This window comes from Hemicordylus capensis, chromosome 4 (genome assembly GCF_027244095.1).
Source record: "Hemicordylus capensis ecotype Gifberg chromosome 4, rHemCap1.1.pri, whole genome shotgun sequence".
NCBI classification, from domain to species: Eukaryota; Metazoa; Chordata; class Lepidosauria; order Squamata; family Cordylidae; genus Hemicordylus; species Hemicordylus capensis.
The window spans coordinates 8,389,148-8,496,497 of NC_069660.1; the positions used below are offsets into that span (position 1 = coordinate 8,389,148).

Consider the following 107,350-nt stretch of genomic DNA (forward strand, 5'->3'; position numbering starts at 1 on the left):
CATTGTTGGCACCTGGAGCAGAGCCTCCTCAAATGACCTCCTTAAGTGGGCAGCAACCCTTGGAAGCAGATGGTACCTCAGGTATCCCAGGCCCAAACGGTGAAGGGCTTTAAAGGTCAAAACCAGCACCTTGAATTGGACCCGGAAACAAACTGGTAGCCAGTGCAGCTCTTTCAAAATGGGTGGGATGTGCTCCCACCGGGCAGCTCCAGATCTAAAACCCTAGCAGCCACATTTTGCACTAGCTGCAGTTTCCGGATATTCTTCAAGGGCAGCCCTACGTAGAGCATGTTACAGTAATCCAGCCGTGACGTAACTAAGGCATGGGTAACTGTGGCCAGATCTGCCTTCTCAAGAAAGGGACGCAGCTGGAACACTAGCCGAAGCCGTGCAAAGGCACCCCTGGCCACCGCCTCCACCTGAGCTTCCAAAAGCAGAGCCGGGTCCAGTAATACCCCCAGCTACGTACTTGCTCCTTCAAGGGGAGTGCAACCCCATCCAGAACCGGTAAAATCTCCTCATCTCGATTGGCTCTCCTACTGACCAACATTACCTCCGCCTTGTCCGGATTCAGTTTCAGTTTATTAGCCTACATCCAACCCATCACGGCCTACGGCCTCCGATTCAGGATATCCACTGCCTGCCTAGGGTCAGGTGACAAGGAGAGATAGAGCTGAGTGTCATCTGCATATTGCTGACAACTCAGTCCAAGTCCCTGGATGACTTCTCCCAGCGGTTTCATGTAGATGTTGAACAGTGTGGGGGACAAGACCAAACCCTGCGGGACCCCACAGGCCAGTGGCCACGGAGCCAAGCAGTAGTCCCCCAGCACCACCTTCTGGACCCTCCCCCCAAGAAAGGACTGGAACCACTGCAACACAGTACCTCTGATTCCCATACTCGAGAGGCGTCCCAGAAGGATACCATGGTCGATGTTATCGAACGCTGCCAAGAGGTCCAGCAGAACCAACAGGGACGCACTCCCTCTGTCTATTTCCTGGCGTTGGTCATCCACTAGAGCAACCAAGGCAGTCGCTCAGTTGCCAGATTTGGCTTTTTTAAAGCCAAATTTTGGGTTACGGCCCATTTGACTCTCGAGTATACCCCTTAGGCTCTGGCCACCCATTATTATATCCGGGGTGGAAGCCAGATTGAAAAGGGTCCAGATAATCCGTATCATCCAAGACCCTCTGCAGCTGGGACGCCACCACACGCTCTATCATCTTGCCCAAAAAGGGCAGGTTAGAGACCAGTTTATAGTTGTCCAGGTTGGAGGGATCAAGGGAGGGCTTTTTTAGTAGTGGTCTTACCACTGCCTCCTCGAGGCACGATGGCATCCTGCCCTCCCTTAATGAGGCATTAATAACCACCTCCAACCATCTACCTGTACCCTCCCTGGCAGCTTTTATTAGCCATGAAGGGCAAGGGTCAAGAGTGCATGATGTTGCCTGCACACTGCCCAGGATCTTGTCCACATCCTCAGGCTGCACCAACTGAAAGAAATCCAACACAATAGGACCAGATGATACCAGAGGCATGTCTGCCGGAACTGCCAAAACTCTGGAGTCCAAATCAGCACGGATGTGAGCGACTTTATCTGCAAAGTGACATGCAAACTGATCACAGCGGGCTGTAGATTATTCCTGCCCCATTAGCTGGGGGGATGTGTACAGCAATGTCTTTGCTGCACAAAACAGCTCCACTGGTCTGCACTTAGCAGATGCAATGCAGGCAGAGAAAAAGCATTTCTTCGCGATCCCACCGCCATGGAGTAGTCCTTAAAATGGGCTCTAGCCCGTGTTCAGTCGGATTTGTCACAACTCTTCCTCCAGCATCATTCCAGCCGTCACCCGAGTTGTTTCATCTCCCTAAGCTCCGAGGAAAACCAAGGAGCCGAACGGGCTCCACCAAGCCGGAGAGGGCATTTAGGAGCAATCATATCAACAGCCTGGGTCATCTCTCCATTCCAGAGATTCACCAGGGCCTCGACAGGGTCACCAGCTCTGGACACTGGAAACTCCCCGAGGGCCTTCTGGAATACAAGCGGATCCATAAGCTCCAGGGGCAGACCATTCTAATCAGTCCACCACCCCTGCAGAGGGCAGAAGGAGCAGTCAAACTAAACCCCACCAGATGATGATCTGTCCATGACAAAGGAGTTATCTCAAACTCCCCCACCTCCAGATCATTTATTCCCTGGTCGGCAAAAACCAGATCCAGAGTGTGTCCTGCCATGTGGGTAGGGCCCGATAGCAACTGAGACAGGCCCATGGTTGCCATAGAGGCCATGAAATCCTGAGCCGCACCCACTAGGCAGCTGCATCCACCCTCACCCTTGTCCTCCTTTCTCTTGGTGCCTGCCACCTCCTGACAGATGGCAGGACACGGGAGCACCTTTCATCACTCCCGGCTGTCCCTATATCCCTGCCCTCTGCCTTTTGAATGGGAGGAGACAGCAGTGGGCTGATAGTGGTGACAAGGTGAGGTGAGGCAGCCCAAGTGAGCACTGTGGCTGGGGATGATGGGAGTTGTAGTCCAACAATACTTGGGGACCCAAGGTTGGGATTGGGAACTCCTGGAATAAAAGATATACTGTATTCTCTCCCCTAATAAAATAAAATAAAATAAAATCTGACTGTTCCTGAAGTAGCTGAGACAGAACAAGCAATCACCACCTTTCAGTTAAAAAGTCTGTGTGATAAAAAGAACTCTTTGCTTTTGAAAATGGATGTAGTTACTATTCACTTTGAACGTAAATGGAAAAAAGAGGTTGAGTCTATCAAGAACGCTCAAACTATCAGGAAGGGCAAATACTTTGGTTATATGGGGATGTGGCAAAAATGTAATTTCAGTGACTCTTCAAGGGAACATTTATAAGATAGATACCGTTTCACAGGTGTTTAATTCCTCATCTAAAACAAAATTACCATCGTCAAGATGATAATACTGTCGGTGTCAAAGACTGGGAACAGATTTATTATATATATTCTGGGAGCTGCTCTTTGATATAACCTTTTTGCACAGAAATATTGGAAATAATAAAGGACATGTCGGGATATGAGATATCATATGCCCCTAAAGCAGCATGTCCCTGCAGGACAAAATATCGGAAGAAGATTCAGCGCAAATTATGTTATTGTCTATATCAATCAGATAGACTATAGCGGAGATGCACATTTTGTTTTCACAGACCACTTGAAAATTGCTTGGGACTACTTAATAAACTGAATAACTAAACAGTGGACCATGTATTAACTTGTTTTTGTTCTATGACACACTCAATTGTTTTTGTTCTATGACACACTCATTTTGTTCTATAAAACACTCAGTTCATATATCATTAAAAAATGTATTCCAGTGCAGGACAAATTACAGATAGTCTCACCTGTTCTGCTACCTTTCTGCAGGGCCCATGGATGGAGCTCACAGAACACTGGTGGTCCACAGGCCAAATTGGAGAACCTCAGAACTCTTAACAACTTATTGGAAAACTCCAAGAATCCTTCCTTTAGCAGACTAGTATGAATGTGTTTAAGTCCTGTAGTGGCCTTTTTATAAAGTTAAAATGCTACAGAAGAGCTAAGGAAGGGCTACCAATGGATTAATTGAGAAACTGAGTTTATTTATATGGCACTGGAATACTAAATTTCAGGACAAGCTTTGTCCAAACACTTTATTTTCTCTAATATCATCTTCAGTTATATCATAATGTTGATTTATATACCTTTTGTTCTTTTTCTTTTCTTTGCAATGTATAATGTATATAAAATAAAAATTATTATTTTTAAAAAGGTTAGCAACTCTCTGTTGTTGCCAAAGTACATTCTATCCCTGGTGAGCTTTACAGAAGCCCTATTAAGACATGATAGCCCTCTTCAGACGTTATGAGTGCTGTGGGCATTCACATTTAAGAGGGCCAAAGCGGGGAGACAGACATCATGAATGCTGAGTGTGCTCACGCTTACAAGAGCAAAAGCGGGGAGGAAGTCCCACCTCCTCACTGTCAATCACCCCCTCACGCCCAACAAACATGCTTACAGCGTGTGATTTAGGTTGCAGCTCACCAAATCGCCACTGAGCATACTTACAGCACTGTAAGCGTGTTTGTTGGGCGTGCGGGGGTGATTGACAGCAGGGTGGCAGGACTTCCTCCCCGCTTTTGCTCTCATAAGTGTGGGAGCACGCAGTGCTCATGATGTCTGAAGGGGGCTTGTGTTCTATGAGTGTATGGGTGTCTGTACACTCGTACATGTTTTTATGTGAATGACCATTTCTGCATTCATTTAAACAGTGAACCTGGGTACAGGCCCCTCCAATGCAGGGTACAGATAGGAAGGGTACTGCTGAACCTATGTGCAAAATAACAAGTAAATAGCTGTACCTGTGTACAGATCTGTATCTGTGTATACTGCACACTCATTGGCAAAGTCGTTCACACACACACACACACACACACCTCATTAGGATGAGCTGCTGCTGGTTACCAAACATCCCACTCCATCAGAACTGAGGCCATTTGCCTCCATCAAGGTCAGGTCCCAAGAATATCCACTGAATTATGATTCTTTGAACCCCAACACCAGAATATAAACTCAAGTCACGAGAGACCTATATCTTGAGAGTTGCTGGCAGTGGGCTGTAAGGCAGCCCACCTGGACCAGCAAAGACATGACTCTGTTTCCCCCCGAATCAAGGCTGCACATTCTGGCTTAGTACATCCAGCTTTTAAAAAGTACGTTCGCTAGTTTGTTGTTGTTATTGTTTTTAAAGATTTTTTTAAAAAGTTTTTAAAAAAAGATTAAAGTTTAAATTTTTTAAAAAAGTTGTTTGTTGTTGTTGTGTTGTTGTTTTTTAACTTCGCATTCCAGTGAAGTATGGCTGACTTTAAAAAATCCTCTAGTTTCAGCGGCTTTGGGGAAAAACCCCGGGGCTTCTGTTATGCCCCGCCACTTCTCCTTTGATGTGTGGAGTGGCCACAGCATTTTTCAAAACTCAATGAAGGGGAGTTTGACTGTCAGCTGTGTTAGGTATGGTCTGCTTTGAGCATTTGCAATTGCAAGTGCTGGTGGCGGGGCAGGGATTAGCAGACTGGTGAAATTCTGTGGAGGGAGTCCAGAAAGGGAGGGGGAGGAAGAAATTCCTGAGTTAAACGCAAGCACAAACTGCAAAATGTGGGTCTTAACACAGGCTTTAGATGTGCAGAATGGAGGCTGCAGCTTGATGTAACCTGAGGCCTTTTTGTCTGAGCTGATTCACCTGAAACTTCCCTGTCTCTTAGGGTGCGGGGACATGAGGTGATGAAGGCATTCACTCACAAAGGCAAGTTCATTATAAAAATCAGCAAAGATCTGGGTCAGATTCAGCAGGCTCAGGTTAAGCGTTCTGCTGTTTGATCCACCTGCTTGGCAGCTCGTCATGCCGTTCTTCCGTTCTTAGCTGTCAAACTAACAACAAAAAAGCTCTCTCGCTTGCCTCCTCTCTGATGTGATTTGTGATTGGTTGGAGGAAAATCCCAGAGTAAGCCAGTGGGAACACACAGGAAAAAGATCTGCCAGGGATTGAGGAGAGGAGCTGACCCTATGTGAATTGTCCATTTAATCCCCCGAATTAAACATCTTCATAATCTGCTGCGAAGCAGATTTGCTCTTCAGATACCCCACGTCATGAAGGCATGTGTGAATAACTCCCTGGCATTTGGGCTTGCTTCTCCCTCCCTTTCCTTTCAGTCAATACTGCAGATCTGACTGGATGGCTGAGTGTTTTCATTTTTAAACTCTCTTTCTTTAGGTGCTAAGGGTTGGTTGTACTTTCTCTTTCATCAAAGTCTCTCCAGTCCCGCCCCCCCAAAGCAGCCTCTCTTATCTTTCTCCTGTCCTGCAGCAAAACTCTCCTGGAATTCAGCAGTTTTGCTGTTGAAATCCCTTATTCTGTTGATGTAAATTTACAAGCTGCCTTTCTGCCTCTCCAACCAACCACTATTTCATGCTGGTCATTCCCAAAGGTTCATTCTGGCAAAGAAAAAATGTCTCCCGGAAGCCTTAAGTCTGCCTAGTCCTGCTGTAAGACTGCCAGCCTTTGAGTTAGCGCTGATTCTATGCCTTTACTAGCAACCTCTTGTTGCTGATTTATTTTACATTGTAAAATTGCGTTCTGTTGTGATCGTATTGATGTGATTGTTGTAAGCTTGAGGAAATAAGGAGAGCAGAAAGGTTGCATGAAGTACTGAAGAAGGGCTGACATCCTAGACGAACACTGCAGTAGTGCAAACATATTGCACCAGGATGTTACGCTAGCTAGTTCCACTGAGTTGGGTGTTTGCATTTCAGACTAGTGTTGTACTGGTGCTACAAGATGCACTTGTGAAACCAGTTGTGCACCTACTGTGAAACCTCTCCGCAAGTCCATATGTGTTGCAGGGAACTATCCTTGTGCAAGCACAACATTGCACATGTGGACTGCGAGCACAAGAGACTGAGCACCTTTGAGCACCCACTCAGTGACGTGCCCTTCTCACGTGGGTGCCTCTTTGTTCATTGCACTACTGCCATGTTAGTCTAAATGTCAGTCAATGATTTTAAGGAACTGAATGAGAAACTTCACAGGAGTGAGATGTGCAGTCAAAGCAAGATGAACAGCAACATATGAGTTGGATGATTCAACCATTCCTAGAGGGGTGATGCCTTTTTGGACTTGGAAGGTCGCGTTTTTATATTAGTGGTATTATTGTAAGTTTAAAGATAAGCACGGATGAAGACTTGAGGTCAGAACATGTTTAGTGGCTCTAATAGGGTTGCCACCTGAGGACTTTTGAACCGGATTTTAGACTATTTTCAATCTCTTCCAACTATTTTCTTGTTGGAGGGGGTATTCTGGAGTCCTAGCCATGCTGCCAGAATTTGCCTGCCTCTTCCCGCCTGCTTTGCACTTTTCTTCTCGGCTGCTGACCGGCAGCAGCAGAGAAAGAAAAGGGTTAAAGACCAGCCCTGCCTTCTCCCAGCAGCAGCAGCAGCCACCTGACTGGTCCTCCTCCTGGCGCTTCACCTTGTGCTCTACTCCCGCTCCACGTTTGAATGCAGTTGCTGAGTGAGGAAGTGGTGAGGAGCTGGCGGTAGAAGCTGTCTGCTGGGCCCTTCCCAGAGAGCAGGCTTTACCGCGGGATTAAAAGGGGTGAAATACTGCAAGTTACAGGCATATTGGATATTTCCAATTTGCCCAGAAACCCAGTGCAAAAAGTAAATTTTTTTACCCTGGACATAAATTGGGCTAAGCTCCAACACACAATGAAAAACCCGAATCATGTAAGGGTGCTCCCTGTTAGCTCACTGGGGCTTTGGCATAAATCTGGATGATATATGAATGCATACCTGCCCTTCCAAAGTAAAATTGCTGTCTGGCAGGGCTCCTGGGAAAGGAAAGGGTGGGGGAACAAACACACCCTTATCTGTTTATTTTTGTATGTGTGAGATTTCTTCCATTTAGAAGCCGCTGTATGTTTTTCTTTCTCACATTTACGAACCCTGTGTGTATGTGAGAGTGAGATCCCATCCCCACTTGAACGCCTCCGTTTGTGTCTGCATTTCTTCCCCACCCCCTTGTTTGTGCCCGAGTGGGAGATTTTTAACTTTTCAACAAGTTGTTCTAGTAAGAACTAATTAGCCAACTTTCCTTTCACTGTCTCTACATCTGGACTAAATATGGTGGATATTGAGGTCCACAAGTTAAATCTCTTGTGCCTCAAATCTTCATGTGTCCATCATCTCGTATCGGGGTGGATGTCATCATTACAAACTGCACCATTGAGGTGTCCCTGTGTCTCACTCACTGCAACTGTACCTAATTTGGTTTAAATTAGTTAGTCCACAAATTAGCTTGCTTGAGCCTCAGATGTTCACATGACTGCCATCTTGTATTGGAGTGGATGACATCATCACACACCACACCATTTGGGCATCCCTATGTGTCCCTACAGCTTAGCAAATTTGGTTCAAATCGGTTAGACTGTCCACAAATTAGTGCACTTGTGCCTCAAAAATTTACTTGTCCACCATCTTGAACTGGGGTGGATGACATCATCACAATCTTCGCTGTTGAGGTGTCCCTATGTGTCCCTACAGCTGTGGCAAATTTGGTTCAAATCGGTTAAGCGGTTCACAAGTTAGCTCACTTGCACCTCAAAGGTTTATGCTTCTGCCATCTTGAATCAGGGTGGATGACATAATCACAAACTACACCACTGAGGTGTCCCTGAGTGTCACTAACTACAACTGTACCTAATTTGGTTCAAATCAGTTAGACAGTCCACAAGTTAGCCCACGTGTGGCACAAACATTCACGCATCCAGCTTCTTAAATTAGGGTGGATGACATCATCACAAACTATGCCATTGAGGTGTCTCTATGTGTCCCTACACCTGCAGCAAATTTGGTTCAAATCAGTTAGGCGGTTCACAAGTTAGCCCACTTGAGCCTCAAATGTTTACTTATCCACCATCTTGGATTGGGGTGGATGACATCACAAACTATGCCTTTGAGGTGTCCCTATGTGTCATTCACTGCAACTATACCTAATTTGGTTTAAATTGGTTAGACAGTCCACAAATTAGCCCGCTTGTACCTCAAATGTTCACGTGGCCACCATCTTGTACTGGAGTTGATGACATCATCACACACCATGCCATTTGGGCATCCCTATGTGTCCTTACAACTGTAGCAAATTTGGTTCAAATTGGTTAAGCAGTTCACAAGTTAGCCCACTTGTGCCTCAAAAGTTTATGTGTCCGCCATCTTGGATCGGGGTGGATGACATCATCACAAACAACATCGTTGAGGTGTCCCTATGTGTCACTCACTGCAACTGCCCCTAATTTGATTTAAATTGCTTAGACAGTCCACAAATTAGCTTGCTTGCACCTCAGCTGCCATCTTGAATTGGAGTGGATGACATCATCACACACCACATATTTGGGCATCCCCATGTGTCCCTACAGCTGTAGAAAAATTTGGTTTGGGGTGGATGACATCATCACAAACTACACCATTGAGGTGTCCCTACAACTGTACCCGATTTGGTTCATCTTGGTCCAGGCTGAGAATCTACTCTCAGAAGAACACCTCAGACATTGAAAACAACAAAACCCAGTGCCCTATGGGCTTGTCATTTTGGGGGTGGTTGACACCCTATGTGCACTACACCACAATCCTCTCTGGGTCACCCTGTAGCCCCCCAAGTGGAGTTAGGGGGCTGCTGAAATTCCCCATTATTCCCTATGGGGAAAAAGCTTAAAGATGCACAAACTTCAAGAAAAAAATTTAAAACCACCCCTTTCACCAATTTATTTGAAATCTGGGTGGTAGCAGGCACCCATTGGGGCACTGTCTAACCAACTGAAACCTGACCCACTCTTCTGCCCCTGAAACCCCTTTTCTGCCCCGAATCTGCCACAAAGACATGCCAACTTCAAAAATTATTTAAAAACCACCACTTTCTCAATTCCTTTGAAATCTGGGTGGTAGCTTCCTTGCACCCATTGGGCACTACCACCCACCACAACCCACTCTGGGCCACCTTGGTGCCACCCCCACCCCCCGACGAGTTATAACTAAGGCTGCTGACATCCCCATTATTCCATATGGGGAAAAGCTTAAAGACGTGCCAACATCAATAATTCTTTAAATATCACCCCTTTGCCCAATTTCTTTGAAATTTGGGTGGTAGCTTCCACCCACTGGGCACTACCACCCACCCCACTCTTTTGCCCATGGAACCCCTTTTTTGCCCCAAATCAATTCAGATTCAGATTTGGAAATTTCAGGTACAAATTGAATCTGGGATATTTGGGGCAGATTCGGACCCAATACAAATAGGGGGTGATTCGATTTGCATACAAATCAAATTTTTAAAAATCTATTCGTGCACATCCCTAATGCCGTGTGATCTCATAAGCCTACTGGAAAGTAGGCTAAAAATGATTCCCCAAGCAGAACAACAAGATGTCAAAAAGCATAAGCTACAACTGTTAAGAGTACACAGAAAAACTCTCCCCAGCCCCACAGAACACTTTCGTGAGGAAATTACTACAAAAGTATTAAAAAGCTCCAAAAATAAAAACAGAGAGAAAAGAAAAAAAGCTCTAGCAAAGGTGATCTGTTTCTGTTTTCTCTCTCTTTTTAGTTTTAGTGGCTATTTTATTTTGCTCTGTGCTTGTGATGGTAGGCAGCTCATGTTTTACATATTGGGGCCATTAACACGATCATTCAGGCAGCAGGGCTAGGTAGGCTGCTCCAACTCCCCTCCCGCTCCCAGACAATCACAGAAATGTTGCTGAAGCACAGACCACCACACTCCCAGGCAATCTGCACTGTGCCACGCAGCACGGAGCTCCAGACACATCGTCCTGGCCTCCGGAAATGAAGATCAGTGCATATAGCTAAACGTCCACAGAAATATGCAGAGGAACATAGGAAGCTGCCTAGTACCAAGTCAGACCCTTGGTCCATCTAGCTCAGTGCTGACTACTACACTGACTGGCAGCAACTCTCCAAGGTTTCAGTCTGGAGTCTCTCCCAGCCCTACCAGAAGATGCTGCTAGGGAGTGAACCTGGCTGGGACCTTTGGCATGCAAAGCGGGTGCTGCTCTTCCACTGAGCTACAAGGGGGATAGCTTACAAAGCTCAGGTAATCGTTGCCCATTCAAAGGCAGACCAGGCTGGACCTCCCCCCTCCCCCCATGCCCAGACAGTAAATTAAATGCACTGTTTGACCCAATGGGAGTCTGTGAGCCGCAGGAGGGTGTTTGAGCTCTAGAGAAGAGTGGTGGTTTTCATGGTTTCCTTACAAATGCACCAGATTTTTCTAAATAAGCAAAATGTACTGATCAACATATGCAAATTTTATGTGAATTTTAATGCAAAGTGGATATTTTTTGGATACTTTTTTTGGTGAATAGCGCCCACCATTTCTACATTTTGACAACAGATTTTGACTGTTTTCACCGTTTGGAGCTGGCAACCCTACTAGACTCTATTGAGAAGCTAGTACATATTGGAACATGAACGTTGGGAGTCCATTTTAGTGTATTTTGACATCCATGTTTATGAATGTTTGAACTTGTAGTAATATTAATGTTAATATAACATTACTATTATTACAGGTTCAAATATTTGTTAACAAGGATGTCAAAACACACTAAAATGGGCTTGCATCGTTCATGTTCCATAATTTGATTTATGCTGCCACATGAGCTTTCTGAGTCCAGCTCAGTATACCCTGAGATAGATAGATAGATAGATAGATAGATAGATAGATAGATAGATAGATATAATTTCTTGTTTACACAGTCAGACAGGTGTTATTGTGGTTGATTTTTCGACTTTTGCTCTTATTGCATTTGTTCTTAGTGCCTGTTCCTGTGCAGCCAGTATTAAACCCTCTGTTTCTTTCTTCAAGTTGCCATTCTTAAGCCATTGCCAGGTCTTGCTGATGTCTGATTTTCCACTTATATTGTGCAAATATTGCCCATGCAGTGGCTTATTTTTTCCATTTTTCTGCTCGGTTCTTGACTTGTTCTTTCTTGTAGGTCTGCTTGGTTTCATTGGTGTTGAATAGTTTCGCATTATTGACCATTTGAAATGCATCTTCTTCACTGTCCTTGATATATTCTTCAAGGCCTCTTTTCTCCTCCTCTACTGTTTGATGGACTTGCAGCATTCCTCTTCCACCCGAGCTGCAAGGGAGGTAGAGCCTATCGACATCACTGTGGGGGTGCAGAGCATGATTGATGGTCTATTTATTATTATTATTATTATTATTATTATTATTATTATTATTATTATTATTTACATTTATATCCCGCTCTTCCTCCAAGGAGCCCAGAGTGGTGTACTACATACTTGAGTTTCTCCTCACAACAACCCAGTGAGTAGGTTAGGCTGAGAGAGAAGTGGCTGGCCCAGAGTCACCCAGCTAGTATCATGGCTGAATGGGGATTGGAACTCGGGTCTCCCTGGTCCTAGTTCAGCACTCTAGCTACTACACCATGCTATGTGTTGGTGACTGTTTCATGTTGGACTCATAGGACATATTAGCAAGATTTTCTTCTACTCAAATCATTTTCAAATGTAAACACAAAGGCTCAGAAAGGTGGGAACTAGAAAGTGGGTGCGTGGGCAGACGGGAAGGAGACTGGAAATATAACTGGAGGTAGACTGTTGATCTAGAATTGATAGGGTTGTCACCATTTCTGCTGCCTGTTTCCGTCCCTTTAACAGAAGCCTTGCAGCAGGGCCAGTAAAGAAAGGTGCTAACTCTCGAGGGCTGAGAAGGGAAACCAAATAAGAGTTGCCACTTTCTTTTTGTCAGGGCATGTCTCCAAAGCTGCATGTCTCCAAACAAAGGAGCTGCAAGATGGTCAAACCGATATCACTTGGGGTTTAATATCTGTGGCTCAGGCTGTTCTGTTTTTAGCCTCGGAGGGGCCCTCATTCATGCACTTCTGATGGTGGTGCTTGTGGCTTGATTTCTTCCTGGCGTTGGCTGGGCAGGAAGTCAGCCGAAAATAATTTCCAGCAGAGCTGTGCAGAAGAAGCAAACCGCATTTGGAGTGGGCGGCGGGGGAGAGACAGGGAGAGCCTCTTCCTGTTGGCCTCTGGCTGTCATTCTCCCAAGAGCGAAGAACATGCACATTCCCTGAAGGGGGAGGCTGAGGGGTTCAGTACGGAGCCAGATGAATTTTATATGGCAGCCAGATCTAGCAAAGCTCTCCAAATTGTCCCTGTTCCCCTACTGCTACTAATAATCAAAACTCGCTGACATCCAGACTAATATTGCATGTGCCAAAAAATAAGAAAAATAAGAAATGTGCCTAAAATATTGTGGGATCAGGCCCAAAGCCCATCAAGTCCTGTTTCACACAATGGCCCACCAGATGCCACTGGAAGCCTACAGGCAGGAGTTGAGGGCATGCCCTCTCTCCTGCTGTTACTCCCCTGCAACTGGTACTCAGAGACATCCTGCCTTGGAGGCTGGAGGTGGCCCACAGCCCTCCAACTAGTAGCCGTTGATAGACCTCTCCTCCATGGAGTTATACAAACCCCTCTTCAAGCCATCCAGGTTGTTGGCTGTCACCACATCTCATGGCAGAGAATTCCACAGGTTGATTATGCATTGTGTGAAGAAGTGCTTCCATTAGTTGGTCCTAAATTTCGTGGGAATCAATTTCATGGGATGACTCCTAGTTCTAGTGTTATGTGAGAGGGAGAAGAATTTCTCTCTATCCACTTTCTCCACTCCATGCATGATTTTATAGAACTCTCTCATGTCTCCCCGCAATTGTCTTTTTTCTAAACTAAATAGCCACAGGTGTTGTAGCCTTGCCTCATAAAAAAGGTGTTCTAGGCCCCCGATCATCTTGGTTGCCCTCTTCTGCACCTTTTTCAGTTCAACAATATCCTTCTTTAGATGTGGTGATCAGAACTGTATGCTGTACTCCAAGTTTTGTATAAGGGCATTATAATATTAGCTGTTTTATTTTCAGTCCCCTTCCTAATGATCAATTGGCCTTTTCCACAGCTGCTGCACATTGAGTTGACACTTTCAACGAGCTGTCCACCACGACCCCAAGATCCCTCTCCTGGTCAGTCACCAACAGCTCAGATTCCAACAGCATATATGTGAAGTTGGGGTTTTTCATCCCAACGTGCATCACTTTACACTTTCCAACACTGAACCGCATTTGCCATTTTGTCAGCCACTCACCCAGTTTGGAGAGATCCCTTTGGAGCTTCTCACAATCTGTTTTGGATTTCAGTACCCTAAATAGTTTGGTGTGATCTGCAAATCTGACCACCTTGCTGTTTACCCCAAATTCTAGATCATTTATGAATAAATTAAAAGGCACTGGTCCCAATACAGATCCCTAGGGGACCCCACTTCTTTCTTCCCTCCATTGTGAAAACTCTCCATTTATACCTACCCTCTGTTTCCTGTCCTTCAACAAGTTACTAATCCATCGTGGATTATTAGCAACGATGGAGCCAGCGTGGTATAGTGGTTAGAGTGCTGGCCTAGGACCGGGGAGACCCGAGTTCCAATCCCCATTCAGCCATGATACTTGCTGGGTGACTCTGGGCCAGTCACTTCTCTTTCAGCCTAACCTACTTCACAAGGTTGTTGTGAGGAGAAACTTAAGTATATAGTACACCGCTCTGGGCTCTTTGGAGGAAGAGCGGGATATTAAATGTTAATAATAATAATAATAATAATAATAATAATAATAATAATCCACACATGTACTTGTCCCCTTATCCCATGACTGCTCAGTTTTCTCAGGAGTCTTTGATGAGGAACTTTGTTGAGAGCTTTTTGGAAATCCAGGTATACCATATGAAACTGGATCACCTTGATCCACACACTTGTTGACACTCTCAAAGAACTCCAAAAGGTTGGTGAGGCAAGATTTACCTTTGCAGAAGCCATCCTGGTTCTCCCCCAGAAGGGCCTGTTCTTCTATGTGCTTTACAATTTTATCCTTGAGAATGTTTTCCATCAGTTTTCCTGGAACGGATGTTAGGCTAACCGGCCTGTAATTTCCCAGTTCACCCCTGGATCCCTTTTTGAAAACGGGTGTTACATTTGCTACTTTCCAGTCCTCTGGTACAGAGCCTCCAGTATATTTTTCAAGGAGTTTGGCAATTTCACATTTGAGTTCTTTAAGGACTCTTGGATGGATGCCATCTGGCCCTGGTGATTTACTAGTTTTTAATTTTTTCAGACAGTTTAGAACATAATCTCTTGTCACTTCTATCTGAATCAGTTCTTTAGCTTCCATCCTCGAAAAGCCTGGTTTAGGAACAAGTATATGCTCAGTATCCTCTGCCATGAAGACAGATGCAAAGAGCTCATTTAGCTTCGCTGCATATCCTTCTTAATAATCCCTTTCACTCCCTCATTGTCTAATGGTCCAACCACCTCCCTGGGAGATATTCAGACATAGCTTCAAGCTTTGGGGTTTCCAGAGAGCGAATCTGCTTCAGAGTAGATTTGCAGCTGTTTAATTCGGGTGATTAGATGGGCTGTTCACATAGGGTCAGTTCTTGTCAGCATTCCCTGTGGATCTTTTTCCTGTATGAATTCCCACAGCTTGCTCTAGGTTTTTTCTCCAAGCAATCACATCCCAGAGGAGGTGGCGAAAGACCTTTCTGTTGTTGTTAGTTTGACAACTAGTTGTGGAAAACCGGGGAGACAGGTTGCCAAGCAGCCCGATCAAAGAACAGAGTGCTTAACTCGAACCTGCCAAATCTGACCCAAATGTCTGCTGATTTTTTAATGAACTTGCCTTTGTGACTGCCTTTATCACCTCATGTCCCCCCACCCCAACAGAGGTGGACTTAGGTAATTTTGGAGCCTGGACCTAAAGGCCTTTAGAGGTTACCCCGACTGGAGCCCCACCCTGCATGTTAAGCATAATCCCCCATACACACACATACACACACAGAGAATTTTTAACACGCTGGTTTTCAACATACAACTGAACATTTTCCCATTCCACATTTGTATTTCCCTGCCCCACCCTCTGTCCCTAAAATGTTCAGTCCCCCCCCCCCCAGACCATTTAAGAAGTCATGGAAGTTTATAGTCGAAAGCATTGCTTTCTCTCTATGATGAGGAGAAATGCAGCCTCATGAAATTTATTTATTTTATTGTTAAATTTATACCCCGCCTTTCATTAAGAAAATCCCAAGGCTCAGACACAAAGGGCTCAGGTTACATCGAACCTGTAGTCTCCATTGTTAAGTTCCAGGCATCCTCCAACAACATCTACATATATAAAGCCTATGTTCCTATGGTGACCAGGCTTCAATCAGATGAAGCCAGAGACTCAGAAGTAGCCAAAAGACTAGCAGCACTAGCAAGGATTGTGTTTAACTCAGGAATTTCTCCCTTTCTTTCTGGACTTCCTCCACAGAATTTCACTAATCTGCCACAACCTCCCCTCACACACACACACACACACACACACACTGTGCTCACAATTGCAAATCACTCAAAAAGCAGACCATACCTCACACAGCTGTCAAACTCCCCTTCATGTAGCCGTGCGAAAGTGCGAGTTTTGAAAAAAGCTGAATAACTGGCAATGGCCCCTCTATACATCTCAGGAGAAGTGGAGGGGCATACCAGAAAGCTCGGTTTAAAAAGCTGCCACAAACAGAGGAATTCTTTTTACCCCGGACATAATTTGGGCCAAGCTAGAATTCACAGCAGTAATTCAGGGGAAAGCAGAATTGGGTGTGTAGTGGTCCCTGATTGCTCGCAGGGACTTTGGGGTAAAGCCAGCTGATATGTGGACTCACACCCTCCATTCCGGAGGGGATGCGAGCTAAAAGCCGTGTGTGTAAAAGTCCCTGGCAGGTTTCCTGCAACTGAGGTAATTAAAGAGGTTTTTGTTATTTCCCTTGGGGCTTTTAGCTAAATGTTCCTCAAACTCTCTTTTTGCCTCCATTATTGTCACCTTGCATTTATTTTGCCGCCGTTTGTGTTCCTTTCTGTTCTCTTCATTTCTCACATGCAACAGGGGAGGGACAGTTGTCTCTGATCTCCCTTTCCTTCTGTAGCCAATGTGCTTTCCAAAAATATGTCTCTGAGGGTTGCAAGGCCCCCAGAGAGATGTTTTCAGGAGGCGCAGTGGACTTCAGAGGGACGGAGAGATGGACAAAAACTGCCCCTCCCCTGTCACATATGCCGAACAAAACAATAAGGGAGGAGAGCTGGCCTTGTGGTAGCAAGCATAAATTGTCCCTTTTGCTAAGCAGGGCCCAGCCTGGTTTGCATTTGAATGGGGGACTATATGTGTGAGCACTGTAAGATATTCCTTTCAGGGGACAGGGCCACTCTGGGAAGAGCACCTGCCCACTTGCATGCAGAAGGTTCCAAGTTCCCTCCCTGGCAGCATCTCCAAGATAGGGCTGAGAGAGACTCCTGCCTGTAACCTTGAAGAAGCCGCTGCCAGTCTGTAAAGATAATACTGAGCTAGATGGACCAAGGGTCTTTATATGGAAGATTTATTTATTTACTTACTTACTTACTTATTATCATTATTATTATTAAACAACAACAACAATTCGATTTCTATACCCAGCTTCCTATGTTCCTAATTTTTGGCACGCGCGATGTTAGTCTGGATGTCAGCCACTAATTGCTAATAATAATAATAAGACCACCGCTATTTCAAAAATGCAGCACTCCCCTCCCCCCACCCACAAGGAATGTACCTGTTCTTCTCACTTTGCAAAATCAATATAGTGGCTTGTATTCTCTGTCGGATTAGGACAACAGAAGTTATGCTCCTGCAGAGGCTCAAAAGGACTGCAGTGTAAGTGTGTGGGTGGCAGTCTTTGCCTGCAGTCCCAACAGAGGTGGAGAAGGGAGTGCATGGGTTTTGCTGCTTGCAGCCCTCCTGCATGTGAAAACCTCTGCTCAGGCTGCAGGGAAAGACCGGAACATATTTTAAAGCCCGTCTTTTTGCATCTCCTCAGGGCTACTGTCTAGCCCTGAGGAGAATGTAAGCCACTAATAAATATAAAAACAATATGATCATGCATGTTCTTCAAACTTTGCAGAATTATATTATTAGTATTAGTATTATTAATAAGCTGTCCAATATCCTCAGCCTAGCCTACCTCACAGAGTTGTTGTGAGGATAAACATAACCACATACATCACTCTGGGCTCCTTGGAGGAAGAGTGTGATATAAAACAAACAAACAAGCAAACAAATAATTTAAAATAAAAAAAAATTAAAATAAAAAAACAAGCCAACAAATGATTTTAAATAAAATAAAATAGCACCATATCTGCTCACACCACTGCCCAGGTCCCTGTCCTGAGAGGCTTACAGTCATAAATCAATACAGGGGAAATATTAAGAATAATTTATTTAGTGTGTTTAACAAAATACCACACAGCTATATGCCTGTTTGCAAAATATCTACTTGACCTTGCTAAACAAACTTTCAGATCTGAATATTTATCTGAACTGGTGCTTGAGGCCAGCAATGATGAAGTAGACAGGGGTGAACCACTAAAAGTTCACTGAAACTTAATGCATATAAAATGAAAATATTAGTGGGGGGCGGAATCTGTTGCATCCACAGATAGCCCATTTTGGATGGGGTTTCACTCCAGGTGCTCAGGTCTGGTTGTGGATGCACAAGTGGTTCTGGTGGCAGCCAGAAGGAATGCCTTTTACCAGCTCAGGCTCGTGTGTCAGCTACACCCCGGAGAAGGCACTGGTTGTACTTTGGAGCACGCTCCTTGCTGAAATAATCAATCAATCAATCAATCAATCAATCAGTCAATCTTTATTATGGTCTCAGACCAACACAAAGTAAAAGGAGCATGTAACAGTTGCTATTAAAAGCAATTACAAGCTGATAAAAGCGACAGAGTCTATGCCTATTAGCATAAAGACTGTAAGGTTACTATGAAATTACTATAAGATAGATTAAAGACTATGAATGCCTGTAAAAAGCGATAAAGTAGCAATGACATTGCTAAAACAGTAGCACGGGACTATGGAGTCACGGTAGGGCTGAAATCTGAGAGATGCTCTGCTGTCAAAAGTTACATGCTATAAGCTATACATTGCTGCAATGTTAAAATATGTAAAAGATAAACTGAGACTTTAAAAACCGTAGGGCTGAATGAATGAAGAAGTTAGTTCCTGCTGGCGGTCAGAGCCTGGCAAATTCTGCATGCTCCCGCGCAGTACTTGGGCAACATTAGATGGATTACAGTCTGAGAGAAATAGGGAGATGTCGTATTGGCCTGAGGGTCCTGACGACCTGTCAAACAGTGGGAGAATAAGGGCATTTTGTCTGGCTCCATAGAACAGGCAGTGAAGGAGGACGTGCTCAATAGTTTCAACTTGTCCCGAGTCACAGGGGCACAGACGTTCCAGCCAAAGGATCTTCCTTGAAGGACAGCCGAGGCAAGGGCATCACAGCAAGCCAGGATAAAGGCCCTTCTGTGGCTAGATACTTCTAGCTGTGTCAGGTAGCCAGCCGGTGTTGTTATGTGACTTGGACTTTCAGAGAGAAGAGAGTTTGGGGACCTATCTAGGTCGGTTTGGTGTTCTGCGTCCATGATGCACTGTTCGGGTGTGCTTGTAACTCAAGGAGAGTAGGTGGCGAGGGGCAGGGGTGGAGGGACCATTGTGCGAATGATTTCAAAGAACCCGGGCTGCCGTGCTTAGGGGGCCCAGCGCACCCCAGCCATGGCCCCTGCGTCTGTTATGGTTTAATGTGTTATGTGTTTTTATGGTATGTTTTAATCCTGTGTTGTGAGCCTCCCAGAGAACAATTTGTTATGGGGAGGTGGACAAATAAAGTTGTTTATTTATTAATTACTATTATTACTACTAGTATTACTAGTATTACTATTATTATTGTTAGCCAAGATTAGATGATTCGATTGTCAGGAGGTGAAGATTTTCATGGCGCGGAGTGCATTCTTCACATGCAGAAGGTCCTAGTTCAAGCCCTGGCATCTCTAGTTAAAAAGAGCTCAGCCCGGCTGGGAAAGACACTCTGCCTGCCAGCCTGAAGAGCCACAGGGAGTCAGAATCAACCATACCTGCTCCAAAGGCCAAGGGCCTGATGCAATGCCCGGCAGCTTCATCTTTGTCTTTAGCAGCTGCTAAGGTCGGCAGCTCAAACCTGGGTTAGGGACTCAGCTAAAAGGAGCTGGTTGAAAAGCTGGCCGCCCGACAAGGGAGAACATAAGACATAAGAACAGCCCTGCTGGATCAGGCCCAAGGAGGCCCATCTAGTCCAGCATCCTGTTTCGCACAGTGGCCCACCAGATGCCACTGGAAGCCTACAGGCAGGGGTTGAAGGCATGCCCTCTCTCCTGCTGTTCCTTCCCTGCAACTGGTACTCAGAGGCATCCTGCCTCTGAGGCTGGAGGTGGCCTATAGCCCTCTGACTAGTAGCCCTTGAGAGACCTCTCCTCCATGAAGTTATCCAAACCCCTCTTCAAGCCATCCAGGTGGTTGGCTGTCACCACATCTTGTGGCAGAGAATTCAACAAGCTGATTATGGGGATGGGGTGGGGGCGTGATCCTGGTGATAGAGAGGTCACAGCAGAGAGGGGAGTGGAGATGCAGAACATTTGCAAATGGGCAGACTGCATGCATGTGGAGATTCTGTGTGCATCTCAGAGGCATGTGAATAGCATGTAGGAGTTGTGTTAACAGGAGATGCGTGAGAGATTGCAAGGAGGAATTGACACAGAGCAGGGGCCCACACACGTTCAGCCAATTTATAGAAGTTTCCATTTGCACATCTAAACGTCCAAGGAAGCGGCTGGCGGGGTGAGGGTGTGTGATCTCTCACTTTTGCGTTTGGTTGATTGATTCAAAGCTTTCTAAGATACCTTTTGTCATCTCAAGATGACAACCATAAAACCAAATTGAAAGTGAAAGCGGTTCCTAACCGAACGAACTAAAAACACACACCCTAAACTCCAGTTCTCTTCCTATCCCTGGCAAACCTCAGTTAGCTCAGTATACAGAATCAATCAAAGAAGGAAAGGGTGGCAATCCTTTCTAAAAACCGACAGGGAAGAGCAATCTCTCACCTTGCAGGGGGGCAGCCCAGGTCTTGGGGCCACTATGGACAAGGTCCTGCTTCTTCTGCAGCCATGTTCTCAATTCCCATACAGCATCTCAGGGGTAGACAGTCTTGGTTCTTGAGCTGTTGTTGAGCTACAACTCCCATCATCCCCAGCCACAAATTGTAGTTCAACCACAGCTGCAGAACCAAGGTTTCCCACCTGGAGGATCTGAAGTAGAACCTGCTCTGAAGTCCAGAGCAGACATGGGGCTTTATCTGGAGAGAGGCAGTCTCAGAGGTCTGTGGGTCTCAGACTGTGAAGGATTTTAGGGTTGAAATCCTCACTCTGGATTGGACTTAGAAACCCCCCGGAACCCTGCAGACAACTGCTACAGTCACACCTAGAATGGGGCTTCTCAAACATGGGTCCCCAGATGTTGGACAACAACTGTCATGTGGAAGCAAGCATGACCTGTCCCCTTAGCTAAGCAGGGTTTGCCCTGGTTGCATATGAATGGGAGACTAGAAGTGTGAGCACTATAAGATATTCCCCTCAGGGGATGAAGCCGCTCCGGGAAGAGCAGAAGGTTCCAAGTTACGGCTTCTCCAAGATAGGGGTGAGAGAGATTCCTGCCTGCAACCTTGGAGAAGCTGCTGCCAGTCTGTGAAGACAATACTGAGCTAGATAGACCTATGGTCTGACTCAGTATATGTCAGATTCCTATATTCCTTTCCCCAGCCACAATGGCCATCCCATTGTGGCTGGGGATGATGGGAGTTGTAGTCCAACATCTGGGGACCCAAGTTTGTGAACTCCTGACCTAGAGGCTTCTGACCATGTTGGAGGTGTGGTCACAGACGGCCAGGTGAAACAACCCCGTATATGGACTGGCCTCTTGCTTGTTTACTTGCTTGAAAAACAAATCTCCCGCCTTTCTTTCCAGAAATTCAGTTTACCTGTGCAGGGAATCTCAGGGCCTTTCCGTACAATTGCTCTACAGCTGTAAATGCAAAGGCTAGCTGAGTGGGATCTGTAGCTTGCCCGCTTGCAGGGTCTCATGCATGTGCACCTCTTGCGCAAACATATGCTGGGTGCAAAAGACCAGTGGAGCGGGAGGGGTTGGGGGGTGAGGCTGATGAGCCTATCCTTGCTCCCCTTCCATGCACCGATGATCCCAAGGTAGGGCATTTGATGCCAGCTGGGTGTAATTGTGAAACACCATGGGAAGCAGCTGGACTGGGGAGGATGAGGATGATGAGGGTGAGGATGATGATGATGATGATGATGATGATGAGAGTAGCAGTCCAGCTGCATCTGGAAACACATGTGTTGGAAGTCCTGCTGTAGAGCTCCAAAGCAGGGTGTGATGGTGATAGTCACCAACTGCTTGTTCTCCCCAAGGCCTGCCTCAAGGGAGGGCCAGCAGAGGTGCCCCTGGGTAGTTTTGGAGCCTGGACCTAGAGGCCTTTGGAGCCGCCCCCCCCAGTCTGCTGCAAATTCAGCATCATCCCCCCACACACACACACTGACCCACGTAGTGCTTTTAACATGTGGGTCCTTGAGGAATGTCAGACTATAAAACAGGTCTATTGATGCAAATATGTATTAGCAGAAACATTTCAACACGCAACTTAAGATAGCCCCACCCCACGTATTTCTTTCCCTACTCCTCCTTCAGGGGATGGAGCCACTCTGGCAAGAGCATCTAGGTTCCAAGTTCCCTCCCTGGCAGCATCTCCAAGATAGGGCTGAGAGAGATTCCTACCTGCAACCTTGGAGAAGCCGCTGCCAGTCTGTGTAGACAATACTGAGCGAGACGGACCAATGGTCTGACTCAGTATAGGGCAGCTTCCTATGTCTCTAAAGCAGTGGTCACACTCAGCTGCCTGGCACAGCTCGGCACCCACCCCAACCGGGACCAACTAAAGAGGATTTGGGGGGCCTCAGAGGTGTGGAGGCCCTGGACTTTGGCCCAAAGTGCCTCTGAGGGCTGGGGATGCAGCCCCTGCCCCCCAGGGCCCTGTGCTTAGGGGTCCATGTTGCAGCACAGCAATTGAGACTCTCCTGGTTCTGGTGGGGGGTGGTGGTATTGATCCGTCACAGGGGTGTGGTCTGCCAGCTGTCCTCTCCTCATTGTGGGCCTCTGCAAAAGCTTGAGCAAAAGTCCGGCTTCTCCCCACCACCCTGGTCTACCTTTGGACCTCCTCCCGAGTCCCCACTCGTAACGTTAGCTACATCGGCTTCTCACCTGCCCGCAAGAGCACCAGTGTGGCACAGTGGGGAGTGTTAGACTGGGAAGGCGGGGAAACCCTGCTGCAAATCCCCCCTCAGCCATGAATGTTGGGAGCAATATGCTAAAATCATTGTAAACCGCTTAGAGAGCTTCCGCTATAGAGCGGTATATAAATGTAAGTGCTATTGCTATGAACCCCACATCACGGTCATCATCTCAACTTTACCTACGGGACAGGATTGTTATGAGAAGAAACCTACCTGCTTGTATGTTACCCTGAGCAGGATGGGTGCATGGTGGCTCAGTGGCACAGCCTCTGCCTTGTGTGAAGAAGGTCCCAGGTTCAATCCCAGGCAGCATCTCCAGGTAGGGCTGGGAAAGACCCCCGACCTGAGACCTTGGAGAAGCCGCTGCCAGTCAGAGTGGACAATCCTTAGCTAGATGGACCAAGGGTCTGGCTCAGTATAAGGCAGCTTCCAATGTGGCTGGATAATGGTCAGACAGGCATGCAGGTCTTCACCACATCAGTCCTTCCTGGCTCCAGGTCAGCATCTTTATTGTAGAGACTGAGTTAAGACAGGGGCTTCCTCAACCCTTGGGCCATTGTGGCTCTGGTTGATGGGAGTTGTAGTCCTACATCAGCCAGGGACCCAACGTTGAGAATGTGCAAGTTCAAGGGTTGTTATCTTAGAACAATCAGACTGTCAGACATCCGTTCTTCCATCTTCGATGTGGTGAACAACATAGCTGTGCTGTGTTCAACCTTCTGCAGTGCCTGGCTTTCTTTGGATGAGCTCAGCATAAGGATCTGGGGGGATTTTCCAAGACAAACGCTGCACCCTCACACAGCCTTGCCTAGATCACTTGCCATCCTGGATGCTGCTGCATCTCAAAAAGCAGGGAGCAGAGCTGGCCTTGTGGTGGCAAGCATGACTGGTCCCCTTTGCTAAACAGGATCTGCCCTGGTTTGCATTTCAATGGGAGACTGCTTGTGTGCACTGGCAGATATTCCCCTTAGGGGACAGGGGCACTCTGGGAAGAGCATCCACATGCTTGCTTGCAGAAGATCCCATGTTTCCTCCTGAGAGGGCTGAGAGAGATTCCTGCCTGCAACCTTGGAGAAGCTGCTGCCAGTCAGTGTAGACAATACTGAGCTAGATGGACCAAGGGTCTGACTCAGTAGAAGGCAGCTTCCTAAGTACACACTTGGTAAGAAGCTCTCTCTTGCTTTCTTGCTTTCTCTCTCTAGCTAAATATAGAAAAGGCAGGCTTCTTTGTCTCAGAGATCAGTATCTCTGGTTTGCTGTTATTCTCATTGTCAAGGCCCTGGGTTTTCTGGTCACTGGTTGGAGGAAGGGCAGAGCTGCAGCAGGGCGCGCGTGTCTCGCCTGGCCAGAGTGGGGGTTAGCAGGCCTCCCACACAGCTTTTCCGATGCGGTTGGGCAACCGTCACCCTCAGTCTGATGCTCATGCTCTAAATGTCAAAACATGAAAGATGGCCAGGGGGTGGGGAGGGGGATGCAGCACCACAGAGCATCACCCTTTGTGCCAGAATCGGGCCTTCTTGCTCAGGTGGCGGGGTAGCCACTTCCCAGGCAGGTGGTCCAGGTCCTGCATCCTCCAGCATCGCTTTGCAAACCTGAGAGGAAGTCACTCTGATGGTGCGTGCAGAAGGGTGTTGCCTGGGCAAAACACACTTTCAATACAGTGGGTGAAATCCTGCACACGGGAGGCCTTTGCCTGAGCCCTGCAACTTGCAGGCATCGGCTCCGTGTCTGTCGCAAAATGAGAGCGATGCAAGCACTGATGGTCGAGGTGGCAGGCTCCTGAGCTGCTTCGCTTCATCCCAGGATAACCAATCATATAAAAGCGGAGGTTTTCACACACTATCCCTGGGTACCCTGAATTTCCTCGGAAGCTTATCAGGGGTTGGAGAAGGAGAGGTGGTCTTGTGGGTAGCAAGCATGAATTCTCCCCTTTGCTAAGCAGGGACTGCCCTGGTTTGCATTTGAAAGGGAGACTACGGGGCCATTCACACGAGCTACCAGGCAGGTGGGCGGGCTTGGCAAACCTTGCCTTCCCCCCCAGATGATTATCCTTTGCTTGGTGGGAGCTCGGAGCCTGTTCCCAAACCATCTGTGCTGCTCTGTGCTGCACGGAGCAGGGTGGATCGCTTTGAAGCAAGGACTGGTTATCCTGATCTCCAAGTATCCCAGAGTGCACTGTGTGTCCCCAGGGGACGGGCACTCTAGGCCCCCGTCTGGGTGTCAGCACAAACTGCAAGTAGTCCGGTGTGTGCCCTTAACCTCGGCTAAGAGCTGGGTTTCGGCACTGGTTTCGGTGCTGCAGCACCGCCGGGATCTGCGTAGATCTTGGCGGTTCTCACGGGCAGCCAAGCCCAGGCTGAGATACTTGTGGGAACAGCCTCTACCTGTGTGAGCACTGCCCGTAGGGGATGGGGCCACTCCGGGAAGAACACCTGCCTGCTTGCATGCAGAAGGTCCCAGATTCCCTCCCTGGCAGCAGCTCCAAGGCAGGGCTGAGAGAGACTCCTGCCAGCAACCCTAGAGAAGCCGCTGCCAGTCTGTGTAGTAGACAACACTGAGACCAATGGTCTGACTCGGTAGAAGGCAGCTTCCTATGTTCCTCAATGAGAATATATGAACAGCCCTGCTGGATCAGGCCCAAGGAGGCCCATCTAGTCCAGCATCCTGTTTCACACAGTGGCCCACCAGTTGCCGTTGGAAGCTCACAGGCAGGAGCTGGGGCCACGCCCTCTCTCCTGCTGTTACTCCCCTGAAAGAAAGAAATAAAATAAATAAAGCAAGCAAGCAAGCAAGCAATTTGTAGACAAAACAAATCACCCCTGTCCTCAATTACCCAGATTTGGGTACAAAGCAAATCACCCCAGATTTGCCAGAAAGCCATCCCAAAAAGTTTGGCGATTCGGACCTTCCTTTTGTGGCCAAAGTGGGTTGGGTGGTAGTGCCCAATAAGTGGAAGCTACCACCGAAATTTAAAAGAAATTGGTCAAAGAGGTGATTTTAAAAAAATAAATCTGTATTTTGCAATGTCTTTAAGCTTTTCCCTCATAGGGAATAATGGGGATTTCAGTAGCCCCATAACTCCACTTGGGGGGTGGACAAGTGTGTGACAAACACTGAATCCACTCTCTTTTCCTACCACAGAATCTGCTCACAGAAAACATCAGAAACAACCAAACACACTGCCTCATGGGTTTGTGGGTGGTTGGCACCCTATGTGCACTAACCACCACTCACTTTGGTCCACCCTGGTGTCCCCCAAGCGGAGTTATGGGGCTGATAAAATCCCCATTATTCCCTATGGGGGAAACGCTTAAAGACATGCCAACTTCAAAAATTCTTTTAAAATAATTTCTTTGCCCATTTTTTTAAAAAAATTGGGTGGTAACTTTCAGCCACCGAGCATTACCACCCACCCCACTCTTTTGGCCCTGTGACCCTTAAAAAAAAATCTGAATCAATTTGGATTCTGAAAATTCGGGTACAAATCGAATCTGGGGTGATTCGGGGGGGGAGATTCGGACTCAGAATAAATTGGGGTGATTTGATTTGGGTATAAATTGAAATGAAAAAATCAATTTGTGCACACCCCTAGTATTCAGGGGCATCCTGCCTCTGAGGCTGGAGGTGGCCTATAGCCCTCAGATAGTAGCTATTGGTAGACCTGTCCTCCATGAAGTTATCCAAACTTCTCTTAAAGCCATCCAAGTTGTTGGCTGTCGCCACATCTTGTGGCAGAGAATTCCACAAGTTGATGATACCTTGTGTGAAAAAGTACTTCTGTTTGTTGGTCCTAGATTTCCTGGCAATCAATTTCATGGGATGACCTCTGGTTCTAGTGTGATGCGAGAAGGAGATAAATTTCTATCCACTTTCTCCACACCATGCATGATTTTACAGACCTCTGTCATGTCTCCCTGCAGTCTAAGAGAGCAGCCTAACAGAACTTCTCAACTAATTGCACTTGTGCAGAGTAGAAGTGGCAATTTTTGACACCCTCCCCTTCCCCAGAAATCCCTCTGTGCCACTTGAAAATATGTCCCCAATGGTTGCACAATCTTCAGGGACATATTTTTGGGTTGCACAGAGGGCTTCCTGGGGAAGGGAAGGGTGCCAAAAATGGCTGCTTCCCCAGTGCAGTTAGTTGGGAAATTCTGTTAGGCTGTACTCTCACTTGTACCTGTGCATCTTTGCTTTGTATGCAGCATTGGCTTGTCCCAATGAGCCAGGAGGTCGCTAAAAGAGGCACAGCTGCCCCTGGTTCCCAGCAGCCCGATTGCACCCGTTTCTCCCATCCTGCCCTGCTCCATTAATGAGAGCTGCACTGCCTGCAGGCTGGCCACTAATCAGGTTGAGCGGCAGGGGCTAAGCCCGCACAGTTTTGATTTTAGTTAGGTTTTAAATGTTCTTTGCATGTTTATTGGAAGCTGCCTTGCGAGGTCTTTGGCTTAAAGGCGGGATATTAAGCATTTTAAATAAATGACATGAATCTGAACACGCCCCGGAATCCCCTGCAAGGGGCAGAGGTTCCATGGCAGATGTGCTGTGTGTCTCTGGCAGGCAAATCAAAGTTTCCCCGGAAAGTGGCTTGCACAGCATGGAGAACACAACCAAGTTGATTTAAAAATAAAATGCTGCTTAGTGTGGGCTGTTGGCTCAAAAAACCCAACTGGGAAAACAATAGCCAGAACAGCAGTCTTTTGATTACAACCTCTGAGGGCCAATCAGACATGCAGGAAAAGACGCTTTGGGGAGGGGAGCCCAGAGCAGTTCTGGGCGAGGGGATTTCAATAGGTGAAGAGCACAGAATTAAAGGATTTAAATCAGGGGATCTCAAACTTGGGGGGGGGGGGTTCCCCTGGGTATTGTTGAACTTCCAACTCCTACAGTCCTCAGCCAGTGTCTGAGGATTAATTAATTAGTACATTTATATCCCGCTCTTCCTCGAAGGAGCCCAGAGAGCTGTGTGGATATGCTTATCCTCTGGCCCAGATTCACCCAGTGAGTTTCATGGATGAATGGGGATTTGAACTCAGGTCTCCCCGGTGCTAGTCCAGCACTCTTAACCACTACCCTTGCTCACACATGCCACGTATCACCTGCATGTGTGATATCATTATGGGAGCGAAGTCCAACATCATTGGACTTAACATTGAGTTTTGAGGAGGTAAGAACAAGACCTGCATAATGGAGGCTCTTCCCCATAGAGAGAGTCAAATGTGGGATGCACACTGACAAACCTCTCGCCAGAAATGCTTTAAAGCTGAGAATCTTGGGAAGCCATACTCCAGGTCAGAATCCCAGTTCTGTTCAAAGAAATCCACCATTCTGCAACATAAAGAGGCAGAACCAGGACAATGAACATCACTAAGATGGGTCTAGTGATGGAGCATTCGCTTTGCACACACAAGGTCCAGAGTTCAACCCCCAGCGTCTCCAAGTGGGACTTGGAAGACCCGAGTTTTGAAAAGTTTTGGAAGACCCCTTGGGTTTGAAACTCTGGGGAGCTGCTGCCAATCAGTGCAGACAATATTGAGCTAGATGGACCAGTACTTGACTCAGTAGGAGGCAGATTCATATGTCCTTTTGCATGGATTCAGCTGATGAAAACGGAGCACAATAACCAAGGCAGGAACATAGGAAGCTGCCTTCTACCGAGTCAGGCCCTTGGTCCATCTAGCTCACTGTTGTCTGCATGACCAGCAGTGGCTCTCTTAAGGCTGCAGGCAGGAGTCTCTCCCAGCCCTACGTGGAGATGCTGCCAGGGAGGGAACCTGGGCCCTTCTGCATGCAACGCAACAGGGATGTGCATGAGCCGGTCCAGCGCCTCGTCTGGGATGTGCCGAATCGGCTCAGGCGCCAGCATTTGAACCAGCTCGATAGGGCAGGGAGCAGCGCCGCAGCCCTGCAGAGCTTTATGGAGACTGCGCGCCACTGGTGTAAAAGCGGTGGGGCGGGGATGAGCAGGTAAGGAGCTCCTTACCTGCTTTTTAAGGGAAGCGCTCCCTGCTCTGCCAGCAGGCGCACAAACAGCTCATGCATATCCCTGTAAAGCAGATTCTCTACCAGTGAGCTCTGGCCCCATCCCAGGCAGGTTGCATAAGAGCAGGGGTCCCCCCCCGGGGTCCCTAGTTGTTGTCAGACTACATCTCCCATCATTCCCAGCTGCAACGATAGGAGTTGTGGACCAAAACCGAGAACCCCTGCACACGTGGGTTAGGCATAATTGACACCAAACAGCATGCATTCGAAACTTGGCTGAAACTTTATTTTTTAATAAAATAAGTTATATTAAATCTTTAAATTAAAATAAAATTTGCTCTAGACTCAGAAACACTCATGAACACATAAAAAGACAGCGTGGATCTGCTTTCTCTCTCTCCACCTTTCTTAAAAAAACACGTCTTCAGCCTCCAATGCAAGGTGAGCAAGGAAAAACAAACTATGCTGTCGGGATTGTCTCTTTGCAAATGTCTGGGGACCTGGCGGGGGAGGCAGATAAGGTGCGGGTGCAGAAGGCGTCCTTCCCTTCACAGTGGTTCCTTGAAAAAAGAGGGGCTGGCTAAGAGTCCAGGATGTCTTCCTCATCGCTCCAGTCGGGAGGGGCGTCTGTGCCAAAGTAGCGGTCCCCAAAATTCCCTAGGAGGTTAAGCAGGTGTTAGGGACATACAAGGTAGACCCGGGCAGCAGCGGCCCCTACAAACAAGCTGAAGGGGTAGAAATGGAGCCCCATTTGCTTGGCTCCTGGCAGCTGCCCTCTCACTGCCTTCTGGCTGTAACTGAGCCATGAGAGTAATTGAGCCGTGCGGCTATAATAATTGAGCTGTCTGTTAAGGGAGGAAAATCCTCAACCTTGGTCATTTGCCCAGCTGAGGATTTTCCTCCACTGCCAGATGAATGACCAGACCTCCTGGCTCAATTACAGCTAAGAAGAGGCCAGAAGGCAGCGAGAAAGCAATTGCCAGTACCCAAGCAACCGGGGCTCATTTTCCACTCCTCTAGCTTATTAGGACCACTACCGGATCCAGGTGAACTGGGCAATAGATTCAGCTTCAACTATACTTTTCTTCAACACATCCCAAGTCTTCCTGTCCAGGAAAGTGTCTTTCATTTCTACATAATAATAAACGTCAAGGTTTTAGACAGGTAATCAAATCAAAATCAACCAATGACATCATACAAAACAATAAGCATATATAATTATTTATAGTTGGTTAATTTTATTATTCGTACAAAACTGTATTTTTTAAACTCTAGAAAAACGTAACAGCAGCAGCACTTTTGTTCGACTGTACTACTTTGGGCTGCAGGGAGGTACTGGTGTTTTCAAATACTACCCCATGAAAAAACTTCCTGCATTTAGAAACATAGCCTATCAGGGAGAAAGCTAGGATAGGTGTGCAAAACCACTCCAATCCGGTATGATCTGCTCTGGTTGCCTTTTCACTTCTGGGCTCAATTCAAGGGGCTTTAAAGGTGTAAATAGCTTAGGACCTCAAGGACTGCTAACCACCTCCACATCTCACCCCCACCCCGGGCAGCAACTGAGGTTTGCTGGGTATCAGTTAGGAGCATGGTCTTTTTAGTGGTGGCGCCAACCTTCTAGAATGTCCTCCTTAGGGAAGCCTCCCAGCCTCCAAAATTCTGCCCCTTTCGGTGCCATCTTACAACCTGGCTTTCTAAGGTCTTTGGCATTCTGACATTTCTGGAGTAGACTTTCAGTTTCTATTTATTATTTATTCATTTATTTAACATATTTATATACTGCCCACTGCAAGAGTCTCAAGCTGGTTTACATACACAAAAGAGTAAACTTTTAAAACATATATAAAATGTAAAGTTAAATCAATACAATTCAACTAAAACTCTAAAACAACTGTTGATCCTGTATAGTTTGAATTGTGCTTAAGTTTACATTTTTGATGTTTTAGTGTTTAATGGGCCACTGAAACTGGAGCAGGAGGAGGGCTGCCCCCATTTCCATGATGGTATTCCGCTCCAGCCCAGACTGCTCAAGGCAGGGCTACCCACCTTTTGTACCCAGCATTGGAACAAGGGCAAGGGGAGAACAGTGCTCTCCTACTTTGAACACCTGGTTGTGAGAACCTGTGCACTCCTCCTATCTGGGCTGCCAGCACGCACTACGGCCTCATCTACATGGTTACCATCAAGAGTTGAGCCTAGAGTGGCCACTGTCGATGCACATGCTAGCTTTCAAAGCACACTCCATGCTCCTGAAGCCAGAGTAGCATTGGCAAAGTTGCGCCCGCCTCTTGCTCCTTCATGGCCAATGGGAGGGCAGACATTGACATAGTGAAACTGTTCCAGTCTGCTGGAGGGGAAGGGGACTCTGGAGGATTTGCCATGGAGTGACAAGACATGAAGCTGCCCGCTGGACTGGCAGAGCCCAGCAAAGATGATGATCATGTGTAGCACCCTGGGTCACATCTCGCCTGGGCTCCTACCCACCTCAAAATGGTTGCAAGAATGGCCCTATGTATTGTTGTAAGTTGCCATGGCTTAAATTTAAGAAAAGTGGGGCAGAATATTTTAAAATCAAGAAATAAAACAAACCACGTTGAGAAATGATTGGCTTCCCCCCATTAATACTAATGAGGTTATTTCTTGATGTGGGTTTATTTTATTTTATCAAACATTTATCAAACTTTTGTCTCTGGCAGTTAGGGCGGTTAACATAAAACAATTAAAACACATGCAACAATTTAAAATCAACAATTGTAAACCACCCTGAGCCATTTTGGAAGGGCGGTATATAAATAAAATAAATAAATAAATAAATAAATAAATCAACCATGAAATTAAAACAGACAATTTTAACATTAAACATTAAATTAAGATTAATTAAAACATTAATTAAGTTATTATTAAGTTAAGTTATATTAAGTTAGTTAATTAATTAATTAAAACATTAAATTAACATTAATTTAACATTAAAACAGACAGTTAAAACATGAGAAATTATTGGTTTCCCCCCATTAATACTAATGAGGTTATTTCTCAATGTGGGTTTATTTTATTTTATTTATCAAACATTTATCAAACTTTCATCTCTGGACAGTTAACATAAAACAATTAAAACACATTCAACAATTTAAAATCAACCATAAAATTAAAACAGACAGTTTTAAAAAGCTGGGAAAACTTGGGTGAAAAGATGGGTTTTCAGGTGTTTTTTGAAAATTCCCAGAGATGGGGAGGATCGTATTTCAGCAAGGAGCGCATTCCACAATCTTGGGGCAGCGACCAAGAAGGCCCGTCTCTGTGTAGCCACCAAATGAGTTGGCGGTAACTGGAGACGGACCACCTCAGAAGACCTCAATGGGCGGTGGGGCTCATAATGAAGAAGACGCTCTCTTAAATACCCAGGGCCCAAGCTGTTTGGGGCTTTATAAGTTACAACTAGCACTTTGTATTTTGCCCAGAAACCTATTGGCAGCCAGTGAAGCTCCATCAGCAGAGGAGTAATGTGGTCAATCTGAGATGACCCAGAGACCAACTAATTTTAAAAGTCATTGCATCAACAGGAGGCACCGGAGGTCTGGCATGCCCAAGTTTCCTCAGGACCTGCTGCCCAAAGGCCACCCATGCCTTCCACTGCCCTGCCCCGGTCCTGCTGGGCAAGGTTTTCTGAACCCAGTCACTCACCGATGCCTGGGATGATGCGAAAAAGATCATTCACTTTCTTGTCCACGGCTGTCGTGATGATCTTCACTTGAGGGAAGGCATAAGCCACAGAGTGGACACCCATCTCGGCCATCAGCAAGGACAGAAGGAAGATCTTGTCTTCCGGGACATCGTGATCCTTAAGAGAGATAAGGGGACTTGAGCACCACTCTCAGTCATGGGTGGACGTGCAATGGGACGGTCAGAGGCAACAGTAACCCTTGGAATTTATCTAGCACTTTGGGGGAGCCCAAACACACGTCAGTACAAGCTCCCAGTCATTCATGCAACAATCCTGCAAAGGAGGCAAATGCCATTCTCCTCATGTTGCAGGGTGAGGGTCTGCCTTGGAGAGAAGATGGCTTGCCAGGGCTTACCTACTGAACTCATGGCAGAAGGTGCCATTTCAGCCAAGCACTTGCTAGTTCCCAAATCATTTTCGTAGCTGCCCCACAAGACTGGAGAAAAGTGAGAATCCAAAAGCAAGTCCTAGTCTGATGCACTGGACAAAAGTTGGTGGCTGGCATTCTGCGCAATATTCTGTATGCTTTTTAGTGGAATGTGTGTGCAATTGTGCAAGATGAAAGAATCGCACAAGCATGTGGCTGTCAGCCACTGGAAACAATAGCTGTCGATGCACAACTGCATGCACTTTCCATTAAAAGCCAGATGGAACTCTGCACAGTATGCCAGCCCCTAATCACAACACACTTCCATGGAGGTGGCTCATACGTAAAACCACAGGATGTCAAGTCATCAAGCAATGTATTTCCTAACTGGCTGGAAGGTGCCTGACGGTCAGAATAAGGAGGGGCCCTACCTCAGTGGTAGAGCATCTGCTTTGCGTACAGAAGGCCCCAGGTTTGGTCCCTGGCATCTCAGGTAGGACTGGGAAAGACACCTGTCTGAAACCCTGGAGAGCTGCTGCCAGTCAGAGTAGACAATACTAAGCTAGATGGACCAAAGGTCTGACTCAGCAGAAGGCAGCTTCATATAGTGTCTCCTCTTGTCACTCTTCCCACACCCCCTTACCAGCAACACCCTCACTGCCATCATGGCTGCTGCTCCTGTGGAGACTGTACAGTCCATCAAGATCACGTGATCTTCACTGATGTCCTTTGGGAGCCTCAAATAGTGCAGCTGAATGGAGAGAGAAGGAAGAAGAAGAGAGCTTTCAGAATGGCTAGCACCTTGCATGGCTGATGTGCTCATTCCTAGCACAGAGTTACCCTATAGAACCAAGAGCGGGTGAGATGATCAACAGCATGACTGTTGGAGAATGGACTAGACAAAATTCATGGGATGGTGGGGTGTTCTATCCACCAGGCCACCCTGGATCCAGTTGGGTATGATGGTGGGCTTGGCTGCCCGCATCAAGTGATGCTACTGAAATGTGTTTGTCATCACTGTCGTTATCCTCATCAGCCATTCCCACATCTTCTGGCAGTGTGCACTGCGCCAGTCTAGGGATCAGGCCTGGATGGGAGCTGTTAGGTAACACTACCTCGTTAGGGAACACTAGTTTAGATATTGCACACTGCCCTGCCAATGGAAAAGGGAGTACGCACACATTCAAATGCAAACCCTGTTGCTGCTGCTAGCAAACACAGATAGCCTCTGTGTCTCTTAAGGACTGTGCCTGCACTGTGGGCAATTCTCCAATTGGGAATGATGGAAGAAGCAACCTACAGTGCAATCACAATCCTTAGGAGCCCCAGAGGCTCTGTACATTTGCTAGCAGCAGCGACAGGGTTGGCTCTTGAACAGAACCCGCACATGCACCTAGCACCTCCATCAGCAGAGTGCTGTGCAGTATCTAAACCACTGTTGCAGAGTCAGGGAAGGCCCAAGGTTTCCAAGCCCTCACACTTCCCAAAGTCGGTTCACTTTACCTCTGGCTCGCCCGTGTAGCGGTTTGTCTGGATGAGGATGGTGCCAATTCGGACATCCTTGCAGACAGCCCGCAGTGCTGGCTCCATAGTCTCTCCGGCCCTCAAAATGGACACACCTGTAATCTGGAAGGCAGAGCACAAGATGGACCTCTACACCCAACTCCTCCAACCTCTCTGACTCCCACTGCTTCAGTCTTGAACCTTAGTTCAGAACTTGTAAGCAGACACTTGCTGGGGCTGAGTAAGGATTGCCCTCCAGGGGTCTTTCCATGCAGCAATGAAGTGCAAGGTATTCAAAGCTTTCGTGCAAAATTCCAAGCACTATCTGACTCCCCGTACACACCCTGTTGCAAGCGAATTCCTAGTGCAATTTTTGCAGTACCACCTGCTGGCCAGCTCTTGCATCCCAAGAAGAACCCACCCTTTTCATTACCACTTTTATGGTGACTGGGGCAGATTTTCAGAATGTTTTACTAAGAGGAAGGGTTCCAGTGCCCAACCTACAGGCCATTTTGTTGTTGTCTGTTACAACAATAATTTGGTTTCTTGGGCAGTCTTTGCAAGCTTCTGCTCTCTGTGTTCGGTTTTAAAAATGCCCTGAACAGGCAGCAGGTCCAAGGTGACCATGGGTCTGCAAAAACAGGCAGAAATGTCACTGACTGGGCAGGGTACCGCGCTGCTAAGACAGCTGTGCATGCGATCTGCAACAATGATGCCGATCTGCATAACATGTATAGGGTTGTCTGTATTTATAAGCGGCTGACATGAAGCACCATTTCAGATAGTAACCTATATAAAATGTGCAAAGATGATACTGATCAGCTTTGCAAAACTTGCACTTTGTTCAAAATACATGTTGCCCTGTGCAGATAGGTGAAAATATTTACAAAGACAGGAAGAAATGGGTTGTGCACATCCTTAGTTTTCTACGAAATCTGACTCAGCAATCCTCTTGGCTGCACATACTTGCTTCCCACTGTATGTTCGACCTTCATAGTCCTGGCCTTGAGGGGTCTGAACATTGAGGCTCTGGAAAGGAAGCAGCAGAAAAACAGGCACACGTGAAATAACATGGCACCTGGGCAGAGAGACTGACAAAGAGAGGGGATGCCCAAAAGTTGGGAGGTCTCCAGCACAGTCTCTGAGCTGAGCCTTAGGTAGCTGCCACACTGGAGCTGGAACTTATGTCAAAGCCAGGAAGATGCTGACAAAGGACTTTGTCCTAAAAGGCTTCCTTTGCCCCCACAAGAGGTCCCTTGATTCTGTCTTTTTTGTAGCTGCTTGACACCACACCCACATCTCCTTCTCTCCTTCATCCCTCAAATGATCCTAGCCAATCAGGGATCACATACTAGATGCGATCATTCATTCATTCATTCGATTTATATACCGCCCTTCAAAAAATGGCTCAGGGTGGTTTACATCAAAGTAAAAACAATTAAAATCAATACTATAAAAACAGCATAAAACTAATTAACAGTTAAAACTAGGGGTGTGCAATTCGGGTTTTCGGTTCGGAACCCGAACCGAATCACCCCCATTCTGTTCTGTGCCCGAATTTGGGCTACCCGAATCACCCCGATTCGGTTCGGATTAAATCCAAATCCGAATCGATTCAGGTATGAAAAATGGGTCCCAGGGGCAAAATAGTGGGGTGGGGTGGTAGTGCCCAATGGTTGGAGGCTACCACCCAAATTTTAGGGGGATTGGGCAAAGGGCTGATTTTTGGGGAATTTTTGAAGTTTTCATGTCTTTGGAGCAGATCGGGGGCATAGTGTGGGATCTGGGCAAAAAGAGTGTGGTGGGGTGGTAGTGCCTAATGGGTGGAGGCTACCACCCCAATTTCAGAGTGATTGGGCAGAGGGCTGATTTTGGGGGAATTGTTGAAGTTTACGCATCTTTAAGGTTTTTCCCCATAGAGAAGCATTGAGGTGTCAGCAAATGTATATCTTCACGTGGGGGCAAAGGGGTGGCCTAGAGCAGTGTGGGGTTGGTGGTAGTGCCAGGTAGGGTCAAGGAAGCTACCTGAATTTTTTCAAAGGATTTGGGCAGAGGGCTGATTTTGGGGGAATTGTTAAAAGTTTACGCGTCTTTAAGGTTTTCCCTCATAGGGTATGCATGGAGCTTTCAGCAGCCCCATAAGTGCATTTGGGGGGTGCTGGGGTGGCCCAGAGCGAGTGGTAGTGTATTGCACATAGGGTGCCAACCACCCCCATGGTTTTCTAACCCATGGGGTACAGGGTTCTGTTGTTTCAGAGGTATTCTGAGTGTGGATTCTATGATAGCAAATTAGAGTGGATTCATGGTGTTTCATTGAAAATCTCATTAGCTATCATAGAATCCACACCTCACTATTTTGCCCCTGGGATCCAGAATTCGAGCTGACATCACATCAGACCTTTTTGCATTCAAATCAATGGTGGCAAAAAGGCGGGAAATTCAAAGAGACGTCAGCCCGAATCACCCGAATTTTTAGGGCCTGAATCAGGGGTGTTTCGTCTCGGGCCCGAAAAATATCGGGGGACATCGGGGGTGATTCGGTTCGGACCCGAATCACCCGAAATTGCTCGTTTCGGGCACAGATCGATCTGTGTCCGAAATTTTTTGCACATCCCTAGTTAAAACATTTAAACAGTTAGAAACCCTGGAGAACCAGGCTGAACACTTACAGCAGTTAAAAAAAATTTACAACAAATTAAAAAACCTGGAAGGCCAGGCCAAACAGACAGACATTTATTTATTTCATTTATATACCACCCATCTCAGTACGGCTCAGGGCAGTTAACACAGAGATGATGGTCTATAACCAGGCAGATATGGCTACTGGCCGACATCACAAAGGGCAAATGAAGCCCAATTAGTCTGAGAGCAATGCCTCATATACACACCATCCTAGCCGATTCAAGATCAAAAAACAAACACTTTTGAGGCCATTTCCTTTTAAAAATGGTCAAAGTGGGAGATATTAAAATTGAGATTTTTGACCCCTGCCCCCACCCTGCTTACTTGGCTCAGTCCTAATATGGACTGATACTTTCTTTAAAAATATCAGAAGCAGAAAACCTGTCAGAGAGATGGTTGGACCCTTAGATGATAAGGGCGTGAAAGGGCTTATTAAGGAGGAAGATTGAAAAAGAAGCTGAATGAGTGCTTTGCATCTGTCTTCACAGCGGAGGATACTGACCATATACCTGCTCTGGAACAGAGCTTCTCAGGGCCAATTTAGGTGATGAGAGAGAATGTTCTAAACTGTCTTGAAAAACTAAAAATTAACAAATTGTCAGGACCAGATGGCATCCACCGTGAAATTGCTGATCTCCTAGCAAAAATATGTAATTTGTCCCTACAATCAGGCACTGTACCAGAGGACTGGAAAGTAGCTAATGTGACTCCATTTTCCAAAAAGGGATCCAGTGGGCTGGTGGGATCTGGGAAACTATAGGGCAGTTAGCTTAACTTCTGGGCTGGGTAAATGGATGGAAAGCATACTTAAGGATAAAATTGTTAAACATGTATGAGAGCAGGCCCTGCTGAAGGAGAACCAGCATGGCTTCTGCAAGGACAAGTCTTGCCTCACTAATCTCTTGGAGTTCTTTGAGAGTGTCAACAGGCATGTGGATAAAGGTGACTGGGTTGACACAGTACAGTTGGACTTTCAAAAAGCTTTTGCCAAAAGTTCCCCACCAAAGGCTCTTCAGTAAACCTAGCAATCATGGGATAAGGGGACAGGTTCATATGTGGATCGGTAACTGGTTGAAGGACAGGAAACAGAGAGTGGGGATAAATGGACAGTTTTCACAATGGAAGAAATTAAGAAGTACAGTCCCCCAGGGATCTGTATTGGGACCAGTGCTCTTTAACTTGTTCATAAATGACCTAGAAGTTGGGGTAAGCAGCGAAGTGGCCAAATTTGCAGATGACACTGAACTATTTAGAGTAGTGAAATCCAAAACAGATTGTGAGGAGCTCCAAAGGATTTCTCCAAATTGAGGGAGTGGGCGACAAAATGGAAAATGCGGTTCAATATAAGCAAGTGTAAAGTGATGCATATTGGGGCAAATAACCCCAGCTTCAAATATACGCTGATGGGATCTGAGCTGTCGGTGACTGACCAGGAGAGAGATCTTGGGGTCGTGGTGGACAGCTCATTGAAAGTGTTGTCTCAGTGTGCGGCAGCTGTGAAAACGACAAATTCATGCTAGGGATTCATTAGGAAGGGGATTTAAAATAAAACAGCTAATATTATAATGTCTTTATACAAATATATGGTGCAGCCCCATTTGGAGTATTGAATAAAGTTCTGGTCACCGTATCTTCAGAAGAACATTGAAGAACTGGAAAAGGTACAAAGAGGACAACCAAGATGATCAAGGGCTTGGAGCGCCTTCCTTTTGAGGCAAGGCTACAGCATCTGTGGCTTTTGAGTTTGGAAAAGAGACAACTATGGGAAGACATAATAGAGGTGTTTAAAATTATGCATGGAGTAGAGAGAGTGGAAAGAGAAATTTTTCTGCCTCTCTCACAACACTAGAACTAGGGGTCATCCCATGAAACTGAAGGTTGGGAAATTTAGGACTGACAAAAGGAAGTACTTTTTCACACAGCACATAATTAGTCTATTGAATTTTCGGCCACGGGATGTGGTGATGGCCACTAGCTTGGACAGCTTTAAGAGGGGCTTAGACAAATTCATGAAGGACAGGTCTATCAGTGGCTACTAGTCTGGTGGCTGTAGGTCACCTCCAGCCTCAGATGCCTCTAAATACCAGTTGCAAGGGAGCAACTGTGGGAGAGAGGGCATTTCCTCAGTTCTTGCCTGTGGGCTTCTCGGTGGCATCTGGTGGGCCACTGTGTGAAACAGGATGCTGGATGAGAAAGGCCTTGGGCCTGATCCAACAGGGCTGTTCTTATGTTCTTATGAACAACCTACCTGGAAAGGCAGAAAAGACAGTGCATGTTCAATCAGCAGGCGCATCAGCCGCTTGGAGTAGAAAATAAACTCATCCCGACTGGTCTCCTTGTCCCTAAAAGGGGAAATAGAAGGGGGATGGCATAAGCTTGCTGGAAGAGCATCTTCTGATGTGTGGCTGACAGAGGAGAGGGTGCTGTGGCTATCACAGAACCAGAGGCCTGGGCATGCAACCCTGGATGCTTGAGCTTACAGCACAAGAGCCAAAGAACTTGACACTGACTATGAAGCACGGCATGAGCTAGACAAGCAGCTGGTGGACTGGCATGTTTTATTCAAAATTTTATGTACTGCTTTTCTAAACTAACTGAGGCAGTGTTGTTAGTACCTTACAGCCAGGGTTCCTGCACAGGACACTTGATCCTGAGTAGGGCTTTACCGTAACCAAACAATAAACTCCTTTGTGGATGTACCATTTCAAAATTCAGACGGCAGATGAGGGAATAACACAATTGTATGTTTCCCTGAGTAAATAAAACTCCCTCCCTGTATGAAGAAAACCATCACATCAGGGAGAACTATTTAGCCTTGCCCTCACCCTGATATGCTAGATTTCTACATGCAAAGAACTTTTTATAAATAATATGAAGTAGGGCGTGGGGGAACATTCAAAATGTGTTTCCCCCCAGGGCACACTAGTGACTGAATCCATTCAGGCTGAGACTCCACTGAGAGATACCCCCAAAACTTTATTTTCACATTTAGATCCTGCTCTTGTTCTGCAGAGCCCAGAGCAGTGTACATGGTTATGTTTATCTTCACAACAACACTCCTAGGTAGGTAGGCTGAGAGACAAGTGACTGGCCTCAGTCATGCTTACAACAGTTTTGCAAGGTAGTTCAACATTGTTTTATAATAATTTAAATAATAAATATATAAGTTACTAAACATATTATTTATTATTAAGGGAATTTTCACACTGATTTCCACCTCAGAGAGTACCCAAAGGTCTTCAGTAAGAATAAAAATGCCATTTAACAATATAGACAGTTGGTAAACGGCCTCTCAGGTGAGCAAGGTGTCAGTGGTTCAACAGGGTCAGCGGATCCAGACCAAGACATCCCATCAGCCTCTCCTGTTGGCTCCTGGTTCATCTCCCTTGCCTCATCAAGGCAGCAACAGAGGGACAGGAGAGACATGGCAAACATATTATCCCCATATTGCAGATGCATGGGAGGTGGAGGCCAAGAGGGAGGGAGGGAGACAGTGGCATGACTAAGGCCCCCCTAGTGAGTCTGTGGCAGAGGCAAGATTTAGACCAGGGATCTTTTTGCTCATGGTCGCATTCTTAAGTACAGTACATCAGCAATCTTTAAAAACCTTAAAAAAAAAAAGCCAGATGCAAGTAGGGGCAGGGAAAGAAGATCTATGAGCAGTCGGAGGCAGCAAAACTCACCTGATGATGGTGTGCATGCCCCTGACCTGCGGGGTGTTCTTCAGCACACTGAGGGTCTTGGGGAGCGGGTGGCACTGGTGAGCAGAGGCCAGTGCTGCCCTGAGAACCAACAGAAGAACCAGGCCAGTGTCAGTGCTTATTGGGGCATTTCCCTCCATGGCCAACACACAGAAGCCCCCTGTTTTTCCTCACCTAAACAAACCACACAGGCCTTTTGCCATGCCCCAAACATTCCCCCGGCAGACCCAATGGGGAAGGGGCTCCACCCCCTCCTCCAGCCAGGCACAGGCTGTTAGGATTACTCACAAGAAGCCCGGGCTTATGGCTGTCACAGCTAGAGGCAGGATGTTGGGTGGGGCAGGGCTGTGGCTCACACAAGTTTCCATTTCCACCCCAGCATGGTGGCTTCTTGCAAAGAAACGAAGCTCCAAGAGACGGCAATCTGGGACAGAGAAGCAGGCGGGGGGAGGATGGGACCGAAACCTCCCCACCCCTCCTGTTTTTTCACTCCTCACTCTGTTGGCCCACTGCCCTTTCCCCCACATGCTTCTAGGGCATGTTGACCCTTGCACACAGGTGCCTAGGACCCCACAGAGGGCTGGAATCAGGTTGGGGGGACAGCTAGCAGGGCAAGGGTTATGCAGGCCTCTTGCTCAACTGGCTGATCCAGAAGCTGCTACTGGAGCTTCGCTGCATGCATGTGTGGATCATGTATGGTTTGCCCCCAAGCGGACAGATTTTGCCCACATTCGGGCTATGACGGATTACTATTTCGACTCAGAAAGGAATTTCCTCCTTCGTGCCAGACTGCAAGTGAGAGCTGCTAGTGGGAAAACTCCTCCTATGAGCTGTGGATCCCAGTTCCTTGCTTCTGACTTAACTTCTGAAGTAGGGACTCATGCATCTCACCATAGAGGAGATGGGGGGGTGCTCAGTGACTTCAACCTGCCCCACTTCTTTTGAACATCTAGATCAGTCCCCAATGCAGGGGCATTTAGGAGGGGGCTGTCAACAGCAGGGTTTCTCAACCTCTGACAGCCATGGAAGGCATTCCTGCCCCCCTGAAATGTGAGCTACATTTCACTCTCAAATCCCAACATATTTATTTCTTACTTTTACTGCATCTGAACAAGTCACTGTTCTGGAGTGGAGAGCTGGTCTTGAGGTGGCAAGCATGACTTGTCCCCTTGGCTAAGCAGAGTCTGCCCTGGTTGCATATGAATGGGAGACTTGATGTGTGAGCACTGCAAGATATTCCCCTCGGAACAGAGCTGCTCTGGGAAGAGCAGAAGGTTCCAAGTTCCCTCCCTGGCATCTTCTCCAAGACAGAGCTGAGAGAGATTCCTGCCTGCAACCTTGGAGAAGCCGCTGCCAGTCTGTGAAGACAATACTGAGCTAGATAGACCAATGGTCTGACTCAGTACATGGCAGCTTCCTATGTTCCTATGACATGCCTTCTGAGTGGGAGGAGGAAAGCTCAGAGGCCGGACTCACAGAAGCAGGTTAGACGCAGCCTCCTCTGGAGGACAGATCACCCTGCTACCTCTCTGGAGGAGGAGTGATTATGTGATCCCATCACACCCAATGTGGAAGCATGAAAAAGGGCCCATCCTGACCGGAGGGAGGCTGGAGCAGCCCAGAAAATCATACAGGGCTGTAGCAGGCAGGCAGGCAGGCAGGCAGAAGCCTGTTTAATTATTTTCTCAGTTTCAGAATTGCTGATTGAGGGACCTATACCAAAGGTTTAACATTTTAAAAAGAACCAGCCTAGGTTATATAAAAAGGACAGCTAGCCCCATCCTCCTTAGTCTGAAGTTGATGACTATCAAGTTTGGGGATGAGTCATGACTGGATGACACATCGGCAGCTTGAGGAGCTGCAGTCAGCCCAGCTCTTGGGGGCCAGGAGTTCTCATTAGCCTCTGCTGGTTAAGAAGAAAACAGGGTGGCATTTCCCACTGGCCTCTGTGTGGTTGGTTTGGATGGGCAGAGGGCCTCCTGGTGCAGCTTGCTTTCTGCTCACAGAATCACACGCGGGAAAATGAATTTGGGACAAGCAAAAGAGAGGCATTAAAAAGGAAGAAGAAAGCCAGTTAAAGATTTATACTTTGCCAGCCTTGTTTTTAAAAACCACACACACACACACACACACACGTATATCACAAGCAGAGCAAAACGAAATGGATTAGCCAGGAATGCGCGAGGTTGTGTGGAGCAGCCTGTGAGCCCTAATGCTGATTGCCAACCGCCAGGAAGCCAAAGCTAGACTTCCTCCAGCAGGCCATGCACGGCGGCCTCTCCTCACCATATCCCAGTCCGACATCCCCAATGGCGGTGGCGGCGGCTGCTGCTGCTGCACAGAGGGCTCCCAGCTAGCGAAACCCACCCACTGCAGCCCAATTCTTACAAGCTGCAGCTAAGGGGATAAACCTGCTCCTAGACTGCACAACATCAGACTGCTGGCTCACATGACCGAGTGCTTCTCCATACAAAATATTTCCTGTAAACGGAAAAACTGGCATGTCAGGGAGCAAACTGGGCTAGCAATCTTCCAGCCATGCTGGTTTCAAAGCAGGCAGAGCTTCTGCCTTGCATGCCGTTCCTGGCAGCATCCCCAGGTAGGGCTGGGAAAGACCCCGACCCGAAGCCCCAGAGAGCCACAGCTAGTCAGAGCAGACAGGACTGAGTTAGCTGGCCCAATGGTCTGACTCAGTAGAAGGCAGCCTTCTATGTGCAAGGAAATGCTTTGGGACGGAGGCACATTCGGTCACGTGAGCCCTACCTGCAGCTGTAAGTGGCACAGCCCAGACATCTGCGAATTGTCAGATTCAAGCCTATGCTTACTAATCACAAGGACTGTGTCTCTTCCATGAACATTACTCAAAAAGTGGTGGTTGCACACAGGCACACAACAACCAGCTGTGCAAACCTGCCTGGGGGTTGGTGGGTTAGGTTTAGGGGGTCGGGGGGGGGGGCCCTGGAGATTCGGATCCCCTGCTTTTCTGTCTGACCCACCAGGAAAATTGAATAAATCAACAGCACAATCCTCTGCATGGTTAGTCAGATTTTAAGTCTCTCCGATTTCACCAGGACCGCAACGTTAGCATCACAGTCAGGAAACAGCCTCATCTGGTCTCGCCGTGCAAAATGGCTGTTCTAGATCCAGTTCTACAAGCATGTTTTGCCGATCCAGAAGTGCTTTGGGATGGATGCACTGCGTTGTTGCGGGTGTATGGGTGTGCCTGCCAGCACAACTGCCATCAGCTGCCCACCCTTCAGGTCTGTGGGAGCAGTGTTCCCTCTCACAGGGATCCCCAGAGGTTGTTGACTACAACTCCCAGAATCCCCAGCTGCAATGGCTTTTGCTTGGGGATTCTGGGAGTTGTCGTCAACAACCTCTGGGAATCCCTGTTAGAGGGAACACTGTGTGGGAGGCTTGTCTAAGTGTTGCAATAGGGCAGTGGCCCAGAGGATTTATAGCACATGCGTTGGTGGACGCCATCCCCCCCCCCGCTTTTTAACCATCCAATGTGCCCATCTCCTTCTGGATTGGCCAAACTTACTTCCGGAACTTGGTGTGCTGTCCCTAAAAGACAGTGGCCCCCAGGAACCTAGAAGCTGGCCATTGTTGCTCTAGATAACATTCCATATCTGCCCCCAACCAGGAGGGCCCCCAAAATATCAGATTCTGCTAGAGGCCCGCTATGTTCACCTTTTAGAGGTAAAACAGGGTAGGGCCAGGCATTACGCTTGTCCTGTGAGAGTTGCTCCATCACTTGGAGATTCTGCCTGAGGAGAATTCTGAAGGCTTCCCTCTCACCAGACACCCCCCCACACACACACACATCCTGAATGCCTCCCTTTGTTTTCCCCAGGCCTGAATGCCCCCTCACAACTGCCACCCCAGTCACAACTGGAAAACTGGGGGGCATCTTGATGGTTTTCAGGTGGGTGGTTCTTTGAAAAATTCAAGGGTGTTAGCAAGATTGTGCTGCTACCCCCTCCACTCCCCAAATGCCCTGGATATAGCATTGTTCTGGGGTCACTACAAAATATATTGCCCACTACACACACACACACACACCACCACCACCCCAAAACCACCCAGTGCTAAGTGGTAAAGCTCACTCAGATTTTTGGATCCATTCCATGGCCCCACAAAATTCCTTGTTTTGGTCCCTGAATTGCACACCCTCCCTTCCTTTTGAGTTGAAGATTTTTACATGAGGATTTTCAGCTGACCTTTAGTTTATGCTTTTGTCTTAGCAGCTAATTTCCCCCATCTCTTCCCCTTCCCAACTTGCAGTGAAAATTAGTTGCTGAGAACGGAGAAATAAAAGGACATAAAAGAACAGAGGAGGAGAGCCAGCAGCTTGTGTGTGTGTGTGCACGCATGTGCGCGCACACACACACCCCGTGTGAATGAGAGAGGGAGATTTCTTTGCCCTCCAGCTTTCTCTGCCCATGGTCAGGGAGCCTTCAGAATCCTCAGCAGGCAGCACTCTCACTGGTAGAGCTGTTCTCACCTGACAAGTGTAATGTGTAGCCTGGTTCACATGCTTTGCCCCAGACAAAATACGAGCTCTACATTTGTGCTAAAGGGAGTGCCCTAACCCACCTCATGGACACACTGACATGCAGGCCCAGACCCCAGCAAAAGCTCACACAATTTAGTATTCAAACCAAAATCAAATTTAGGATTGCAGCAGGTTGCTCACATATCCCAGCGCAGTTTCCTCTGTTCACCCGACGGGAATGGTTGTTCAGAGATGAGTCAGGCAGGAAAGACACACACACACACATACCCATACACAAAGATATTCAAGGCGGTGGGGGGGGGGATAAAAAGGAAGATGTGAGCACTTCTTAAAACAAAGAAAGAAAGTTGCCCCGGGGAACGGTCCCCCAAAGAACCACCTGGAAGATGAAGGATTTACCATCTCCCTCCTCCTCCTGGAAGGACCACACCTGACAAAACCCCTTCATGGGGTGACTGAGGCCCACGTGGACCTCAGAGCCGCAGCGACTCAACCCAGCTAGGCAGGGGGGAGCCAGATGAAGCACAGCTGCCTCTGGTTCCTGCTGGCTAGGGTTGCTCCTCTCCCAGCCGACTTGAGAGCCGTGCTGCCGGCAGGCTGGTCATTTGTCAGGTGGAGCGGTGTGCATGCACAAGCAACTCACCCAGTCAACAGGCCAGCCTGCAGGCAGGACGGCTCTCAGGAGGGGCGGGAAAGAGAGGAGCAACCGGATCTGCTGCCGGACCCAGAGGCAGCCGCCCCCTCCCATGGCGCCCCTCCGGCTCGTTAGGACAAGCTGCGGCTGGAACAGAGAATGCCCCCACAACTCTTCTCACTGCTGACTGGCATCCTAATGCTTAGATTGCAAAAGGGTAATGTGCCAGCGGAAGGCTGTTGGGCTAACTAGTTGTGAGAAGGCCGATGCTTGCTTGCGCTCCAGGCTAGGGTTGCACTAGTACAAACGTGGGGCACAACTTGTGGCATGCCTCATGCGTTTTGCAAGAACCTTTTGTGCAATCCCGGAAATCCTTGTGATTTCGTGCAGCTATGCAATCTTGCATTAGTGCAAACTTGTCTGTTGCAAAAGCGCATCATCGGGATGTCTGCCACAGAGCACAGTGCTGGGAAAAGCTGCATCCCGTGGATTTCTCGCTCCCATAGAACTCTTTGGGCAAAAGTAGACGAGATGGCAGAAAACCTGTAGAGGGGTGTGTGTGTGTGTGATTTAAATAAAGGGCAAATGTAGCCACTGGTGGGCCTGATTCAAGTTGGGGGGTTCTCCTACACCATTTCCATGATCCAAATTATGCACCCCCAGTTATTTGTTCTGAGTGGGGGGGTACAAATAGGGTACATATAAGTGGGTCATAGAGCAGCTCTAGGGAGGTGCTTTCCATTAGAAAAACTGACCCATTCCCCAGTACTATGACCCCAGTGTGAACTAGAGATCCCAATGAATGCACCCCCCCCCACACACACACTTTTAAAAAAGAAGCACAAGATCCAGTCTCAATCTCATGCCATCTCATCCGGCTGCAACCTTTAAAAAAGGCCCCACAGCCTCTCAGCACCTGCACTACAAAAGGACTCTGGGGGTAATATTTACTCAAGATTTAGTAGGGAACTTTTTAAAATGTAAAAGTGACACATGTTTGCATGAGCTGTCCAGAATCACAGACATCTGCAGGGCTTGGGTGGGTGAATGCTACACCATTCTGAAGAACCAGAGGCATCCTTTGCAGCTGTGGACCAAAGGGCCCGCCTCTTTCTCTCTTTTGCCACTGTAGGCCACATCGGCAAGTCCTCGAGGCTTCCTGCCCCCCCACTCTGTCATCTCGGACCAGCAGTGGAAAATTCTAACAAGCAGCCAGGAGCGTTTGTTCGCTTTCGGTTTTTTGAAGTCTCACATTTGGAAACCAATTCTTCTGCCCCTCCTTCCCCCTCCACATGAACAAACACTTCAAAAAGAAAGAACGAGAGAAAGAAAGAAAGAAAAGAGGGTGACCGTCTCGGAAAGGTACAGCAAAATGTCACCAGCCCTTTTTACGGGGTTTGCAAATCAAACAGGAAGCAGACGAGAGAGAGAGAGAGGCTGAGCTAAAAGAGCAGCAAACCCCAGCCAAGGCATTTCAGAACGGGGGCAGAGGCTGCCTTGAAACAGCCTGACATTTCAAAGGAGGGCTATTACGCCCCAGATGTTGCCTGCGAGCACAATGAAGTGGATCAAGGCCTGGGGGTAGGAAAGAGGGGAAGGTGTGGCAGATTCGCCCGGAAGGATCTATTTCTGGAATTGGACTCACTCAATGCTTAAAAGCATTTCCAGAGATACAGGGGGGAAGAAAAGGTAAAATGGTCTCTTTTATCCAATAGGCTCCAATTGTTTGAATGTTTTCAAACTTCAAGTATGGCTGAAAATGTCCCCAAAACTCACTTAGATGAAAACTAGATAAAGATATCATGGGAAACAGATGGCCCCCACCCCATGTTTGCAGAGATAATGGGGGAATGTGGAGGAGGAGGGCACTCAGTCAGGGGGAAGAGCAGCAGACAGGAGGAAAGGATGCTTAAGCCAAGCCGTGCTATGCTCAGTGGCTCCCCCTTGAGATGCACCCCCCACTCCACCCCCACTAACGGAGTAAAGAGGCTCCCCTTAAAGTGGTGGTTCTTGCCTATTGAGCAAGGGGAGAGCAACTGTCCCTACTCACTCCAGCACAGCATCCCTCCGTAGCTGTTGCTAATGTCTACCTTCTGCTTCTTTTGAGAATGTAAGCCCTTTGGGGGCAGGGGACCATTCTCCTCCTAGCATTCTTTTTCCTTTGTAAACCACTCTGAGACCCTTTCTGCTGAAAAGTGGTATATAAATAATATTCTTTCCTATTCTTTATCCAAGAGCTGAATGCCCTTCTAGTTTTGGGAGTCCAACTGTGGGGGGAAATAAATAAAAGCTGCATTTATTTATTTAGCACCGGATATATATATAGGTCTCCCCTCCCCATACACCTACTGTATTATTCTCTGCAACCCACCCCTTGGTCCCCCCATTAGCGTTAACAAGAGAGAAATAAAACTGGGACCACCACATTTCTCTTGGAATATCAAGTTTGGCACTTTATTTCACAGATACCCAAAAAGTTTGATGCTAGGGTCTAGGAATTCAAACTATCTCTTCAGCTCTGTGTTCAGCTGAAGGTTCAGAATTTCATTCTGGAGCCTAGGAACCTGACATATTTTCTTAAGTGTGGGTTTATGTTTGGAGCGGGGGGAAATAACAAGTTTATGTTGCTGCTGCTTCTTTTTATTTTATTTACAAAAAAGCACCTAAGTGTGGCACTAGGCACATTGAAAAAGATGGCTGATCGAATTACTGTTCTTGTCAGCATGGGTAAGGTACAGCCAATTATCCTCCCTTCTGAATTTCTAATGGCTAGGGATCCACATCAATGCAAATATTGGCTACAGGAGGCCACTGTGACTGGGGCTGATGGAAGTGGTAGTCCAACAACATTGGGGGACCCAAAGTGGGGAACCCCTGGGGGACAGAATTCAGCACCCCAAGAATGCCAGCTTCAGTTTGTAAAAAATAAACAACAAGGTTCCAGTCCTTGTTGCAAAGACAGGATGGAAAGCCTGAAGCGAAGGAGAAACAAGAGTTCCAGTGGGCTCAGCAGCCCCCGTTCTTACAAATGCCTTGGGTTTTGCCAACAAAGGATGGAGGTGGAAGGCCCTTACCTGACGCTGAGTTCACGCTGCAGCAGCAACACAAAGAACACCGTGCAATCAGTATTAAAACAGTGCCAACACCAGAAGGCATTAAATGGGGGGGGGGGAGAGAGACACAAAAGAAACCAACAGCACTCAGAGTGGTTAGCATCTCATAATTTTTTTTAAAAATGCTCAGCTTTGCTCAGGGCAGCTCTTGGGGTAGGAGGCAGCTTTGCAAGGGGGCCGTTTCTTATTGTACAATCATTTCCAAGTTCTGGCAGCTCTGGTGGGTTTCTTGGTGTGTTATTTGCGGGGTGGTGGTGCATGTGTACAGGTGGCCCTCGTTATCCGCAGTCCCGGCATCCGTATCTCGTCACCCGTTTCACATAACCACAGTCGGGCAATGGAGACGCAACTTTGTTATTTGCAGAGACAAAAATAGTTAAAATTTACCTATCTGTGGTTCCTGGGAGGCTGGAATGAACTCCGAGGTCATTTCCAGCCATCATTTCGAGTTCATTTCCAGCCATCATTTCGCTGAAAGAAGCCATGTTATGGCTTTTAATTTAAAAAAAAATCCCACCATTCTTATTTTGTGGGAAATTGGAAGAATTTGGATCTGGGGTGGGGGCATTGCTGGACAGCTGGATAACATGACACGGTACTTTCTTTCATGCCTTTCTTCAATTTTTATTTATTTTTTTGCTCTCTGGGAACACAACTCCACAATTCCCATTGACTTAAGGTCTCGTTATCCATGGTTATCTGAGGTTGTAGGCGAGAATGGTACCCCCATGGACAGCGAGGGCCATCTGTATTTATATATAAGGTAAAGGTAAGGTAAAGTGTGTTGTCAAGTTGATTTCAACGCCTGGCACCCACAGAGCCCTGCAGATTTCTTTTGGTAGAATACAGGAGGGTTTTACCACTGCCTCCTCCCACACAGTGTGAGATGATGCCTTCCAGCATCTTCCTATATCGCTGCTGCCTGATATAGTACCAGTGGGGATTCGAACCGGCAACCTTCTGCTTGTGAGTGAAGCATTTCCCCGCTGCGCCACTTAAGGCGACGTATTTATATATACACAGGAGTAAAAATGCTCATGTATGTATGTAAAAAAGCATTTATACCAGAGTGAGAATTCGGCCCAAATCCCAAAATAATGGTAGGATGACAGCAGCTTAGGATGGGATTCCCTTTGGCTGTACAATGCTGATGGAAATGTGTGTCCTCAAGCACAGTGCATATTGTGAACAAAGGCTGCCTCAGGACCCAACTGGATGCAATGGGAGCCTTTCATGATCCAAACACCTGTTTCTTTTTCAAAATAAACCACGGGGGAGGGGAGGGGCGCAAAGCCGGACTGGAAGTGTGGTGTGGGAGGAAGGGGCTTCCCTGCACAAGGGCTCAGGTTCAATTCCTAGCATCACCCGGTCAGCCTGGGCAGGGTCCCTCGCTGGAACTCTAGGGAGCTGCAGCACAGACAATACCGAGTTTAGTTAGAGGGGCCAAGGGTCCATCACCATTGTGGAGAGCTGGTCTTGTGGTAGCGAGCATGAATTGCCCCCTGTGATAAGGAGGGCCTGCCTTGGTTTGCATTTGGATGGGTGATTACATGTGACCACTGCAAGGCATTCTCTTCAGGGGATGGGGCCGTAGGTCACTGGAAGAGCAGAAGGTCCCAGGTTCAATCCTTGGCAGCACCTCCAGGTAGGGCTGGGAGCAACTCCTGCCTGAATCCTCGGAGAGCTGCTGCCAGTCAGTGTAGACAACATGGAGTTAGATGGATCACGAGTCCAACTCAGCATAAGGCAGCTTCCTCTGTTCCTAAGGGTCTGACTCAGTAGAAGACAGGCGGGGTTCTATGCTCAACCTCGCTTTAACATGCATGTCCATGCTGGGGGAAATGGTGCACATTTTAGTGTGTGAGTGTTCAGCTGAGGGTTTATTTTTGTTTTCCATACACTCATAAGGAAGGACATTGATACCCAAGCCAGACTGTTATTCAATTAAGCGTAGCTAATTAATTGTATGAACTGCAGCCAATTGACAAAATCAAGTAAAAGTACAGCTATGCATATTAATTAAAACAATGTTTAGGAAGAAGAGCAGCAATAATTTTGCTTTTAAATAATGCACCCATAAAGGCACCATTTTAGAAGGGGCAATTCTGCCCTTGTATGAAACCGAAAGGGAAGTGACTTTCTAAAATGGCGCTGCTTTCCACCTGTGGTTCTTGCAAAGAAATGGCATGAAAACTACTTTTTTTTTAAAGTCTGCTGCTCAATTAAAGGAAAGAAGTTACCATTTTAAAATCAAAAGGTTTTTAGTCTCTTAATATAACCCAAGGGTTCTCAGCCTTGGGTCCCCAGATGTTGTTGGACTACAATTCCCAGCATCCCTAGACACAATGGCTGGAGATGATGGGAGTTGTAGTCCAACCCCCCCTGGGGACCCAAGGCTGAGAACCCTTGACCTAAACAATTAATTCACTAATACTGCCACCCTATAACAAAACTAAATGAGTCAACCAGCGCTGAATTCGAGATGCGTCACATCCCGCACCCACAATGAGCTGACCTGCCAGAGCTGTGCTGAGCAAAAGGCTGGACCAACTGATTCAATAGGAAAGCAAACCAAACCCCAAACCAACAGCCAGATGTGAAACTGTCACGGAGGTCCCATGGTGTTAGTTTGCAAGCGCGCCTTGGAGTTCAGCACCACACGAGGACCTTTGTCTCCTTCCAGCACTCAGAGACAGTCTCAGAGCCAGCTCCGGCCGACCCAAGGCTTGACAAATCCCAGGTGCCAGGGAGCCATGGCACTGAGAAATATAACTGGGGCACCTAGACTAAGCTATTCAAAGGCAGAGTTATTTAATACCGTCTCCGTTTGTCCCAGGCAGCCGTATTTTGGTTCTGTGTACGCTACTTGTAAAGAGAAGCACATTTATTCTGGTCTTATGGGTAGCAAGCATGAATTGTCCCCTTAGCTAAGCAGGGTCCACCCTGGCTTGCATTTGAATGGGAGACTACATGTGTGAGCACTGGAAGATATTTCCATTAAGGGATGGGGCTGCTCCGGGAAGAGCATTGTATGCTTACCTGCAGAAGGTTCCACGTTCCCTCCCAGATATATCTAGATAGGGCTGGGAGAGACTCCTGCCTGCAACCTTGGAGAAGCTGCTGCCAGTCTGGGTAGACAATTCTGAGCTAGATGGACCAATGGCCTGACTCTGTATATGGCAGCTTCCTATGTTCCTACCCTCCACCTCCACAATGTCCATCACTAGCAATTTTGTCCAGCGTCCATTGTCTCTAGTAAATCATTTTGGGGCTGGCCTCTAGATCCAAAGAAAAGCAGTCAGAGCCTGAGCTAGTCTGCTAGTGCCTTAGGCAAAAATTAAAGTGTGTGTGCATGCTCCCTGATAGGATAGGTTATCACACTGTGGGTATGGGGTCCCCCCCCCAATCATAGGGGGCATTCAAAATATGCGCCCCGACCTGAAGTAGTGCAGACTAGACTTCTGTTTCCTTCTGCATCATGTGCAGAGTGGCTCAAATGAAGTTGCAGGGCGGAAAGGGACCTAGTGAGTCCAGCAGACACAGGGAGGAGATCCAGGTGGGGAAAGCCATTTACATTGTTACCTGGGAGCATCTCTGGTTTTTGTATTTCTGGCTGGAGGATTAGACAAGGGGTTCCCTTTCCCCTGCTAGACGGCTGAGAAGCACAGGCTAAGCCTCAGGGTCCAATCTAGAGTCCCTTTCAACAAAAGGAAGCACAATTCAGTCCCTCTGGAAGGAGGCAAGGGTGGGCTAGCACCCCGGTGCACATTCTCCAAGACGGCTCCGTCTTAGGACACACAAGCTGAGAGCACCTGGCAATTCAGCCCCACCGCCCACCGCCAGCCCCACGGCAGCTCTTACCTCTTCCAGTTGGCTGTGGACATGCTGCACAATCAGGTCAATGGCGACAGTGTTTCCGCTCCCTGTGGCCAAACCGAGAAAGAGAGAACACACATACATGCCACAGAATACGCAATGGGGACTTGGAAAGCCACGAGTCCTCTGTGGTGCCAGATCGCCACCGAAGTAGGACACAACAGTTGGACTGTGGCAGAGTGAAATAGTCAAGGTTGAGCTGAGCTGCTCTAGGGGGAACTTTCCGCTTGATTTGTGGGGTGGGTTTAGGGGAACAGGAAAGTGCCCAGAGCACGGTTTAAGGCACAGGAGATAGCCACTTGCTGGAACTAAGCAAATCTTGGTGTGGTCAGTGCCTGGATAGGAGACCCATGGAGGCCATCGCTGGAGATGGGGCCATAGCTCAGTACCTGCTTTGCATGAAGAGGGTCCCGGGTTTAATCCTTGGCATCCTCCACGCAGAGCTGGGAAAGGCTCCCGAGTCTGAAACCCTGGAGAAGCTGCTGCCAGTCAGTGTAGACAGAAAGACTGAGCTAGACAGACTAACAGTCTGACTTGGTATAAGGCAGCTTCCTATGTTCCTGTGGCCCCATTTGCCTTATTTTGCCACTGCTTGCTTTGCAATGGTGGTTTCCCCCCCACTGGCAGCACTCTTTGGTATCTGGTAACTGCCATCTCCCCCCACACACCCCAACTCCCCTAAGCAGCATGAGCATCATTCCAAGGAGAAGGGGGTGGGGGCGGGGTTTGCCACGAGATCCCACTTTGTCCCCGTTCCAAAATCCAACCCCCTCACAATTTCACTGCCTGCAGATGTGTGGCAGCACTGCTGTGTCCTATCTGGCATTACATTACTTCTGTGTTCTATTACATCTAGTCAAAGAGCACAATAAGGAATTTATTGACTGCGAGGGGCAGATGTACATATTTCAGCCAGTCCTCACCAGGATTCCAGTCATTTCTGTGGCTTTGAGACTGAACTGACAACACGAGAAGAGCGAGTGAGTTCCAACCGGGCTCCCACTTACAGTTGGCCAGCTGTCTGAGCTCTCTGAGCCAAGCCCGTAGTCTCATTGCCATTATTCAAATATGTATCCCTCGCCTTTCTGCCCCCAGCGATGGGACCCCCAAGGCAACGGACAAGAAAGGTCAGCACATGAACAACAAACAGAAAGCAACCAAACAATATGCAGGAGCAAAGCGGAGGTCGTTGTCAGCAGTATTCTTAGGGGGCAGTGGTGGGCCGTGGGGAGAATGACAGCCACCAGTCTGAGAGAGGTGCCGCTGTCGAAGCAAAATAGGTGGGGCTGGGGGGGGGAGGTGCAGTGTGTGGGGGCCTGGGGGGCATGCTCCCCCCACCCCCAATTTGTGTTGGAAGTTTTCTACATAGAACCTTTCAGTCTTCATGTCTTCAGGGCTTTTCGTGTTTAACCGAAGTTCCATGCCAAGCCACTAGAGGGCGAGAGTACTCAGTAAGCAAGAAGCATTAAGGGCAAAGTGTGCCGTCAAGTCGATTTCGACTCCTGGCGTCAACAGAGCCCTGTGGTTTTCTTTTGGTAGGAGGGGTTTCCCATTGCCTCCTCCTGCGCAGTGTGAGATGATGCCTTTCAGCATCTTCCTGTATGGCTGCTGCCCGATATTGTACCAGCAGGGATTCGAACCGGCAACCTTCTGCTTGTGAGTGAAGCATTTCCCCACTGCACCATTAGCATGAGCTACCAAATAAATATTGCAAAGTGGCCATCAATTATTTCCTGGCAAGGCTCTTGTGCTTTTAACAGCTGCAAGCACACATCCAACTGTTGCAGCTTTCCCACATCACGGCACCTCCAGGCAGTGAAAAAAGCGGCACCTGATGGATTTCTAGAAGCCCACATTCATAGGTATGAAAAAGTTACTTGGAAGTCAAGTAATATACCTTCATACATTAACTATAGAAACGACCGCACTTGATATTACATGCTGTTTAAATGTGTACTCCTCATGAAAAAGGAGTGAGAACTCTGAAGATCAAAGGAGGGGAGGGGAGAGTGACCATGTGGGAGGCGAGAGCTGGGCAGGATGGCTTTTCACCCACCTTTGGTAAAATGATAATTTGGGTAGGGTGTGCCTGTCCTACCCAGCACTCGCCTCCCATCTGATCACTCTCCCCTCCTCCTACCTTGATCTTTGGAGTTCTTACAACCATCAACTTTGAGAACGTACAGCTTTGGGTGGGCGCTCCTCATACCCAGATGGGTATTGTGTGAATGAACCTACTCTGAAGTAGAGATGCTATGAAAGCATTCATACAAACAGCGAACTTTGCAAGTCAGTTTTAAACAATTGCCAGCCCACAACAAAATTGTCCGCCCATCCACGGGCAGACTGGAGAACAGGTTTATCAATGGCTATTAGCCATGGCCACTAAATTGAACCTTCATGAACAGGGAGAGTCTACCTCTGAATACCAGATGGATGCCAGGAAGAACCAACAAGGGGAGGCCATTCGTTTTGTGCCCCGCTGGTGGGCACATACAGTAGAGCCATATGGATGGCTGCTGTTGGAAACAGGCTACTAGTTTTCTCAATGGACTTTGGTCTGATCCAGCAAGGGAATCCTTCTGTCCTTCAAGCAGCTGTTCTTGCATGTGATCTTCTCAAGAAGAAATGCAGACCAGGGAAAAGGCCCTCTCTGTCCCGTCAAGTTTAGGGCAGAGCACCTACCTCGTGGGACGACAATGTCAGCCAGCCTCATGGTAGGCTGGATGTACTGGTCGAAGGCTGGCTTGACGAACTTGTTGTACTGCTTTATGACGCCCTCGATGTCTCGGCCACGCTCGCCGATGTCCCTGCGCAGGCGCCGAACCAGGCGGATGTCCGAGTCTGTGTCAACAAATATCTTCATATCTAGAAGCTGGAGGGAGACATAAAGACCTGAAGGTGGCTTATCTCCTCTCCAACATCTTGCCATCTCCAACAGCTGAACAACAACAAGAAGATCTCTGCCATGGTTGCCCTTGTGCTAATCACTTCTCTCCCAGCCTCAGTGTTCCTCACCTGTAAAACAGGTATGTTTTCCTATTTTAGAAAGCCCTTGCTAAGAGGGCAAAGAGGCACCTTTTAAAATTGTGATTCTCTTATATTTAGCAGGGGGGTTATTTTTCATGTTTATGTTTCTACTCTGTTTCTTTTAAGATTGTGGGTCCTTTTGAGACAGGGAGCTATCTCATTCATTCATTCATTCATCCATCTATCTATGTAAACCACTTTGAGAAACTTTGTTGAAAAGTGGTATATAAATATCTGCAGTACAGTGGTCCCTCGACTTACGAAGTTAATCCGTTCCGAATGCATGTTCGGAGGTCGAAAATTTCGTAAGTCGAAAAGCGCACCCACAGAGGTCTAAAAAAATTCGTAAGTCGAGTAAGCCGCATCTAAAAATTCGTAAGTCGAGGAAACCGCATCTAAACTGCCAACGGTTTCCGTTCGTAGCTCGAAAAATTCGTAAGCGTGCGGCCATTTTTGTTGTTCGTAAGTCGAAAACATCGGATGTCGAGTAGTTTGTAAGTCGAGGGTCCACTGCATATGTATAGAATGTTCATTGGTTGCCTCTGGTCAAGCCATCGTGCAGTTCTGTGGGCCAGTTCTAGAGTTCCAAGTACAAAACCCTGATCTGCAATCCTAGACACACACCCCACTGAACATAATGGAATCTACATCTTAGGAAATACACCAATTAGGCCACATGTATCTCCAAAGATAAGCCTATTGCTTAGTACCAAGGCCATTGTAATTTAAATAAATTCTTGGTTTAAATTGTAATTAAATTGTAATTGAATTACAATTCATTGTAATTAAAATAAATTCTTGGAAATGAATTAGGGCAGGGCTTCTCAAATTTGGGTCCCCAGATGTTGTTGGACTACAACTCCCATCATCCCCAGCCACAGTGATCTGCCATTGTGGTTGGGGATGTTGGGAGTTGTAGTCCAACAGCATCTGGGGACCCAAGTTTGAAAACACTTGAATTAAGGAAACTAACTTGGCAAGACTGACACTATTAATCAGAAACTGGGTTTCACTAGCATCATGGCTCCAAGCTGAAAGTATAGGAAATACAGGCCAGATCGCCCTCAGGGGGTAAACTTGAGCTAGGGCCATACCAGGGCATAGTCAGAGGGCACATGCTGTAGCCACTTTCCTAAAGCTAAGCAGGGCTCAGACTGCCTGGACCATCATGATCGCAGGATGGGGGGATATGAATGGAATAAATACCAGTATTGGCTGTTGGCTGCAGGTGGACTCATGTGACCAAAGGCTTCTCCATAGAAAAGGTTCCCTCCACACCCAAACTTAGATGTCAGGGAGAAGGGAACTAGCTTAGCTTTCCTCTCGATTTGCTGTCTTTCTATGTAAAGGGGTTTCTTTGGTATGGAAGACCATTCCATCATGCGAGCCTCCATTGAAATGGGATATAACCCACGCACAGGTTTTCCACCTTGCTGAAAATTAAATCCAAGCAGCAAGTTAGCAAGCAGCCATAATCCATCAACACAGTGATCTTCACTATTTTCAAGCGGGGGCCACATTGGGGAAAACCCTTCAAAACGAGTGTGGTTCCCACTGTGCTGACCTCCGCACAGCACTGTGCTTTCTCAGGCCCTTTAAGAAAGACGGAGCCCTCTCTTAAGAGCTCTGTGGGCAAAGTGTCGGCAAGCGCTACACTTCCCAGCACTCTGTGCAGGCCTTCCAAGAGGGTGCAGGAATCGAGAGTGTTCCGTTTCCCGGAAAGGAGCCCCCACCCTCCGAAGGCTGGGTAATAAAGCACAGAATGGTCATCTCTATGTGAGGCCAGGGGGACCGTGTACTCCGCTTTGGCTGAAGCTTCACACAGGCCCAAAACACAATTAGTCAGGGAGCTGCACTAGGGCTGATAGGGGCAGCCACTGGCCCCTAGGCCTTACAATGAAGAACACATCGTCATCAATTCAATTTCTCTACCGCCCTTTCAAAAATGGCTCAGGGCGGTTTACACAGAGAAATAACAAACCAATAAGATGGCTCCCTGTCCCCAAAGGGCTCACAATCTAAAAAGAAACATAAGACAGACACCAGCAACAGTCTCTGGAGGTCCTGTGCTGGGGCTGGATAGGACCAGTTACTCTCCCCCTGCTAAATAAAGAGAATCGCCATGTTCAAAAAGGTGCCTCTTTGCCAAGTTAGCAGGGGTTTGTGCTGACAGCCTGATTAAAGCCTGTCCTGCTCAGCCAGACCCCTGCATGTTCCTAACGAAAGCAGAAAGGAAAGCAGCATAACTGGAACATCAGGCCAAGTTTAGGGGATGACCCAAACAGCAGTAGGGAGGAGCTGCATCCAGGAAGGAGGGGTGCCTACAAGTGCCTTGGATTGGGATTCAGTTGCAATAACATCCATCCTCCCCTCTCCTCGCTGTTCTTTTGCAGTTGCTCCTCTGCTGAGAATTCCACAGCTTGGCACTAGAGGTCGCTGTTGTTTCAAATTAAACTGGAACCGAGACATTTTCAGTTGATTTGTGAATACAAGCCAGCCCCAAAATACACATTTTACATGCTTTCCGGCCCACTGGCAGGCCAAGGCTGAGTTCTTGACCACAATCCAGCAAGCCCCTTTTGCACACATGGAAAAGATGGGCTTTCCCCCTCCTTTTGGAACAACCGGCCCACACTGCAAGCTGCTTTTAAAACCCCAACCCAAGCCAGTAGTTGCATCACCCTGTAAGCAGAAACTGGGTTTGTCTTCAGCTCTGCAGCTATCAAGAGGGGGACGGGACATTGGGAAAGCACAGAGGAGCGGGTTGCACAAGCCACAGAGATAAGGAAAGCCCAAGGGGAGGTGCTGGTTTAAAGTAGCCGGCCTCTGGATGCAAGCCTTGCGTTTATGTAAGAAGAGCAAAGAGCTCTGCAACACCCCGAAGGTCAATCAATTCCCTCATGCAAAACAACAAAGAGTCTTGTAGTGCCTTTCGACTAAGACAGTCACTTCAGCATACGCTTTTGTGAACTATGGCCTATTTAATCATGGGGAGAATTTTCATGGGGTAGGTTAGAGCCTGCTTTGTCAGACTAAAGAGTTTCACACCAGGTTATGTTTCTAGGGGATTCTGTTGGTTTTGCTGCAATGGACTTGTATTCCCACCCCACCCCGCCACTGTGGGTTGTATCCTTTGCTGCTGTTGCATCTGAACACTTCCTTCCCTTTGCAGCCCCCGGGCCATATGCCATCCTGAGGGTCCCTAACTACTTCTCGGAAGGAGATTTGGCAGTGCAGGGGTGGGGAGGTGCAGAAGCAAGGCTGGACTCAACAAAATCTATCCCTGACTCCCCTACCCCCCAATGGAATGGCCTTCTATGCACAGAGCAACCACTTAGGATACAACCTCAGATTTATACTCTGCCTTTCAGCCAGGATTGGCACCCAAAGCAGTTCAATAGGGATGCATTTGTGGGGAGGGCTGCATAGCCGACTTTTTGGGTCACGGGTGGTAGAGGACCAAATCCTGCCGAGAGAAGGGGCAGAAAGGACTGAAAATGAACTGAGAGGCTGGCTGCTGGCAAAAACGTCAAACCAGGAAGAAGTCCCTCTGCTGATCTCCCCAAAAATTCAGTCTCCCAAAATACGTTTTATATTACTTCCAAAGCCCTCTGCAGCAGAGAAGTTCCTTCGCCTTCACTGTCAAATAGTTCTGTGTTACGGACAAAGTCCGAGGTCCTCTCTTACCTTCAGGAGTTCCTTATCTGCAAATGCCATGATGCCTTCAAAGATAATCACATTGGCTCCATACAGCGTTTTCTGAAAACAAGAGGAAGACCTTCAAAACACAGCTGGCTGGACATTTAAAAAGAGGAATGCACCCCAATTGACAGAGAAGGGATCTAGGGGCGGGGGGGGTGCAGCTTGGCATGCCTTCTTACTGCATTTGCAATCCATGGCTTGGTGGTGAGTCTCTCTGGAGGAGCATTTGGGCAATTTTGCATGGAAGTGGAAGGAAGGAAAAAACCATCCTGCTGGCAGTGGCAGCTGACATCCTGACTCATGCTGCACATGTACAGCAAAGGAAGCACCCACGCAGTTACTGCATTCCAGAGTAAAGCAGTATGGGCACCCACGTGCGCAGAGGTGGGATTTCTGCCACGCTCTCCTTCTCCTTGAAGCACTCTTCTGTGCAACCCACAAATATGTCACTGAGTGACCTTCATCCCAATCATGTTCTAGCTTCCAGATTATAAAGAGCAAATTGCATTTAGAGAGGTTCAGTGGGCTCCTACAAGTGAGCCAAGCCATGCACTGCCAAAGGAGAGGAAAAATGACTGAATTAACTGGAGCCGAGCAAAATTCCTCCTTCCGTCTCTGAGCATAAACATCAGGGTCTTACTGGCACTGCTTCTCTGGGCAGCTGGCACCCTCCACTTTTAATTTCCCATAAGCCTCCTGGAAATGATGCTACATGACAACCAAAGGACTTATGGGAAATAAAAACAGCCATCAGCTGTGAGGAGCAGAGTTGCTGTGAAACTGGTGGCAGTGGCAAAGACGTCTGTCTGTGTGTGTGTGTGTGTGTGTGTGTGTGTGTGTGTGTGTGTGTGTCTTTAAGCAGCTCCTGAGCCCCTGCTGCACAATTTTACACCAAAAGTTCTTGCAGAAGAACTTTGAGTTCAGCTCTACCATCCACCAATATCTTATCTCTAGCTGTGGCAGTCCCCAAAGAAAGGAAGAACCTCAAGACGCTTTCAAGAGGGATGGTGTGCGGTGGGTGGGGGCTTTCCATATTACAAACGGGATGGGTCTAAAATATCTGGAGAAAAACACACCCATTCCTTTTTGCGACTGTGAGTGGTGAAGTCGTAGATGGGGATCTTGACGCTTTTGCCCTGCTTGAGTTTCTTCAGGGTGGAGATGATCAGGTCAAAATCAAAGGCGTCGGGGTGGTCGAAGTTGTAGTCATTGCTGGCTGCCTGCTGCTGCTGCTCTTTCGTCAGCACCTGCAGTGGGGAAAGAAAGAGGCCGTGAATTTAAAGCACAAGGGATGCCAGCCCCCTAGGTCTCCTGACTAGTGCTCCCTGCAACAGGGATTTCTAGATTTTTTGTTGACAACAATGCCTATAATTCCAAGCCAAAGGCCCTCTGAGCTGGAGATGCTGGGAGCTGTAGTCAACAACATCTGGGAATCCCTACTGGGGAGCACTGGTCCTGACCAGGCCATGCCAAAAGGGATTGATTGAAAGCAGCCATCAGGCAGGCGAAAGTGTTCTCCACTCATTTATTTATCTCAATATTTATATTCTGACCGTTGGGGCCAAACAGGCTGTACGAGGCGGCTAGCAGCAAACCTAGTTAGCAACAAATGACAGTTGCAACTGTCAACTCAAAATGACAATCTGGATGTTATTTGAAAAGTGTGGGGGTGGGGGACCTCAACTAGAACACAAACACAAAACAAGACGCCTAGGCCACCCTCCAGAAAACACTCAGCAACACAAACAGAGAAACACATATCAGGCAGTATATAAATATGACAAATAAATAGCCCAGAGAATCCCTCACACTGAGAAAGCCCCCAAATGCCTCTGAAAGTGTTCTGTCATCCCGTGCCAAGGGTGGTTTCCCCAATCGTGGTTTGGGGTATCTGCCACTGGGAAATCGTGACCCATCTTGCCAACCGCGACCCGAGTATCTGTGGTTTGGCGAGATTTTTTAGTGACTTGGGGGTTTCACAATTATGGGGGGGTCAGAGGTTCAATCCTCTCATTCCTCTTGCTGACTGTGCCAACTACCCATGATTTACAGTTATTTTGAGTGGTTTTGGGGTGGTTCAAAAGTGCCTTCAAGCAATTTGGGGGGGGTTTCAGATTTTTCCAGAGGTTCAATTTGCTCATTCCTCTTATTTATTCTTTGTTATTTTAAGGGATTCCGGGTGATTTGGGGCATTTTTTTTTGTGTATTTTTTCTTTGTTCAAAATCAAAGAAAAAAATTTTTTTTTAATTGTTTTGCAACCGCAGTTCCCCTAACCCCCTGATCCCCATTGATCTCAATTGCTTGCCAACTGCGAATTTGCCAATGGCGAGGTTTTGCCAGAACAGAACCCTAGTGGTTGGCAAGGAATGATAGTACAGCCTTGGGGACAAATTCTGTGTCCCCATTAACAGCCATGCTGAAACCTGGAAGCACCTTTTTAAAAAACAAAATCAACTACGCCAGGGGATGGTGCCAAGGGGCGGGGCGGGGAAGGGATCCAGCTTGGGACCACAGTACATAAAAGGGGGCACAGCTCTTTCCCGTCATTCATTCATTCATTCATTCATTCGATTTATATACCACCCTTCCAAAATGGCTCAGGGCGATTTACAACAGAATAAAACCAATTAACAAGTAAAATCAAAACTATAAAAACAGAATAAAACCAATTAAACATTCAAACAGCTAAAAACCCTTGAAAACCAGGGCAAACATTTAAAATAATTTAAAACAGTTTACAGAAGTTTAAAAACCCTGGGAGGCCAGGCCATGCAATTTCCCCACCAGAGCCAGCGTGGTGTAGTGGTTAGAGTGCTGGACTAGGACCGGGGAGACCCGGGTTCAAATCCCCATTCAGCCATGAAACTAGCTGGGTGACTCTGGGCCAGTCACTTCTCTCTCAGCCTAACCTACTTCACAGGGTAGTTGTGAAAGAGAAACTCAAGTATGTAGTACACCGCTCTGGGCTCCTTGGAGGAAGAGCGGGATAGAAATGTAATAAATGTAATAAATAAATAAATAATAATCATCCAATAGATTATAATAAAAAAGCAGGCTGGATGAAAGAGGTCGAAAAATGTAACCAACAATTGCAAGATCTAATAATAACACCAGAATTAATAAGTGAAAGAGCAAAGAAAATTAAAAATTGGACTGCTCCAGGCGATGATGAACTGCATGGCTTTTGGCTTAAACACCTAACAAGCCTTCATAAACAACTATCAAAACAGTTCAATCACATTTTGCAAGGAGGTGATATTGAACAATGGCTAACAACTGGGAAAACTCATCTCATCATGAAAGACCCAGCAAAAGGTGCAGTTCCAACTAATTATAGACCGATATCCTGCCTGCCAACCATGTTCAAATTATTAACTGGAATAATAGCAGATGAAGTGATGCAACACTTATTAACTAACAAACAGCTTCCAGTTGAACAGAAAGGAAATTGCCCGAACACCAGAGGCACAAAAGACCAGCTGCTGATTGACAAAATGATTTTAGAAAATTGCAAGAGAAGAAAAACCAATCTAAGTGTTGCATGGATTGACTACAAGAAAGCCTTCAACTCATTGCCTCACACATGGATACTAAAATGTTTAGAAACAACTGGTGTCAGCAAAAACATTCAGATATTTATTAAAAAAGCTATGAGCATGTGGAGTACACAGTTAACAATCGATGGCGAGACACTCGGACAGGTTAGCATTAGAAGAGGCATTTTCCAAGGGGACTCACTATCCCCTCTGTTGTTTGTAATCGCCATGACCCCACTTTCACAAATACTAAACAAAACAGGCCTTGAATACCAAACATCTAAAACATCAAGTCAAATCAACCATCTGCTGTACATGGACAATCTGAAGTTGTATGGGAAGTCCCAGTCAGAAATTGAATCACTGCTAAACACTGTCGGTACATTCAGTAGCAATATAGCAATGGAGTTTGGACTAGACAAGTGTGCTGCATCAATAATGAACAGAGGAAAAACAACAAAAACAGAAGGAATAGAACTGCCCAATGGAAGCATGATCAAGAACCTGGAAGAGAAAGAACATTACAAATACTTGGGCATTCTCCAGGCTGATAACATTGCACACACTGAAGTTAAAAGCAAAATTGGAAGTGAATACATCAGGAGAGTTAGAAAAATCCTCAAGTCCAAACTCAATGGCGGGAACACCATACAAGCCATAAACACCTGGGCTATACCTGTTATCAGATACACTGCAGGAATAATAGACTGGACCCAGGCAGAGCTAGAGACGCTAGATCGTAAGACCAGGAAAATCATGACCATCAATCATGCTCTTCACCCCTGCAGTGATGTAGATAGGCTATACCTCCCTCGCAGCTCAGGTGGAAGAGGAATGCTGCAAGTCCATCAAACAGTAGAGGAGGAGAAAAGAGGCCTTGAAGAATATATCAAGGACAGTGAAGAAGATGCACTTCAAATGGTCAATAACGTGAAACTATTAAACACCAATGAAACAAAGCAGGCCTACAAGAAAGAACAAGTCAAGAACCAAGCAGAAAAATGGAGAAATAAGCCCCTGCATGATGAATATTTGCACAATATAAGTGGAAAATCAGACATCACCAAGACCTGGCAATGGCTTAAGAATTGCAACTTGAAGAAAGAAACAGAGGGTTTAATACTGGCTGCACAAGAACAGGCACTAAGAACAAATGCAATCAGAACAAAAGTCGAAAAATCCACCACAAACAGCAAGTGCCACCTTTATAAAGAAGCAGATGAAACCGTGGACCACCTAATCAGCTGTTGTAAAAAGATCGCACAGACTGACTACAAACAAAGGCATGACAAAGTAGCAGGGATGATACCCTGGAACATCTGCAAATAATACAAGCTACCTGTAGCCAAACATTGGTGGGACCATAAAATTGAAAAAGTTGAAGAAAATGAAGATGTAAAAATATTATGGGACTTCTGACTACAAACAGACAAACATCTGCCACACAATACACCAGATATAACTGTAGTCGAGAAGAAAGAAAAACAAGTGAAAATAATCGACATAGCAATACCAGGGGATAGCGGAATAGAAGAAAAAGAAATAGAAAAAAATCACAAAATACAAGGATCTACAAATTGAAATTGAAAGGCTGTGGCAGAAAAAGACCCAAATAATCCCAGTGGTAATTGGTGCCCTGGGTGCAGTTCCAAAAGACCTTGAAGAGCACCTCAACACCATAGGGGCCACAGAAATCACCATCAGCCAATTACAAAAAGCAGCTTTACTGGGAACAGCCTGTATTCTGCGACGATATCTATAACAACAGCAACAACATGGACAATAAAATTCTGGCATCCCAGGTCCTTGGGAAGGACTCGATGTCTGGATAAAACAAACCAGTCAATAACACTTGTCTGACTGTGTAAACAAGAAATAATAATAAAAACCAGCCTCAGGAACTGTCCTTGAAGTTGCTACTTGCAGAAGATTTGTGCCCCCTTGTGTGCATCCACTCACTGGTTGCAGGCAGGTGGAAAAGGCAACCCACTTTGGACAGGGCCTCCTCACCTGCGACTCCGCCATTCTGCCCATCTGGAGAAGATGTGGGGGCCCCCTGGCATAGTGCTGGTAAGATGGTGGTAGCAACAAGGAAACTGAGTGGTCTGGAAGTAGCCCTGTGCTGCTCCTTGTGCTGTCCCACTGAATCCATCTTTGTATTTTTTTTTTAAATGTCAAAAAGGTTTTTTAAAGTTATAACACTGAAAAGTGGCTCCCAGCTCTGGCTCTCTCACCTTGTAGAAGGAGTCCATGGACAGGAGCACCACCCATGGGACATCCAAGGCCTCGATGATCATGCGAGCCACGGTGGTCTTCCCAGATGCGCTGCCTCCCCCAAGACCTGGGGAAGAGATCAGAACACAGGAAAAGCGTTCAGTTTCTGGCCCTTCCCGTTTTCCTCCATTGTGCCAGACAGCTGGCATTTATCAAGCCTTGTATTTTTCTGAACAGTCAAATCTGAAGAATTCTGTAACTTTTTCAACATTAAAAAACTGTCTCAGCAAATGCTGATGTCTCATTTACTGTCTCTTTCCCTTCTTCTTGGAATGATACTGACAGCTAGGACAAGCTAAGAGACAGGACGGCGGAGTGGTTAGTGTCACACTAGGACCAAACATTCAAATCCCATAAGCCACGAAGCTCACTAAGTGACTTGGGTCAACCACTGTCTCTCAGCCCAGCCTACCCCACAGGGTTGTTGTGAAGAGGAAAAGGAGGGGAGGAGTGAACTTCATACATAGTCTTGAGCTGCTTGAAGAAAAGGCATAATAATAATCTAATGTTTGTAATATTATTTGTTTTATAATTGATTTATTATTTAGTTGTCAGCTCTACTTGTATCCTATTCTTCCCCCAAGTTGCTCAATGCGGCATCATAACAGCCTTGTGCGCTGTGCCAAGCTACAGGAGAGGGACAGAGATTTTTAATAGCTGAATGGGGATTACAACCTTTCTGAAATCCAAATTACAACCTTTGGTTTCCGAAAGCCAAAGCCAACATGCCATCATCTAGCTCTCCATTTTATCCCTTACGGCAAAGGTTCCAGAACTTGGATTCACAGGTGGTGTTGGACTACAACTCCCACAATTCCCAGCCACTACTGCAGAGGGGCATTGTGGCTGGGGGTGATGGGAATTGTAGTCCAACATCATCTGGCGACCCAAGGTTGAGAATCCCTGCCTTATGGATCAGGAGTCCTTCTGCACATGACGAGGCCTCACTCCCATTTAGGAGCAGAAAAGATACTCCTGGAAAAGACCACAGTTTAACCTTAGAAAAATGGAGAAGTTGATCATTGGACTTCTGCCGAAACCCACCTGAAAGTCTCCCACCCATAGTCCCCACCTTGATGGAAGCCCAGAGTGGTGCCCATGTCGGTGGGGTATCTCTCTTACCAATGACAAAAGCCTCCTTTGACTGGGTGCCATGCTCATTGTACCAGGGTGGCCGGCCAGCTGTGTAAATGGTCCTTTTGCTCGTCCGCAGCAGGGGTGGCTCCGATTTGCATTGGCTGGTGGTCCGTTTCCGGGGTGAGCTTGTGGTGCCCACAGTCGGCAGCAGTCTGTCCAAGGATTCTGCGCTGCTGTTGCTAAGCGACAAGGAGGAGGAAAGATTGAGGCCTAGTTCTCACAACCAGCAGAGGAGGCAGCCAACCTGACCCATTATGGCAGGCATTCTCCAACTTGGGTCCGCAGATGTTTTGGGACTACAACTCCCAGCATCCCCAACCACAAAACCCAAGTTGGAGAACTCTTGCCGTAATGGATTCTGGACCTGGACCAGAGAGGCTTGGGTTCAAATTCTGGACTCAGACACAACATTTTCAGGGTGACTTTGGGCCTGTCACTGACTTACAGCCTAGCCTACCTCACAGGATTGTTGTAGGAAAATGGAAGGGCCCACTTATACCACCCTGGGCTCCTTGAAAGTAGTGTGGAATAATAAATGAAAATAAATAATTTCTGGAATGGTAGCAGTTCAGACTGCAGGGGATGGATTCACATGACTGAACACTTCACAGTGTCAAAATATATTATACACACACACACACACACACACACACACCTCCACATAGAGAAATAGAAGGCACAGCCAGACTGCTGACCCTGACTTGTTAGCTTGCCTAACAAAAGGATTTTGAGGGTACAGAGAAGCGTCTGCTCATGTGAGTCTTTCCCTGCTGACTGGAGTGGTATAGTCCAGACAGGAGCCAGCGTGGTGTAGTGGTTAGAGTGTTAGACTAGGACTGAGGAGACCCGAGTTCAAATCCCCATTCAGCCATGATACTTGCTGGGTGACTCTGGGTCAGTCATGTAGCTCTCAACCTACCCCACCCCACAGGGTCGTTGTGAGGATGACCATAACCATGTACTCTGGGCTCCTGAGGAAGAGCGGGATATAAATGTAAAAATAAAAATAAATAAAATAAATTTACAATTTCATCAGTTAGCTGTAAAAAGTGGACCTTGGGTCACCAAGAGGAAAGGAAGATAGATTCAGGCCTTATTGGTCTAGCTGGGCAAAGATAACGGGGGGATCCAGGCCAACAGGCAACTCCTGTTTTGTCCAGCCTAAATTACCCCTGAGCAGTGCTTCTGAAATTTAGTGCTTAGTGACTCCTGAGTAATACTATTCAGTAAGTTGGTCTGGATGTCAGCCTTTGTTCCCCAGTCCCTACTCCCAACCAGGCCACAGCCGCGGGTGAGAGGCAGGGGATGATGCCCACAACACAGCTTGCCTACCTGCATGATTATTAGCATCGAGCCAGTTCAGACGATTGTCCACCGGCTCACGTATTGACGGCGGAGACCCAGCGACAATGCGCCTGCCCCGATGTCACTGAAGGACATCCTGACACGCTGCCAGGATATCCTTTAATCGCAAAAGGGGTGTTCAGCTGAATCGCCTCTCTACAAAACTCTGAGTGAGATTGAACATAAATGTGTGAACCTAGAGTCCTGCTCGTGAGAGCAGACAGGAGACGACAGTCCTATTCACACATTATGCTCAACACCCGTACAATGAGTGCATAACTGTACGTAGGTCACATTATGAATTCAGGCACAGCAGTAGCATGCATTTGATGGACTGGCACCAAGGTTCATTTTTAAAATGAACCCAGGTAGAGTTATTCACACACAAACATGTACGGGTGCACACACATCTGAACCCAGGTACAACATAATGTCAGAACAGGGCTTATGTGGAAAATGGGACCAGAAAAACCAGAAGTGGCAGAAGCCACAGTTATCACATCTCCTGGATGGCTAAAAACCACAGGCCTGTTCTCCAGACGGCAGCCTAGCAAGCCAACCCTTTTCCTTTGCCTGTTGCCGTGTAAAACTGGAGTCTGGCTGGCGACTCCAGCCGACATGAGACTGACTCTCTGTTGGTTTGGCTTCAGTAAAAATCATTAGCCATTGCCAATTAGGAGCAGCACAGGGGCATTAAAAACATGGGATGGGGGTGTAGCTCAGAGGCAGAGCCCCTGCTTTGAATACCGAAGGACGGAGGAGCAATCCCTGGCAGTTCTAGGTAGGGCTGGGAAGACTCTTGCCTAAAACTCTGCAGAGTCGCTACCAGTCAGAGCTAGATGACTTAGCAGAAGGCAGCTTCAGATCTGCATAGGGCAAGGCACAGCTATACACCACCAGTGGCATTCATTCAACCATACAGGTACTATTCAGGCCACAGCTCCGAAGCAGAGCATTGGCCTAGCATGAAGGCAGCCCCGGGTTCAATCCCCGGCACCTCCAGATAGGGCTGAGAAAGGTTCCTGCCTGGAGCTCTAGAGCAGGGCTGTCAAACTGCTGGCACACGGAGCTGCTCGGCAGTCAAGCTGCTGCTGCCATTTTCCACTGCCCTCCGCAATTCTCCCTTCCGTGCTGGTGGCGCTACTAACCCCCGTCACAGCGACAACTACTACAAATATTTATATATCGCTCTTCAACCCAAGTTCCCAAAGCAGTTTAAAGTAAAGTTGTGCTGTTGAGTCGGTGTCGACTCCTGGTACCCACAGAGCCCTGCGGTTGTCTTTGGTAGAATACAGGAGGCGTTTGCCATTGACTCCTCCCACGCAGTATGAGATGATGCCTCTCAGCATCTTCCTATATCGCTGCGGCCCGATATAGGCGTTTCCCAAAGCCTGGGAAACATACCAGCGGGGATTCGCACCAGCGACCTCTTGCTCCCTAGGCAAGTTACTTCCCCGCTGTGCCAGCCCCTGGTGGCGCAGTGGTAAAACTGCTGCCCTGTAACCAGAAGGTTACAAGTTCGATCCTGACCAGGGGCTCAAGGTTGACTCAGCCTTCCATCCTTCCGAGGTCGGTAAAATGAGTACCCAGAATGTTGGGGGCAATATGCTAAATCATTGTAAACCGCTTAGAGAGCTTTGGCTATAGAGCGGTATATAAATGTAAGTGCTATTGCTATTGCTATAAGGCAGTAAATACATAAGATGGCACCCTGTCCCCAAAGGGCTCACAATCTAAAAAGAAACATAAAAGTAGACACCAGCAAGAGCCACTGGAGGGATGCTGAGCTGGGGTTGGATAGGGCCAGTTGCTCTCCCCCTGCTCAATAAAGAGAATCACCACTTTAAAAAGGTGCCTCTGCTCAGTTAGTAGGGGAGGCTCTTTTTACTCTTTTTTACCCCCTCCCCCAATGCGTCTTCCCACCGTGGCACTCTTCACCCCTCTCGCCCCCGTGGCGGTGCTTCTTCTCCCTCCACCCCCATCACACTCTTGAAAACAGTCTGGAAGCCACGTGGAGGCGTATGTCTCGGACTGAGACTCCCAGCATCCGGTTTCTACTGCACCTGCCGTGCCGTCCCCCACCTTCAGCCAGCCAGGTAGGTCAGACTTCGATGGTTCATGGTGGCAGACTGCAGAATTTAGAAATCCACGGGCAGGGCTTGGCGTAATTTCAATCCCCAGTCTTAGTTAACTCACCAAACCAGCTGGCTTCACTTGGATCAAGGCTGCATCCAAGGAACAACCCAGAAGAGAGAGGGAGGAAGAATGGAAGTGAGTGAGAGAAAGAAAGTGGAAGAGGAAGACAGAAGGCACGAGGCAGGTGTGAGAGGGCGGCACAAGGCAAGTGAGGCCCCCTGGAGATGCACTGGGATCAACTCCAGTCTACCACATGATTTGAGTTTGACACTCCTGCCCCAGAGAGCTGCTGCCAGTCAGAGCAAACAACACTGCGCTAGTTGAACCAATGGCCCAACTCAGTAGGCAGCAGCTTCCTATGCTCCTATTTGGATGCATCTGCGGGGCCAGAGAAAGCTTCTGTTGTCGGAGCTCAGAGGCTGGCATTTTGAACCCTGCCCTCTGTTTTGGGAAAGAGGTGCTGGCAGCAGCTTAGACAATCTGTACTGCCATGGCCAGATGATAGTGATACCACCGAGCAGTGCAACAAGACCGCATGATTGGGAGAAAGATAGTTCGTTTTATACAGTGCAAGTACTCGGTGAAGGTCAGCGAAGCAACCTCTCTCTTATCAAGCTCAGTGCAACTGAGGGAACAGAGGAGATAAACCTCCTTGAACGGCTCATTTGAGGCTGGCAGAAATCCAGCACCGCTCCATGGCCTCAGGCCAGCAGGATAAATTGTGGGGAGTGGCACTGGCCCAAGGGACAAAATTTCATCAGATTATTTATAGCTGATCTTTCCAGGGACAGCCTCCCAGAGATCGCCTCCCACTTTGCTGATGCATTTAGGGCGACAGCAACCATGCAAAATGTCCTGTGAATGAAACATAACGGGGCCAGGTAAGGAGATCAAATTCCCTGTTCAGGATTTGGGGGCAAAGTCTATCCCCCATCAGGATTATGGGGTCAACATGTGGTCTCCAAAGCCAGAGTCCAGCCAAGAAAAACGGGTGGTGGGGAACGGAATTCTGCTTCTGAGCCTGGCCTCTTCAGAGCTGCCACCTCTTACAATGGCTCTGCTCTTGTGCTTTGACAGCAGCCACCTGGACATCTAGCAGGTGAAGATTATCTTATTTTGCATCTATGAAAAGAGAAGCAGCACCTCTTTAATTTAAACTGCAGAGCCAGTTTTTTTTTGTTTTTTTTAAGTGGCTCCTGTAGACCTTGTCTTCAATCCGATTTACCCTGGTCTGCAGATTCAAAAATTTACAGATTTAATTTCAAAATGCACAAAGAGCAATATGAGAGTGGGGGCTGTAATTAACTTCCACATTTGCATCTTGCAGCTCAGGTTCTGCAAAGCTTTCTATAACGACTTCTTGCAAAGTGCTTTTCTTCAATCTAGCAATCCCAGTTTGCCTTAATTGCCAACAACATTGCTGGGAAAATCTGTATGAGATTAGGATTTTATTTTATTTAGAATCTGCACTTATTTATTTATTTAAAATATTTCTATACCGCCCAAAACTTGCATCTCTGAGCAGTTTACATTTAAAACCATTTGAAACATTAAATCAATTAACAATTAAAACCATTTAAAAGATTTAGGGGGGGGGGAGGAAAAAAAACCATTTAAAAGATTTAAAACCCAGTATTAAAATACTGTTCCAGGCTCTCAAAGCTGGGATTTTCCACCTTAAGGGCCTGGGTGAAAGACAGGAGAGGCCTTGAAAAACTTCTGCTCAAAGTGGGAAAGGTAGATCTGTTTGGAGCATTATACATTTAAATGCATGCTTTAAATGAATACAACACATACATTTAAAGCATTCACTGATTGTAGCAAGCAGCTGGAACTACAACTTGAAATCCTAGGAAGCTGCACAGGCTACTGAGAGGGAGGTCAGTGCATCCACCAGTAACCTTTGCAAACCTGCTGGGCAGGCAGAACTTCAGCAGCAACAATAGGCACACGGCCAAGGGAGATTAAAAGGGATCATCTCGCCAGGCTAGCATCTGACAGCGTGCCAGGGCCCATCACCCACCCAAGCACAGAGAAAACGCAAGGGCTTCTTTCCTGTTATCTTTCTAGCCGAGATGTGGGCAGAAAAACCAGAGCACCAAGTAACAAGGCCCAAGTAACTTCGAGCTGCGGCCTCATTAGTGGGTGTCTTATGTGCAGACTTCCAAATAATTTCCACTTCTTAAAAGCTAGGGTTTCAGACAGGCACCAGAGGATGTTAGAGCTGGAAGGGACCTTGGAGGTCTTCTAGTCCACCCCGCCACTCAGAGCAGGAATCTGCCTCAGCATCTCTGACAGATGGCCAGCCAGGCAATGCTTGCAAAAACGCAAACCTCCAGCAAAGGAGAGCCCGCTTCTGCCCCTGCCCAAGATGGACTGTCCACCTCTCTTAAAGGAAAGGAAATGCTTCCCAACGTCTAGCCCAGGCCTGCTCAACGCAGGACGCTCCAGGGGTTTTTCAACTACAACTCCCATAATCCCTAGCCACAGTAGCCAATAGCCAGGGATTATGGGAATTGTAGGCCAACATCTGCTGGAGGGCCCTGGTAGCCTAAATCTGCTTCCTTGCCGTTTCAACCCACTGATCCTAGTTCTGCCCTCAGGCGCTACAGAGAACAAGTCCGCTCCTTCTAGGTGATAACCCTTCAGATATTTTATTTTATTTTATTTATTTGATTTCTATACCACCCTTCCAAAAATGGCTCAGGGCGGTTAACAGAGAGAAATAATATTTATTTATTTATTTGTTAAATTTATATGACGCCTTTCATTAAAACAACCCCAAGGCGGTTTACAGCAAAATTTAAAAAACAAGTCTGTAAAAAAGACACAATATTAAAACTAAAAATACAAAACATATCTGATTAAAAAATTTAAAACACAAGCAAACAAACCAATAAAATGGCTCCCTGTCCCCAAAAGGCTCACAATCTAAAAGAAACATAAGACAGACACCAGCAACAGTCACTGGAAGTACAGTGCTGGGGGTGGATAAGGCCAGTTGCTCTCCCCCTGCTAAATCAAGAGATATCTGAAACATGGCTCTCATCTCTCCCCCTCAGTCTTCTCCAGGAAGAGGAGCATACCCAGCTCCTTCCACTGTTTCTCACGGTGGAACATACCCAGTTTCCATAGGAGCCTGGAGAAGAGTGTTCCCTGTCACAGGGATTCCCAGGTGGTGTTGACTACAATCCCCATCACCCCCAGCCAAAGGCCACTGCAGCTGGGAACGATGGGAGTTGTAGTCAACATCATCTGGGAATCCCTGTGACAGGGAACACAGATGCAGAAGCTCCCATCCCATGCTCATACCCACAGGAGCATGGAAAAACTCCCACAGGAGCATGCCCAGCTCCTTCCATTGCTCCTCACAGGACTCTGCTTCCAGAACCCTCACCAGCTGGGTCTGCCTTCTTTCCCAGCCTTTTCGGAACCTGGATTCTTCAGCATGCAAAGCAGGCGCGGTACCCCCAAGCTCTGCATGTGTCTTATGCACCTGCAAACGGGGACAAGTCATGCTTGCTACCACAAGACCAGCTCTCCTCGGAAAGCTGGTCCTTCCCAACTTTGAGTCCCCAGATGTTGCTGAACTACAACTCCCATCATTGTACGACAACCCTGCCCTGATGGGGCTGCAGCAGTGGGAACTGAGCCTACAGTTTCCCACATGCAAAGCTGCACTCTGCTACTGGGCTTTGGCTCCTTCCTTTCCCACGGGAATGCCATTTAGTCCAATGCGGACAAAGGGGTTGCTCTTGGAGACACTGTTGGGGTGGCGAAACCCAGCAGCTTGGCCTTCACTGAGAGCTCCCTTATAGGACAGCAGGCAGCTGCAATGACCACATGCACAGAGGCCCACCAGGGACATAGGAAGCTGCCTTGTACTGAGTCAAACCATTGGTCCATCTTGTTCAGCGTTGTCCACACTGACTGGCAGCAGCTCTCCAAGATTTCAGGCAGGAGTCTTTCCCAGGCCTACCTGGAGATGCTGCCAGGGACTGAACCGGGGAACTTCTGCATGCCAAGCAGACTCTCCACCACTGAGCTATGATTCCATCCCCTAAGGAGAATATCTTACAGCAGCTGGTGTTTACATATAGTCGCCCATCCAAATACCAGCCACACCGAACCCTGCTTAGCAAAGAGCACACTGCATGCTTGCTACTGCAAGACCAGCTCTTCGCCCCCACCCTAAATGCACAGAGATCCATTCCAATCCTCCCTGCGTAACACAAATCTCCCCAGAATCTCACAAGTGCACCAGACCCTTCTGAGGAAAGCAACTCTGCATTCACCTGTTTTTCACCAACAAGAAAGAGAGCGAGAGAGATTGGGAGGAAGAACAAACCCCGAATTGGCAGGTTTCCCCAATTAGAGGCGCAGCAGCAGCAATTAAGAAGCACACTCGATTCCCAGGGCAATGCTGACGCGAGAAAGTGATGCCAGTGGCAGAAAAACATGACCAAGGCAGAGGCTGCCTGTTTGTGCACAAGGAGTTTGTTGTTCTAATATTCTAAGGAGCAGGGGAGATCAGATCTAAAATGGATTTTGGACTCCTTCTCAGCATCAATAGTTACAGTTCTTTAATACGGGCAGCCTTGATCACCCTTGTTTAATAAACGCTACATTAAACCGCAGAGTAGATGGAAATCACATGCATATCCCTGTACAGGCTCCTAACCAGGGCGAGTTCTTACATGCTCACCACATGTAGAAATGGTTGCCGAATAATGTATTCAGCATCCCAAGCATCCTTGCTTTCATTTGTTTTTAGGTGAACCAAGTTTCTAGTCCTTAAGATGGTGAGACAGGTATTATTTGCTGCACTTTCACAGAAGCCAGAGCGAGGGTCCAGGGATGGGGTTGGGGGTCACACTGCCCTGCAAAGCTACTTGCTCCTCCTCTGACTAGCTGAGACATCTGCAGCAGAGCAGGAGACTGGGAGAGAGCTTTGCAGATCGCCCTTGAGCGGATGGGAATCATATACAAAGTTGCCCTGAGCAATTAGAAAGAAGAGTAGGTTCCCTAGAGCGCAAACTGGATACAGGTGGGTTTCTTGTGGCACAGAATTTAGAGTGCACAGTATATAAATCCCGGCTCTTGGCCCATGTCTCTTGCCACCCTATCCTAGCCAGTGTCATCACTGAGCCTGGAAGTTCCCAGTGCAAATACAAATACGAGAAATATTTATATCCCGCTTTTCAACTAAAGTTCCCAAAGCGGTTTACACCAATATAAATAAATAAATCAGATGGCTCCTTGTCCCCAAAGGGCTCGCAGTCTAAAAAGGAAATATAAGATAAGACACCAGCAATAGCCACTGGAGGGATGCTGTGCTGGGGATGGATAGGGCCAGTTGCTCTCCCCTGCTAAATAAAGAAAATCGTCACTTTCAAAAGGTGCCTCTTTGCTCTGTTAGCAGGGGTCTTACCTCCACCTAAAACTTACCAGACAGTGTTAGACAAGCCATAATCCCTTAGCCTCTGCACCCTGTTTGCCTATTACACCCTTTTGGGGGCGAATAATATTATTGGCCTACCTTACACAGATTCTGAGATCACTTCACATATATTACATGATTTGTAGACTAGCATTGTGCTATAAAAATGAATGTTTTCAGTATGCCATAACAATGAATATTAGAGAATACAGGATGTGCCCTACTGGATTTGATTGCTCTACTTAGTCCAGCAGCCTGTTTCTAACAGCGCACCAACAGATGCTTCTGGGAAGCACAAAGAATAGCCTACTCTTGCTCCTCAGCAACATGCAGAGGTAGACTGCTTCTGAGCATGGAGTATCCATGTAGTCAGACTTATCTTCCTCCATGAAGTCGTCTAATCCCCTTTCAAAGCCATTTAAGCTAGTGGCCACAAAACATCTTGTGGCAGAGAGTTCCATGGATTAATGAGGCATTGTGTAAAGAGCTTTCTTCGTTTGTCTTGAACCTACTACAAATCGGTTTCATTGGGCGAGTCTGGATTCCAGTACTGCAAGAGGGCCAGAAAAATGTTCTATCATCTCAACCTTAGTAATCTTTCCCCCCAACAAAGATAAAAAGCCACAAATGTTTCAGCCTTTCCTCAGAGAAAGTCTCTAATCTCCTGATAGTTGATTACAGATTATTCCAATATTACGAGAGGAGAGGAAATTTCCCTTTATTTGCACTCTCCAAGCCATGCAAAATTTTATAAACCTCTGCTATGGGGTTCTCAAACATGGGTCCACAGATGATGTTATGGCGGGGGATGATAAGAGTTGTAGTCCAACATCATTTGGGGACTTAAGTTTGAGAACCGCTGCTCTAACAATTTAATATATTATTTCCGAACTTGCAGTCTTGACCATACCTAGACAGTTGTCACATTTACAAGTCCCAAACTGGTCCATTTTAAAAATTACTACTCCACAACTCAAGCTCCAGCTGTAATGCTGAAAATTCCAAAATCCAGGGTATACTAGCAAGGTTATAAATGTGGTTCCCAAACTCCTGGTACAATTGGAGGAAGGGATGGTCCCTGGGACCAAGGAAGGAATGTCATCTTCATAATGCCTATTTGCCCATTTCAAAAACCAGGGAGGAGGCAACGCACGCACCAAAGGAAAAGCAGAACGGGATCACACGGCTTTTCTACAGATTTAATCCAAAACAGCAGCGACAACCCTAATTCTATAGCTGCAGTCACTAATGCAGATAAGAACAGTCTTTCAACTCAGAAAATATACTGAAAGGGGGACGGAAGATCCACCTTTTAAAAGAACCACTTATAAATAGCTTAAAGGCCTGCTAAGGAGGAAGTTAGCTTTCAGACCATTTCCACTGATGCCAGCAGACGCTTTCCTCCTGCAATAAACAGCACCTTGTGGGAGGGGGGGCTGACCCCCCCTCCCCTGCATTGGGGTCTAATGTGGAACAGGGGCCCCCCAAATATGAGAGAGAGAGAGAGAGAGAGAGAGAGAGAGAGAGAGAGAGAGAGAGAGAAACAGCAATGTAAGCACACATTTAACAGCACCTGAAGTCTGACGCAATCAGCTGAAGGATGCACATTTTATTAAAAATATATTTCCCCATACTACGTGTATTTTGCTTCCTGGTTACCTTTACGTGGGTGGGGGCAGCAGAACAATGCACAACAGGACCAGCCCACATAAACTCAAGAGGTGGATGTTAGCGAGTAACACCAGAGCTGTCCTTACACCCTTACAGTTCCAAACTCCCACATACGGTAATTCCCCCCAATATCTGTACATCGCTCGTTCTGGGTTGTCACATCTCTGGCTTAATCAACGATCCACCTCTCTCGGCTCTTGCTTTGCAGACCCGCATCACACAGACACATCCCAAACTGTTCTTTATCTGTACACAAGAAGCATTTCACCTTGCACCCCAGCAAAGAAACAGATCCCCGCCTCCTTTTCTTCTGGTTTCTGGGTGGCTCTGGGTTTTAAGCCTTCTGTTCCGACAAGCCTCCACGCGCATTAATTAGCGCTCAAAAAAGCAGGGAGGAAAAAGCCAAGTGGCCACGGCACTCACCTGCCTTCAGCTCCAAGGGCCCAGCAGCCAGAGATCCTGACCCCCAAATATAAAGGGGATCTGCTCATCTCCCTCTAGACACAGAAGGGGCCAAGAGTGGAGTTGGGAGAAAGGAGGTGTTTGCACTCTGGGGCGCTTTTACTTGTGTGTGCATGTAGAAACGCTTTCGCCTTGGTCTCTCAGCTCAGCCTCAGAGCATTCACTCGGAGATAAACTACAGGGATTTGCCCCATTATGCAATAGGAAACAAGGGCCTTTCTCCTCCAAATAAAGAAGGAAAACAGGGGTGCCTCAAGGAAACCCCGATAACGGTCCAGTAAGAGTCTGGTAACGGAGAGAGAAGGAGGGGGGGAAGGAAAGCTGGCCACAGAATGCGAGAGAAGCCAACACGCATAAGAGGATAGCTTAACCTAGAGATTATGTTCATTACCTGATATTAATAGCACGGACTTTGCAAAGAGAGGCGCAGTCACGGAACAGCCCCGAGCAGCCCCTCTGCTCCAGAGATACCAAAACACGACTGGCCAAAAGGCCTCCTTCAGCTGCTTCTGACATTCAGAGGAGGTCCCAGGCCTGATGGAGGTGTTGGGCGAGTGGCTGAGAGCAGGGGCGTAGCAAGGTTGGAGTGGGCTCAGAGACAAGATTTTTAAATGCCCCCCCCTCACTGAAGCTCAGTTCATGAAGTAAAGAAATCTTAAATGAGGCTGAATCGTGGTAACAAAAAGCAGAGTAAAATTTATATATAAAACACCTATGTGCAACAATAGAACATCTTCCTGGATTTTTTTTTTTTTAAGGTTTTGTAAATTGTGGATGATGCAAGTCATTTAATGGTACTAGAGAAAGACTTGCTCTTCTGGTAGCTCCAGGTCTTAACACTCACATCACTTTTGGAGGATGAAGGAAGCCCGGGTGGGTGCGCGGCTGGGGGAGTCAGTCATGTGACTTGCCTCTGGGGGGCCCCCCCAAGGCAGTGGGCCCCCAGACAACTGCCTCCCCTTGACCTGTTATAGTTACGCTCCTGGCTGAGAGGCACCAACAGACCACTGCTTCACCTAGCCCGGGGCTGTCTGCTCCTCAACCCAGAGGTCTTTTTAACTGGAGAGACACTGAGATTTCTGTCTGCAAAACAAGGGGAACATAGGAAGCTGCCTTCTACTGAGTCAGACCCTTGGTCCATCCAGCTCAGTATTGCCTTCACAGACTGGCAGCAGCTTCTCCAAGGTTGCAGGCAGGAATCTCTCTTGGCCCTAACTTGGAGATGCTGCCTTCTACTGAGTCAGACCCTTGGTCCATCCAGCTCAGTATTGCCTTCACAGACTGGCAGCAGCTTCTCCAAGGTTGCAGGCAGGAATCTCTCTTGGCCCCCTAACTTGGAGATGCTGCCAGGGAGGGAACTTAGAACCTTCTGCTCTTCCTAGAGTGGCTCCATCCCCTGAGGGGAATCTCTTACAGTGCTCACACTTCTAGTCTCCCATTCAAATGCAAACCAGGTGGACCCTGCTTAGCAAAGGGGGAAATGCATGCTTGCTACCACAAGACCAGCTCTCCTCCCACAGACCAGTTTGCCTCCCATGCTGGATGTTGTCCTGGGGCTTGCCATCCTGTGAAAGCCAGCCTAGGAGGACTCTGCACCATCAAGGCAACAGAGAATACGTTCTCCCTGGTTGCCACCCTGTGGCCTGCACCCACAAGGACTCTTGACCAGCCTGCATTCTCAGCAAAGTGGACTGGATGCTTGCCCTCAAGGATATGTAACATCTCAAGTTGTGAATCCAGTCATTAGATACAGTCCTCAGTGGACCCAGAGCAGGGTGGCCGTGACACTCTACAGGCAGAGATAAAGAGCATGTGATGTTTACAGAGCTGAAGGATGACAAACTGTTAAGTATGGAGTTTAAGAGGAGAGCTGGTCTTGTGGGTAGCAAGCATGATTTGTCCCCTTAGCTAAGCAGGGTCTGCCCAGGTTGCATATGAATGGGAGACTAGAAGTGTGAGCACTGGAAGAGATTCCCCTCAGGGGGTGGAACCGCTTTGAAAAGAACATCTAGGCTCCAAGTTCCCTCCCTGGCAGCATCTCCAAGATAGGACAAGATTTTTTTTATTGAACCAACAAACTACCAAAGCATACAGTACGTTGCCAAAGCACAATTATATACAAAGTGGTTGTTTGTACATCATATATCTACAAAGATTTACACACAAGGATTTGGAAACCAACAGGGTTATAAAGTATATGCAGGCAGTACTGTAACTCGGGGATGGGGGATTACAAGGCATATCGGGGGGGGGGGGGGTTTACGTCCAACGTCCATTTCCATAATTTGTCCCATTGCTGTTTAGAAGAGATACACTTGTCTTTTTGCACATAAGCATACAAACTTTTCCAGAAGAGAGTTACTGTCTCATCCACGTGAACCTCTTGGTCACATCTTCCCTCCCTATTCCTATGCAGGAGCATTGCATAAATGACATACAGGTTTACTAATCTGATTACGAGAAGGGGAACGTTCCAATTCCCTAGTATGAGGGCACCGTTCCATCCCATTTCCTTGAAGGTTTCTTTCTGGGACTTCGAAAAGAGGTTCTATCGCTCAAACCCGAGGTCAGTTCTTCCCAAGTCTGTTCTTCCAAATCAGGCCACTCTAGCAGCTTGCTTACTCCCTGCCATACTCTTTTGGCTACCACACACTCTTTTAAGATATATTAGTGGGTTTCCCTGAATGTCTTGCCTAGCTCACTAGCTTTCTGTTTGCAGGTGATTTTAGGACACTCTTGCTGGTCCTCTGGGAGCCAAGGCTTAGCCGCATTAAGCGGTAGTACTTGGTGGTATAAACGCCACCTCGTTTCCCATAAATGGAAAGGGACCTTTTTCTCCTTAAAAAGAGCAATAGGGTGATCGGGTTGCAACAAGTACTGTGAAGTGCTTAGAGGGGGCTGAGAGAGATTCCTGCCTGCAACCTTGGAGAAGCTGCTGCCAGTCTGTGTAGGCAATACAGAGCTAGATAGGCCAATGATCTGACTCAGTATATGGCAGCTTCCTATGTTCCTACGCAACATTCCAGGGAGACAGGTTGATTTTGACTCTTTGCCTGAAGCTTCTCCCTGGAAGAGGAAACTCAAAACCCCAAATCTATGTCAGTAATACAAGAGTGGGTTTAAAAACAAAACAAAATTAAACAAAACCCACATGTGCAAAAAGCAAAAAGACATAGGAGTCCTTTTTAGACATTTTAGACTATGCATGCAAAAAGAAGTGTACATGCTTTTGTGTGAATGACTGCACATGCGTTTATTTTAAAACTGAACCTGGCTACAGGCCCCCTCAAATGCAAGGTCCGGACCGGAAATGTACTACTGAATGTGCATGGAACGTATTGCATAAGTAACTGTAGTCCTGTTCAGACATTATGCTGTACATGCATTCAGGTGTGTGTACATCTGCATTTTCTTTTGTATGAATGATTGTACAGGTGTTCATTCTAAGTGAACCTGGGTGCAGGCCACTTGAATTCAACGCACAGACAGGAAGGGCATTGCTGCACCTGTGTTTAACAAAATGTGTGAATAACTGAATGTGCGTATAGAATTGTACATGTGTATATGTGCACAAGATTGACCATAATGTGCATCTAAGGCTTGCATGTGCATACAGATCTGCACATGCCCATGAATTTATTTATTTAGTTTAATTTATACACTGCCCGACTCCAAAGGCTCCAGGTGGTTCACAAAAACAAAACACAAACAAAACTAGCTATGCCATTAAAAATGTCAAACATAAGATGTGAATAGGGTTTAAGATGCTTATAGTTTATTTTAAGGCAGACTGAATGATAGATCCAAGGGCTGCTTACCAAGCATGACTGACCTGCGCTGGGTGGCCAAACGTGATCTCTGCTTTAGAGACAGAGGGGGGAGTGCGGAAAGAAATAAGTGGGATGGGAAGACGTTAAACTGCCTGTTGAAATGTTTCTGCTAACGCATATTCGCACAAACATATCCGTTTTATATTCCTACATTCTTGGGAATGCCGTCGCTGTTTGTGTCTTCAAGAACCCATGTGTTAAAAATACTGCGTGGGGAATGTGTTGGTGTGTATGTGTGTGCGGGGGGGGGGAGGGATGATGCTGAAATTGCAGCAGGGAGGAGGGCTCCAAAGGCCTTTAGGTCCAGGCTCCAAAATGACCTAGGTGCACCTCTGTAACTATTTTCCTACACAGAAAACATTCCGATGCAGGAAATAACATGCCATTGGGATTGCAGATCAGGTGCATACAGGTTTTGCTGCACATGAGGGAAGTCTCAATTAAGAAACCAGTTGACCAGCTGAATGTTGTCAATGGATCATTGTGATGGAGAAGCCCTTTTCAGACCCACGAGCCAGCTAGTCAACTGATCTCTGGCTGCGGCTGGCCCACAAGAAAGCAGATGTGATCACAATTCCAGCACTGCCCCCAATGCCCCTTCTGCCTTCAGCTCCTGCAGACTTCCTCCCCACACGACAGATGGACAAATCAGCAATAAGCACCTCCTCTCCTGGCACTGGTGTCAACCTTCCTTTCCTGCGCAAGCTACTTCCCAATGTGCAGCCTTGGGCACTTGCTGAGTGGGACGGCAGGGTAAGAAGGTCCCGAACAAATATTCAGTTTTTACGCTATGCAGAAAGATGGGATGCAAATCATTTAAATAAGGTGCGTCTGCTTCCAGGCCCATTTGAAATATTTGCCATCCAAAAATAACTGCTGTAGCTTTTCTTTTTCAGTTAACAAACTGACGAGAACGTAGCCTGGAAGCAGCATCAGGAAAGAAGAAACCTCAATGTCACTCCGTCACTGAAAGACAGCCAGTAATGGCCACCTCAAACACACTTAGCTGTCTGTATTTTAGATATTCCTTTAGATCAGGGGTTCTCCAAAGCGGGATTCCCAGATGTCAGATTACAACTCCCATCATCCACTCCAGCCATTGTGGCAGGGGATGATGGGAGTTGTAGTCTGACAACTGGGAGCGCCCACTTGAGAACCCCTGCTTTAGATGTCTTCCTCAATTATTTCCCCAAAGCTCATGGAGGGCAACACTCTCCGTTTTGAAGTGTCTTTCTGGGTGATTTGAATTAAGTGCATTGTGACTCAACTCACAGGCGTCAGGTGCTACTGAGCAAGATGGAGAGCGTCTTCCTGTGATCAGGTCATCCAAATGGAAAAGAGCTTTCAGCATTTGTTGCTCAGAACCCCTGTAAGAAAACCCACTTTGGTGGCTTCCATGTGAGGGCTGTTAACACCACACCAGCCACCTGCTTTAGATTTTATGAATGGCCCTCTCTCCAGCTTTAAGCTGCACAGTAGGGTGATCACACCACCCCCTGGTGGTTCAAGTTGAAAACACTCACAGCTGTTGCAAACCTCAAAAGGAAGATAGAGAAAGCAACCCTTCCTTCAGAAAATACGGAAATGCATGCCGCAACTCAGATCCTCACCTAGCGCAGGCACAAACAACAAAAATGCAAAATCATGGTGATCCAACAAGGAGGGAACTCCAGCCACAAGAGATTAGCAAGGAGTGCTTATGTAGGCTAATTGTTTATACTGAAAACACCACCACCCATTTAGAAAGGGTAATGCACAAGCTGTATCAGGTTCGCTCAGGGCCACCCTGGCCTAGCTTTTCTCATGCTGCTAAACCTGTGTCTGGTCTGTGCCATGTCAGATTGCAGGTGATAAGGATGTTCTTTCATTGGGGGCGGGCGGGTAGAGTTGCCATGCCCGGGTTTCACCTGGATTTTAAGTATCTCACCCAATTGCTTAGCCCACCCAGATTTGCCTGGATTTCAGCTTTCATTTAAAAAGAAGCAGCAGCAGCAGCAACTAAACTCTAGCCCAGGGCTGCTTAACTTAGGCCCTCCTGCAGATGTTGGCCTACAACTCCCATAATCCCTGGCTATTGGCCACTGTGGCTGGGGATTATGGGAGTTGCAGTCCAAAAACAGCTGGGGGGCCTAAGTTGAGCAGGCCTACTCTAGCCCTTGTAGAGGCAGAGTTCTGGAGCAAAACGTGCAGTCACTATTCTGCTCAAAAGTCATTTTCATGCCAATTTACATAATATGCAAATTAGGCACCAAATTTCCAAATTCAGTGATTTGGAAATCCAGAATATGGCAACCCCAGGAGGAGAGCTGGTCTTGTGGTAGAAAGCATGAATTGTCCCTTTTGCTAAGCAGGGTCTGTAGTGGTTTGCATTTGAATGGGAGACTGCATGTATGAGCATTGGATGATACTCCCTTTAGAGAATGGGGCTGCTCTGGGAAAGGCATCATGCAGAAGGTTCCAAGTTCCCTCCTGTCGGGGTTTCGCTGTGCCCAGTGCAAGGGACTCACCTATTCCCGGGGCAGCCTCGGCAATGACTGGAACCCCTTCTTCCTCGGGCACACACACCCGCGGAGCTGTGGGAGCAGGGCCCGACAAATACGAGGCAGGGAGCGCAGTGGTCTGGACAGTCCCAACACCCAGGCATGAGCTGCCACACCATTGGATGGTGTCAGGCTCTGGATGGCTCCATGGCACCTGAGGGCGGAGCCATCAAAACCAGATGTGTCGATGGGGGCGGGACTTCCTGGGGAGGGGCTGCCTTGCCCAGTCTTCTCAGGGCAACTTAGGGAGGACAGCAATGTTCTCTCTAACAGGGATTCCCAGATGTTGTTGACTACAACTCCCAGAATCCCCAAGCAAAAGCCATTGCAGCTGGGGATTCTGGGAGTTGTAGGCAACAACAACTGGGAATCCCTGTTAGAGGAAACACTGGAGGACAGGCCAGTGATGAACACAGCTCCACCAGACACAAAGGGGAAAGGCAGAAGTCCTCCAGGGAAAGGCTCAACAAGGGAGCTTACCTGGCTGGAGGAAGAATACAGGTGTCACAACCCTCCTCCCATCACTCTTAAGCCTCGGGGGAAGAAAAGAGAGACCTGACAAGAGAGGGTCCCCAAAGAGTCAGGCTTGGACTGACCCAGAGGGCAACAGGGCATATTCCCGGTGCGCCCCACCCACTGGGCGCCCCTGTGTCCTGCTGAACTCGGCAGCAGTGAATACTCCCACCCTTCAGTACCCATTCTGCTCAAAAACTGGCACCCTCCCCACATACATTCCACCACCCTCTCGGTGCCCCCAGTCTGGCTCTGGCTACGTACAAAGGCAGCTCCATATAGAGTGCTTTGCGGTAGTCAAGCCTAGGGATTACCAGCACATGCGCCACTATTTTAAGGTCAGTTACCTCTAGAAATGGCCACAGTATCAGGCAAAGCTGATAAAAAGCACTTCTGGCCACCACTTCAGCCTGAGAAACCAGAGAGAGTTTGGGGTCCAGGAGCACTACCAAACACTGTTCCCTCTAAGCCGTGCACATGTGCATGGGCTCACATGTTATTTGATGCGAGTCAATCAATTTATTTGATGTGCTCAGTCAATTTTAGATTCTGCTTAGTTTTAATCAGGGAGGACCCACTCTGAATGCATGTGCGCACACACTGCCTTAATACTACTGCCCAGAACAAAACTCATTCCACACACAGATGAAAAAAATTAGACTTACGAAACTTATGAAATGGATCTTTCTTCCATTTTTTTTTTTTTTTTTTAAGAAAGGGACTATAGTGGTTGGTAACTGCTGGGAAAGTAGAAAGAGCAAAAAAAAAAAAAGGTAGGGGCAAAACAATAATGAGAAAAATATAGAACAAGAATAAAATACACCATTTGACAGTACATGGACACTGTCAAGCAATAACGCTTCCCTTAAAAACATCCCTGGGTGTTTAATTTAGTGTACTGTGATATTGGTGATTTTATTTACAGTGCACATTGTACCTGCTCAATTTATTTATTTATTTAATTCGATTTCTATATACATTGACCCTGGGAAACAAGCAACTATTATTCCTGTTTTACAGATGGGCAATAGATACATTAGGGGTCCAAACTGAGAAGGCACCGACACCTCCCTGGCAGCATCTCCGAGATAAAGCTGGGAGAGATTCCTGCCCGTAACCAATACTGAGCTAGATGGACCAATGGTCTGACTCAGTAGAAGGCAGCTTCCTATGTTCCCAGAAGGCAAGGTTCGGACTCTTCTCCCCGATCTATATGCTCTGGGAGAGGTTTTTGGTATCCAAGGAGCAGACATATAAGGCTTTGCCTGCAAGTCTCAAGCGGTACAGCTGAAACACACCTCAATCGGAACGAGGCCTCCGTGGCTGTATATCAGGAAATGGCCCACTTCTGCACTCCTGAGGGCCACTCTGTTCTCCCAACAGTGGCCCAGGGCTGGAAGGAAGTGTGGCTGGTAGCACACCAGCCACCTTATCACCTCGCAGGTGGTCTGGTGCCATTTAACCCAAAGGACTTCAGAGAAATCACATACAGGTGGCTCTTATTATTCACGGGGGTTCCATTCCTGCTTATTAGCGTGAATATAGAAACCGCAAATTGGGGGGTTTATATTCCTTGCTCTGAAAAAAACACTTAAAAAGGGGGGGGTGGCAGAAAGAAGGGTAGAAAAGCATAGTACCTTGTACACCAGGAATGCACCCCAAACCCTCTTATTTTTTGGTTTTGATTTCTTTTTTTTAACCAAAAAAAAGTTGGATCTTCAAAATGGTGGCCAGAAATGACACCAGAAACCATTTCCGACCACTCAGGAACTGTGGATAGGCAAGAAATGCCTATATTTTATGTCGTGGAAAAAGAAACTGTGTCTCTAAGATCCATCCGCGGATACATGAAACTGTGATCCATGAAAAACGAGGGCGTCCAGTACACACAATGCCATAGGATACAAATTTGGCTTTTTCAAAACACCATACCTCTTTTTTTAAAAAAAATGAAAGCTGCAGTTCTCAGGAACACAGATGTGGGGTGGAACATCTTCAACGAAGAAATCAAGTATGGGATTTTCCTCCCCCTCCACCATTTCTAAAATGTCCACTTGACTACTTGTAAACTACTTGTAAGATATAGCGAGGATAAATAAATATGGTAGAGGTGTTTTGGTTTTTTTACTGCATAAATAGGCCAAACAACATATTTTAAAATAGGCCAAATTAGATCACAGTCTATTTAAGGCTTCAGAAAATTTTGTATAGTAATTAATGCACATTTTATGCAAATAAGGGGGTAATTTCCAGAAACTTTTGCAGTTCAATTTTTTCCAGAAAATCCATCTCTGCTCAGGAAGCTGAATTCTATCCCCAGTATCACATCCTCCTCTTCTTCTGCAACCCTGGAATACATACACAACCCTCCCTACCTCACAGGGTTGTTGCGTGGCTAATGGCCAAACTACAAATGTTGTGTGAGTTCCATAACTGGAACAGCGAATATCTTATTTTCAACAGGGTGCGACGATGCTCATGCAGATGACATAAACTGCCCCCTTGTCGAATCTACTATTCACCACAGAGGAACATAAGAACAGCCCTGCTGGATCAGGCCCAAGGCCCATCTAGTCTAGCATCCCATTTCGCAAAGTGGCCCACCAGAGGCTGCTGGAAGCCACAGGAAGGAGTTGAGGGCATGCCCTCTCTCCTGCCGTTACTCCCCTGCAACTGGTACTCAGAGGCATCCTGCCTTTGAGGCTGGAGGTGGCCTACAGCCCTCCGACTAGTAGCCGTCAATAGACCTCTCCTCCATGAAGTTATCCAAAACCCTCTTAAAGCCATCCGGGTTGTTGGCTGTCACCACATCTCGTGGCAGAGAATTCCACAAGTTGATTATGCATTGTGTGAAAAAGTACTTCCGTTTGCTGGTCCTAGATTTCCTGGCAATCAATTTCATGGAATGACCCCTGGTTCTAGTGTTATGGGAGAAGGAGAAGAATTTATCTCTATCCACTTTCTCCACACCATGCATGATTTTATAGACCTCTATCATGTCTCCCTGCAGTCGTCTTTTTTCTAAATGAAATAGCCCCAGGTGTTGTAGCCTAGCCTCATAAGGAAGGTTCTCTAGGCCCTTGATCACCTTGGTTGCCTTCTTCTGCACCTTTTCCAGTTCTACAATGTCCTTTTTTAGATGTGGTAACCAGAATTGTACGCAGTACTCCAGGTGTGGTCGCACCATAGTTTTGTATAAGGGCATTATAATGTTAGCCGTTTTATTTTCAATCCCCTTCCTAATGATCCTAGCATGGAATTGGCCTTCTTCACAGCTGCCGCACATTGGGTCGACACTTTCAACGAGCTGTCCACCACGACCCCAAGATCCCTTTCCTGGTCAGTCACCGACAGCTCAGATCCCATCAGCATATATTTGAAGTTGGGGTTCTTTGTCCCAATATGCATCACTTTACATTTGCCAACATTAAACCGCATTTGCCACTTCGTCACCCACTCACCCAGTTTGGAGAGATTCTTTTGGAGCTCTTCACAATCAGTTATGGATTTCACTACCCGGAAGAGTTTGGTATCATCTGCACTTTTGGCCACCTCACTGCTTACCCCTGCTTCTAGGTCATTTATGAATAAATTAAAAAGCACTGGTCCCAGTACACATCCCTGGAGGACCCCACTTCTTACTTCCCTCCATTGCAAAAACTCTCCATTTATACCTACCCTCTGTTTCCTGTCTTTCAACCAGTTAGCAATCCACTTATCCACTTGTCCCCTTATCCCATGACTGCTAAATTTCCTCAGGAGTCGTTGATGATGAACTTTGTCAAAAGCTTTTTGGAAGTCCAGGTATACTATGTCAATTGGATCACCTTGATCCACACACCTGTTGACACTCTCAAAGAACTCCAAAAGTTTGGTCAGGCAAGATTTACCTTTGCGGAACCCATGCTCGTTCACTCCCAGCATGGCCTGTTCTTCTATGTGCTTTACAATTTTATCATTGAGGATGCTTTCCATCAATTTGCCTGGAATGGATGTTAAGCTAACCAGCCTGTAATTTCCCGGATCACCCCTGGATCCCTTCTTGAAAATCGGTGTTACATTTGCTACTCTCCAGTCCTCTGGTACAAAACCTGATTGCAGGGATAAGTTATATATTTTAGAAAGGAGGTCAACAATTTCACATTTGAGTTCTTTGAGGACTCTTGGATGGATGCCATCCGGCCCTGGTGATTTGTTAGTTTTCAATTTTTCCAGACAGTTTAGAACATCATCTCTTGTCACTTCTATCTGGCTCAGTTCTTTAGCCACCATCCCTGAAAAGCCTGGTTCAGGAACAGGTATATGCCCAGTATCAGCTGCCGTGAAGACAGATGCAAAGAACTCATCAAGCTTCTCTGCAACCTCCATATCCTCCTTAATAATCCCTTTCACTCCCTCATTGTCTGATGGTCCAACAGCCTCCCTGGCAGGTTTCCTCCTTCTGATGTATTTAAAGAGGTTTTTGTTATTCCCCTTGATGCTTTTAGCTAAATGTTCCTCAAAATCTCCTCTTGCCTCCCTTATTGTCACCTTGCATTTCTTTTGCCAGAGTTTGTGTTCCTTTCTGTTTTCTTCATTTGGACAGGCCTTCCAATTTTGGCTTCCTTGATAGTACCCGTTAGCCATGCTGGCATCTTCCTGGACTTAGTGATACCTTTCCTCTTTTTTTGTATACAATCTAACTGGGCTTCTAGTACTGTGGTTTTGAGTAAACTCCATGCACTCTGGAGCAAAGTGACTCTCCTGATTTTCCCTTTTAGCTTCCTTTTCACCATACTCCTCATTTTGGAGAAGTTTCCTCTTCTGAAATTCAAAATGTCTGTGTTAGACGTCCTTGGTGATTCTCTCCCCACATGTATGTTGAATTTGATGGCACTATGGTCACTGTTCCCTAAAGGGTCGATGACACTGACATCCCACACCAGATCCTGGGTGCCACTCAGAATTAAATCCATGGTTGCCTTCTCTCTGGTGGGTTCCAAGACCAACTGTTCTAGGGCGCAGTCATTCAGCGTATCTAGAAATTTGACTTCTTTGTCATGACCTGACTGTGAATTTACCCAGTCTATATGTGGGTAGTTGAAGGCACCCATTTTTACTGCCCTACCTCACCTTGATGCCTCCCTGATTTCCTCCTGCAACTCCCAGTCACTGTCAGCATTTTGATCCGGAGGGTGATATCACGTCCCCAGTAGTGCATTTCCTTTCAGGTCTTATATTGTCACCCACAGGGTTTCTGTGGAGGACTCTGGTCCTCCTAGGTTTTCTGGCTTGCTAGATTCTATCCCTTCTTTAACATACAGTGCTACTCCCACCTCCAAGGCGCCCCTCCCTGTCCTTTCTATAGAGTTTATACCCAGGGATAACAGTGTCCCACTAGTTCTCACTGTTCCACCATGTTTCTGTTATGCCCACTATGTCTATTTCTGCGTTAGCAACCAAGCACTCCAGCTCACCCATCTTAGCTCTGAGGCTTCTGGCATTGGCATACAGGCACCTATACACCGAATCTCTCCCCTGATGTATGCTATTCTTTGACCTGCTGGCACAGGCTCCTGTCTGCTCTTTATGCGGTTCTTCTCTGTCCCCTTCTGTTTTATCTGAATCCTTTGCACCTTCGCACTTTAAAGGATGGCTTTTGCCAAACGGGATACTGCCCAGCTCCCATCGGCTGTTCCCCAGGTGTCATTTTAAAAGCTGCTCTACAACCTTTTTGATTTTAAGCGCCAGCAGTCTGGTTCCATCTTGGTTCAAGTGCAGCCCGTCCCTTTTGTACAGGCCTTGCTTGCCCCAAAATGTATCCCAGTGCCTAACAAGTCTAAACCCCTCCTCCCGGCATGAACGTCTCATCCACGCATTGAAACCCCTCAGCTCTGCCTGTCTCACTGTACCTGCGCGTGGAACAGGCAGCATTTCTGAGAATGCTACCTTGGGGGTCCTGGACTTCAATACGCAACCTATCAGCCTAAATTTGTATTCCAGGACCTCCCGACTACATTTACCCACATCGTTGGTGCCAACATGCACCACGACAACTGTCTCTGCCTCAGTACTGCCTAATAGCCTATCTAGACGCTGCGTGATGTCCGCAACCTTCGCACCAGGCAGGCAAGTCACCGTGCGGTCAACACACGGGTCACAAACCCATCTCTCTACACCTCTAATGATTGAATCACCCACTACAAGGAAGCCCCCACCCCCCAGAGGAATATCCCCTGTGCAAGAGGATATGGGCTCATCATCCACGGAAGGGGTCCCTTCTAAAGGAGCATTTCCCTCTTCCTCAGACCGATGTCCTCCTTGCCCGAAACCCTCATTCTCCCTGACAGCAGAGGAGCTATCAGCCCTGGAGTGGGATGCCTCTATCACATCCCTGAAGGTCTCGTCCACATGCCTGTCTGTCTCTCTGAGCTTCTCCAGATCTGCCAACTTGGTCTCAAGGGAACGAACTTGCTCCCTGAGAGCCAGGAGCAAATTGCACCAAGCAGACACCCATGACTTCTGCCCATGGGACAAATAGTCATACATGTGGCACTCTGTGCAATACACTGGGAAGTGCCCCCTCCTCTGATGGCCTTCTATCTTCATACTGTTTTTGTTGGCTGTTTACAGTATTTAGAGATAGCTTATTAGAAGGATAGGTCTCAGCACTAACGGTCAGGTATTTACTGTCCAAGCAGCCTTTCCCAAGAATATGAGGAAGGGATTTGTACTTACGTTTTCTTCTCCACCAGTCTCCTTGTGATCACTGGGGCTTGTTCCAGGCTCCCCTGCACACTTCCTGCAAAACTCCTGCAAAACTCCTATGTCCTGCTTGCTATTCCTGTCCGCTATGCTCCGTTTGCTATGCTCTCGGCCCTAAAGCTCTTATGTAGAGAGTAGAGAGAAACATTACAGACACGTTTTTGTTCCTGTTAGCTTTTTCCCTCCCTCAGCTTTATAGGTGGGGGAACTATTTGGATTGAGGCCATGACACGGGAGGAAAGGGGTTATAACTCCCTCCTACTGTGTTGTGGTCCCAATCCAAATGGCTTCCTATTATTGTTTTGTGAACAAGAAAAATATGTTTGGAGCTACAGCCATGGAACTTCCACATCATGGCCCCTTCTTCTCAATGCAGGGGAAAATGTAATAAATAATTAGCTCCACTCCAAATACTTTTTGGCTTGGAATTCCTGGAATTCAGCCTGGGAGATTAGCCTTGTGGAAAGCACTGGAGTTTTAACCTGTTGCTGCTGCTATGCTTTTACTATTGGTTATGCAGCTGTTCAAAATGTAGCAACTTCCAGAGTAATTGGAAGGACCTTCCCGGAGACTTGGGTGTCTGCGCTCAAGTTCTGGCCCTCCAAGACCACAGAAGCTTGGAACCAGAAGGGCAGGTTAGTATACACCTTACTGTTGGCAAGACAAAACGTATGACATGACAGCATCATGCTGAGAGGCTTTCTAGCCCCTCAAATAGCAGGCATGGAAGTGGAAAAGTGAGCAGAGAAGCTTGCGATAAAACAGGCGGTCTCAGGCATTCTCACACTTGGTCCCCAGATGTTGTGGCTGAGGATGATGGGAACTGTAGCCCCACAACACCTGGGAACCCAAGTGTGAGAACCCCTGCAATAAGATGACATCACATCAACCATTCCACCCTCTTAAAACACAGGGGCGCAGAGCTATGCTTCAGCCACAACATGCCATTGCAGTATTAGCAGATGAGATTAGGAACAGGGGCAGAACCACCATTGGGCGAATGGGTTCAAAGAACCCAGGCCCTATCCAATCAGCCCTATCTTGGAGATGCTGCCAGGGAGGGAGCTTGGAACCTTCTGCATGCAAACAGGCAGGTGGCCTTCCCAGGGCAGCCCCATCTCCTAAGGGGAATATCTTCCAGTGCTCACACATGTAGTCTCCATTCAAATGCAAACCAGGGCAGACCCTGCTTAGCAAAGGGGACAATTCGTGTTTGCTATTACAAACCAGCATTTCTCCCTTCAGAAGTCTTCATAGGTCTCTGGGTAAGAGAATAGATATGTAAGTCATCAACAGGTTAAAACTGTCCAGCTTCCCAGAAGGCTAATCCCCGCAGTAGATTAAATTCCAGGCATGCAATCACAATACAAAAAGAAAATGAAAGAGGAAACCAGCCTCAGCGAGAGCTGCGATGTCGGAACCTCCTGCCGATGCCCAGATGTAGAATATCAACAGCTCATTCGAGTTAAGTCATTGCCGAGGATAGTTCAGCAAGGAACATTCCCATCATTTAGAAATGAGGCCAGAATGGGAGCTGATAGAAATTCTGCATTTTATTCTTTATTCATTTAGTTAAAATATTTCTATACTGCCCCAAACTTGCATCTCTGGACAATTTATAATTAAAATAATTTAAAACATTAAATCAATTAACAATTAAAATCATTTAAAACCCAGTATTAAAATTATTTAAAACTAAATAATATGCATGAACTTTTCAGTGTGAAAAGGCTAAGACACAGAGCTTAGGGTCACAGAAGGAATAATGTGTGATGTCAGTAGTAGTACCCCTGCTAACTGAGCAAAGAGACACCTTTTAAAGTAAAGGTAAAGTGTGCTGTCGAGTCGGGGTCAACTCCTGGCACCCAAAGAGCCTTGTGGTTTTTCTTTGGTAGAATACAGGAGGGGTTTGCCATTGCCATCTCCCTCACAGTCTGATATGATGCCTTTCAGCATCTTCCACTATTGCTGCTGCCCGATATAGGTCTTTCCCATAGTCTGGGAAACATACCAGCGGGGCTTCGAATCGGCAACCTCTGGCTTGCTAGTCAAGCCATTTCCCCGCTGTGCATAGAGATTCTCTTATACTTAGCAAGGGGAGAGACACTGGCCCTATTCAGCCCCATCACAGCATCCCTCCAGTGGCTGTTGCTGGTATCAACCTTATATTTCTTTTTAGATTGTGAGCCCTTTGGGGACAGGAAACCCTCTTATTTATGCATTATTTATTTTTCTATGTAAACCACTTTGGTAACTTTGGTTTAAGAGCGGTATATAAATATTTATCGTCATCATCCTGTGGAGAATTAAAATTTGCATATTTAAGTATCTAGCCCATCCCATCCTGTCCTCAGTGGATTAAAAGCAAACACACTGCAGGAAGAAACTCGCAGACGCAGTTTGCCTGCTTGTTTGGAAGCAATATGTGAAACAGAGGAGGCTTCTGGTCTATTTGCAGTCCTTCCCACCACCAGCACACAACAAACCCTCCTCTTTCTTGAACTGGCAGGAGACTTTCTCCTTAGCCACACTGATCTCTCCCACTTTTCAGCATTCCATGCCTGTCCCTTTATATTCAGCAATTAGGATGTTTGTGAACATCCCATGGCACTGCAGCAGCTCAGCCAATGGGTTTACGTTACCATTTACACAGTCCCATCAGTGCAAGCGGATAAGTGCTAAAAGACCTTGCCAGGCCAGCATCCGAGGCTGGCATCACTGGGCAGCTGCTGAGGGTCTTGAGAAGGGCCCACTGCCAATCCCACCGTGCCCCATGTGGCTGTGGAAGAGCTACTCTCTCTCGGGCAAAAGAACCACTCTGTGGTGGGCTCCTCCTCTCTTTATCTATCCATCCATCAAACTTGTATATCACCCAAACTTTCGTTTCTGGGCGGTTAACATAAAACAATTAACACACATATAAAAAGTTAACACAATTCAACAATTTAAAATCAACAATAAAATTAAAACAGACAATTTTTAAAAGCTGGGAAAGCTTGGGTGAAAAGATGTTTTTTCAGGTTGTTGTTTTTTTGTTTTTTTTAAATGCCAGAGATGGGGAGGATCATATCTCAGCATTCCACAATCTTGGGGCAGTAACCGAGAAGGCCCGTCTCTGTGTAGACACCAGACGAGTTGGCGGTAACTGGAGACAGACCTCCTCAGATGACCTCAGTGGGCCATGTGGCTCACAGTGAAGAAGATGCTCTCTTAAAAACCCAGGGCCTAAGCCGTTTAGGGCTTTATAAGTTACAACTAGCACTTTGTATTTTGCCCGGAAACCAATTGGTAGCCAGTGAAGCTCCATCAGCAAAGGAGTAATGTGGTCTCTCCAAGATGACCCAGAGACCAACCTGGCTACCGCATTCTGAACCAACTGAAGTTTCCGGATTATGTACAAAGGCAGCCCCACGTAGAGCGCGTTACAGAAAAGTCTGGAGGTTACCAACAGATGTACTACTGTTTTGAGGTCATTCATCTGAAGAAACAGGTGCAGCTGGTCTATCAGCCAGAGCTAATAGAAAGCACTCCTGACCACCACCTCAACCTGAGAAATCAAGGAGAGGTGTGGATCCAGAAGTACTCCCAGGCTGCGAACCTGTTCCTTTTGGGGAAGTGTGACCCCATCTAGAACAGGTAGATCAAGATTGTCTCTGGAGTTCTGACCCTGCACAATAAGTACCTCCGTCTTATCTGGATTCAGCTTCAGTTTATTCTCCCTCCTCCAGCCCATTACTGCTTCCAGGCAGGCATTTAGGGAGGATATGCCAGCTCCTAAAGAAGTTGACATGGAGAAGTAGATCTGGGTGTCATCAGCGTACTGGTAACACCCAGCTCCAAATCCCCTGATGATCTCTCCCAGCAGTTTCATGTAGATGTTAAAAGGCATTGGAGAAAGTATGGAGCCTTGAGGGACACTATACTTAAGTTCAGATTTCGAAGAGCAACAATCGCCAATGGACACCATCTGGAATCTGTCCAAGAGGTAGGAGCAGAACCACTGTAAAACAGTGCCTCCCACCCCCAACACTCTCAGACGTCCCAAAAGGACACTATGGTCGATAGTATCGAAAGCCACCGTGAGGTCAAAAGGACCAACAGAGTCACACTTCCTCTGTCAATTCCCAATTGGAGATCATCCATCAGGCTGACCAAGGCAGTCTCCACCCCATAGCCCACCTGAAAGCAGGTCTGAAACGGGTCTAGATAATCAGTTTCCTCCAAGTCCCATCTGCCCAGGTAAGCCCCACCACGAGTTATCCAGGGGAGGTCATGCATCCAAGCAGAAGGGGGTCTATGGAGAACAGTGTCTTAAGGGCCCCCTGAAGCCTGGAGTAATCCCTAAGTGAACTTTCCAGGAAAAGAAACAGCTCTGTGCCTGTCAGGTAGGGTGTGCTGCAGTCAGATCCGGAGCAACACAGCATTTCCTACGAGAAGATAAAGGGATCCTTAGCTTGTATGGACCAGGGATTTCAACCCTCTGCCAAGAGGAGACACAGGCATTTAATTTTTCTGCTGCTCTCATATAAAATTAGAATTGAGGGTTGCCCAATCAAACTGCTCAGCGGTAGAGCAGATAGGAGGAAAAGTTACTTCACACGACTTACAAAAGTCACTTTGCATGGCTGGCTTCTTTCTTTCTTTTTTTAAACCAGCCTCTGTTCCACGGCCTTCAAGAAGAGCACGTGATAATGCTTCTGTCTACGCTTTGAAAAGCTTCGCCTGCGGATTCCTACAGACCAGCCTGCTGTAAAAAAGACCAAGAACAGTCCAGGCTGGGTTTTCCTAAGCTACAAGGGGCAATGATGGCTCCGGGCTCGAATGTTACCTTTCCCACACACAAGAATGCATGCGTGGAGCCAGAGAGAGGTCTATACTGAGAGCTCTCAGCCGTGGCAGCTGGATGGAACCTCCATGTCCAAGAACAGTGTACCTCCGAGTAATCTACCCGTTGCCAGGAGACCAGACAACAGAGAAAGGCCGGGCTCTGCTCCCGAGCTCCTCAGCAACCTGCCCGTTGCTCCTGGAGACAGAATGCAAGACGCGACGGCGCAGACCTTGGGATCCGGCAGGGCGGTCCTCCTGCAGCCCCTTCGCGAAGGAAGCGCAGCACCCTGCCGGGCGTCGCTAGCGGGTCGCCTTGCACCCAGCAACAGAGCTGAGTCCAGACCTCCAGCTTCCCCTGCCGAGGGGGGGAGCCCTGGCGCCGCCACTCCCCACCCCACGCCCACCCCAGGGGGGCCACGTACCTGTCATCCCCCGCCGCGCTCTCGTGCACCCCGCGCCCCGCATCCACCACGGCAGCCGCTGCAGCCATTGCGCCTCCCGCGATCAGCTGTGCAGCAGGCAGAGAGAGCAGCAGCCGAGCAGAGGGAGGGTTCGCCGCCCTGGCAGGCGCCTCGCCCCGGCGCCTCGTGGGAGTTGTAGTTCGCCTAGGGAGGGGACCGGCCGGCCTCCTGCCAATGGGGATGGGGAGCGCGAGCGGACTACAGACCCTCGGAAGCTCCGCCGCCCGGAGCATGACGGGAGTCGTAGTTCTGCCGGAGGGCGGCAGGGAGAGGGACGGCGGCGGCGGAGCGTGGCTCCAAGGAAAGGAAAGCGAAAGGATGTTGTGGGTGTCGTTGCGCAGAAGTGCCGGCGGGGGAGAGTTGCCTCCTGAGAAAAGGCGATGCCGCCGCCGCCACCATTGTTTGAATAAATGCAAATGTCACAATTTTATCAACGTCTCTGCAGAGTGCGCTGAGCTAAAAAGGAAAAGGTCTCTGTGTGTGGAGGAGCATTAAAAGAAACGCTTTTCAGGCCCATCCGCCTCTGCATAGGAACTTAGGAAAGGAAAGGTTGGTGCGCCCACAGAGCCCTGTGGTTGTCTTTGGTAGAATACAGGATAGGTTTACCCTTGCCTCCTCCCGCGCAGTATGAGAAGGTGCCTTTTCAGCATCTTATATCGCTGCTGCGATATAGGAAGAAATATGGGAAGGTGCTTTAAACCGAGCAGTGGCGTATAGTGCCGCAGGGCGCGCACAGGGATGCAGTCCCGGTACTTTTTCCCCCACTTCCAGGGTCTCAGCAGGGATACAACACCCTTGGCTAGCTATATTAGGAATAATGTGCTGCTCTTGCTATTCTACCAGATTATTACCATTTTTCCTGTCATAGGGACAGAGGAAGCTGCCTTATATAGAGTCAGACCCTTGATCCATCTGGCTCAGTCTTGTCTACATTGACTGGCCAATGGCCATTCAGAAATTCCATGCATCCCTATGGCCATTTGGAAGGAACCAGTGCATTTCAGTGGGCATTCCCTGTCATTCATTCTAGCACTTTCCCTAGAGCCTACATGATCCTTGACTTCTTGTAACAGAACCCCCATAAATTATTGTGTCTGATCTATCTGGGTTGTGGCCATTGGGGTGAGTGTGGTTGTCAAGGTGGGTGTGGCTATGGAGGCTGCCATGGAGAGCGCCTGCCGTTCTGAATTTCCAACTACATCACTATACCGAGTCAGACCCTTGGTCCATCTAGTTCAGTACTGCCCACACAGACTGGCAGCAGCAGCTCTTCAGGGTTTCAGGCAGGAGTCTTGTGGCAACCAAGAAGCAAGTTGCAGTGGGGCGTACTGTACTCACAGTTTCCAGTGCACGTAGGATTGCTATCCTTGTGAAGACTTGCTGGAGCAGAAGGCCATGATCTCCGGCACATGAGTGCAAGCTCTCTTGACTACAGTGGGACTAACTTTGAGTATACATGCATAGGATTGCACTGGAAGCCAATCCTTCGTTCTATGCATGCTTGTAGGTGAGCGCCACTGAATCAAAAGGGGCTCACTGCAGAACAAGTGTGTCTACTTAAAGGCTGCTCAGACATTACATTACAGGTGTGTGCAAGTGTGTGTACAAACACACGTTTGTTAAAAGTGAACCTGGGTACAGCTGCATTCCCTTCAAATGCAGGATACAGATAGGAAGTGCATTACTGCACCAAACATAGTGTGAATAATTGTGTGGAACATAGGAAGTTGCCTTCTACCGAGTCAGACCCTTGGTCCATCAAGCTCAGTATTGCCTATACAGACTGGCAGCAGCTTCTCCAAGGTTGCAGGCAGGAGTCTCTCTCAGCTCTATCTTGGAGATGCTGCCAGGGAGAGAACTTGGAACCTTCTGCATGCATGCAAGCATACAGGCACTCTTCCCATCCACTAAGGGGAATATCTCACAATGCTCAGACATGCACTCTCCCATTCAAATGCAAACCAGGCTGGACCTTGCTTAGCAAAAGGGACAATTCAGGCTTGCTACCACAAGACCAGCTCTCCTCACAGATTGTACATGTGCTGAACATAATGTGTGCCCCATTCACACATGCCACTTTATTTCCATGTTTCTCAAAGCTTGATTGCAAGCCATCAGTCAAGTGGTGCAATGGGCTAAAGAAGATGTCAGGTCAGCCTCACCTCTTGTCCACTGAATTTAAGTGCATGCAGCAATCAATCAATCAATCAATCAATATCAGATTCAATAACTAAGGAATTGAGAAGAACCAGAATTGAGAACTAATTGCCAGCTTCAGACTCATGTTTTTCTGTGAGGCTTCTGCATTTGTGGATTCTCCATGGAAATGGAAAATGTTTTGTCCGATCTGACTGGCCCCAAGTCAGAACCAAAAAGCTAGTTGGAGGTTCTTCAGTGGGCTCAGTAAGTTCAGACTCTTCCCTGGAAGGCCTAGTGCCACCTCTACCCATTTGTCTGTGCAGCCAGAGCAAAGTGGTGTGTCTCCTACCTTTCTGTGATATCACAGCAGCCCAGCCAATCACACCCAGTCACCACCACCACCACCAAACCCTTTAGTGCGGGGAGAGGTAACCTTGGCTCTCCAGCTGTTGTTGAACAACAACTCCCATGATGGGATTTGTAGTTCAGCAACAGCTGGAGAGCCAAGGTTGCCTACCCCTGCTTTAGGAGACACAGAGGTGCTGGAGGGAAGCTTCTCTGTGTGGCAGCTGTGCCATGGCCCCCATATGGGCTTGGAGGCGAGGTGGGCCTGCAGGGAGAAGAAGCACCAGTACTGGCAGCCCGTTGTCTGGTGGTGGGACCCTCCTAGAAATTCTTCCATGACATTGCTAATGGGACTGAAGACAGCTGTTCATTTCAGTTCCTCAGATACACAGAGCCCTTTCTCACGATTACGTGCGAGGGCTACTCTGCGTGCAATGGGGAAGGCTGCTAAAACTTACCTTCCCTGCAGGCGATTCCTCTGTCCTTGCTGGGCACTCTGATCGCACGCCCAGGCCAGCTTCTCCAGGCAGTGCGGAGGTCTGGGGGCCAGGAGGACACGTCATCCTGGCCCCTGGAAACCCCATCATGCGCCATGCGAGTTTGGTGTGGGGACCCCCTGGCGCTGGCCGGGAGCCACACGGCACAGACACACACCCTGTGAGCCCGAGTTAAGGGTGCCCGCCTCACGCCCTTAACCTGGGCTAAGCAGCAGGCTCCCTAAGCACTCCCACCTTTGGGAGCTGCTTGCCTCCTGACGGTTTACACACGCAACTAAGAAGAGCCTCATAGGGTTAAATCACACACACACTGACACACTGATGCCATCCATTCAGCTGAGGTTGCAAAGCATGGAAAGCTGTCCCTATAAAAAGAAAAAAAACACACACCTCCTTTTAGCGGATTGCAGGAACAAGAGGGCGCCCGGTTTCCCCACCACCAACACGCACGGAAATAGCAGACTGGGACATACTATCTTCTCACCGGCCATCACAGGAAACACACAGATGCTCTCGTTCAGGCCAAGACGGCAGACAAGAGCGAGCTCTCCCAGCTGCTCTCGAGCATCTCACTGGCACTCGGGGCAGCTGTCTGCGGAGCCATTAATAGCACCAGCCACAGAAGGGTTAAAACAGTCCTGCATGCAAAGCAAGAGGACCCAAGAGATTAGAAAGGTCCCTTTTTCCAGGCATGGAAATCCGCTCACCTTGCTGATGCGTGACTGCCCCCACCCACCCCCGCCTCTTTGGCCAGGTGCTTCCATTGCCCTTCCTGGCTCCCTCTTTCTCTTCTGTTTCAGAAAGGGGCCCCGGTGGGTCTCTTGAACCTGACACATCCAGAGCTTCAGGTTTAAACCAGTGCTCCAATTATGGAGGTGTGAGGCTTGGCCCCTTTTATGAGGCTTGGCCCCTTTTGTGATGTTTCCACTCTTTTTAGAAGGCTAAAATGTGGCTGGAGTTAGGAGGGGGCAGCAAGCTTGTGGACTTCTCCTTGGAGAGGAAAGCTGGTCTGGACTTGTGGTAGCAAGCCTGACTTGTGCCCTTAGCTAAGCAGGGTCTGCCTTGGTTGCATATGAATGGGAGACTAGAAGTGTAAGTACTGTAAAATATTCCCCCTCAGGGAATGGAGTCACTCTGGGAAGAGCAGAAGAAGGTTCCAAGTTCCCTCCCTGGCAGCATCTCCAAGCTAGGCCTGAGAGAGATTCCTGCCTGCAACCTTGGAGAAACCGCTGCCAGTCTGTGTAGACAATATTGACCTAGATAGACCAATGGTCTGACTCAGTAGATGGCAACTTCCTATGTTCCTATTAAGCTACCTCCCCCTTGACACTCAGGATCAGTGCTCAGATGATCACTCCAGTTGGGGCCAATGCCTTTTTCTCGGGAATGAACATTAGCAAACTGCCTGCTTCCACTGCCCAGCTAGGCCCATTGAGCTCAATATCCTCAGTATCTGCTGGCAGTGATATATATGAGCCCGCATAGTGTAGTGGTTAGAGTGCTGAACTAGGAGACCTGAGTTCAAATCCCCATTCAGCCATGAAACTAGCTGGGTGACTCTGGGCCAGTCACTTCTCTCTCAGCCTAACCTACTTCACAGGGTTGTTGTGAAAGAGAAACTCAAGTATGTAGTACACCGCTCTGGGCTCCTTGGAGGAAGCGCGTGATAGAAATGTAATAATAATAATAAAATAATAATAATAATATTGCCAGTGGATTCTTCAGTCATGACCTGTCTTGGAGCTTGGCCAGTGCCTGTCTCTGGCAGTTGTTAAGATGCTTAAAACACATTTGTTCACCCAAAGTGAACGTGTGTTCACTTTTAACTATATTTCAATGTGAATTTGTTTTAAACTGTTTTAACGTTACAACTGCCGTTTTAATTATGTTGTATTTGTTGTAAGCCACCTAGAGACACAGGTTTGGGGCAATATACAAATATACCAAATAAATAAACAAACACTTAACTCTGGCCCCACTTCTACTAAGAACATACGGACTGCCTTGCTGGATGAGAGCAGGGTCAATCTAGCCCAACACTCAAATGCCTGGTTGTCTTTCAAGCCTCATAAGGCTAATGTCTGCAGAGGCCCTGACCTGATATTTCTGTGTGATCGGTCATTACTACAGCCATACAAACCTTTGTATGAAGCCCGAGGGGAGCTGCTGTGTGACAATAGTTCCACCCAGTGGTTGAAAGAGATTGCATAAAAGCTGTCCTGAATGCTCTCTATGCCTCATGACAAATCCTATTGCTGCAAAAGATTCCAACAACAATACATGACCCAATAAATACATGTGTGAGCATTGTGTGTAGACAGAGGGAACCAAAGTGTTCTGAGAGTGGGTTTGATGTGCACAGCAGAGGCATTGCTATGTCCCCAAAGGATCTGAGGCCGGGCCCAGATTCTTCACACATTAGAACATAAGAACAGCCCCGCTGGATCAGGCCCAAGGCTCATGTAGTCCAGCATCCTGTTTCACACAGTGGCCCACCAGATGCCACTAGAAGCCATAGGCAGGAGTTGAGGGCGTGCCTTCTCTCCTGCTGTTACTCCCCTGCAACTGGTACTCACAGGCATCCTGCCTTTGAGGCTGGAGGTGGCCTATAGCCCTCTGACTAGTAGCCGTTGATAGACCTCTCCTCCATGAAGTTATCCAAACCCCACTTAAAGCCATCCAAACTAGTAGCCAACACCACATCTCATGGCAGAGAATTCCACAAGTTGATTATGCGTTGTGTGAAAAAGTACCTCCATTTGTTGGACCTAAATTTCTTGGCAACCAATTTCATGGAATGTTCCCTGGTTCTCGTGTTATGTGAGAGGGAGAAGAAATTCTTTCTATCCACTTTCTCCACTCCATGTATAAGAACATAAGAACAGCCCTGCTGGATCAGGCTCAAGGCCCATCTAGTCCAGCATCCTGTTTCACACAGTGGCCCACCAGGTGCCACAGGCAGGAGTTGAGGGCGTGCCCTCTCTCCTGCCATTACTCCCCTGCAACTGGTACTCAGAGACACACCCTTGAGGCTGGAGGTGGCCCACAGCCCTCTGACTAGTAGCCATTGATAGACCTCTCCTCCATGAAGTCATCCAAACCCCTCTTGAAGCCATCCAGGTTGTTAGCTGTCACCACATCCTGTGGCAGAGAGTTCCACAAGTGGACCACGCGTTGTGTGAAAAAGTACTTCCGTTTGTTGGTCCTAGACCTCCTGGCAATCAATTTTATGTTCTAGTGTTGTGTGAGAGGGAAAAGAATCTCTCTCTCTCTCCACTTTCTCCACACCATGCATGATTTTATAGACCTCGATTATGTCTCTATCATGAGACATGATAGAGGTCTATTTATAGACCTCTATCATGTCTCCGCGCAGTCGTCTTTTTTCTAAACTAAAAAGCCCCAGGTGTTGTAGTCTTGCCTCATAAAAAAGGTGCTCTAGGCCCCTGATCATCTTGGTTGCCCTCTTCTGTATCTTCTCCAGTTCAACGATGTCCTTTTTAAGATGTGGTGACCAGAATTGTACGCAGTACTCCAAGTGTGGTCGCACCATAGTTGTGTATAAGGGCATTATAATGTTAGCCGTTTTATTTTCTATCCCCTTCCTAATGATTCCTAGCATGGAACTTTGCCTTTTTCACAGCTGCCGCACATTGAATAGACACTTTCAACGAGCTGTCCTCCACAACCCCAAGATCCCTCTCCTGGTCCGTCACCGACAGCTCAGATCCCATCAGCATATACTTGAAGCTGGGGTTTTTTGTCCCAATGTGCATCACTTTACACTTGCTAACATTAAACCGCATTTGCCATTTTGTCGCCCACTCCACCAGTTTGGAGAGATCCTTTTGGAGCTGCTCACAATCCGTTTTGGATTTCACTACCCGGAAGAGTTTGGTATCATCTGCAAATTTGGCCACATCGCTGCTTACCCCTGCTTCTAGATCATTGATGAATAAATTAAAAAGCACCGGTCCCAGTATAGATCCCTGGGGGACCACACTTCTTACTTCCCTCCATTGTGAAAACTCTCCATTTATACTTACCCTCTGTTTCCTGTCTTACAGCCAGTTAGCAATCCACACATGTACTTGTCCCTTTATTCCATGACAGCTAAGTTTCCTCAGGAGTCTTTGATGAGGAACTTTGTCAAAAGCTTTTTGGAAGTCCAGGTAGACTATGTCAACTGGATCACCTTTATCCACATACTTGTTGACACTCTCAAAGAAGTCCAAAAGGTTGGTGAGGAAAGATTTACCTTTGCGGAAGCCATGCTGGCTCACTCCCAGCAGGGCCCGTTCTTCTAGGTGCTTTACAATTTTATCCTTATGGATGCTTTCCACCAATTTGCCTGGAACGGACGTTAGGCTAACCGGCCTGTAATTTCCCGGATCGCCCCTGAATCCCTTTTTGAAAATCGGTGTTACATTTGCTACTCTCCAGTCCTCTGGTACAGAGCCCGATTTCAGGGATAAGTTAAATATTTTAGCAAGGAGGTCGGCAATTTCACATTTGAGTTCTTTGAGGACTCTTGGATGGATGCCATCCGGCCCTGGTGATTTGTTAGCTTTCAGTTTTTCCAGACAGTTTAGAACATCATCCCTTGTCACTTCTATCAGACTCAGCTCTCTAGCCTCCATCCCTAAAAAGCCTGGTTCAGGAACAGGTATATGCTCAGTATCCTCTGCCGTGAAGACAGACGCAAAGAACTCATTCAGTTTCTCTGCAACCTCCATATCCTCCTTAATAATCCCTTTCACTCCCGCATTGTCTAATGGCCCAACCGCCTCCCTGGCCGGTTTCCTGCTTCTGATGTACTTAAATAAGTTTTTGTTATTCCCCTTGATACTTTTGGCTAAATGTTCCTCAAACTCTCTTTTTGCCTCCCTTATTGTCACCTTTCTTTTCTTTTGCCAGAGTTTGTGTTCCTTTCTGTTCCCTTCATTTGGACAGGCCTTCCAATTTTGGAAGGAAGTCTTCTTCCCTTTTATGGCTTCCATGACAGTACCCGTTAGCCATGCTGGCATCCTCCTGGACTTAGTGGTACCTTTCCTCCTTTTGGGTATACAATCTAACTGGGCTTCTAGTATTGTGGTTTTGAGTAAACTCCATGCACTCTGGAGCGAAGTGACTCTCCTGATTTCCCCCCTCAGCTTTCTTTTCACCATACTCCTCATTTTGGAGAAGTTTCCTCTTTTGAAATTTAAAATGTCTGTGTTTGACATCCTTGGTGATTCTCTCCCCGCATGTATGCTTAATTTGATGGCACTGGGGTCACTGTTCCCTAAAGGGTGGATGACACTGACATCACGCACCAGGTCCTGGGTGTCACTCAGAATTAGATCCAAGGTCGCTTTCTCTCTGGTCGGTTCCATGACCAACTGTTCTAAGGCACAGTCATTTAGCGTATCTAGAAATTTGACCTCTTTGTCCTGACTTGAATGTGAATTTACCCAGTCTATGTGTGGGTAGTTGAAATCACCCATAATTACAACACTGCCTCTCCTTGATGCCTCCCTGATTTCTTCCTGCAACTCCCAGTCATTGTCAGCATTTTGATCCGGAGGGCGATAGCATGTCCCCAGTAGCACGTTCCCTTTCCGGCCTTGTATAGTCACCCACAGGGTTTCTGTGGAGGACTCCAGTCCACTTAGGTTTTCTAGCTTGTTAGATTCTATCCCTTCTTTAACATACAGTGCTACCCCTCCTCCAAGGCGCCCCTCCCTGTCCTTTCTATAGAGTTTATACCCAAGGATGACTGTGTCCCACTGGTTCTCACTGTTCCACCATGTTTCTGTTATGCCCACTATGTCTATTTCTGCGTTAGCAACCAAGCACTCCAGCTCACCCATCTTGGCTCGGAGGCTTCTGGCATTGGCATATAAGCACTTATAAACTGAATCTCTCCCCTGATGTATGCTATTCCTTTGACTCTTTGACCTGCTGGCACAGGCTCCCGTCTGCTCTTTATGCGGTTCTGCTCCGTCCCCTTCTGTTTTATTTGAATTCTTTGCAGCCTCACACTTTAAAGGATGGCTTTTGCCAAACGGGATACTGCCCAGCTCCCATCGGCTGTTCCCCAGGTGTCATTTTAAAAGCTGCTCTGCAACCTTTTTGATTTTAAGCGCCAGCAGTCTGGTTCCATCTTGGTTCAAGTGCAGCCCGTCCCTTTTGTAGAGGCCTTACTTGCCCCAAAATGTGTCCCAGTGCCTAACAAGTCTAAACCCCTCCTCCCGGCACCAACGTCTCATCCACGCATTGAAACCCCTCAGCTCTGCCTGTCTCACTGTACTTGCGTGTGGAACCGGTAGCATTTCTGAGAATGCTACCTTGGGGGTCCTGGACTTCAAAATGCTACCTATCAGCCTAAATTTGGCTTCCAGGACCTCCCGACTGCATTTCCCCACATCATTGGTGCCGACGTGCACCACGACAGCTGTCTCCTCCCCAGCACTGCCTAGGAGCCTGTCTAGACGCTGCGTAATGTCCGCAACCTTCACACCAGGCAGGCAAGTCACCGTGCGGTCAACACGCAGGTCACAAACCCATCTCTCTATCCCCCTAATGATCGAATCACCCACTACAAGGAGGCCCCCACCCCCCGGAGGAGTATCCCCTGTGTGAGAGGATATGGGCTTATCATCCACGGAAGGGGTCCCTTCTAAAGGAGCATTTCCCTCTTCCTCAGACCAATGTCCTCCTTGCCCAAGACCTTCATTCTCCCTGACAGCAGAGGAGCTACCAGCCCTGGAGTGGGATGCTTCTATCACATCCCTGAAGGTCTCATCCACATGCCTCTCTGTCTCTCTGAGCTTCTCCAGATCCACCACCTTGATCTCAAGGGAACGAACTTCTTCCCTGAGAGCCAGGAGCTCCTTGCACCGAGCAGACACCCATGACTTCTGCCTATGGGGCAAATAGTCGTACATGTGGCACTCTGTGCAATACACTGGGAAGTGCCCCTTCCCCTGCTGACCTTCTATCTTCATACTGTTTTTGTTGGCTGTTTACAGTATTTAGGGAGCTTATTGTCCGTTTATTAGATAGTTTATTAGGATAGGTCTCAGTTGTAATGGTCAGCTATTTAACTGTCCAAACAGCCTTTCCCAAGAATATGAGGGATACGAGGGAGGGATATGTACTTACATTCTCTTCTCCACCAGGCTCCTTGTGATCACAGGGGCTTGTTCCAGGCTCCCCCGCACACTTCTCGCTAAACTCCTGCAAAACTCCTACGTCCTGTTTGCTATCCCTGTCCACTATGCTCTGTTCACTATGCTCTCAGGCCTTCACCTCATATGTAGAGTAGGCTTCCAACTGTCACACAGGATGTGAGTCAAAGGAAGGAATGTGGGGCCCCTCCCAGCCCTAGCTGACTCCACCCCCACTACTAGTAAACACTGCCTTTAGGTAACCCTAAGAACTCCTAGCCCTGTTATGGGTTAACCCTAACAAGTAACCCTAACAAGTAACACACACAGAGATAGAGAGACTAAGACCTACCCCTTAGAGAGAAACAGCCCCTGCAAAACTCCCCTCTTGGTTTGTTTGAAGTGGAAAAGACTAGATGTTTAGAAGGGCTTGCTCAGCTTCTCAGCTGTGTCTCAATGTAAAATGTATGATTTTATAGACCTCTATGCACAGTTGTCTTTTTTCTAAACTAAATAACCCCAGGTGTTGTAGCCTGACCTCATAAAAAAAGGTGCTCTAGGCCCCTGATCATCTTGGTTGCC

The 107,350-nt window shown here is 47.4% G+C and overlaps 1 protein-coding gene across 11 annotated transcripts; it reads right to left on the reverse strand.

Moving 5' to 3' along the window:
• Window positions 1–29,133: 29,133 nt before the first annotated feature.
• On the reverse strand, window positions 29,134–106,853 carry UCKL1 (uridine-cytidine kinase 1 like 1). 11 transcript variants are annotated; one of them, XM_053246978.1, is made up of 15 exons: window positions 106,764–106,853; window positions 66,654–66,847; window positions 65,492–65,598; window positions 60,797–60,967; window positions 59,706–59,777; window positions 55,674–55,863; window positions 52,974–53,035; window positions 45,546–45,565; window positions 40,829–40,927; window positions 39,394–39,487; window positions 35,430–35,492; window positions 34,464–34,586; window positions 33,604–33,711; window positions 32,554–32,710; window positions 29,134–29,526 (listed from the first exon to the last, which is right to left on the reverse strand). In XM_053246978.1, the coding sequence occupies exons 3-15, from the start codon at window positions 65,552–65,554 to the stop codon at window positions 29,450–29,452; spliced, it is 1,299 nt and encodes a 432-aa protein (XP_053102953.1). In that variant the 5' UTR covers window positions 65,555–65,598; window positions 66,654–66,847; window positions 106,764–106,853; the 3' UTR covers window positions 29,134–29,449. The 11 variants fall into 11 exon arrangements, with proteins under 11 accessions (XP_053102953.1, XP_053102944.1, XP_053102945.1 ...); XM_053246969.1 differs by lacking the exon at window positions 106,764–106,853 and adding an exon at window positions 96,598–96,762; XM_053246970.1 differs by lacking the exons at window positions 45,546–45,565; window positions 106,764–106,853 and adding exons at window positions 49,074–49,090; window positions 96,598–96,761.
• Window positions 106,854–107,350: the final 497 nt, after the last annotated feature.

Excerpts from the sequence above, each read along its gene's own strand:
- UCKL1 (XM_053246972.1), bottom strand. The coding sequence starts at position 78,237 with ATGTCAGAAGCAGCTGAAGGAGGCCTTTTGGCCAGTCGTGTTTTGGTA. Across the intron at positions 55,864-59,705 it reads CAGATAAGGAACTCCTGAAG|CTTCTAGATATGAAGATATT; the intron begins GTAAGAGAGGAC and ends GTCTCCCTCCAG. Across the intron at positions 35,493-39,393 it reads TGTCTTTTCTGCCTTTCCAG|AGCCTCAATGTTCAGACCCC; the intron begins GTAGGTTGTTCA and ends CTTCCTTTCCAG.